The 111,862-nt window shown below is 43.2% G+C and overlaps 1 protein-coding gene and 2 long non-coding RNA genes across 9 annotated transcripts; 2 read left to right on the forward strand and 1 right to left on the reverse strand.

Moving 5' to 3' along the window:
• The first annotated feature begins 12,023 nt into the window (after positions 1 to 12,023).
• On the forward strand, positions 12,024 to 29,315 carry LRRC32 (leucine rich repeat containing 32). 3 transcript variants are annotated; one of them, XM_005024078.6, is made up of 3 exons: positions 12,024 to 12,548; positions 20,839 to 20,929; positions 25,646 to 29,315. In XM_005024078.6, the coding sequence occupies exons 2-3, from the start codon at positions 20,843 to 20,845 to the stop codon at positions 27,584 to 27,586; spliced, it is 2,028 nt and encodes a 675-aa protein (XP_005024135.4). In that variant the 5' UTR covers positions 12,024 to 12,548; positions 20,839 to 20,842; the 3' UTR covers positions 27,587 to 29,315. The 3 variants fall into 3 exon arrangements, with proteins under 3 accessions (XP_005024135.4, XP_005024134.4, XP_005024133.4); XM_005024077.6 differs by having other exon boundaries at positions 12,032 to 12,669; XM_005024076.6 differs by lacking the exon at positions 12,024 to 12,548 and adding an exon at positions 15,760 to 17,359.
• A 29,461-nt stretch (positions 29,316 to 58,776) lies between these two features.
• Positions 58,777 to 84,678, forward strand: LOC119716734 (uncharacterized). 3 transcript variants are annotated; one of them, XR_005265242.2, is made up of 4 exons: positions 58,777 to 59,039; positions 71,907 to 72,051; positions 83,655 to 83,747; positions 84,547 to 84,678. It is a non-coding gene; the product is annotated as an uncharacterized lncRNA (long non-coding RNA). The 3 variants fall into 3 exon arrangements; XR_005265244.2 differs by having other exon boundaries at positions 71,907 to 72,035; XR_005265243.2 differs by lacking the exon at positions 58,777 to 59,039 and adding an exon at positions 69,668 to 70,097.
• LOC110353522 (uncharacterized) lies at positions 78,810 to 88,897 on the reverse strand. 3 transcript variants are annotated; one of them, XR_011806587.1, is made up of 4 exons: positions 88,565 to 88,897; positions 88,272 to 88,452; positions 80,974 to 81,176; positions 78,810 to 80,670 (listed from the first exon to the last, which is right to left on the reverse strand). It is a non-coding gene; the product is annotated as an uncharacterized lncRNA (long non-coding RNA). The 3 variants fall into 3 exon arrangements; XR_005265253.2 differs by lacking the exons at positions 78,810 to 80,670; positions 80,974 to 81,176 and adding an exon at positions 82,841 to 83,276; XR_002404125.4 differs by lacking the exons at positions 78,810 to 80,670; positions 80,974 to 81,176 and adding an exon at positions 84,712 to 84,833.
• Between the last annotated feature and the right edge of the window lie 22,965 nt (positions 88,898 to 111,862).

The following is a 111,862-nucleotide window of genomic DNA, read 5'->3' on the forward strand; positions in this document are numbered from 1 at the left end:
CTTTCCCACTGATGCTCATTACTTTGCAGCTGTTGGTACTGTTTTGTTCACCATCCTTTTCCTCACTCATAACAGTTCCTCACAGCCATGATATCTGGCTTCATGATATCTGCAGATCTCAGTCTGCCTTGGTTCTCCTTCCTTCCCTGACCAATATGTTTGAGCACCTCTAAATTCTACTGAACAGCACAGGACCCAGCAGGGATCAGCAAGAACCACCCACAAGTGTTCTTGCACAATTAATCCTGATGATTCAATTCTGGTCTTTGCTTCCTGCCTCCGCTCCATGACATTTGCCCCTCACATTGTCATTGCTTGGAGCAACACAGCCTCCTTAAAAATAGGACAAGTTTAAGGTCTCATGAAAGCCAATAAAAGTTTTATCATCTGATTCTCCTTTCACTAACAGACTAAAGTGTTTTTTGTTTGTTTGTTTTATTTAAATGAATTAAATCTCCCCTTTGCCACTCCTTGACTTGGTCCATGAACCAAACTAGGTAGAACAGGCTGCAGGCACAGTTCAACAACTGTACGACAGACCTTGGAAATAAATATCCTCAGTTTCAAAAGGCAAAATGTCTAAACATTTTTCATTAACATATGTGGAGAAGCTCAGGGAAAGTCAATTTGGGGCCAACGACCAAAACTGTCATAGGTTTTTTCTGTGTAGGTCGGATGTCCAAATGAAATCCACAATGCAGAGCATGAAATTCAAGTTGGTTTTGAACAGAAGGCATTTATTAGCATTGAAGCTTTCTCTGTTATTGTTGCTAGAACTTGCCAAGCTGTGAATATTCCTCAGTTTCCAAATGGAAAATGCTCTGGTTGTCTCCCATTATCTGCCAGACCCCTCAGCTGCCCGTCTGCGGGGCGATCCCAGCCACCAAGCCCAGCCTCATGCTACAAAGCAGCCCCAGAGGCAGATGTCTCAGATCCAACCTCCGCATCCAATTTCCTTCTTTATTTATTTTGTTGTTGTTCAGAAGCTGGAACTGAAACAGCATTTCAAAATACTGAAATCCTGCAGGAAACCAACTGACCTTTCTCCACGCTAGTCAGAGAGCTGTAGGCAGGAAGAGGAGACGGCAAACAGGCTCTGCGTGCCTGCAGCTCGAGTCTTGAGCCCTTTGCTCACCAGCACCGTCCAAATGCCACATAGCACAGGGTAACAACTAATGGCAGATGTACCGCAATTAACTGCTTTAATAATCAGCCCAGGTTGCGTGGTTTATTCAATATTTCTTCTGCAGTATTAGCAGAGGACTCCACTCATGTATTGAGATTCTAGTGCTGGAGAAATCACTTACAGTCTGCTCTGACATATTATTGCTTTAAAGCACAGACCTGAAAATTGTTAATCTGAACTTTTCTGAATTTAAAGGAAGTTCAGGCTTGGCTCTGAGCACTCGCTTTGTGACTCAGGGCTGTTTGTAATAAGAAAGCATCACAGGAGCTGAGCATTCCTTGCCAATCCTTGTTTTGAGCCGTCTGTGAAATCTTGGCACCGCGTCCCGAGAACGCTGTGTGGAAATAAAGCTTTTGTTTAACCTACTTGTGTGGGCTCCCTGCAGAGGTGATTGTCTGCCTGGCCAGAGCTGCAACTCTAGCTCCCCAGCCACCATCATCACCAGAAAACTCCAGAGAGAATAACCACGGGTTGTTATCCAAGCAAGGTGACAAAGATTATTCCCAGGAAGATGTCATCGGGGTTGCTCTGGTTGACTGCACCGTCACTGGAATGAGAGGTAAAACTATGACCTGGTACATGTGCTGGGTCCAAGCCTCAGGAGCAATCTTCAGAGTGTCCCAGCACATGTTGGGGAGCAGGGGTCAGCCTGAAAACAGCTTCCCTACACCTGGTTTGTAGCTTTGTCCTGGTGGCTGGGCACTGGGAAGGGTGCAGACTGTCCACCACTGGTGTGTGTGGTGACGAAAGCCAAAGAGTAGTAACTTCTTCATCAGATGAGGCTAGAAGATGAAAATATGCTTATTTAGGTGGAATGAATCATTGCATGTTCAGGCACTGCTCTCCATGTGGGCCCAGCCAGCAGAAGACGGGCAGATGGAAGTGTTCTGAGTGAAGAACCTTCCTGCTGTGGTGTGACAGCAGGCTTCACGTCCTCAGAGGTCTTCAGCAACTCATCATCATATCTGAAACTTCAAGACAGCCTGAGCAATGAGAGCAAACCCCCTCGCATGGTGCTTTGTGGTCTTAGAAAAGGAAAAGAAGAAATGGATGCTCCTTAGAAAGCAATGGGGATGCCTGCATGATTAAATATTACATGCCTCGTCCCCTGCTCTGTTGCTATCACCATCTCTTTCCTCTCTCAAACATCGAAAAAAACTGTTGGGAATATTCCTGGTGCTAGGAATATTCTAATAAACATGCTATGAGATTGGTCAGGATGGTGTTTGCTGGCTGGGTTAAATTGCTAGCAATTTAACAGCTGAATACAGCACCCAGGAACTGGTCACTGGTTCAGCTGGAGCTACATTTGTTTTCCCAAAGTGAAAAGACTGAAGTTTCACTCAGAAATGTTGAGTGGAGAACCAAGGTGCTTAGATAAGAAGTTTCCCTGGTTCACTTCCCAGTAGGCAAACCCCAACGTGAGCACAGCCTGAGAAGTCACCATTGCCACCCCTCCCACTTTAATAGGTCAAACCAAAAGAAAAAAAGCCCGGGAACAGTATTTTTAGGCAATGTCTTTTAAATTCATGCAAGTCCTGAGAGCTGCACTGTTGAACATCCTTATCCTCACTACCCATGCCCAGGTGCTGGACACTTTTGCACCAAGAGCTGTTTCTGCCACCTTTGCCACCTTTGCCAGAGGAGTGCCCCATTGCAGCTCCTCCCTTCTCTCCATCATCCAGCCAAAGGAAAGCCAAATTGGTGAGAAAATAAGGAACCAGAGCCACCTCAGCAAGGAAGGATGACTTTATTGCAATTTAAATCCTCATTTCCTGCAAGACGTTACCCTTTCTATGAATCTATTGATTTTGCTCAATGAACTGGCCAGAAGATGATTCCCTTCTCCTCGAACACAAGACCGGGGGAACTGAAAGTTTCCCCTTCACAGCTGCAAGGGGAAAAGAGACATAAAATAATGTCAAGCCCTTGCTGAATTGAAACTAGAGAGGCTGAAGGAATCTCTCTCCTCCAAACACGCTGCTGTCAGCCCAGGGCCACCTCTGTCTCCGCACCCTCCTGGTAACCCAGACTGGCATTGTGTAAGGAAAAGCACATCCATGCTGCGGCGGTTATTTTTATGCTGTCCTGTACTTGCTGTAAGAACTGGTCCTGCAAAAACATTTTGCTCTTGACTTTGTGCAGCTCACCCAGTTTCAGCGAGGTTTATTTATAGAGAGGAAAAGGACAGATGAAGAGCTCACAGGTCTCTCCAAGATGGAAAAAAAAATAAAAATAAAAAAATTAACTATGCTTCTATTATTTTCATGCTGAATTATTTTAACCGAACTAAATGTTAAAACAATCACAGTAAGGTAGAAAATATTCAGCATAAAAAATAAGAGCTAACGCCCATGGCAATAAAAATCTACTGATCACATCTGCAATATTCAGATTTAGATTGCAATTTAGATGACAGCATTTTCTGCCATATGTCAATACATATACATAAGAATATACATGTATATTTATACTTGTATATGTGTACAGAAATATATGTATGTATGAAAAAATTAATCATCAGCCATTCACCACCAGAGGGCAGGCAAAGTATATGTAAATCAGTCATCCTAACGTGTTCCCTGCACATGTCAATGAATGAATTGTTCAGTGGCCAGAAAGGTATTGCCAGTGTTTTCTTTGACCATCTCCAATGACTTTATTATCTTGAGTCTTGAGCCTTATGACATCCTCATGTTGCACAATGTACTTTCCTTTTTTATTATCATTATTAAGTAAAAAACTCCCTGCATTTTTCAAGGATGAAAGCTGGGAGCGGTGCACCATGAGGTAACCACAGGGAGCATCGCATGAATGGTGAGAAACTTCCTTAGTGCTAAGGCTGAGGGAGGAGAGGACATTGCCATGTGTGTATCTGGAGAAAGCAATAGGCCAGGGGGAGTTGTAAATACCCACTTTTCAGTAAATATAACCTAATATTACTCCTTCACAATCAACAGATATCCACTGACATACAGCAAAGGGACTGGTCCCTTTTGGGGTGTATTAAAAATCAATTAAGAGCGTATTACTTGACAGCAGAAAATGAATGAAATTGAGATCCAGCAAGGCTGATGTGAACCATTAAGCAACACGGGCATTCCCTTCATCCTGAATGCTAGAAACATCTCATTTCATCAATTTACATGTGAGGTTGGTAAGCCAACCTTCTGGATATATACAATTACCAAAAAAAGAGCTTCTCTCCCTTTCATAATACAGAAAGAAGAAAAATACAGGAGTCTAGTTACCAGAAAGTAAATCCTAAAAAGCTCACTCCTCCAAACAGGGGATGCTTATGGTATGGCATGGACAGGCAATGACCTTCTAGATGTGATGGACCATGAGCTCTGTTAAGACCATGGACTAAATCCCAGTCAGAATCATTCCAGAAATACCAGTTCCCAAGTGGCATCTCCCAAGGAAATTTGGAAATCATTTTAAGTGACTGATATGTCCTACCTGGGCTGGAAAGCTGGTTATACCCACACCACCAAAAAATCCAGTTGGTCCTCTATCTCCTGCCTGTGAGAGGGACTCGTTTCCTTTCCTGCTGAAGCTGTGTCTGTGTTAGTCACTCCCCACCCCTATCGTGCTCACAGTAGAAAGTGGGAGCTCCCCATGGGTGATTCATCTGCCCCATCTTTGATGTCTGCTGGAGAACAAAATGAATCACGATCAAGGACTCCCATTTCACCCCTGTGAGCTGTGCAGTATATCAAGATGAGTGGCTCGCTTGACAGATGCAGACCTTGCAGATGTCTACATTTGATCAGAGCTATCTCTTTTGTCTCTGACATCATTCTGGGGTTACAAATTTGTGTAAGGAAAAGGAGACCAGGAGTTTACTCAGCTCTTCAATGCTGCTGCCATGGGTTCTTCTGTATGTGCTTGGCTGGGAACTGGTGATACAAATTTAAGCAAAATTGTATGTGCTTCTAAATTCTCCATATTTCATCATTCCAGTGCACTAAAGCTCTCAGTGGAAATGCAGCCCGTGCAATGGCTTTAAAGATTTTGCTGAGTGCTTCTGACCTCTGAAATCTGGAAGGCAGTGTTCAGCATCGAATTAAATGCTCATTGTTTGGAACAATCTGAGACTGATAATCAGGGTTAAAAAGGCAATTTTTCCTTCAAGTCGTTGTCCTGTGTCTGCTTTCTCTCTCCATTGAAATACCTCCATCATCCCTGCACATTTCCCAATGTACCCCCCACTTCATTATTTGGTGTGGAGGGGTTGCTAGATGGTGCAGGTGCCTTCCTCCTCCTTTTTTTTTTGTTTCAGCAAAAGCACTGTGGAAAGGGACTGCTGTGAAGTACTGTGTCAGCACTGCAAGGAGCACGCCGAGGGACGAAGCCAGGGTTTCAATGTTTTTCCTTCATGCAAAATATCCAAAATACATCATTGAGTGCTGCATTAGATTACTCAAGAAAAGCCAGCATTTGTACAGAAAGCACAGACGTTTTGGAAATAATCCAGAATCCAGCTGTGGGCTATTAAAAAAAATAAAAATCAATACATGATGACGTAGGGATGGATCAAGGGGCTATGGGAAGGATCAAAGGGTTTAAGGAACATGACAAAAATAGAGCATTTCTAAGTCATTTCTTCTATCCCTAGGATTATGATTGCAAACTTTTTTTTTTTTTTTTTTTTTCTTTTTTTTTTTTTTTATTTTTTTCAGGATTTGCCTGAAAAAATCAGCACAGAAAGAGCAAAGGACAGGGCAGATCACACTCTTGACCAACTGTAGTGAAACACTTTCCACAAGAGCTGAAAATTACTCGTTTCGTGATCAGCTTCAAGACCTTGCAGATATAATGCCAGTAATCCCTTTACTACAGCTTCCCTGCAGAAAGATACCACCTACCCAAAGCACACAGGGAAAGAAAAGGGACAACAGAAAAGGGAAAACTGATTGTAAACAGTGGTTGGTAGCTTAAAGTCATTTTGGCAAGGTCTGAGTCAACACCGGGGACTAAAAACACCAAGGGAGAGACTGGCTTTCCTCTTTATTTCCCCGCTCAAAAGAAAATGAAAAGAATGAAGAAGAGTGGATGATATTTCAGTTTGAATTGACTGGGGGATCTAAAAGGGAGAGAGATGATCTTTGACAGTGCCAGCAGAGCAAACTGTTCTCCTGCCTGTTGGCACCACCTGATTCATAGCTCCTCGTGTTACTGCAGAGATATGAGAAGTATTTGCAAGGGAAACCACATCAGACTCATCTGGTTTTGCCATTTCAAGATAAACCAGATCTGTCACACGGAGCACAGCTCCCTGAACCTGTTAATGAAGCTTGGGACATTTGAAGTGCCAGCTAGAAGAGGGCCCTGGAGATGGTAGAGGAGCAGGCAAAGCCCAGAGATGCTTGAAAAAGTGTGGGTCGGATGCTGCTGGACGAAGACTGCCACCAGCCATCAGAGCTGGCAGGCCAAGTGCAAGGCAGAGAGTCCCTGCCCTTATTTTTGTCTTCTCAAGACCCAGCAACTTTCCTGCAAGCCACACCTCAGAAGTCACTGGGGACGGGTGTGAATCTGAGGCTCAGTCATCGGAAAGTAAAACCAGAGGATGCTGGAGACACTTTTAGCCCTCTACAATCCAAACATGAATCCTGCTTGCCTCATTCCCATAAAAATTGTGGGAGTCTCTGATACTCCTGAGCTATCCTTTTTCTTGCTCACATTTTCCCTCCCTTTTTCTCTTGTTGTCTCATGGCTTCATGTTCCAGCAGCCTCCATATCTGGCTGCCATTTCCTCCCCAGCTGTATTTTTTTTAATCTCCTGCAGTCTCTCACTCTGCAGAAGACCCTTTATTGCCAAACCACCTCATCTAAATCCTGCCATGATACCTGCTCACACTGACAGTTTCAACAACATCTGCCATTCATGTGGTGTCCAGTGTCCCTCAAACACCACAAACGTCCCAAGCACCATTACGTGCATTTCATTTTTTTGTTCAATTCTGGAGCACTGCCTGAATCCCACTGTGCCTTGGGATGGGCAGCCAAACAGCAGTGACAAGATGAGCCAGGAGAATGCCAACCCTGAAAATCAATGATTTGTAGAATGGACACTGCTGACCATTTCCTAAAAAATCACATCTGGCTGGAAGGGCGAGTCTGGAATGTCCCAGGAGAACTGGCCACACATTTTTCACTCTGGTTTTCAGATTAATTTTGCAGATGCTTTTAGGTTACTGGTAGTAGGGTTAGAGTAGCTAAGGGATACCTCCTTTGCGGTTGTAAGTCTTCAGCTTTCAACAGGAATGTCTTCATGGTCCAAGGTCAGGTTAACCATAACCATAACCTGGGGAAGGTTATGGTTGGTACCAGAGGGCAATAAGTCACATTCAGAAAGGTGCTTGTCCCCCAGGGCTCTACTCTGCTGAGGCCGCCCCTCGAGTGCTGGGTTCAACTTTGGGCCCCTCACTCCCAGAAGGACATCGAGGCCCTGGAGCGTGGCCAGAGAAGGGCTCCGAAGCTGGGGAAGGGCCTGGGACACAAGTCCTGTGAGGAGCGGCTGAGGGACCTGGGGGGGTTTGGGCTGGAGAAGAGGAGGCTCAGGGCAGAGCTTATTGCTCTCTGCAAGTGCCTGAAAGGAAGGGGTGGGGAGCTGGGGGGCGGCCTCTGCTCACAGGGAACCAGGGCCAGGAGCAGAGGGAACGGCCTCGAGTTGTGCCAGGGGAGGCTCAGGTTGGCAATGAGGAGACATTTCTGCTCAGCAAGAGCGGTCAGGCCTTGGGACGGGTTGACCAGGGAGGTGGGGGAGTCCCCGTCCCTGGGGGTTCTCAAGGAGAGGTTGGACGTGGTGCTTGGGGACAGGGTTTGGTGGTGACATTGGTGGTAGGGGGACGGTTGGACCAGGTGATCTTGGAGGGCTTCTCCAACCTTCATGATTCTGTGATTCTGTGAGATGCCAAGAGCAGTGTCTTCCTCAGAAACAACTCAAGACAGAGTCCTGAAACCTGTAGGCACCATAGGATGAAGCTGAGAGCTGAGGACAGGAACCACAGCTACCCTGGTGACCTGCACAGCCCCTGTCCTGCTCCCTACCACTGTCAGCACCAAGGCAAGCAAAAATCCCAGTGTGTAAAGCATCGGCAAGCTCCCAGCGGCAAAATTCCCCAAGGAGCAACAGGAACAGAAAAAGAGTGAACAGATCAGAAATCTTGGCCCTCTCTTTCCTCATGCTTTTTTTTTTTTTAAGAACAGGCTATAATCAGAGCTGAAGGAAATGAAGCAGAAATATCAAACTTTGTTTAGTCTGGGGAAATATCATTTATAATTAGAGATGGGCATCCTGTTGACATGATACAACCTATTTTAAGCGTGAGGTGAGCACGTGGTCAACTGCTAATCTTTTGCAAGTGATTAAAAACTGCCAGTTCATCTCTGAGTGGCTGCTTTCTTTCTTTTTTTTTAAAGTGTCGTTTCTGAAAAGCAACTGGGCTAACGTCATCTCGAGATAATGATGCTTATACTGGCAGTGATGTCTTGGAGCATCTCAGAAGCTGGGAGTTTTGGTTTCTGTTTATGCACTCCATGCCAGCCCCACCAGGCAAGCCTGCTCATCTCTTCCATGGAAGAGTGGGAATCCCAAGGGAACTGCAGGGGCTGAGCCTGTGGCAGGACAGGGCCCACAGTTGACCTCGTATGACCAGCACTGACTTGTGGACCTTTTTTTTGGAGCAGGGTTTGGCAGCTGCCACATCCTGCTGCCCCAGGGTGAGGCTGGCAGGATTTGTGCACAGCAGGTATCAGCAGGACCCACTGCAGGACTGGTGCTTTCAAGCAGCTTTGGGGGCACGATTCTACAAGTTTTTTGAGGGTGCTGTCCATCCTAGTGCCCTTCATTCATGGGACCAGCATGGACACATCAATTCTGTCAGATAACCTGGTCACCCACGTTGTTGGTGGGTTCACTCCCTGGGACAGACATCTTTAGTGGGAGAGAAGTAACCAGAGGAGCATCATCCATCAGGTGTCACTGGAACCATCCACAGGTTGACCCAAGACTTCTGTACCCACACACCAGAGCTAGAGGTCTAGCAACAGCAGGGTCTGTGTGGATAAGTCCTTCTACTTCCATATGAGGTTGAAATTTATTTTTGTAAGACTTACCCTTTCTGTGATAGGTCACTTTCCCATTAGCTAGCCATGCTCCACTTGGAAAATACAGCTGGACTCACTTCTCCAAGTAGCAGGTCCACAGGTTGGCTGCCAAGACATCAAATTGGCCACCAGGTTTGCCTGGCATGGTGACAGGAGGTGAAACAATACATCCTTGTGCCTCGGTGAAGTCTCTCTGTGGGTAATTCCTGGCCAAGTAGGATAGAACAGAGTAAGAGAGGAGTTTCAGCTTGGGTGGGAGGTGTACATCGATAAACCAATGTCAAGCTCATGCCAAACCAAATAGTGCAGCCATATTCACTTGGATTGGTGCCACAAGATGAAGAAATAGTGGAGAGTTAATTCAGGCAATGCGTGGAGTGGCCAAGGCCATACAGCTTTCAGACCACAGTCCCAAGCTCACTTCTTGGTACTTGCCATGTACTCTCTCTTAAGGGGTCAACATACGTTAGACATAAATAGCAACTCTGATGTCAGTCATGACATTGTAGGATGCTCTTGGAACAGCAAAGCTTCTGTCAAAGGCACAGGGACATGTCCATCCTTAAATCTGTCATCCAGGGTAACGTTTCTCAAGGCTAAAGCTGAGAGAGTTGGGGTTAATTGGAGAAGAGAAGGCTCCTGGAAGAGATTATTGTGACCTTTCTTATAAAGAGGGATTTATAAGAAAGATGGAGAAAATTTTTTTACCAGGGTCTGTAGTGATAGGACAAGGGGCAATGATGTTAAACTAAAATAGAGTAGACTTAGATTAGATATAAGGAAGAAGTTCTTTACTGTGAGGGTGGTGAGGCACTGGAATAGGTTGCCCAGAGGAGCTGTGGATGAGCCATTGCTGAAGTGTTGAAGGTCAGGTTGGATGGGGCTTTGTTCTAGTAAAAAACGTCCGTGTCCATGGCAGGGGTGTTGGACATGGCAATCTTTAAGGTCCTTTTCAGCTCAAACCATTCTGTGATTTGATTATTTACCAAGAGGTTGGATTTATTGTTTGCAAAACAGGAGCTTAAGAAGACGACACTCTACGAACAAGTGACATCCATCTCCATACTGCGGAAGAACTCAAGAGACCACCTCAAGCCTCATCAAAATGGTATTCCGAGGATACCAATAAAGGTTTGGGATTGATGCACACAAGCAACCTTTTCCATAGGATGTGCTTCTGTTGCTAAGAAAAGTCAATGATTTCTCATTCACTAACTGTTACTTCTAATTGTTAAGTGAATTTGGCCATTAATAAATTACGTATATAGCTAGGTGTGCACACAGGTAATAGCTATTACAGTAACAAAATCATTTTTTTCTGTATTATATACTTTTATAACTTCATTTAGCATCCTTGTTACATACTTCTTGCAACAACATGTGCAAGATATATTTACTGCCTTATTTAGTGAACCACATCTTGCACATCTGTGGATGCTTTCATCTAGAGCCTCCCAGTACACTGCAGATCTGAAATAACTCTGACTCACAAGAGCTGGTGGGCTACAGAAGATGATCAGGAACCTGCTGCGGAGAAGCAGAGGCTGGAAGCCGGCATATGTTTAGCAGAATCCCCAAAGCCTCTTGGCACACGGTATAAAAGGACATGGCTTTTATCTGACTTTATAAATGGATCCAGGGAAGTGGGACAGAATTGATGCTATCCAGGAGAAGAGAGTCAGCACCACATTTTTTATTTTTATTTTAGGGGGGTGGAAATCATTGCAAATTGTGGTCTAAAATGGGGTAAATGCCCAATGCTGAAGCCAAACATCCCTTCTGAGGGGCTTTGCTCAGCACAAGCCCATCCTTGGCACTCACCCCTGGCACTTCAGGGTGCCTTCCCTGCGCAGGGGAAGAAGTGTGACTAACATCCTCCGGGACTTGTGACATCCTTCCCTGGTGGAGCCGCGTGCCCTGCTCATTGTCTTGGCGCAGAAGGTCAACAGTTGTGTCATCACAGCCACATGTGCAGCCCCGCAGGTTAATGTCAGTGATGAGGATGCTCCCCAGGCACTATGGGGAGCAGGAGTGAGGTTTGCAGTGGTCCCTGGTGCCCTTTGGGGAGTCCCCAATGGGGTGGGGTGGCCCAGGGAAGGCCAGGTCTTGGCTGGGGAAGCTATGCTCATTTTGCTCCTCATGCACTGAGTCTGGAGCTGGCAAAACATTTTTAGAGGTTGGTACTCCTGCAAACTAGTATTTGGAGCCAGTGAATGCCCACCCAGTTATCAGGTCACTTCTTCTAAGCAGGAGACGACAACGTGGGTAATGCTCAGGTCTCCCACCCATTTATATGAAAGCAATATTTTGAAGAATAATGACCAAGTAAAAGACATCAGGATCTGTCCCACTGCCCTTTTTTAGAAGGCACTTGTGTTGTTCCTCGTTCAAGCGTGAAATTGAATTTATCCTTTCCCCCAAGAGTATGTTTCGGTCATCCCACAGAGAGACCCCGGAGCTCTTGGGACACCAAACATGCTGTGCTCACCCTACTCCAAAATATCCTCTTCTTACACACCCCATCCTGACTTTCTGGCTTGGATAGCCAGGATGATGGGTTTGTGCTTTCATGGGGGTGTGCAGTTTGCTGGCTGGGACTATGACCCCAAAAGGGACCCATCTTGCTTCTGTGTCCCTGTGGGTGTGCATCCCAGCTCAGTCCTCACAATTCACCCCAGCCCCGGGGTACCTAGGGGTCTGTGCTACTCAAAGCTCACGCTCCCATCTGCGGGACAGGCACGGCGAACTTCAGAGGCAGCACGTGTCGCCCAAGTCTGTGCGGAGGGGATTTTTGTGGTATTCACAGACCGTTTCATGTGTCAATGTGAGAGGAGCGTAATTACCAGCTGAGAAACTGCAGGAAATAAGCCAAGGTTGAGCGAACGAAATGGAAAATAAAGAGAAGTGCAGAGGACACACACATTTTAAAACTATTACGGAGGTATGCATTCACGTGCTCGTGGGAGCCTGGGAATATATAAGAGCTCATGACTGCGAAGGAATGAATTCAAGGACCGGTCTATGGGGAGTATTTTTTTTTCCTGTGACTTCAAACTTCTCTCCGAGCTCGCAGAGTTTTAGTCAGCTGGCATGCAACAGAGGTACGACTTCCCCAAGGAAACTCTTCCTCGGCTCGCACTGGAAAGGCTGCTGGGAGAGTCCGGGAGGCAGAAGGCTGCAGGCAGAGGCGAAACCACCTCCTCCTCCTCCTCCTCCTCTTCCTCCTCCTCCTCCAGCCACAGAGCAGGTACGTGGAGCAGCGCGTGAAGCCAGCTGGAAAGTTGAGCCGGGTGCCTTTCGGCTGCGGGAGAGACGCGGGCTTCGGTGGCTTAGGGCAGCAGCCTTTAAAAATATCGCAGATGAGGAAGGTACTGTATAAATAAAATGGGCTGTGTTTATGAATAGGCTGAGGAACTGGCTAAACACACTGTGTAAATGGCTCTATCCACACAGCTGTATATTTAATCCATTGGGGACTTGCGCTGCAGAGAGTTAGACCCTTTAAGTTAAGGAGGCACTGCTTAGTTTATAACAATACAGTTGTCATACTCCTGCTTTGTTTTTATTCTCTGTGTTAGCAGCGACGGAAGATGGGGAGATTTTTTTTTTTTTTTCTTTCTTCATAGGACTTTAGTCTATTTATGGTGTTACTGCATTGTAGCGCTCTGAACCAGGAATGCTGCAGAGATCAGCATCGTGCGCTGATTAAATGCCACTCACCCAGCTCTCCGACACTGCGTCCTAATACAGCCTTGGGCAAATCACACCGTCCCGGGGTGACATGAAATGCTGCTTAGCTCGTCTGCTCCTCTTCCTATCGGTGCTGTCATTGGGCTCTCCCTGTTGGAGCACGAGGTGTGGGATGGCAGGGCTGCTTTTCTGCTCTGAAGATCCCGACAGCTTGAATGTCACCTTGGGTGAACGGGGACTTACTGAGAGTAGCTGCTTTGCTGCATCCGGGCTGTTATTACGAGGAATTGATGGTTAGACAATGTTTGGAAATGAAAAAAAGTTCTAGAAAATCCTGGTTTATATAAAAGTCATAGAAAATATTCTGAAGCCAAACTCAGTTGTATTTTTGATTAAAGTACACATATGTTTCCTGTAAATAGAAGCCAAAGTTTTGGCTTTCCGCAACAGTGGAAATTTGATTTATTTATTTATTTATTTTTACTAAGATGCAGTCTGTTCAGATTTAAAATTGTCTTGTTATTCTAAAATACTGAAATTCTCTGGTTTTAATAACAAAAAATATCATTCATCTCTCTTTAAAGCAGATAGTTACAGCTCAGTGACTGTATCAGTGCTTGGCCTTTTATTAAAACAGTGATGAATGAATTCACAGGGGGGGTATCAGTACCATGCAAGTCAAATATATCAGAAATAATTTTCCTCACTTTATCTCCTGTTGGACCCTATAAATTCAGTATGTCTTTTTCTCAAATACTGACTCCACTGTCAGTAAAAGAAAAATTGCTGAATTAAAAACTGATTTCTCTCTCTCTTTGCTGTGCTTAGATTAAGGCTTGTGAGAAAAAGTTCTGTTTGGGTTCCTGGATTTCAGTTTCTCCAGGAATTTTGTTCCCCAGGGAGAGAATTTCACATTTGAATACTTTCACCTTCAAGTGCCGGTTCGTTTCACTTTTTGTAGATGGAAGTGTTTGCATTTTCCCACCTTCTGCTGTCCCGTTGCCCAACCACTCTCTTCCAAAAATCTCTGGACTGAAGGGTTTCATGCAATTCTCATTCACTTTCATTTAGTCTCCTGGAGAGAGAAATAACTGAAGGTGAATAAAATGGGGGAACTGGCTAAACCCCGTGTATATTTGATGTCTGATTGAAGGGTGATGTCCCCCTGAAAATTATTGGTGGGCAAATGCTGTTGGCTGCCTGACCTGATCAAGGCACACACAGAGAGAGGAAAGTGTGGGAGAGAACAAGGGCAAGCAGCAGCTTCAAAAGCCAGGGGAAAAGGCATGATTTAAGCCTTGCAGGTGATGAAGGAGACTTGATTTGTGGACTTGACACTGGGGAGGCAGGAGGTTGAATGCAGATGGCACCAGCTAGCTGAAGCAGGAGACACTTCTCCTGGAGATGTTGTAGGGTCGCAGGAACTGGAGCTGTGCCTTCTTCTCAAAGGCTGTGGCTGAGGTTGGCATGGGCTATTTATTTTTTAATAGGGGTAATATTTATGTGGCCCCCAGCTCCCAAGTGGGATGAATCACCGGGGAGCTATTCCAGCCGAAGGGAGCAAGATTTGTCCGACTCCTGCCCTTGCAGTTCAGACCCACTTTCTAAGGCGGGAGTTTGTTTTGTTTACTTCTCTGGAGAGTTTGATTCATGCGGCTTGACACAGGACTCAACCCAAGAGCAGTGCCTTAGAAAGCAGCAGCGTTATGGATGGACAGACTCCAAAGGGTCTGAGAGTTCAAGACACATAATCGTCAAGACATATTCTTGTTTATCTGAAACCCTTGGGAACCTGCAACAAATTACGGATGGGCTCGTGAGAGCCAAAGACTGGGATTTGCTTTTCCTTCCCACTCCGGGCCATGCTGGGAAGAGGCTTTGGAGGAGAGGAGTGGTCCAAAGAGTCCCCCATCAGATCTCTGTGTTGGAGCCCTAATCCCCATGCCACATTGCCAGTTTTGGCTGATGTTGGGTGAAATCCAGTTGGTGTCTAGAAGCCGAGCAGGCAGTGATTTGCAAGGAGAACACAGGGAAATCAGGAAGGGCCCAGTCCCACAGTCACAGGTGCAAAGCCTTGGGCACCAGTGGGATGGGACAGCCCTTATCATCTTGTGCAGGAGGGCAAAAGAGCTTGATTTTCCAATCTGTTCAGTGGAGATGAGCCAATCCATCCGATGGAGATGACCCTTGTTCTACAGATGTGACTACCAAGCATATATTGAAAATGGGAAGTCAACCAAAGATATCAGGCTCTGAAACTATTTGTTTTCAGATCTCCTTTAGGAAAGGGGGCAGAGAGATTAAGAACACAGCGGATAATTTACAGAGTGGTTGGTGTGCCTCTAAGGCTGTGGTTTTAATGAAGCAAAGCCCTGGGCAACAGAATCAGTGCATGCCCTTCCCTCCTGCTTTGGCATTTGTTTCTGTCCAGGCTCATCGTCACAGTTCAGCTGGCACAGCTGCTTGGCCACTTGGTAAATCAGCCCAAGGAACAGAGCCATCTCTTAAAAAAAGCACCACAAAACCCAAAAAATCTGCTACTTTTTCCAGCTTCCCAAAGTGACCTGAATAACCAGGTGCAGGAGAACGGGAGACTGCAGCCATCCAGGACACTCGTTGTTGCTGGCTTATTTGTATTCCATCTCCAAATCCCAATCAAATCGAAATATGCTCTTTCCGAAAGTAAAGAAAGGGATTATTTTTTCTTCAAGACCTCAAATATTTGAGTTTTTTCATTGTAAAAGTGCTTGCATGCTGCTGAGGAGGCAAGGGATACTCAGGGGTGCCCAGGGCCAGGCCCAGAGGCCCCGGGCCCAGGCTGGAGCCCAGGAGGTGCCCTCTGCCCCTCAGGAAGCACTGCTGGGCTGGGCGGGTGCCGGAGCCCTGGCACGGGCTGCCCAGAGAGGGGCTGGGGGCTCCTCTTTGGGGATCTCCAGCAGCCGCCTGGACGTGGGGCTGGGCCCCCTGCTCGGGGTGGCCCTGCTGGAGCAGGGCTGGCACCACAGGGACCCACAGATGCCTGACACCACCAGCCACTCCGTGATCCTTTGACAAGGGAATCTGATCAAAAATAGTCCATTGAGAGCCCAGCCAAGAGGAACCTGCCCAGGATGGTGACAATCTCACTGGCAAAGAGTTCTGCTCAGAGCTAAACCTGATTTTTTCCATCCATCGCACCCAATCATGCCCTTTCCCACCCACGCGCTCACCACCACCTCTTCATAGCCTTTACGCCTCTCGTTGCAAAGCAAACAAGATGATAAGAGCCCGGCTCTGGTGTATTATTTCAGCCACAGGAAAAGTGCATTGCAACACTTCAGGTTCCTGCACTTGGGAGGCAGGAATGGGGAAATCTCTGTTAGAGCAGGTATTTTAGAAGCAGGTCTTAATTAGGCAAAGGAAGTGTGGAAACCAGCAATTAGACAGCTGCTCCAGCCCTAGAGGGCAGCACAAAATAATAAATAAAAAAGCGGAGCTCACAGGCAATCTGAAATCATATTCTGCTCGACAAAAGCGTCCCTTTTACAATGGGAATTTTTACAGGCACAACTGAACACTGTGTACTTACTGCCAGAAATCTGGACGTGTCCAGATGCTTGGACCTGTCTACCTTTATCAACCTCCCTAATTCCTGCCATGTGCCAGGGAAACCCCTGGAAAGCCTTTAAGTCAGGTGTGTCGTAGCTGGCTCTGAACCCCTGCCCTGCCATCAAACCGTAGCACACCGAGCAGTGGGGCTGTCACTAAGAGAAGGAGATACATCTTCCAGGACAGGTTTCAAGATGACGGGCTTCACTTTTAACAGCCGTGATTTTTAAGCCTTTAATCCACAAGCCCTAAAGATGCAGAACACGGTTTAGGTGCAGGGGTAGGAGGCTGCAACCCCTCAGGAATGCAACTCGCAGACACAAAACCCTAAAGTAAACACACCGCCCGCACCGCGCACGCAGCTAAGCAATGGCATCGGCAGCGATAAGTCACTTATTCCCCGGGGCCTGATCCCGACAGCTTCTCTGGCAAAAATCCCCCCGTTTCTCAACGCCTGCGAGGACCTCAGGATGCCGCACAGTAGCTGAGTCTGCTCAGAGCACACAGCGGTGGCTAGGACCCAGCAAGAGCCTGGAGAGGAGTCCGGAGGAAGACGAGCAACTTAATTTAAAGCAGACACTGTCCCAAACAAGGTTATTTCCCTGAAAAATGCCTTCGGTCTGAAGTTATGAGTAAACCTCTTGGTGTCCTGAATGGGTGAACATGAAGCTGAAGAATAATTACCTTGGTTCCAGGACTGAATTGCTGTTGGAGAGCTGGATATGTTTTTTAAAGACATGACAAGCAGCATATGGGAATGTGAGAAACCCTTGAAACAAGGTAAATGGGGGATATTCACTCTTTTTAACCCTGAGGGCTCTAACGTGGCAGCAAAGTGTCTTATGTAAAAAAAAACATCGGACTGTGGGAGTTCAGTTTGTGTTTCATGTCTTCTCTTATGTTTAACGTCTCTTTGGCATGGGAGAACATCGCTGTTAATTGCCTGAGCAGCAGCAGAAATTATCTTTGGGGGATATTTAGAAGGTGCTGCTGTTGTTAGCTACAAACAGGCTTAGTGTTGTAAAAGAGATGGAGGCATATGTTGCTCTGCAGTGGGAACTGGACAAATTGTGATTAAATCCTAGCCCTTCCCTGCTTTTCAAATCTATTTTGGGGGAAAATCACTGCCTTTGTCCTCCCATCTGTTAAATGGGTGTGCTGAACCTTTAGCTCTGCACCAGGTGAGGGTGGTGAGCAGCTGAGACCTGCAAAGAGAGCAGAGCCAAGGGGACACAGCTTTGTGTCATGCTTCGTGGGCTGAGGAGGGTCTAAAGGAGAAAAATCTGGACACAAAAACTCCTCAGCTGGACTGCCAAACACTGAAAACTTGGGAAGGGAATCTCTGTGAGCATGGACGTGGTGCTGTAGCACGAGGAGCAGCTTAACCTGCTCTGGACTCGGTCCATGTGGTTTCCTATTTGGAGGAACACAGCACCAAGTCCTAGAGCTTGGGGGCTCCAGGGTGACAGCCACCTTAGGAACACCTTGAGGGACAGCATCCTCGCTTGCTGCAGCTCTGTCACCAATAACAAGACTTTAAATCAAGTTCTTGTGTTCAAATGCATCCATTTCACAGTTGCTTTTTAAATTTATAGCTTAGGAAGTTTCAGAACATGTTAAGACCCTGGGTTGTGTCGGGGTCATCATTTAGGATGAAAAGGGATGACTTTTAGCAGTATGACAAGAGAAGAGTGCAGACTGCATGGGGCGCACACTGTCCAGCAGGGTGGTGCCCTGTTGTGGGTAATATCCATGGAGATTTCATCAGCTTAATTCATCGGACCTAAACAGAAATAATTTCCATTTGAAGGCTCTGAGTAAAGTCTGGTAATTTGCACATCATCGCTATGTCTGTCTTTTCTCAGTTTCAGCAAATCAGTACCCAAACAACAAACATCATTTTCTCCTCTAACCCCCAGGCTACTCCCCTTGCACAGAGTCCCCAGGCACCCAACCTCAGAAACCTGGGCAATGAGAAAGAGAGGGGGAATGTCAGAGATATTATAGATGGTGGTATCATCAATTCCTTCTTCCACTGGGTGATTTTGGGGTATTTTGCAAACAGTAATTTAAAAGGTTGAGAATGAGCATCCTTGGTCTTGTTTTAGAGGTGGGGAACAGAGTTCTGATCCTGCTGCAGAACCCCAAAGACAAACTCCAAGTTCTTTCACCTTGGGCTCCCAGATCATTATCTATTACTAGTCATCTCCCTAAACTGGAAGGAATATACAATCCAAGAATAAAGTATTAATTAAAGGTCTAGACTTCTCCAGTCTCTCTCTTCCTAGTACACACCTCTTTTCTCTGGCGGTGAGGAGAAGGGATGCCTTGCTCCACTCAGAAGTTTATAGAAACGTGCCCAACTATGACACAGTGCTGTAACCTCAAGGGAAAGCAGTGGAGGGTATGAGCAACCCACTCATTAGGTCTTGGTGATCATCTCCTTGGCAGAAATAGATGTCCTGAGGTGGCAGGGCTGACCTGGCAGAACCCCCAGGAGACTTTATCCCATAGAGAACCCGTTGGCGTTCCTGTTCAGCAGCTGCCAGTGCCGGCGATCAGCTGCATCCTTCAAACAGTGACTAAGCGGAGGGATCTCCACCAGCTGGGCGTGATCCCATCTCCTTCCAGCCTCATGATGCTCTGTGGGTGGAAGCCGCTGAGTAACGGTGCGTGGACGCCGTCTTTCGGCGCATGGGAGAATGAAATTGGCAGAACACTTGGGTCTCTCTGGATGCAGGTTTGCTCCTAGAAAGATTTAAGAGCAGGGCTAGAGAAGCACTGCTGCCTGGCTTCCAGCTGGGAGCTGGTGCGTGTCTCACTGGCTCAGAACATCAGCAGGACCAGCTTTGATCTGCCTGAAGGAGGTTTTACAAATACAGAAAAAATTGGCATTTTTGCAACAAATGGTGGCAGAAAGAGGTGATACCCAGAGCTCACATCAGTGGTGACTACAGCATTGATAAAATCTATTCACTTTAAATGAAACACAGTCCCTGTGCCTATAATTTCTCAATCTGCAAAGCAGAACTGCAACCACTTTGCCAGGGTCTGGGAGTCTGAATTCCTGCCAGATTTCTTTGGTTTTTCTTTGCCATCTTCAGCTACACAGAGCTGTGCTTAACTTGTGCATTATGTTGCTAATTCTTTTCTTTCTGTAAGCATCATATATTAAAAGGTAAATGATTCTTAAAGATTTTTGGGGCTGAACTTTAATGGCTTATACAACATGTTTGCAGCCTGAGACGTACAGGTCTCCATCTCTTCCTGAAAAAGTCTTTAATTTCTGAATTAGCTGGTGTGATGTTGAAGTCTCATGTTTGAACTCAGAGGCTTTATTAGGGCCCATTGACATCTCAGGGCAGACCCCTCAGAACTCATTGGTGTCCTTCCAGAAATGTGCTGTCAGGAATGCTTTCCTTTAGCCTCATTTCCATTTTTCTCCCATTGCCCTCTTTATTCATTTTACAGTAATTTCTATGCTCTTTTCTGGAGTGCCTTCCAATCAGAGTTAAACTCTGATGAATCCTTTATTTCATGCAGATTTTGTGTCTGTCTCTCTTTAAGGCATCAGCTTTCAAATGTATTTAAAAGCTTGCCCATACCTGGGATGTGTAAAATGGAAGACTAACATTTGGACAAAAAGGTCTCAGTCCATTATTTATTTAAACTGTTTATATTAACACAACAAATCTGGATGCACGGTGACTGATGAGTGTATAAAAGCTCTTTGACAATGCTGGGGTAAGAGGAGTGGAAACTGTTGTGGATGGAAATGGAAACTGATCCCAAATCTTGTTTCTGATTGGCATCCCTTCACTTTCATCAAGCCTTGGCCCCCAAAACTCCAGCCCAATTAAAAACACCTGAGCTGCCTCTCTGGGGAGAGACAGGTGCCTGTAGGAGGTCACTTGGTCTTTCTCCATGGCATCAGTCACTCTGCCCAGATTGGGCATCTGTATTTCAGTGGGTGACTGGGGTATCATCAAGCTGAAATCACATCAGGGCAGTCCTATGAGATTCCTTGGATCTTCCTTTCATGTCCTTGTGTAGATCTCTCTTTTTCCCACTTGGTTCAAAGAGACACAAATGTACATATGTGGGTCATGCAAGCTGTAGGCTCAAAGATGGTTTAATTTATTGTACTGCATACATGCCTCTCTGTGCTTGGTGATGTTCTGGTGCCAGCTTTCACATGCACACATAAGATGACTGTGGGGTTGTCTCTGACACCTAACATAATTGTTTTTTCCCCACAGAACCATGAAACTGTACGTCATCTTCCTCCTGGCAGTGGTGAACAGAGGGATCTCTAACTATCGGCCTGCAGAGGGGATGCCCTGTGAAATGGTAAGGATGCCTCCCTGCCCGGCACCGTGGGGTCCTGGTGAGGTTGGGACCCCATAGTTAGAGGCACTGCACAAATAATGATGGTTTCTGTGAAGGGCCCTCTCCCAAAGACCAGTTGGCAGAGGTGGGCTTTGCTGGGTTAATGGATGCTCTGCAGGCTGTTCTTGTTCTTGTTCCCTTCCTCACTGTGGCGACAGCACATAAAGGGGAAAAAAGGGAAGGGTCATCGTCTCTATTTTGTTCTATGGAGAAGCTGGTTGAAAGAAATGTGACCTGATTTCCCCAAGAATGAACATGAATCCTATGACTGAGACAGAGAAGGAACTTAGACCTCATATCTACTCCTTTATACCAGGCCTAAGCTCTTTGTGCTTTAAATAAAGCTTCTGAGAAACACATCTATAGCAGCTTTTGTAATAATGGCGAGTCTGACCTCTGCCCTGACACAGCATTGCTGCCAGGGGTGTTGCACCTGACTTCTACTGGAGCTAAAAAAAGGTGACAAAGCCTCTGGCTCCTGTGCAAAATTTGCTCCTTGAATTTTTGCAAGCACCTGGTACAATATTATAAATGTTATTCATAGCTGGACTTGCTCCTTTCCCTATTCAAATACTGCTGACAGTAACAGGGCATTTAAAAATACTTATCTTCCTCTTTTTTTTTTTTTTTCTTTTTTTTTTTTTAATGTTGACGCTGTTTAGCACAAATCCTTGAGAATTTCCAAAATAGGGAAAAAAAAATAATTTGCGAGCTGTACACATCTCCCTTATGGGACTCATTCCATTCCTGCCCACCCTGCTGTATTGCTGCACTTCCTGAATTCCAGAGAAATTAAGACCTAGTATATATAAAAAGATCTTGGGAAGGTGACTGGATAGCTCAATTCGTTGGCTGTCAAGGGGAGACTGATGAAACCGCTGTAAACATGACGACTTGGGTCCCATGTATCATAGTCACATGAATGCCGGGCAAGACGTGCAATAATCCGAGCAGATTTCGCCCCGTCCCATTTCTTGATGGGTCACAGATCAGGCTGATTGCTGAGAAGTAAACACATGCTTGTTTCCACCACTCCACTGTAAACTGCTTCCAGGAGGCCCACTGCGCAGGCCAAAAACCCCAGGCTGTGCGCAACGAGGCTGGGATAAATTCGGCCCCAACTGAAAACGCGCTGCAGCTGGGGGCTGGGATGCTCATCTGGTATAAATTAACAGCTCAGCATCGCTAAAGTCAGTGGGGTTTTGCTAGTCCTCATTTGCTGAGTGTTTGGTCCAATGGAGGGAGGAGGGTGTAAATCCAAACACATTTCCACGCAGCTTAAAGAGGCTGCTGGGTTAGCTGATGGGTCCGCTGGGACTCCTACTTAGTTCACGGGACGATTTTTTATCACAGCCTCACTGTTTTACACGTTACCTTCCCTCTGGTGACACCTTTAAAATAACAAAAGCTCAGAAATGGGAACTTTCATCCCAGGTCTCCTGTAAGAGGCATGGGTGAGAAACCTGTACCCTTCGTCATTGGCATCCTTGTTGGTGAACCAGTCGAGGTTTTATGGGGTAAAATGTCCCTACTGGGCTCTGACACCAAAGTGAGCTGCACCAATTAAACAAGTCATTACCTATTTACTGAGCCAAAGCAACTGCTGGCCAACTGTTTGCAAGACACGAAGCCACATGCAAGCAAAAGGTTTTCAGAAAATTGTACAATACCTTGTGTCAAGGTTGTGAAAGAACATACACATAGTGCTTATCCTGGGTCAGTCCATTCGAAATACCTGGGGAAATTGCTCAGACTTTGTTGCTCAGCCAAGCTTCCACCTGGGCAGCTCTTCTAGAGAACAGACACCTTGCAAGCACAAGCTCTCCCCAAGTATCTCCAGCCCAAATTCTTTGGTTCATAAAACTGCTGATATGGGAGCAAAAGGGCTTGGATCCAGCTGCTTTGTTAGCAGAGCTGTTGGTAAGGTGGGTGACAACTTCCACCCAGTGCTGAGCTGGGAAGAACTGGAGGCAGAATTCAGATGATGCTCAACTTTTGAGTTGTTGGGTCATATTTCCACCAGCACCTGAATGGAGCCAGACACTGTATGAACCAAATGCTCTTGCCAATGGCCTTTAATCAAACCGGTGACAGCACCAACCGAGCTGATGAGGTGAGAACATGAGACCAGCAAAAGCTTCGTTTCCAGCCTCAGGCTGCCAGCCCATTGAGCTGTGGGGGGAGAAGGAGAGATGCACAGGCAAACAAATGCTGTTTGCTCAGTCCCACTGAGAAGTGCTTCATCTTCCCTTCCTGGTGCTGATGAGATTGAAATTCATGCAGTTTGAGCCTGGAGGGAGAAAAGATGGTGCAGAACAGACTTGGTAAGAAAGTCAGCGATTATCAAAACAGTCAGTGAAAAGGAATTAAAATCATCATAAAAAAAAAAAAAAAAAAAAAAAAAAAAAGGGAGGGGAAATGTTGTAGGAACAAATGGCAGACTGTGGGAGGTATGGATTTTATCAGACCCTTTTATCGCTGGGAGGGTTTGGTGCAAGCAGACTGAAGGCCCAATCCTGCAAGATACGTGGTGGATTGAGACTGACCTCTCTTTCATGGACTTTGATGGAAATGGGCCAACTGGTGCTGATGGGCTTTGGACCAGGCTTCAGTGCAGGGTGCTCAGAGGGAGCAGAGGATGCTCAGTGCTTGTTGAGATCTGACTCAAGGTGTGGGAAGAGATCTGGCATCTGCCTTGGGCTGCAGGGGCTGCTTCTTTTTCACTCTGGATGTGTGCATCTTTTTGGCTTCTCCCTCTTCCACAAATGGAACAAGAAGACGATTCCTGCTCTGTTCTATGGGGCTCTGGGCTTAGCCCAGCTCTGTATGTGTTTTAGCTCAAAATGAGCAATTTGACACTGGTTTTGCAGGCAAGAAATAACGGCTGGAAGAAGAATATTCCCTCCTCTCCTTTTCTAATTTGTTTATTTTTGGGAGATCTGAAAGAGCTGGTTAGGAAAAGAAAAGAAAAGAAAAAAGAAAAGAAAAGAAAAGAAAAGAAAAGAAAAGAAAAGAAAAGAAAAGAAAAGAAAAGAAAAGAAAAGAAAAGAAAAGAAAAGAAAAGAAAAGAAAAGAAAAGAAAAGAAAAGAAAAGAAAAGAAAAGAAAAGAAAAGAAAAGAAAAGAAAAGAAAAGAAAAGAAAAGAAAAGAAAAGAAAAGAGTGGGTTCAACTTTTAATAAGCCATTATTTCAGATCTTTGGAGCAGCTTGGGTATATCTAGAGTTTAGATGAGCACTAATATTTTTCTGTCACATTTTTACGTGCTTTCAAAAACTCACATGATGCAAAAGAGAGAGTTACAAAATGCTGACTATTGCCCCACTTCTCACAAACAGACCTGCCACTTCATTCACCTAGAAGTTCACATGAAGCAGATGGTTTATAATATATATATTTTATTTTAATGTTTCTGTAATGTCTGAAAAGCTAATACAAAACTTTGCGTCATGGAATCTGGATTCCGCTTCTTTGCAAAAGTTAAGATTCAGCCAAATTTTTCTCTCTTTTCTTTCTGATCTTTCTACAAACAGTACATGACCCGGTCACCCATATACATTCATAACAAGAGTTTCCTTTCAGTAAATTAAATGCTGCCTAAGCCTTTCACATTCCTCTTCTTCCTGCTGCTGTAAGTTCTTCCTAACAACAAAATACAGCTTGACATTTATGCAAGGATGATTATCTTCATGTTTCCAGTGTTCCTTATGAACACACACTCCAAATTTTGCTTTGGACACAGACTCAGTCCAAGCTGCAATTAAACAGACATGCATTGAGGAGACAAATTTGATAAATAGATGAGTTTTTCTTCACTCTAGTGCTTAGAAGTGAACAGAAAAAGTGTGACCCTCACTTCACATCACAGCCTTTTTCCCTTCAAAAGCTGGCTTTACATGATATGTTTTCCCTGTTGCATTGAGAATGTCTTGTATGGATGGCTTATGGGGATGGAGCATAAAGCATGTGTGAGAAGATAGGAAATGTTGCCTTGGGAAAAGGATAAATATAGATGGTAAAAACAGGAAGAGTTTAGAGGTTTGCATCAGAAGTGTTTGAGTAGTTGAATGACGCATTTGTTTGAGGATGCATTGCTTACCTATGCCATGGCTAAAGAAAGGCACAATCAAATACCTGAGCGGTGTGACTAACAAGAAGAGATCCCACAGTTTGTACCATAGGTTCTTTATCTTTCCGTGTCCTTGCTTTTGAAACTATGCTGCCAACAGAGAGGCGCTTTTCAAAGCACTTGTTACTATTGCAAGTGGAGTTTGCAGAAACTAATTGAGTGATTTAGGATGAAGCTGAGAAAAGCAAATATCAGGAAAAAAAAGAGTGTTTGGTTGCAATGGAAAGAGGGGAAACTCCTTCACATGGGACTATTAAAATAAGCCTGGGAGAAAGGTATATAAAGGAGAATGTATAGTAGGTATCTCTTGCGGATAGCAGATACAACTCTACTGGTCTTTAAAATGAAATGCATGCTAACTGTTATAGCTGTGGAGAAGCATTAGGAGGACTGTGTTTGCTGTCTGAATGCTCAAAAAAATAATAATGTGATCAGTGTTTCAGGAGAAGGATCTAATTGACTGTTGAATGCTATTTTCTTTACATTTCATGCAAATATATTTTTCCTTTGTCAAGTGATGATCCCTTTTCTCTCTTTCTTTTTCTGGCAGACAAACTTGCAGGCATTTTGCCACAACAAAGACCTTCGGCAAATCCCTCATGAGTTCCACTCAAATGTAAACAAAATCGATCTGTCTGGAAATCTGATACAAAGGATCCCTGAAATGCCATTACCATTCTATACTTCTCTCCAGTGCCTGGATTTAAGCTCTAACCAGATAAGCTTCATCGCGCCTGGAGTCTTTGCACACATGACAAGTTTGCTGGAAATAAATTTAGCCAACAACCACTTATACGAGCTCGCTCAGAATGGGACAGAGGGGATCGGACTTTTACCCAAGGTGGAAATACTGGACTTGTCTCACAACAGCCTCTACAATGGGATGGCTGAGTATTTCATAAAGCAAGCTCCAGCACTGCGGTATCTTTCCCTGGCAGACAACAGTATTATAATGATATCGCACAAAATGTTTCAGGGTTCTCCAGGTCTTGTGGAGATAGACCTTCAGAGCAATATCATCATGGAAATAGAGGAAGGTGCTTTTGAGACTCTAGTGAATCTTTCCAAACTCAATCTCTCCATGAATTCAATTACTTGCATCTCTGATTTCAACCTCAGGCAGTTGGAGATACTTGATCTTAGCAGAAATAGCATCGAGTCCTTCCACACCACAGAGTCGGATGATGAGTATAGCTTAAGAATTTTGGATCTGAGTGAAAACAAACTACTTCGCTTCCCTGTCTTCCCCCTTGTGAACAAGCTGGTAACCCTGAATTTATCAAAGAATTTAATTCAGTTCAGTACTGAATCCTCTCATAATAAAATGGATTATATGAAGAATGACTGGCTAGATGCTTCTTTTCTTCTTCTTGATCAGAAGCAAAGTAGAAACAAAAGTTCTCTTAATTTATCCCAACTTGTGTATTTAGACTTAAGCTACAATGAAATCAAATCAATCCCGAATGAATTCTTTGAATCAATGTTGTCCCTCCACACCCTTAATCTCAGTAAAAACTGTCTTCAGTCTTTTGCAGTAACTTATGACAGTGCATTGATCTCCCTAACCGTCCTTGACTTGAGCTACAACTCTTTGCAGAACCTTCTCCTGGACTCTGTCACGCTGTCGAATTTGAGGGAGCTCTACATTCAAAACAACCACCTTCAGACCCTGCAATTTGATATCTTCTCAAGCCTTCCTAGCCTCAGACTGCTTAATCTACAGAGCAACAACATCAGTCTTTGCAGCATGTACTCAGGATTAGCTAAGCAGAGACTTGTTGGGGAGGAGAGTGGTTGTGTGTCATTCGTTGATTCTCCTGCTCTTCAGTACTTGTACCTCGCTGACAACATGCTGAGCATCCTGCCAGCGTACACTTTCTACAAGACTTCTCTGATTGCTTTGGATATCTCCATGAACCCAGGCCTGAAAATTGAAGTCAAAGCACTATCAGGACTGGAACGGTCTCTTGAATACTTGCATTTACATGGCAATAGCCTGATAGAATTAAATATTGACTTGCCTTGTTTCAGTCACCTGAAACACTTAAACCTCTCCGAAAATCAGCTGAATTGGCTGCCTAGGTGGGGTAGCGACTCTCCACTGGAAGTTCTGGACCTACGGAACAATAGGTTTAGTTCATTACAGAACAGCAATATTTTAGCATTAGAAAATTCTCTTAAAAACTTGTATCTCACTGGTAATCCACTCAATTGCTGTGGAAATATCTGGCTCTCATCGATGATCCAGAACAAAAATGTCCACATCCCCAACGCAGAGCACTTAACGTGCCAGCACACTCAGAACTTCGGGTACCAGGAAGAAATGCACATTGGGAACATTAGACCAGAAGACTGTGAAAAAGAGGATCTAAAGAAAATCAACTTCCTTATTATACTAACGTTTGTGCTGGTTTTGTCCGTGATCATCATTGGAGTGGGTTCATTTTTTTGCTTCCGCAGGCAGAACTTCAGCCATCAGTTTAAAGCATAGCACGCAGATTGCCTTGAAAACCAAATAAATCAGGTGCTACACTGTCGGTGTGTAGAAATGAAGGGTAAAATTCTCCTCTTTGATTTTTAACTGTGGATTTTAAGACAGTTTCAAAGTGCCCCTGAACTATACCACTATAGAGTTCTGGGTTGCAGGGACTAAAAGGAGAATTTGCCATGTTTTGTACTTGCTTTATTCACAAGCTGATCTGCCTAGAAAGTTTATAGAGTGATAGAAGAGGCCCCCTGTAAAGCCCTGTTGTTGTGAGGGAGATGAAATTTAAGATACTTTGTTGATGTCATCTTCATAAAAAGGCTTTGTATAAATTGAGTGATGTAACTGAAACACTTTTTTATGACGACATCAGCTTAGTAGAAAAGTGCTGCACCTCCATGAGATATTTCACCTTGCACTGAGATTTATTTCTTTCCTATCAGGTTGGAAATAACGTCTCCCAAATGTTGAACTGAAATCATAAAAACTGGCACCAGGGCAGGCTAAAACATGATGTTGCACTGTTTGAAACTGATTGAAAATCTCCCTGGAGTTCCAAAGCAATGAGAATTCAGCTAAGTGAGCAAATCGCATTTCATGCCTGATGTGCTCATGGTGATCATTTAGAAAAACCATGGCTGACCATGGAAACCACAGACCTTAGTGGTAGCAAACTCTGTGGACATCTTCCTTTGCTTGTAGTATGTTGCTGCAGCCATTGGGGCAAGGCTTGGGAGGAAGATGAGATTAATTATACTAGTCTTGGCACTTAACACCCACCAGGGGTGTAACAGAAATCTCAGGTGTGAAGCAGCTGCACTAAACGTTACCCAGACCTGCTCAGAAGGTCACAGGTCCACAGTTCAACTCAAAGAGGAGAAATTTGCCCCTCACGTGCAATACATATTTAACTGGGTTTAATGTGAAGAAATTCATCTCTGGGGTGAGCGCTTTCTAAAAGAAGTCTTAGAGAATGAATTTCAACCAGCTAACATTGGACTGAAATGTTTATATTTCTAAGGAAAACTGTTGGGAATTCACTGCATACAGATACATTTCAATGCAAAAAGATAACATATCTATTTTTAAAGTTCACAGGAGGTTAGGCAGGCAAAACACGTTTTAAAGATACAAGCATGAAGCAAGATACAGGGAACCGAGTCCTGGGCCGTTATTCAGATCAGAGGTCCACTATCTCTCCCTAAAAAGAGATTGTGGTGTAGAGGACTGGTTGCAAGAAAAAGTCTGTAGATCCTCTTTCTGTGATGGGTTTAACACGGCTGACCCGTTGAATCGCTAAAAGCAGGCACTGACATATGTTATGTCCCGTATCTGATAGCAGATTCACCCTTTTGAAGTGAAGAGATGCTCACCAACAGTGGGAGCCTGACCTACTGATGGCATCCAGTGGCTTTGAAAGGAGCTGTGTCAGGTTTTCCGATAATGCCAGGAACTGTACATTTAGGCACATAAGAGAAATAGAAGTCAAACCCAAACCTGTCCAGGTAAATAACTCAAATTGCTGCTCCACTTCTGTTTCTTCCAGCTAGTGAATGTCAAAATTAACACACTACAAAAAAAGATGTATAATTCTATTTTTCAAGCAGATATGTAAGAAACTGGCTGGTAGATTTTGTTGTGGGATTTTGTACAATAAAAACACCTTTGGATTTTGTAAAATACACAGGGATGTGAATATATTAAAGCACCAGCTTGGAATACTCCACAGATGAAAGCAATGTCTTCCGATTTTTTTCTACGTTGTTCAGACTCCACCTTAGGTCTATAATGTCTTGTCCCAAAGCAGGGACACCTGGCATATACTTCAGAGGGCAATCAGTGAACATCAAGATCTACTGAAGAGGTAGGCAAGTGGTGTTGAAATAACTCATTTGCATGACCAGTCAGCAGCACCAGGACCTGGTCTAGCATTTGAATATGAATCAGAGAATAAAAACCATATGAATCAGAGAATCACAGGCTGGCTGAGGTTGGAAGGGGCTTGTAGAGCTCATCTGGTCCAACCCCCTTGCTCAAGCCAGGGCCAGTTAAAGTGGGTCGCCCAGGACACTGTTCAGACGATGAAAAGCCAATGGAAGCCAACGCTGTGCTTTGGATCAAGCTCTGTCTCTTCTAGGAGAAAGTTTGCACAAGCAGCTATCTTGGGGCTTAGTTGGAAGCCAGATGCTGAAGTCTGCAAGCTTTTCCTTTGGTATGAAAGCAAGCTTCGCTGTGTGCCCAGACATGGGCTAATTGAGCCATACTCTGAATTCATGCCTTTTGTGTCAAGCACAGAAAAATTATATCTCCTTCTGAGAGCCAGTATTAGCTTGGCTGCCATGACTAGAATTAGTTAATAACCTGACGACAGAGCCAAACCCATTTAATTAACAGTTTTAACACTGCTTTTGTTTGGCTCTACCAAAAGGAAGTGCTTGTTATTACTAAACATCTGGGACTAATTAGACTTCTATTGACTTCCATGGGAGCAGAAACAGCTTTCTCGAGGAATAAGTCCCAGGAGTAACATGCAGCATGGCTCATTTGGATTTCTCTGTTAGCAGCATAAGCAGCCGAGAAGTGACATGAGCCTGCTCTGGCCAGCTTGGTTATTTTAAACAGGATGAAGAGAATGAGGGAAAGGAAATATGAATAAAGGAATGAGGAGAGGGAAAACAATGAGAAATGAAAAATTTCCACACTCTTATTCCTCAAAATAGGGGATACACCTATATTAGTCCCAAATGTTGAAGCCCAAATGCCAAAGTGCCTGATCCTACATCAAATGTAGCTGTTACTCACACCTTACACGTCTTCCCAACACTTAACCACATCATCCTAATAGTTTGAGAGGATATAGGCAGCTTGGGCTTTGATTTTATAACCTCAGTTTGCACCCTCATGCATTGCTCTTTCATAAATTCCCTGCAACAACATCTGCTAACTCAAGGGGAGTTTATGCTACTCAGCCAAGAAATTTCCTTCTGGGATTCTGAGATGTGTAGCACAGCATGTGCAGTATGTGGGATTTATACAACCAACACTGTATAAACTTTATATATATTATTTTTTCATGCAGCAAGTAGCTTCCTCTCTGCAGCTGTTTGCACGGGGCGGAACAACAGATCCAACAGCTCTCCTTCAAATAATTCCTATCACAGCTTGCTACACACGAGACACTAAGCGGTTCCTGTGGTTTGTTCCCAGAAGTGATTCTTTGCAGCGGGGTCAGGCAGACATAAGCACTGGAAGCACTGGAAGCACTGGAATACTCCCAGAGAGGGCCCCTGGAAGTTCAGCAAGTCGTGACTCATTTGGGCAGCCACGGAAAGTCAAGTCCCAGTTTCCAAAGGCGTGAGCTCTTCCTGCAAAGCCAAGCCAAAATAATACCCTAGCAGAGTACAGTGCCTCTGTTTCCAGAGGTCTCTGCAAGGACCCCTATCAGCCCCAAATAAGCCACGTACCATCAAAAACAGTACAACTCTTACAATATTTGAGAAGGCCAGAGCATTTTCTTTCCTGTTCCTACCCATTCCCCGATCTATTCAGTACCCTTTTGCTTGCCTGAGGAGAAACAACCCAAAACCACAACCTGACCACCCTCTATTTCCACAGGAGAGATAAAAATATATTTTACCTTGCATGGCAAAATACCCTATGGTCATATCTATTATTTTCCATAAACAACTTCTGATTCTGTGCACACTTGTGCAAAGGCATAGATGCATACAGGTCAGTATAAGAAATAGATCCACTTAAAGATTAACATTGCTTAATCTAAACTAAAACAGCCTGTATTAAACGATTTTCTGTAATAGAAGCCAGCTTGTGGTACCAGTGCCTCTATACTCCTGTTTCATGCCTGTCTGTGTGAAGCAATCTGATCAAGATTTTCGAAAGCGATCAGTGATTTCTTTCAGGTGCCTACATTTTCAGTCTGCATCTGGCCAGTCCTGAAAGAAGCCTGATTTTCCAAAAGTCTGGGTCCATCTCCTCTCAAAACCAGACCTCTGAAGTATGTCTTATGCATTCCCCTGCAAAATTGAGACCAGTCAGGTTCATACGTCCTGCTATCACTTGAGGCTTTACTTGCTAATGATAGTTGTCCACCATGTCAGAGTAGCGATGAGCATTTGAAGAGCTGAATTGCAGCAAAGCTGCTCATGAACAGCTCCTCTGTAGTCTGCTCCCAGCAGGACCACATTAAATACCTCATTACCCACAGAGTAACCATTCACCTATAGTTCTGGCTTCTTTGGGGTGAAAAAGGAGAATTATCCCCAAGGAATGGAAAAAAAAAATGAAGTTGAGGGTATTCAACTTTCTGGCAATGCCACAACTATCCAGTTGGAGCATGGAGCAGGTTTTGATCTCATGGGTTATGGCTTGATGAGGGAACAGAGTTGGACAAGAAATGGGAGGAAATGTGGATGAGCAGAGTGCCTTTGGAGAGCTCAGGGGGAAAAATGGAAAAGGGGGAAAATAAAGTGTTGGTGCAATTCTCTCCAAGCCAAAAAGCATCATGGAGAGGTGAAAATCCTCCAAAGGAATGGGTGGTAAGTGGCACATACACACTGCTCCCCAGCCCAAGAGGTTAGAGCAGATCTGTGAAGTTTCAACCCATCTCGTGTAGTAGAAAAGTGAAGACAGAGCCCAGGAGGCAGATAATAGAGCAGAAATGAGGGATGATAAAGTAAGAAGTGAAAGCTGGGAGAAGGAAATGGAGTAGAGAGATGGTTTTAGTACAGATCAGATCTCCACAATGGGTAACCAAGAAGTATAGGAGGAAACTGAAGAGCAACCAAGGGAGAGGGGTGGGAAGAGGTTAGCGTGGAGGACGTCAGGGCTGAGCTATGCGGAACAGAGGGAGACCCAGGTACCTCGGCCAGGCGACGTGCTAGCTGCCCACAAATATGTGGTGCATGTAAACAGAGGACATCAGCTCACGAGGGGAGACAAATGGGAGCATAGAGTAACAAGGGAAACAGGATGAAACTGAAACAGAGGGGAAAAGAGACTGATTAAGCAAAGAGAAGGAAGGCCCGTCAGGCTGTGCAACATTCTTTCGAAAGCAAAGGCATTTGGTGGCTGATGCAACGTGATATTAAACAGATTTTTGGCAAATATCAGGGAACAGTCCTGCAGAACTGGGAGGGAGGGTTCACTTTTTTTCCCAAGCTATTGATCATGGCTGCTCTGTTGTATTGCAGAGCCAGGTTAGTTCCATGGATTTTCTCCTCCTGTCCATTTCTAGCAGGCATTACATCAAAGACATACACTTTCCAGGCTCAAAAAGGGGTATCAAGGGTTGCTTTGATGTCATGATCGTCTCCAGGAGGGTGAATGAATTTTGAAAACAGCAAAGGTGGCATCAGGAAATGCCCGTTTATGAAGAAACATTCTGGAAGGTCACACCAGAAGAGATTCCTCCTTAATATTTATGACTTCCCCATAAGGAAGCTTTGTGGATGACACGAAGTGGAGCAGTGATTACATGCTGGGGCAGAGCAGCTATTCAAAAGGATGCCCCATAGCAGAGGAAGTTTCCTACAGAAACTTCATGAAATTCAGCAAAATAAGAACAAAGACCTGCACCTTGGAGAGAACAAGCTTGTGCAAGCCTCCAGCTTGGGGAAAAACCGACCAGAAAGCAGCTTTGCAGAAGAAGACCTGAGGGCCCTGGTTGATAATTTCTCCATGGATCAGCATCACGCCCTGGTGACAATGAGATCTAGCTGTGTGCAGAGCTGTATTTGCAAAGGCTTAGTGAGGAATTTAATTTATTCCCCCCTATTTGGCACTTTTAACACCACATCTGGATACTGTGTCCAGCTGTGGGCCTCCCAGTGTAGAGGAGATATCAACAAATTGGAACGAGTCCAGCAGAGGCCACCAGGGTGGTTGGGGAGCTGGGGCATGTGATAGCTAAGAAAAGATAGAAGGAATAAGGTTTGTCCAGCATGAAGAAGATGAGACCTTGGGGGGAAATCTTAGCAAAACTGGAAGGGCAGTTACAAAGAAGACAGCACTGGATGTTACTCAACAGCTGACATTGAAGTCAGTCCTGTTCTGATCAGGGAGCTGTGCTGGAGCATGCCAGAGGCTCATTCCAACTTGAATTATTCTATGAGTCTCTGAAAAACAAGGATAACGGGTCATAATTTTAGGTGGGGAATAGATGAATAGAGAAAAAAATGAGCAACAGAGTCCATTGGTGGGTCCTGCCTCCTGCACTGGAGCTGAAGAAGGGATTTGGCAGCATAAGTGTCCAGAGAGATGGTACAAGTGCTTGGTGATGTCAGAAGCAAGTGGAGCTGGTCAGAACATGCAGATCTGAATTCACATCATATTTGCTTTAATATGTATATATATATATAGCTCGAGATTAAAATTAAAGGTTTCAAAATTTTTAATGAAAATTCTGAAAAATGTAGAGCTGGGAATTGTTTGTTTCATAAGGCCAGAGCTTCAGTTTGAATTCAGTTCTTTCTGTTGCAGTAAACACATTCTGGTACAGCAACAAATCATTGCAAAGTTCAGTTCAGTTTTATTATCTTTGTTCTGGAGAAGATGAGGAAATGTTTAAATCAGCCATTGCTAAATAATATCCGCCTCAGTTTTACTAAAGTAAAACATATCAAAAGTAAATCTTTTAGACTGTTGAAACTAATAAATATTTTCATGCTTTGGCACATCAAGTAGTGTTGGAGCACAGGAAGAAAATAAGACAAAATAATGTAATTAACTTCTTGAAATTCCAGAAGACAACTATGAGGTAAGATTTTATTTTTTTTTTTTTATTTTCTATTTTTTGGTCATAAAATGCTCTTCCATCTTAAGTAATAATTGGTACATTTTTATAATATTTACAGTTTTTTTGACTCTGCTGTTTTTCATTTTAAAATGTTGTAGCAGAAACTTCTGATGGGAGTTGTAGATTGAAGGATTTCAAAACCCCAGCTTCACTAGTTGGTGCTTACTCTTTGAAAAAAATATATTTTTAAAAGACCTGAGCAGATGTTTCTAGGCTTATGTATGTATTTAAGATTATGTTTCCTCTAACCTGTCCTGCATGCCTTGCCACAGACAGCAGACAAGCTATAGCATTGCTGAACTGGACCCATCACCCCTAAATCAAGCTTCTTTCCTGCGTGGGAGCAATGCTGCCCAGCGAGATGAAGAGCCAGAAAGGTATTTTGCTGCTTTAATTGCCTCTCTGGGTATTTAAATTCACAATCTTAATCTTTACAGTCCTTGTTCACAGAAAGGTTGGGGTTGGAAGGGACCTCGGGGGGGGTACCTGGTTCAATGCAGGGCCACCCAGACCAGTTTACCAAGCACCATATCCAGACAACTTTTGAAAATCTCCAAAACTGGAGAGTCCACAGCCTCTCTGGGCAACCTGTTCCAGTAATGTTCATCTTCTAGATGATGCCTGAAGTCTGTAGATGACTACTTGATGTCAAAATTCCCCCTTCATTTAACGTTCTTCTCCTTGGCATAACCAGAAGAGCCACAAACAGCACAAAGATGCTCATATCTGTGTAAGCCCCAACAGGGTTCACATGCTGAGCATCTATCTGTCTGACAAGGATCCTGAGCTGGTACATCTTGTTCAAGCATCACTGTTAGATAAAGCTGTGTGCAAAGTGCAGTTGGAAACAGAGCTGCCATGATAGCTCCATGCCTAGGTTGCCAGTTCAGTTCTCTTCCATACAAATGGAATAAAAACTTTATTTCTGTCCCTCAGTGTCCTCCTTGCCTTAGCGGACCCTATCAATTGATCCTCTTATTTATTTACACAATTTATAGTTAGTTTTACCCCTTATGGAGCTCTTGAGTAATCCCCAAAGAAGGGCTCAGTGCCCTCAACATGATGAATTGGCCATGGGGAATTCAGGACGCAGCAGGAAAGGACTGGACGAGACAGTTGGGAAGCACCGTGCTCCCATATTGCCCAACGTGCTGATCGAAACAATCCCCCTCCTGCAGAGGAGGAACTGGAGCTGGGTGTGCCATGATCCACATGGTGCTCTGAACTCTGTGCTATAGGAGCACAAGGAAAGAAAAGCCACCACATTTTCCTACTACCATGTCTCATAAGGAGGGGGTGTTTCTGAAGAAGATCTGGAGATGTGAGTCACCAGTAGCCAATGCTGCTTCCCTCTACAGTCCAGATAAAGGCATTTAAAACATGAAGATAGATAAAAATGCAAGTGTCTTCATGAAGAATTATGACATCCGAGTCCTCCTATGCACACCTTAACTCCCCTAGGACATCTACACTTACATGAGCTGGAGGCTGGGACTTGGGTCATCTGGGACACTCAGAGTCCTGGTACCCAGTGAGCTGACTTTCTCTTTGTCCATCAGCTGTATTTGCTATATCTCCACCAGCTCTCATGATGATGTCGACATCTAGACTCCTGCATTTGAATATCTTAACCCACAGCTAAATGCTTGAGTCACTTGCCCAAACCAAGGCAGCCAGTTTAGTCTCTGGCAAGCAACTGGTGTAATTTGGGATGTTCCTGGGGTTTGGGCCACATAAATGCAGAATTTCCATGTGTGAATACAACATCCAGAGGAAACCTAGCTATTCTTGATTACCAGCTGGAGGCCAGGCAGCATGTCCCATGGTATCTCAAACACCACCAAACACCAGTTTGTGGGCATCCAGTTGGATATCCTCATTGGATAAGATAGCCAAAGTCTCTTGGACAAGAAGTCAGAATTAATTTGAAGAACAGGCACTCCAAGTCCTTTCTGTGTGTGGTTGTTATGTTAGATCTGCTCTCTGGTGTCAGTTTACCCTCAAAACCAGAAATCATGACCAATTTTCAACCAGGCATGTTTTGCACAACTCTCTGCCTGTGTACATTCCAAGTTACATTATCTGTTTCTCTTCTTTTCCCATGGTGTAATTGTTTTTCCAGCCTCCTGCTTCCTCGCACAGCTCATGAGGAAGCTTTCTAGTGGCTACAACAGAGGTTTAATGACATCACATGTTTGTGTGCTGCAGAACGTGTCACTTCATTTGGTTTGCATCACGCACTTCCTACTCGCCTTCAGCAGACCTCTGGCCTCACCCACACGAGGTATCCTCAGATGTCTCCTCACAGAGTACCTGAGTGCCACAGAGTTAAAAAAAAACCTTTTTGTCAGCATCTCATGGACTAAATGTTGCTTTTTTTTTTTTTTTTTTTTTTTTTTCTTACTACCTCTTATTTCACAATTTGCCTGTTGGGATTTTGGTCTTGTGCAAGAGTTGTTATGGGAATGAAGTCTTATCTCAAAGAAAGATCTTGCTTTATTTGGATCAAATAGAAAGAGTTGATCTCCCTAAACTTCCCTCCCCCTATCCCTGCCCCCTCTCCCCCAATAAATAAATAAATAAATGAATAAATAAATATCAATTAAGAAAGATCTAAAAGACATAACTAAGTCACAGATAAGTCTGGGATAAAAGCATCCCGAACACCCTCGCTTTTCCCCTTCACTGCTTCAGACCCCCCCCCCACAGATTAGAAGCACAGACACAACACGATACTATCTGAATTTATCGTTTTGCTGGTTAAGTCACTGCAGATTTTAAAGACGTCTCAGCTGTAGCTGAGTGAGCTCAAGTTACAATCTGTTCACCAGCCAGACCCTCTTAACTCCCCATACCTCCCCCTGCCTGTGAAGTCATTTAAACCATCATCATGTTTTACTTGACAACTGGGACAGGCTAAGGCTACATCCACTACCATTTCCACCCTGCCTGGGGATAATTTATTACACCCAACTCCATGGCAGCTGCTGCTACCCTCCCACCCCTCCTGTCTTTTACTTTGCAGCTCTCCCAAACGTGCTCCTCAAGTTCCCTGGTCCCAGGAATGAGGTTACAAAACCTGGCAAAGTTTTCCAGGCAGACACTGTGAGAGAGTTCAGAGGGGATGCAGCAGCAACTGGGAAAGGTGTGAAAAATGGGACCCTTGCAGAAAGGTTATGAGAAAAGGTTTGCTGTGGAAGAGGGAGAATTAAAGCACATAAACAGAAAAGGATGTTTTAAACATTCTGAATCGGCAGGGAAGAGGGGAAAAAATAACACAAATATAAAATATAAGTCAAATGTTGGGTGGATTTTTACAGTCTTCGTGGTGGTGAAGGTAATTGTAAGGGTATTTTGGGATCATTCCTGAACCCCAGAGACTTGGTGGAGACTGCCTCCTGGAAGGGGCTTTGTGCATGGGGAAGGAGCAGACGATTTCCCATCAGTTTGGACTTGCAGATGTTGGAACGTGAATTATTCAGGACTTCTGAGATGACTCTAACTATCCTAAAGGGTTTTCTGATCAGTTTTGAGTGCCCAAATCCTGCTTGTTCTGCGATTTAAAAATGTGCTTATTTCTCCAGGGACAATTCAACTGGAATATCCACGCTCCTGCTTTGGAGCAACCCCTGCGTGGGATAGCTTCGTTAACACCAGCAGAGGCTCTGCTGCTGTGGACGCTCATGTTTTGCTCTAGGAATGGTACCAGAAACACATATGTTTCAAGCTGTTTCGTCTGTTTCAAGCTGTCTATCCCCAACAGGACACAAACCTAAAGAAGTCTGAGCCCGAGCTGAACTTTTGAACCGTATTATATCTGAATGGACTAGAGATTAGGTCAAGGGAATTTACAACCCATCTTTCATCGAGAGATGAGGCCTCTCTTCCTTGTTTATTATTCCTACAGCATTTACATTTTTAGAAATAATATTGATTAAAAAAAAAATAAAAATCTGCTGTTATTGGAACTGTCATTTCAGCGCACCAAAATATTATTATACCAGCCAAGTCTGTGCTCTAAGGGACGCAGGCAAGCATGAATTATGGGCTGGCACTGTGTCAAAAATGCAGCTATTGTTCTCAAAAACAGGATGCAGACCAAGGGGAAATGGTGTCTAGTCTTGACTGTTCATAGTATAGGCATAAAAAAAGAAAAAAAGAAAAAAAAAAGTTCTATTGAAAAAGTAAAAGGTCAGATTTTCATGGGAGAACTTTTTCTTTTCATTTTCCTGAATTGTTGGTTTCCACCACGTAAGGGTCTGGATCACCAAGCATAGATAGAATTGTTTGTTTCATCAACAAGCATGTGGGTTGTGTTATCCACAGCACATGGGGAAGCCTTCAAAGCAGCAACTGGTATTTCATACACCTGGAAAGCAAGATCTTTCACCCGAATTTATATAAAATGCACTTAAAAATCTACATGCTCTTTACACCTAGGTGGAAGAAGTAGAAAAATTGCCTACGTTACTGACACAGTAAGAGCCCTGCAGGTGTCAGGGCTGCCTCGTGCTAGGTGTGAACTGAAATATGTCAGGAGAGTTTCCAGTGAAACAAACAAAAAAATGGCTCAGGAGAAGGAGAAGTGCAGCCTGGCTCTCTCCATGGATGGCGAGGACCTGCATAAATTTCTCCAAGCACATGGAGAAGCTTTGCAAGGTGACTGCATTTGGAGTATTCTCATCCAAAAAATACCTGCTTGCACCTAGCCCTCACTCTGCAGTGTGTGACAGTCACTCAAACCCCTTTTTTTTTGCAACAAAACACATTTTGCGTTGACTGAGGGTTAAAATATACACAAAGCAGAGGCTCTGTACTAAATGCCTGGGGCTGGAGCTTGGTTTGAGGTTTCCAGTTTAGCAACCAGACTGGTTGGCTCCTTGGCCAAAGCTCAGCTGAATGGGGCTTCCCTGCATTGTTCTGCTGGTGGGATCCTGCCCTCCTCCCTCTGCCAGGTCAGAAAAACCCAAGTGTGGCTCCCAGGATGGGGCTGCACCCCTGAGATGTGTGAAAGCACCTTTCTGGGGTTTAGCAGTGCTGGGATAGAGCAGCACCTCATTGCAAGAGAAGGAGGGAGAGAAGAATGATGCTGAGCAGTGAAAGCGGCCCCAGGGGGCCCAGCAGCAGACTTGCTGCCTCCTCAGGAGGCACTCGGATACAGCGGTAGGGAATAAATCATGCTTTCTCCGGGCTACTCAGTGCTACTGTTTTCCTTTCCTGCAGTAACACGTGCCACAAATCACGTCTTTATAACTCGACCCTATATCAAGCTGTGAGTACATTCCTCCATTAAAAGGCAGCCCCCTGAGGAAGGCTGCTCCAGACACGTCCTCTGCCAGGGAAACATTTTTGGGGAAAAACACTGGAAAACCCTCCCCTGCAGCATCATCCTTCTCTTTGACCTCTCCACGGGTGCATCTCCATGCAGACAGATGTATATTTGCTCTGTTGGTCGGCCACAAGCCAGCTCTGGCTGAGATCCTCGTGGCTTCATGGGTCTGAGCTCGCAGCCTCCACCGAGGAGCTTCCACAGACACTTTTGGCTCGTGCCCTCCCAGTGCCCCGTAACGCTGATGAGCCCAAAGTGAAGTCAAGGGCTTTGAGAGCCAGGAGGTGACGTAGCTGTCCCAAAGCGCTCCCCGCTATTAAATTAAGGGAACGCCTAATGACACGGGAACCAGCCGACCCAACTGGGCTGGCAGCAATGACTCAGTGGGCAGACAGCTCACCCTGATGCTTCGTGTTGCTTTTATGAAAAAAAAACACATTACAGAAAGGGCATGGCTCACTGCATCTAGTCTGGGGAGCGATCCAAGCATCGTAGCTAACATCACAAACCCAAAATAGTCGGTCCGATGGACAGCTGGGGTGTGATGGTTAAGTCTTTGCTACATAAACTCTGTGGTTAGTCAACACCAGCAGCCCCGTTTCCCTATTTTCCCATCTCCCAGGTTCCTGGAGGATACGTTTGGAGGACAAAGGAGCAAGCAACGATGGAGCTAGCTTTGCAGTCAATCCCTATAAACCAGCGGGTGTCCCAAATGATCAGGACTGCACTGGGTGCGGCCCGTTCCCTCCCAGTGAAGATGAGAGATCTGGGCCTCGCCAGGCTTTTCATTGCCTCTCTGCAATATTTTGCCTCCAGCAAAGCCAGAAGGCACACAGGACAGGGCTGAGGACCAAGTACTCTCTGGAAGCAGCCCACAGCCCTTTGCTCACTGTGTCTTGGAGAGGGGAGATGGGCTGGGAGGGCATTGAGAGGACATTGAGCAGCCCAGGGGAGGGTTTTTGGCTGATTCAGCAACGTTACTCATGCAAGCTCTTTGGCTGCCCGCTCCTGACTGGGGCTGCTAACAGATAAGCAGTTCCCTGATTATCGGCTGCTTAAACGATAGTCAACGCAATGAGCCAAATATTGAATTTTTCTCACTGTGGGAGGATTGTCCCCATTGGGGAGGCTTGGAAAATAGCCAAAGGGGTATCAGAAAATCAGCCAGGATGTGGGCAGAGGTCATGCAAAGCAGCAGGAACCCTTTTCCTGGGGCACCTTGAGGTCTCAGCCTCCACTTTTGAGGTAGAACAGGGACAATCTGATGAGTCTGGGCTGCACATGGACACAGGGTGCAGGACAGTGGTTTCCATTCTTTTTGATGTTGTCATTGCCATTTCTCTACCCACTTATTAATGGTGATTGCAAAGGAAAATAAACAGATTTCCTTTGGCATGGCTTCCCTTTGGTTGTGTCCTCATCTCTTCTTCAGGTGGCTCTTGCTTGATGCAGAGCTCATGGGATCTGTGTCATTCAATTATTGCATAAATTCTATTTTGAATCACAGCTTACATGAACTGCATTGCCAGGAGGGCAGAGGTCTGGAGGAGAACAAGTAGCTGTCATCACTAGTTAGAAAAGGCAATCACAGTCAATTAATCATTGTTATTTGATGATCTACAGTGTTCAAATTAATTACCACTGTTTGGGTATCCAAGCCTCTTTCACCAACGGTTGCCCAAAACTCTGCACTCCTCTGTAATTACTGGACTCTTGTAAAATATTGAAACTGAGCCTTGGAGGAGTTAATTGAGTGTACAAGTGTAGGTGGAAATTGAATATAGAAGTTGTGACTCACAGTCACTTGCTCGTATCCCTGTATTGTTTGCAGTACTAGGACTGTTTGTAGAGCTCCAATTTCTGAAACTGGCAGCTTTAACCAGCCCAGTAGAAATAAACAACAATTTAGAATTAACATCAGAGAAATATATACCCCAAAGACCAACTAATACATATAAATAACAGCTACCCACCATCCCGTAGATGAAAAGTTGTACTTGTTGGAGAGGTTGCTCCCTGCAATAAGGTTAATTGATGGCACAACCAGAAAAGGGCCACTGGGGGGTTTTGGTCATGTATCCAAACAGAGGGTGGTGAAATTCCAGACAGGGCACCACTGCCAAGTCAGACGGGAAATTTGAGAACCCGTTAAGGAAGCTAAAGGAGCACAAGGGGAACTATAAATTAAAAGCAGACAATAGGACACTGTGTGCAGAAAAATTTAAAAGGTGCTTGCATATACACAGTGTTTATTTAAGATCTGTTATGCACAAAAGTATCTGGCAAACTGTTACAGAGTCCAGGCAAGACAGATAGGCTTTTTCAGTCCATTCTACCTGAGACAAAAATAATAATAATAATCCAGTTTCAAAGGATTATTAGCATGAACTCCAATTACAAAATGTAACTTTCAGTGAGACACTCACAGTTTCTATATGGAAGGTTTTTGAACAAGATGTCATATAGAGTTATATATGGCCTTTGCTGAGGATCTTGCAGGTGGTAAAATATCATTTGGTGAGAGGTTATCAAGAAAATGAGGAGAAACAGCCTCAGTCTCCAGGTTTTGCTGGCTTAGCTCAACCAACCATGTCAATATGATGCCAGGATCACATTTGTGGCTCCCCCTTATCCCATTTTCAGCAAAGCCAATGGAAGGGTCACTGTGCATTTTCCCCTATGGCAAGCTTTGTTCACACCCCCTTGCCAGCTCAGAAGGCCTTTGCTGCACAGACACATGTCTATAACAGAGTTGAGGAGATCTTTCCTTTTTCAAAAATTAAAATTAAAATTAAAAAAAAAAATAAATCATTAGGCTAACCTGAAGTCATTTCTGGACCTGGTCTTCATTTCTGGGGCAGACTGTTCCAGACCTCCCATGTACAGGGCGGGCACAGGCAGGCAGATAGTGCATCCCATTGCCCATCTCCCACCTCCCAAAAGTGAGCCTTGACTGCTGCATTAGCAGGCACTCTGGAAAACATTCAGTGAAGATGAGACAGGTTTCCTGTCCCAATTAATATTTTTTCAATGAAAGGAAAACTAACCAGCTTCATGATATTGGGAATAACTTGAAGAAATTCACCATGAACAGCACATGGGTCTCTTATCCAACTGTGAAGAAATGATGCTACCTGGGTCTTCTGTCTGCCTCATCACACTGATTACACTTATCACCAAGGTTTGGAGGGGGGCTCCTCTACTAGAAGACACATGAAGGCATTTGAATGTTTGATATTTATTCCAGCAATGATCTGTTTCTGTAGGGGGAGTATTGGGCTGTTCTTACTCTTGAATTTCACGAGTGGCACAGAAACCTGGCCTTGATTCCCATTCATTTTTGATCTAAATACATCACATTGCATCACTCAGCCCAACCTCCCCAGTAGAAAAAGGCTTGAAATTTTCATTTCAAGTCAACCTGACCTTTCTGTTTAGTTTCTTTTTTGGTGACTGAACCAGAAATACATACGATGGGTTTAGTCTTCAAAAACCATGGCTCTACCAGCTCTGCACAAAGGTCATTACCATTCACAGCAATGCACACAGCCTTAGCTGGGCCTGGAAACTGTTCATTTGCTAGTGAGCTGCCACTTACATGTTTTGTCTTCTGAAAAAAAGTCAATGTGAATTTATAGCTGAAAGCAATTTGCAGTAGTCCCAGTGAAATACAAAGCAGATGCCTTCAAGAAGCAGAAACAGAGCAGAGCTGACTGATGCCTCCATTGTACAAACAACTTTGATCTGCATTTCAAAGACCGAACACTTCCAAACTTGGTTCGTGCTTCTCTCTTAAAGGAGTTATCCACTTATATATATGTGTGTGTGTGTGTGTATGTATGTATCATATTTAATATTTGTTTTCTTATAAACAATGTTATAAACCCTAGTCTTTGTTCCTTATAATCTCTATCCCATATTTGGTCTGTTGTCTGTGTTTAGAAATGTCTGTCCCTGCTTTTCACCCTTAGCAGGTATGCTTGTGATACTTTGCTAAATGATTTCAGATTTATTACATTCTATACCTGGGATTCCAGTCTCAAGATGTGCCATTTGACGCTTGAAATATTTCATTTACTTCTATAGCATGACTTGAGATCTGAAAGAGATCTGGGGCCCACGTAAGTCCAGATAAAGCTTAAGTACATCTGGTCGAACACATCAAAAGCACTGAGTCTTAAAAGGATCCAGTATAAACCATTGCATCATCACTATCGGAAAATGTGCAGTTTAGGTCTCAGAGTTTCCAGAACATGTAGATGGCGTTCTGACATCAAGAGAGATTACAAACATGTGTTGGTGCTTCGACAGAAAATGGGAAAGTATCAGAAAACATTATTGGGAAAATTAGTTAGATTCCCAAAATTATACTTCCCATTACTGTCAACTGTTGCCTGTTTCATGATGCGTCGACCTGGGAAAGACATCAGAAAGGAAAAAACGGCATAGATCGTTAATGAGTGCAATAACAGCAAGAGTAAGATGCACTGACACTGATAATCAGAAACACCGCCAAGCATAATAAAATGGACTAGCATCAAAGGAGTCATATATTAGAAAAATATGCAGATTTCAAAGGGAGACTGTTAATGATATATAGAAATTGCATAATAATGTAATGATTAACAAACAGTCATCTGAAATCCTGTCTTTGACACTTGAGTAATTACATTATTTATGTAACGGTTGTCCTCTTGTTCCCTTCCATAATATTTACTTCCCTACTTCCATATGCGCTTCACCAAGTTAATGACATAACTTAGAGGTTTTAGACTGGATGTCATGTTTCTGTGTACTTCTGTCATTGAAAAATCATATGAAAAAGGAAGTGTTGTTTGACCTGGGAGCTCTGAAGGAATCAGAATAGGTCATTTACAGCACCGGGACTAAGAAAAATAAAAAAAAACAACAGCAATTTCTAGGAAGTATCATTCACTATTTGACTGTTATAGAAAGTTGTTTATTTTTTTCTGCTTGTTTGTTTGTGGGTTTTGTTTGTTTGTTTTGTTCTGTTTTTGTTTTGTTTTGTCTTTTGTTTTGTCTCCTGCAACTTCACTTCTTACCAGAACACAGAAGATTCAGCCCACCCAAGTAGCCCCCTTAAATGTCCATTAAAAGTGGTGCTATGAGAGTAGAAGCACTTCTAATCTTCCAGCATCTAGAAAATATTCTGGTGTCAACTGCAAATGACAAAAACGCTCCTCTTATTGTCGTCAAAGTGGAGTGCTGAATCTTTAAGATGTACTTTATCCATCAGGACCTGATGGAAGGATAATAACAGCAGGTGAGAAGACTGATGGTCTTCTGGACATTTCCCTCTTCCCAATTGGAAAGAAACCAATTCTTCAATTGGTTTCCACTTTGTAGTAATTTTCATGTCACCTCTGAATCATATTCTTTATTTAATGAGGTTAGATTGTCAGTGGCAGATATTTTTTTTATCTATATCTAGTCTTTTCCAAGTAAGCTTTTCAGGCACACATTTTTAAGAACACACTTATAAAGGCCTATTAAAGCTTCATTTTGGTAGAAGCTATTTTTTCTCCTGACTTTCTGAGGCAGTGAAAGTAACCAGTTAATAGGATGCAATTCATTTACATAACGGTATCAAGTTTTGTCCTGTTCATTGCCTTTCTTTAGGAAAGACAGAAATAAAAAAGTCTCAAATAAATTGTTTTACACTTGACAGCTAAGTCTATAATGCAGCTTGAATGGAAGATAGAAACAGACAGATAAACGTTTGCTGTGGAAGACCCAGAAATGCTAGATCCACCCTAGGAGACTGGATGGGGACACAGAAGACCTCTTCAGGACCTTCCCAACCTGTATCTCTATAAGATTGTATGTAATTAACAGCAGTTGCTGAATTAGGCTCTTCCAAAAAAATAATTTCTTCCCTTTGTCTACAACCAGTCTTTAAAGTGTCTATTTCTTTCTGTTGGCTATAAGGGGAGCTCAGACATCTACATCACATAGATCCACATTTAATCTGGCAAATTCCACTAATATACTTCAAATAGAAACCACATCTTGTGCAATTCAGTCTCAAATATTAGCAAAAGGTACAGTCTCAATGGTGCAGCTGAATATCCCCCACTTACTGGCAAAGTAGAAAGATCTCCAAAGCCATTGCAATGCATGTGATGTTTATTAGAAGTAAAGCATCTCTGATATCTGCTCTTGAGTGATAATGTGCAAGGTTGAAGAGCATCCTCACAGTTTATAATTCAGTACACTTTCTGGTTGCCTAAAGACCAGATGTTTCAGCAAGAAGATGATGAACACTGAGCGGGTGGAAGGTTGGAGGACAGGACGATAATGCAGAACTAGAAATTGCACATTCTCCACAGTCTTACGTGACTATAAATCATAGTGTGCTCCTTCAAACGGCATCAGGAGCCAAATTCCACTTATGCCCTCCATCAAAATAAAAATTTATAACAGTGAGAATAGCAGAAGTCTGGCTTTGAACAAGCAGGAGTTAATCAAGCAGTGGGATGAAAGCAAAGGTATTTGCATTTCAAGGTAGCATAAATTAAAAAAAAATAATCCTGAAGATCACCTTCTGCCATTCTGTTACAGTGAAGTTGGATGGATAATTGAAGACAGCACATAATATTCAAAGGAATTCACAGAATTAAAGCAAAGATTTCTTCCTATGTGTACGGCGAGGAGTTAAACATCTGACTACCCATTCATCAAAATGTCAAATCAGGGATTAATAGAGACAGACTCTTCTCTTTCTCTCCTCCACAATGTTATGCTAAATGGGCCTCTCCAGCCAGAACAGAGATGGGACACATCAGTCTCCAGAAAGCAGACGACTGCTCTCCCAATTTCAGGTGGATGGTACTTGGGTTACAAATCTCAGCCATTTCTGGGAACAGCACTCTTCACTTTAACATAGATCAACAGAAATCTATCCCCTATTCAACCATATTTCTAAGTTTAATGCCATGTTCACTTTACTCTAGAAGAGAAGTTGGCAGGTAGACAAATATTTTTTCTTAAAAGCTCAAAGCCAAATGCCAAGTGGTGAAATTCTGGCATCAATAAAGGCATTTTTTTAAATTATTTTATTTTTATTTTTATTTTTATTTGAATGTGGCAAAAGTTTCCCCCAATGTCCGAACTCTGGACTCTTCTCCCTCACTCTGGATGTTTTTGATCCAGATTTATAGGTTGTGGCTGGAATTTTACTTAGGATTGGCTGGCTCAAGCCCTCACACGGTGTCCTCCAGCAGAGTTTTTGTCCCATAAGGAGCAACAGTATAGTTGGCCAATAGTAAAATGATGTGACAAGATGAGATTTACATAGAGGCTGGATTTACAGACTATGAATTTTTTTTTTTCCTTTAAAGATATGAAAGATATAAACAGGATCAAAGCTTCCTTCCTGCAAACATTTACATACATCCTAAGCTTCATTTATCACAGTGACTTAATTGATATCAGACTTGTGTACATACAGTTAAAAATGTATATAAACACTATCAGTGTGGGGGGTCAAAAAGTAAAAGAAAGCTCTTAGGCAAACAATCAAGTGGGTGGTTAAGAAGTTATGACTTGTCAGGTCAGCTCTGGCACTTGGCTTGCTCATGTCCTTAATGCTCTCAAATGCAAGAGCTCAACTCAGGTTGGACACGGGTGGTGGAGAAGAAGTTTAAACACAGGCATTTCACTGCCTGGGTAAGACTGAGAGCAGGCACATGCACAGTGACAGCAGAGAGCAGCATTTTGGTAAAGGTCAGCAGAGATGTGCTGCCAAACCTCTGAGCCACTCTTCAAAGCAGCCCCTGAAAGGTCAGCTCCTGCGAGAGAGGTTGGGCAGGGTTAGGGTTAGGCAGGGTTAGGGTTAGGGTAACGTGCTGCCTCTCAAGCCTGGGGAGCTGCACAAGCCTTGCGAGGGGGGGCATCGTGAAGGTGAAAGGTTCTGCAGCACCCCTGAAAAAAATAAATCTTTGCTTTATCTCTTTCAAGAAGGAGCAATACTCAAAGATTTGCACAGCCAAAGTAATTGCTGACATTGCTCAGAAGCATTTACCCCAAACACACTGGTTCTTTACCAGCAGGAGAACCTAAAAGAGATGTTTTAAGAACTTTTTATTTATAAATCAAGTTTTTTGTTGTTGCTTCTCTGCATTCCCAAAATTGAGAAATCACAGGGAAAAGATCAAATCCATGTGCAGGGCATGTTACAAAAATGTGTCAGCTTGTCTGGGTCTCCTTCATCTTTTTGGATGAAGACAGCTAGCTTCAAAAGTTAGAGTAAGCCATGTGGATTTTTATAAGATAGGCTGTCACGCAGAGGAAGGAGGGCTGTGTTACTCAGCGGTTTGTTAATATGAGAGGTGTACGTGGTGAAATAGCGGCTTTCTGTGATTTCCTATAAAAGGCCTGGAAGGACATAAAACCAATAAACAAATCTGACAGCACTCCAGGTCTGACAGCACGCTGAATAAACGTGAGTCACGTGAATTGCAATAGCTCATTCGTCAGAAGTACAGGAGAGTGCTGGAAGAAAGGAAACCAAAACACTCACAGTTCTTGGCACCATCAAGAACCGCACACCAGTCCGCGTCAGGATAAATTTAATAACATTTCTGTAACAGTGCATTGCAAAGGACAGGAGATCTAGGAAGAAATATGGCTCCAGAATGCTTTTAATGGGTCTGAATTCCTTGTTCTGAACTGCACCAGAGGTTTATTTCAAATGAGCCACAGCTCTCTCCCTTCCCAGAAAATCATCACACTCTCCATGCCCCACAGATGAACTCCCTCTCTGTATCCCATAGGAAATAACCATCTTAGAATCATAGAATCATTCAGGTTGGAAAACACCTCTAAGATCATCTAGTCCAAGCTTTAACCTAGTCCTTAAGTTCACGACTAAACCATGCTGCCAAGTTCTACATCTACATGTTTCTTGAAGACCTCCAGGGATGGTGACTCAACCACTTCCCTGGGCAGCCTGTTCCAATGCCGCACAACCCTTCCAGTAAAGAAATTTCTCCTAAAGTCCAATATAAACCTCCCCTGGTACAACTTGAGTCCATTTCCCCTCATCTTATCACTTGGTGCTTGGAAGGATGTGATGCTCAAGGCTTAGATATGGTCTGTTGGTCTATGTTTCTGCTCAAACTTGCTAGAATCAATTCTCTAATCCAACCCGCTTCCTAAAAGATGCAAAATCATGAATGGTTGAGCACTCTTAAGATGTTATTGAATAGAGCTGAGCACCCCTAGCTGCCGTTGGCTTCAGTGAGACTGGGACATATCGGAAATCCTGCAGCACCAAACCAATGTCTTAACAAATTGCCAAATCCAAGTGGGAGCTTGCATTTTTCATTGGTCATTCTTAGCAAAACCTATTCTTCAGGAAATGAATGGTTCTGGTAAGGGGGTTAAAAGTACTTGTCAGGAATGAGATCATCAAAGTGTATAAGCTCTGGGAAGAGGCTGGTATTTTGCCATTCAATCAAAGGAAATGAGATTTCCTCTTTTTTGTGCAGTTTTGCAGTGATAAAGATCAAAAGACCTTGGTTCTAACCCTGATTCCTTCTCCTCATATTGAATAATTCATTTCACCCCATTGATGTTCTCAGCCTCTACCAGTAATGAGAGCGAGATATTTAGAGAAAGCCTTTTACTGTATGTATGAATAGCACCTGGAGGAAAATGATGGTTTTGCTATGCCACAGACATAATGAACCACTGCTCAGCTTGGTGAGTAACTTCTGCCTGTTTGTGGCCACAGGAACCATCAAAGCCTTGAGGGTTAGGTTGTTCAGCAGGAAGCTGAAGTTTAAACCCTATGCCTTGAATTGCAAATGATGCCAATGAAGCTCACTGCCTGTCTACTTTTACTGTTGGCCATCAGAAGAAGAAACTTAAGTCTAAAGGCTTCTTAGCTTTTGTGATCTGGTTCAAATAAATTACAAAACCTCCATAACAGAAAGCTTGAGGTCCTATTAAGAAAAATATTCCAGCAGTTGATGTTTACAGGCTGGGATGAATGAACAGGTGTTATATTCCTGCCTCTGGCTTTGGACCAGTTAGTTGTGGTCAAACCTGAAAGAGCCTAGACTCTTAAGATCTTTATGTTTTCAGATGGCTGAGGCACCAGACTCCTTTTGTGCATGTGGTGCCTTTTCTCTTTGCATGTAAAATAATGAACAACTCTCTCCTTAGTTCAGTGGTCTGTTGTGCTGCAAATGGAGCGAAGACAATGCTTTGCTCAGCACTATAGCATAGATATGCTGTATATTTACAAAGCTTTATGCTCCCCCTCCTTTTTACTGCTTTCTGAATTGAGTATAGATTGACCATGTTGCAGAATAAACACTGTCAAGAGGTGTCATTTTAAAGTCAGAATAAAAGATGTTGCCCCAGATAAATATTTTTCCCCTAAAAAATAATTTTGATTAGTCACATGTTGGATATCAGAGAGTGCAATCGTTGTCTTTGGCTGATTTCAAGTGATACTCTGAGCTATCTTCATATTTCAGGAGTGACTCAGAAGCACTGGACGCTCATCCTTGAACCTTTGACACAGTTCATAGGGCCAGAGTTAACCCCTCAGATAGCATTCCTAGGTTAAATATCGCTCATTTTCTACAAAAGAAAGACTGTGGAAGAGCAGAAGAGCCACGCAGGTCTTTCAAACCAGCAGTGGTTTACCTTTCCATGGGGCCCAAAGCACCAGAGCAGGTCACATCAGACACAGAAGCACGCACTGCCTCTCCTGTGCACAGTAGTTTTCTGCAGCTCGGTGTTATAACCTTGCTCCTTAAGAGTTTAGTAGCGTTGGCAACAGATCATCCACAGCTCCAGGACTGGGAACAACTCCTTCTTCTGGCACCGTGACACTTTCTACCAGAAGAGCGACAAAATACAGAGTGTTCTCAGGGACCAGAACGGGACAAGCTCCCACAGGAACGAAGAACCCCCACAAATATTGCAACACCCTGGTCCAAATGCAACACACATTTCTGACCTCCCTTCTCTAATATAAGTTCGGAGGAACATGTATACTAAAAAAAAAAATAATTAATTTAAAATTTCAAAAAAAAAAAAACAACAACAATAATCCTTCCAAAACAAAACACTTCACTGCATCCCCTTTGCCCCCCAGAGAGAATGAGAGAACAAACACATGATATATTAGTCATAGACTGTAAGACCAGAGGAGGCTGTGGTGATTGTCTTGTCTGACTTCTTGCGTAAGAGGCCGTTAGGCTTCTGGAAATTAATTCATGCTTGAAATGGAAAAGAAATGTACTTTGGTGATTTAGAGAATTGCTATCAATGGAAATTCAGCCACATTCCCTGCTCTAAGCTATTCCAAAGTCTTGTCTCACGCCTTTGTGTTAAATATGAATTTATTAAACTATAACCTCTAGCCTTTAGGGATCATTCTGCATTTGTCTCTAAGAATGAAAATCCTCCTAAATTAATTTCTGTGATAAGTACTCTAAAAATATGGTGAAATCACTTTTTTTTCCCCTCTAGCCTTTACAGCTACACAGTCTGAGTACCCAGTGACATTTGCTACAAAGCAAGTTCTTTAACACCTCATTTGTTCTTGGTTGTTTTGTCTGAAACTTATCAAGTTTGTTTGTTTGTTTGTTTTTAAGTGTATGCACCTTCTAGATACAGTCATTGTTGAATGTCAGCTGGTGCATGAGCCCTGGCACAGGCTGCCCAGAGAGGGGCTGGGGGTTCCTCCTTGGGGATCTCCAGCAGCCACCTGGACGTGGGGCTGGGCCCCCTGCTCGGGGTGGCCCTGCTGGAGCAGGGTTAGTGGTTATGATTTTTGGTGACACCAAGGCTTAGATGGGATTGTCAGACTGCATGTGGTCAAAAACATCTCTCCCCAAAATCTGGTATTTGGCAAGAAAATGAGCTTGGAAAGAAAACAGAAGTAGTAGATTATGGAAAGGCTTGTTTCTGTTAAGTTTGTTTGTTTCTGAATATTATCTCTGGAAACTGATATTATTCTTTAAATGCCGACAGAGGTTCATAGTTTAATTTCACATTACGTGGAATATCAGTGCTGTTTAGTGTCAGTATGTTTTCACATCATTCTTGCATCAACTGTACCTTATTTCAGTCTTGGATGACCACTTGAAACATGAATTATTTCCTTCTCTATGCAAAAAGACCAATGGTTTGTTCATAGTTCACCCTAGGCACAAGGGAGATTCTTGTGCTAGTCCTATGGGTTTGGTTACCTTTGGAAAAGGCAATGAGGGAGGCTCTTCTGCTGGCTGTGCAGAGGTGTCGGAGATGATTCAGTGCTGCCCCTTCATTCCCTGATGATTCTGGTTCCCTCCATGGATGAGAAGGAGTTTATGGCTGATTTAAACCTAAGCATGAGCCAAAGGTTGCCAAAACCAGACTTGTATTTTGGAATGTGGAAGAGGATAGCCACCAAGAGCATGTTCTCAGGGGCACCAGCTCAGACACTGAGAGAGCACCACCACAAGCTTGCTTCTGCAGGTACCTAAGCAAAGCCATCATACCATGGGTCCCCCAACCCCATTGATAACTTGGTCCGCCCTGTCCCATGTGGGGACACAACTTTGGCACCCCACCAGTGGTAGGAGGAGGCAGTCTTTTGGATAAGTAACTCCCTCCTATGGGGTCTTGGCCACAACACAGCAGAAGCCAATCGTCCTCCAGGTCCCTGAAACATTTAGGTGATTACCAAGGTCTTGTCTCTGCCTCAACAGCCACACCAGCTGCTATCTCCACCCAAAGCAAAGCAGGGTCTCTCCTTCTGCTACGGGATTTGACTCAGCTATTCCAGACACATGGTTTTATCATCCTGCAGCCTTATTTAATGTGTTTATCAAGTTCAGCTGGAACAAAGCAAGCCATTAACACTTACAGCATTGATAAGAAAGAAGCCAAAGCAAGGAGTAAATCAAATACAGGAGCCTCAAATTCCTCGCAAGTTCGTTTCCAGCAAATGTTGTCCTCTGGTCTTTCTCCAAATTATTACAAGCAAAACCATGTTCTTTGATCCCAAAACACCAGAGATTTTGATATGAAGAGGCTCACCACAAAGCTCTCATACACATATATAGCTCTGACTTCAAAACCAACCCACTGGCTTGGTTAATGAAGAGACAGATAATGTCAACCCCATCAAATAGCCAACCACATGGGAATGTCCCAAAACAAACTCTTTTGTACTCTGACTCTGGGGTCTGACCTGGCAGGGAAGCTGAACAGAACCCAAATTACCAGCCTCCCTGAAACAAACACACACACAAAGCTCAAACTGAGAACAATGTCATCACTTCCAAAAGAAGGACAAAGCTCATTAAAGAAATCAGCTTCAAGCGCAGATAGTGACCTGCTGCTCTTTGCATTCCTCGGTGGTTATAAATTAATTAACCAAGGATGCGGTATATATGTATACATCAATGACCCAGGCAGATAGCAGAATTCTGATGAAAACTTAACAACAGTTCCCAGCCGAGAAAGAATTACAGGGAGCTTGAGTGGTGGCCCTGAGGGTCTAGGATGTGAATCGCTTCTATGAGCCAAGGTAGAGGCAGTGCTTTCACATTTGGAAACCAGATGGTTGTAGAACTTGATCCAGAATATTTAACTATTCTTGGCTTTGATTCCAAATTTGCCTCATTACAAGGGCAGACATGTCAGAACCACACAGGCCAAGTTTTATTCTCATTTATCCTAGTTCAACCCAAATGGACTCAGCAGCACCCTCCAGTAGCTCCTCCATGGGTTTGCTAGGAATGGGGGCGTTGAGAAAAATTGACCCCTACAGCCCAGGCCTGTCTGACTCGTTTGCCCTTTTGGCTCCCTGAAATCCCAAACACTGTGCCTGATGCCAAGAGGAAGCCTGCTTTGTAGTGCTCTTCCTCACACCAACTTGTCTTTGCTATCACAGCTTGTTCCCCTCTGCTCCTTGTAGGATGGTGTGTTCCTGTGGAAGTTTTACTTGGAAAACACCTTCTGTGAAGACCATGAACTTCACCAGCAATGCCAGGAATTGATGTTTCTACAGAATTTCACCTTTTAATCATTGGCCTACATTTTGTAAGCATTTTATTAGCTATGGTAAACAACGGTTTCAAGCAACTGAGCCAACACAACTTTGCCTGGAAGAGTGAGTCTCTGCCTGCTCGTCCAAGACAACCAACTTAACAGGGTGCAGAAAAAAAAGACAAACATCTATTTATGCTCTGGAGATGCCTTCTCCCCAGATATGGCTCACTGGGACCAACTTCTTTGTCAGTCACATTAGTAATATTGAGCTTGATTCACAGATTATTAGACCTGTGTGGACCAGTTTGATTTGTTGGTCTGATTGCCTGTATTGTGCAGGGTCTGGGCTCCTTTGGATGAACTTGCATTTGCATGCAAGAGTATTTGCAAAGAAATACATTCAATTTTATTGTAAACATGGCCTTGATGGAACTTGCTACAATACATTTATTTTTTCCTCTTTTTCCTTTTTTTTGTTCCTTTTTTTTTTTTTTTTCTGCATGCTATTAATAGTAGGTAGTTTAATTAGTGCTATCGCTGATTAAAAAAAAAAAATTAATAAAGAATGTTCAGATCAAAGATTATAACTTACATTTTGTTCCTTCTGGGGAAAAACATGCTGCTAGCTCATGCTCTGGGCCAAAATGTTTATCCTGTTTGAAACCCTAGAGAACTCAAGAATTTCAGAAGCAAGAACATATTGCTCCATCTCACCCGAGTTTCTGGTGACCTTCCTACAGGACCAGTAGCGAAGATCAGAAGGGATTCAGTTCCCCTTCCCTGCTTTATAAATGTGATTCCCAGCATGAGATGTTTGCACTGCACATTTATCTGTCTTAGTTATTTGTGTGAGGTCAGTGTGAGCCAAGCAGCATAGTTTAAAGTCTTCAAGATTGAAGAATAGGGAGGGTTTTGCATTGTTTTTATTACCTTCAAGCACTTGCTTTGTACTTTATGTCATGTATTTCATCTGGAGGTGAATATACTACACATCAAATTCTAAGTGCCGTGAAAGGATTAAAAAAATAAATAAATCTGCCACAATAAAATTCACAGAGCAAGGGGAGGACATCCCCTTAAAAAGCTGAAGCACTCAGGTACAGTGCCAAAAGAAAACAATGTCAGAGGAGTCTGTAAGGAACTGAGACCCTTGGACAGAACAGAGACAGCACCTTCATTCTCACAACCTGACCAAACCACTGGACACTTACATATGTCCTGGTCAGGGCTATTGTGGGACTACCTTCTTGTTGTTGCCTTCATCCCCTGCCCCAAGGCTCCCTGCTGAAACTATCTGGCAAGTTCTGCCAAAATTCAGGATAAGTTTGGAGACAAACAAAGCCATTTTGTCTGGAGATTAAAATTACTGAGAATAATTTAATTTTAATTGGTAATAACTCACCCTACAGCTTGCCATCATGACCCAAGCCCAGGTTTCCTCTGTTTGGTGTAAGGGACAGCTGTCTTACAAACCATCAAGAATAGCATTTAGCACTGAATGGACTTTCAGTAGGTGACATGACATACCCAACTATATTTGCTGATCATTGCATCTCTTCTCAAACTACAATATACTTAATATACTTATTTATTTGTCTCATTGGTCTGTTGCAACTTTTGTAATCTTTGTGAGAGAAAGACAGACACTACTTACACTTTTCTGCAGCAAGATCCAATTTGGCCATGTCTCTATACAATGCTATTATATTGTAATATTATTGCCAATTTTATATTGTATTTATATTATATTTATATATTTTATTGCCAATATTATATTTTAATATTATTGTCAATGTTATTGAAGCTCTGCCAGTAGGTTATACCCACAGGCAAGTACAAATCAAAGGAAACATTGAATTTTGTCCTATCTGCCATTTAAGAACTGCTAAAGATCAGGAGTGTGGGAGGTAAATGCAGTGCAGGGCGACTGCACGCAAAAAGGTTTCATTGAAGCCTACAAATGTCATATAAAAGCAAATCATAGTTCAGGGAGCTTTTATATCTGCTTTGAACTGCAGAGCCAACGGTATTTCCCCTTCATGTTCCATATTCTCTGGGGATTATTGAGATATTCTGCCAAATTTAAGACTTTCTCAGCTTAATTTCCCAAAGAGCAAATATTTTATGTGAATTGCGGTTACCCAATAATGCTGTTCTGAAAGCTCCTCTGGAAGGAAAAAGAAAGGATTCATCTCTTCGCCAGATGAGCTTCTGTCTTTATCTCTTGGAGCTCATCAGCTTGGAAATATTTCACCTGCTTGGTCCCTACCAGCAAACCTCTCACTGGGCATTTTGAAGGCGAAGTTCCTAGCAGAGCAGCATTGCTGTGAGAAGAAGAAAGCACTGTTTACTGCTATTATCACATCCTGCTCTTGTTTCAGTTTTAATTTCTTTTAACATGCTGTAAGGTCATTACCCTGTTGGGTCTCAAGGAAAAAGGAAAAAGAAACTTTCAATGTTTAAAGGCTAAATTCCACCAAATGATTAAGTGTCTACTTGTGTAATGCCAAAACCCCCCAATTAGTTAGATTAGATCTCTCTTCACTAAGAAGAGAGATCCCTAAAATTTAATTTGTCAGTGTTCCCAGTAGTAGCACTCCATAGCATCTTACAGTAGTCTTTTGGTGGTACGAAAAGGACAGTCTACGTCTTGGTATCAGCCTTTCTACACCCACCTCACTCCTAAAATCCAACAGAGCTCCCAAAACAGATGTTTCTCGATCTCCTCTTCATGGTCTGGCCTGGTAAATATAATCACATGCCGCCTTTCCCCACAAAATAACAGTGGGAGATGTGGTGCTGGGATGTCCTTTAGCATGTCTTCAGGGCACTCTTTGGGGAAGTCTTCAAGTCACCCGAGGGTGAAGAGAGACTTGGATCCAGCCTTTCATGTCTTCCACAAATACCTTAAGGACATCTTGTGCTACCAACAAAGGACACCTTGTGGTTGGGGCCTATTACAGGCCGCCTGACCAAGGGGAGCCTGTTGATGAGGTCTTCTTGCTCCAACTACAAGAAACTTTGTGCTCACAGGCTCTCATTCTCCTGGGGGATTTCAACCACCCAGGGAAAGCCATGTGGAAAGCCATGTGCAATCCAGGAGACTCATAGAGTTTATTGAGGACAATGTCCTTGTCCAGGCACTAGACAAACCAACCAGAGAAGTGTTGCTGGATCTGGTGCTCACCAGTGCGGAAGAGCTCATTAAAAAGGTTAAGACTGGAGAAAGCCTGGGTTGCAGTGACTATGGCCTGCTTGAATTTGTGATCTCAAGGGATATGGGCCTGGCTACGAGCAAAGTCAGGATCCTGAACTTTAGAAGAGTGAACTTCCAGCTGTTCAAAGAATTAGTGGATGAGATCCCATGGGAGATGGTCCTGAAGGACAGAGGATCTGATCAGAGCTGGCAACACTTTAAGGGGACTCTTTCTTAGAGTGCAAGAGCTCTCTATTCCCATATGTAATAAATTAAGCAGGGAAAGTAGGAAACTGGCATGGTTGAACAAGGATCTGCTGGTTGAACTTAGGAAAAAGAAGAAACTGCACAGACAGTGGAAACAGGGCCATTGAAGACAGAGAACTGGTAACAACAGACATGGAGAAGGCTGAGGTACTTAACTTCTTTGCTTCGGTCTTCACTAGCGGTCAGGCTTCACAAGGCTCTCAAGTCCCCAAACCTCTAGGTAGAGGCTGGGGGAGCAGAGTCCCTCCCACTGTAAGAGAAGAGCAAGTCTGAGACCTCCTGACACAATAACTACAGGTCTATGGGACCTGGCTGATGGAGTTGCCAAGCCACTCCCCATCATATTTGAAAAGTCCTGGCAGTCAGGTGAAGTCCCCATGGTCTGGAAAAAGACAAGGGTCCAGAGGAGGGCTACAAAGATGATCAGAGGGTTGGAGTTCCACTCCTATGAAGAAAGGCTGAGATAGCTTGGAGAAGAGAAAGCTCAGGGGTGACCTCATTACAGCCTTTCGGTACTTAAAGGGAGCTTATGAAAAGGATGGAGAGGGACTCTTTACTTGTGTGGATAATGATAGGACAAGGGGAAATGGTCTTAAACTAAAAGAGGATAGATTTAGATTAGATATTAGGAAGAAACTATTCATTGTTAGGGTAGTGAGGCACTGGAACAGGTTGCCTAGAGAAGTTGTGGGTGCTCCATCCCCAGATGTGTTCGAGGCCAGGTTGGATGAGGCCTTGGCCAACTTGATCTAGTGGGTGGCATCCCAACGGCAGTGGGGTTGGAGTTAGATAATCTTTAAGGTCTCTTCCAACCCAAGCCATTCTGTGATTCTATGAAAAGGAAGAACCTTTTATCCTTCAGCACCCTGTGAGAAAGGATTCAAGAAGCACAAGAAGAAAGCTGAGGAGTCCTGACAAGTGCCTTCTACTAGGTCAGTACTGGGTGGACTGGTCCTATTCAGGGCCATATCCTCCCTTCATGTTTTCTGTTTGCCAACTTAGGTAGCAGCGGAAATCCTATCCTTGGAGCAAGATCTCACATCTTCAAAGTCCTGCAGAAGCTACCTGAAAGAGCTTTGGTACCTAAAACACTATTACACTGAGCAAACTTGACCCTGGAGGAGGCTGATGCCATAAAAATAGCACCCTGAAAGCAAGGCCCTCAAGGTGAGCACTGTGAAATAAAACAAGTCCCAGAAGACTTTTTCCAAAGTCATTACTGCTTAATGAGATGACAACTGAAGGAGACAAAGAAAAAAGTAGTTTTCCCAAGGTTGTCAAACAGATGAAAATGCCAAGGAAGAGGACCTTGGCACCCAGCTGCTGGGATGGGGCTCCCTTCCATGTTTTACTGTGATTATCTTGCACGATTCAGCGTCTTATCTGAAAATGCACTTCTCATTTAATCCCCACTCGGGGCATCTGAAAAATGCATCCAGTTTCCCGAAAGCCAGGCTGACGTTTTCTTTTGGGCCTCATCCCATTTTACTATTTCCTCTTGGCAAAGCTCACTAAATAATCTCTCGTTTCCTTTTATGTTCACATCTCAACTGAATCCTACCCTGTGATCCACCTCAGTCCTCTCCGTGCCAATCTTTATGTATCAACCTCTTTAATCCTTCTTCACACACCTCTAACTATCTAGGAATAAGGTTCCCATAAATGACACAGGCACGTGGAGACATACCACAGCTGTGGAGCACACCCATATCTGCAGCTTGGGAAATCGGTGCAAGCAAAACTCTGTGCAAGCCATCTTCATCCAACGTTCTCCATGCCACACGAAGTATGAAGAACACCTGGAAAGGTTCCTTCCAGCCTTCTTTAAGAGGTAGGAACAGACTGAGGTCTTTCAGACAAACTTTCCTTGAAGTTTCAAACAGATTTTAGAGCTGTTTCATAACAGCAGTGGCACAAAGTACCTCTGCCTTTAGTTAGGGTGGTTGTAATTCAAGAGAGTGGTTGCAATTGCTTAAAACAGAATAGGTCCTTCAGCGACAGTGGACAAGTAGTGGGAGGACTGATGGGGACCACTGTCTGCTCCTCAAAGAGCAGAGAGGATGTCACTTAATCCTGAACTAATTAATTTGACCTTTGAATTAAATGTAAATTGAATTTTCCATAAAGGTAGAAAGGGTGAGATTCAGTTGACCCAATGCACATGTCAGAGTTATCAGCTGAGCTGATGATATCCATCTAAAGAGAAATACACAGTGATAAGGTTAAATCCACATCTTCCTCAAAAGATACATAAAATAAGGCAGTTGAGCCTCCAAAGTGTTCCTTTCTCTCCACTGACTATAAAATGAACCTGAGAAACCAGAACTCCTTGGGATGTCTCCACTACATGTACATCAAAATCACAGGAGATGAATCTCAGCTAAAATGTCTCAGCAGCAGCAAAATATTAAACAGACAGTGGTCTGTTGCTGAAGAGCAGCATGATGCCAACTGGTAACCAGAAAGAGAAAAACTAATCTTAAACCAGAGTTATAAACACATTCTTAAATTAAAACTTGTATTTTGGTTCACTTTGACTAGCAATATTTTATTATTGGTTATTGGAGGGTTATGAGAGCATATCTGGGATCCTGAAGTGAATTGTAACATTCATTCACTTAAAAATTTATCACTGGAACTGTAATTTGGAGTTGTCGTCATGCTATTTAAGTTGTGTACAACCAGGGAGCTTAACTGATACCATATGAGCTATACATCAAAAAAATAAAATAAAAATAAAAATAACAGAAGCAGAGGGTAGTATAGACCCAGATGAACAGTACGAGAACAACCAAGCATCCATCAGCAGCTCCCAAGTGAAAGGTCACTGAAGTTATGAGCAGGGTTATGAGACCGGTGGAAATTCAATTATTTTTGAACTGGGAACATTAGACAGATTAAAATAGAGCTAAATTTCAGAACTGGAGCCACAAGAGAAGAAATTGGGAACTTTTGCCACAGAATTAAAAAATTTCAGTGGAAATCTTCCTACAAATAGTAACAGACACTCAGAAATTTTGACTGATTGAGGAGCAATATTTCAAACCAGAAGGATTAATTTGTAGCAACTAGATTTGATATAAGTGCATAGTTCCCATTAGAAATAGCTAAATCCTCTTTTGGCAACACTTTGGTAGAAGCATCCATATTTTTTGCAACTCTGGATGAGTTAAATTAGAGCCTTCCTAAGAGTCAGACAGTGAACATCTGGTTTGCATCACTGAGATCTTAAGAGTGTGTATGCATGTGTGCAAAATAATTTCATTACTAACCTCCCCCTCTGTTGCTGCTCTCTCTGCTTTGAAATCAGAAAAAAATAAGAGGGAAAAAAATCACATGCCCTGTGATCTCAACACTTTGCCAAGGACTAGACCTCAGTTTCTCACAGGTTTTCTCTGAAAACCATCCTAATAGAATCAGCAAAGAGGAAAAATGAGATACTCATGAAATTAGTCATGGCTGTACATTTTCCATGTCCAAAAGATGTCAACTTTGGAGAGTATTTTCCAGCTAAAGACTTGTTTCATGGGGTTAAATGTTTCTATGTAAACTAAGGTTGTCCTTTTCTCCCAGACTCCCCAGCTGTGTCCAGCTAAGCTGGTCTCAGAGGTCTCCAGACTGGCTGGGCTGTTTTCTGGTAGACGCCCCTTTGCTTCAGATGATTATCAGCTTTACCAAGAGGAGAGTTTATGAACTTAGTGCTTGGAAAAAAATAATAATATTTAAAAAAAAAGGCATTCAAGTCTCAGAAACTTTGACAAAAATGTCCAGGAATGGCTGACATGGGATAGAAAATAAACACTGGCATGGAGCCATTGCTGGTGGCCCATAGGCTACGTATACTTTATATCCCTGATTCTGGATTCGCTCCATGTATATGAAGTCTGTTGTATGAATCACAGCTGTCCTGGGGATCTCCATGACTCCTTGCCATCACCACCACCTTCTTTGGGGTGTATCCCGGCCTTGTAGGTGTGATGCTTGTGTTACATGAGTGCTTTTAACATTTTCTGAAAGCCTGCCCAGGGACAGGACCCTTTCCCCACCCAGCTGAATTGAAAATGTCTTAATAACAGAGTGCTCAACTCAGCCAAGAGACAACAGTTCACATAAAAAGAGGAATGGGACACAAAATCCAAATGTCCTGACACCACTTATTATCCCATTTATAATGCTTTGAGAAACTAACTGAAGAAAAGAGGAACATTTATGAAAAATCACCTGCATGTTGCTTTTCTCTCCGCTTTGGCTGCTCCATGCTGTGTCAGGTCATGGCCCAAGATGGGAAGCACTGAGATCTGCTCTCAGAGTGTGAACTGATGATGGTGGATGGATGTAAATCGTGGCACAATTTCTCATGCAGAATGTATGATCCTTCCTTTAAACCCAGACTGTCCTTTCCACCCCTAAGTGCCAAGGATTTCAAATGGGCAATCAAGCTGCCTTTGGTTTGGAGTCTGAAGTATGATAAACCCTTGCTTTAAAGGTGACAGTCACACTTTTCCTGTGGACAGTATCTCTGTCTGTGTGCTGAAAGCTTGTGGCATCTGCAATACATCCCCTCCAGGGGATGTAGCTGTGATTACATTATCATTTCCTACCAGGACTTTCACACACTCTCAAGCCCATCATGCAGCTGCATGAACAAAGCAATCTCACCATCTGCATGCTCAGATGTCCGTGTCATTGGGATAATTTAGTTGGAGAAAAAAAAAAGGGCATTAGTAAGAACAGCTCTAAAGTAGCACTTCAGTTTTTCAAGAGTGAAAAATCTTTGCTGGTAGGAGTACATAAAACCCAACAGATAAACAGCTCTGCTTTGGCTTTATGTTTGGTGGAGATACACATGGTTCCAATTCATCTGTCCCAAATATTAGAATATTTCTCTGAATATGTGTCCTGGTATGCTTAGTTATCAGTCTTATTTCTCCTACCACACCCATGGGGTGATCAGCTAACCCCATGAGAAAAGACAGTAGAAGAGCAAAGCAGGGGAAAATTAGTTTCTGAGCATGGTAATGTCTTTCTCCTAAAGGAGTCCCACCAAAGCCTGGCAAAGTAAGACTATGATCCCTTCACTGGCCTGGAGACCAAGACAATAAAAAAATAATGTGCCAAAAGTAACACCCTAATTTGCCTTCTCTACTGACCTAGGCAATGGCAAAACCAAAGATATTTAGAAACAAGAAACTACCGGATAATTAGCTATATGCATTTGGTATGACTGACTCAGTCTAGTCCCACTCAGTCCAGCTCCCAGTGCAATGAGAAATAAAGCAGAACTGGGACTTGAACAACTAATAATTGTAATGGTATTCACTGGGTGACAAACCATGATAAGTTGAGGATATACCAGATCCACCCAAGTGAGTAACACAAGCCTATGACAAGAACAGAAATCAGGTAGAGAAACAAATGTGGAACCACAACTTACTCCCAGGCCAAGAGTTAAAAGTATTACCCCCCCCGCCACTAAAATCATTCAAACCGAAGGTTGGAGGAATCCTCCTCCCTTGTAGCTGACACATCAAAACCTGGCAGGACTTTCCTTAGCACTGGTGAGATCCCGATCCTGGCAGTTTTGTTGTTGTAACTGCTGTTTGGTTTTGCATCATGAAATAAAGTTGATCTTTCCTCCAGAGCATTGATGTCTGATGGCATTTATCTGTAGGCCCTTATGTTAAACTGACAACTCACTCGACATGCCTCTTCAAGACAAAAATGTGGAGGGAGTAAACTATATTCTCTGATTTAAAACTATTTTCAATTGACCAGTCTAACCTTTCTGGCTCCCTAATCTGAGTATTATTCATTTCTCCTTTAACTCAGCTTGAACCCTAGGAAATTCTAGCACTGAAGCTTGAGACATTTCAGCTAAGAATTACTACATATTTTCAGTGCCCCCTCATGAGGTCAAGCTTTCTCAAGGAAATACAGGCAGAGGCTGCAGTTATTTTGAAGGTGTCTCATTCAGCAACGTGAGCTTTTGGATTATAAATCACCTGCAAAAAGATTTATCAAACTCCTACAGTCCACAGTTTTCTAAGCAACAAGGAGCTACATCTGGGTTTGCAGTAACTCGCTCTGATCAACTAACAGTGATGTAATTTTGACAGCCGTAGTCACAACAAATATCTGGGAGAGTTTTTTTGAATTTTTAGCATGTGGCAGTTTTTTAGATATTTTTTTTTTCCTTTTTCTAGTGCACAGCTCTTTAAAGTCTGTCAAGGAGGTGAAACTCCTGTTCGTTAAATCTCCAGGTTCATAAAAATATTATGAGACTGACCACAGTCACAAAAAAAATTATGTGGCAAAATTATAACACCCTACCTTGCCTTCTCTAACTGACCTGGACAATGACAGCAACAAAGATTGGTTCAACAAGTGTTTCTTTTGATAACCACTATGACCAGAAAAGGCCAATATTTTACCCCACGTTCAGCCTATCTAATTTGGGTTGCTGATGCTGCTGTTTTGATCATTGCTGTGTGTCCCACCTTTTACACTCCCTGCATATCCTTGCGTGGCAACTTTTGATGCTGAAACAGGTTTGTTGACCTAGCCTTGAATTATCTTCAAATTTCTTATAATTATTGGTGTGTTTTTTTGTTTGTTCATGGGCTGTTTTTGTTGGTGGTGGTTTTGGTTTTGGTTGTTGATTTTTTTTTTGTTGTTTTGGTGGTTTTTTTTTGTTTATTTGTTTTTATGACAGGGCAATTTTCTTTTCCAAAAAAATAAGCTGATGTAATTCCTACCGTCAAGATTTGTGTTTGTACAAAATTACTGTATGCCACATCAGATCACCTCCTTTCACTTGCAGTAAATATATGGTACTAAAATTACCCTGAGTGCTCCTCTAGCTCTAAGAGGAGGCTTTGCTCTTTCCTTACATCCACAGCAGCACAATTTACATGTATGGTTAAATCTCAGGTAGAAGGACGTCATGTTATACGATGAGTTACTCCATCTCTCCATCTTTCAAGACACATGCCTGAGTCATCCCTTCTGGTACACAGGTGTAAAATTTGAAAACCTAGGTAGGAAAAAAAAAAAAAAAAAAAAAGATGAAAAGGTCATATTTCTTATCCCTTGGGAGGTTTGCAGGACTTTAATGACAGCATATGTAGATGGTAACACAGAGCACTCTGGCCCAGAGGCAAAATTCTTGCTAATCCAAATGTTTCCCAAAAGGACTGAGTAGGTCTCTAGGAAACAAACAGCAAGAAACAAGACAGACCACATCACCTTTTACTCATTTCTCCCAAGAACTCACTCTGGTGTACAGATGCTGTAAGAGTCCTTTCACTTTTCAGCTGCGGCCAACGGAGCTTCCAACATTTTCTCCATTTTTATCACAGAGATGACATTGTTCATTCCCTTTGATGAACATCTGGGGCCAATCATGAATGCATCCTCCAAGGCGTGCAGATCATGAATCAGCAAGCAGCTTGAAAATAAATCCAGCCCATCAAAACCGTCAAGTCTACAGCATGATCTACTGATACATTATCTTCTTTGATTCTTTGTCTTCAATAAATCTTAATTTCTGTCATCCAGATTTTGTCTCTATGGACATGACATTAAAACATAGTTTGTTATTTTCTGCCAGCGATAAAGAATTATTTCCTGTCTTATACCTGGAGACCCCAAAAGGGCAGGCCAACCATGCCAGGATGAGTTTATTGAAGCACGATGCAAGAAATCATGTAAGACTTTGGAGCATCTAGGAACACAACTTATTAAAGGAGTCTCTGGTTGTATGAGCAGTGCTTTAGCTCTGATTAGGCTCCCATGTGAGGGCTCCTCTTCTCCTGGGGGCACAGAAACCAGTTTCCTTTTGCTACACTGTCCTGATGGTATGGGAGACCTTCTCTATTCCATACTTGTGCTGGGAGGGTGACCATGTGAGTAATCAGAAGGGGATGAGATAAGGTGATGACAGACACTATGCTGCTATGTAGGGAAACCACTACTAAATCACGTATACATGTGGTGCTATAGTAGCTATGAATATGAACAGAAGTCCTTGGACATGAAGTCTTAGAGCATCTATCCAGGGATATTTATGCACTCCTAAATAAATATTTTCTACACACTGTAATGAATAAAAGCATGACAGAGATGAGCTTGAGACCTCAACTCCTCCATGTCCACCCTTATACAGTGTTCCCTAGCTCCCTGACTCCATTCAGGCCTGAGCTTGATCCAAGACAAGAACCAGCCATGCAGTCCTCCAACACTGGTTCAGCAAACTTTGCACCTCCCAGCTCCTCCATACATCCTGCTCCACCACCCAGAGCATTCATCACTTTTGTGGTTTCATCCCGTCACCACACCACACTGGTAGGATCAGCAGTGCCTACATTGTCTTAGGGCCACAGAGTTCAGGTTATGTAAATCAATGCAAACTGTTGACTCTAGAGAGTGGTAACTGTAAGCAATAAAGATGAACCTTAGCCCAGGTCTCAGTCCCTGTCTCTCTTTGGTTTAGTGGAGTAGAAAATAAACACTTTCTATTAATTATAAAGTGAGCCTAGAGTGACGTCCTTGTAACATGGAAAGCACAGCTCATTGCCTATATTTAGGTAGGATGAATCTAGGCCCTTCTAAAATGTTTACAGTGCCTTTTATTTGCGGTTTGAAGCGGAAGATAGTAATTACACATATTCCAGATGGAGAAAGATGTTTAAAGGGAGGCTTGGCTGTAACAGGAACCCTGTTGATCACCTTTTCTATTTAGCTGTTTGGTCATTCTTCTACAGAAGGAGCAGGAAATCTTTAGGGACTGGTTTTCCCTCCTCTGCTATTTCCAAGAAACTGCACCACTTTGATTTTTTTTAGTCTTGCAAAACCTGGGCCTGCCCTTGTTCCAACTGAAGCGAGTGGAAGACTCAGAGAGTCAGATCTTGATCTTGATGTAAATAGGCACAACCTCTGCACTTCAAAAGAATCCTGTTTTACACCTCTTGCGGGCCATAATCCTCAAGGTCTTCACAGGATACAGACCTCACGTGGCTGACCTTGGTTAGTAAATTACTTAATTAAAAACAGTCATTAAATAATCTTTAGTCTAGTGTTTATTTCTCCAGACTGAACTGTTTATACTGCTTGTTGCTGCTCTGCATCATGCCAGCGCGATGGGAGGCTACAGTGAGGCCATTCCTGCAACGTGGTTGATTTCAGTGCCTGGGCTGCAGCTGGAAGTCTTGGGTGTTTGTTCTCATGAAAAAAAAAAAGTGCTGTCTGTTGCTTAGTAGGGAGAGAGAAGCAAATCCTGGCATGGGGAAACCCTGGATATATGTACAGAGTGGGGGACACCTGTACACACCTTGAGCACAGTGTGTAGTTTTGCAGTTGTGGACACCGCAATGTAAAAAGGACATAAAACTACTAGAAAGTGTCCAAAGGTGGGCTATAGAGATGGTGAAGGGTCTGGAGGGGAAGGATATAGAAGGACTAGCTGAGGTCCCTTGGTTTGTTCAGCTCAGAGCAGAGCAGGCTGAGGGGAGGCCTCATGGCGGCCTGCAGCTCCTTCATGAGGGGAGCGGAGGGGCAGGCGCTGAGCTCTGCTCTCTGGGGACAGCTACAGGACCCACAGGAATGGTATGGACCTACAGGACCCATAGGATTAGTATGGACTGGGACAGGGGAGGGTCAGGCTGGGTGTTAGGGAAAGGTTCTTTACCCAGAGATGGTGGTCAGGCACTGGGACAGGCTGCCCAGGGCAGTGGTCACAGCACTGAGCCTGCTGGAGTTCAAGAAGTGTTTGGACACCACTCTTAGAAGTATGGTTTGATTTTTGAGTGGTTCTGTGAAGACCCAGAATCTGGATTTGATGATCCTTGTGGGTCTCTTTCCACTCAGGATATTCTCTGATTTTGTGATTCTATGATGCAAAACTTCAAAGTTGACACCTTTGCTAAGCAGACTCTTCTCCTCTTCTGTTTCCTCATTGCAAGAGAGTAAATTCTACCTCGAATCTCAGATCCAAGAAAAAAAAAGCAAAGCAAAGCAAAACAAAACAAAACAAAACCAAAACAAACAAACAAACAAACAAACAAACAAAAAAACAACCAAGACAATGGTCTCCTCCAGACTGAGGAATGCAGGTGAGCAGTACAGCTTTCTGTAGGTGAGCTTCCTCTGAGCAGTACATTTTCATGACTGTCTTCAAGCCCTCTGGATGACATTGACTATTGGGTTCATAAACAAGGGCCTGGCAAACTGACCCTTCCTACAGCTAACTCGTGGAGCCACACCATCCTAGGAAGCAGCCCAAAACCCAAGGCTAATCAGGCTGCACAGCTCACTTGCACTGAAAGGAGGGTTTTATCACCTCACAGGTTGGAGGGCCAATGCCTTAAGGTCCTTAGCAAGGTTTTCCAGTGACTCTAGACTGAATTTGGGAGACCTGGTTTCTCGTAAAACTCAATTTTTGAGCTCCCCAGGAGCATTGACTTGCAGAGGACTCTCTTCCTTGGCCATTGGCTTTATGTGCTCAGGATAGGGATCAGGTCCTGCAGAGCAGCTCATCCAAAACTCAGCTCACTCTTCTCAGTTCTCTGTGCCCTTCTTCACCTCTGAAAAAGCAAATGGCAGGAAGACAGTCTCCTTAGCACACGTCATTTAATCTTTCAGCTTTTTTTTCTCCCAATTTATGTTTATGGTGTTAAATCCCAATTCCTCTCCAAAAAGGCATCCTTCCAACCTCCTTATTACACAACAGAGGAGAAAGACTTGGATCATTCTCACATGTACAGACAATTCCCAGTCAATTTGTAATAAAGAATAGGATCATTAACACATGTGTTTAGATATATTTTAGAAAAGCCACTTAAAAATGAAATTTGTGATGCAGATCTGCTAGGGATGGGTTCTCAAATGCTGAGGTTACTCCTTCAGGCAGATCACGCTGTCATAACAAACATTTCACCAAAATAGAAACAATACCCTGGGAATCTGAATGTCAGAATGGAAAGTCAGCTTCCTGGCAGATATTTAAAAAGTGCTTTGAAGATGCAAAGAATGACATTGCTACTAAAAAACTATTTATTCTCCTTTTTTGCACTATTATGTTGATGAGCCAATTTTTTTTTCAGTGTGTAATATGACAGAGAAGATGTCTTCTCCACACTTGGGGATAAAAACAAAATAAAAACCACTCTGTGATATCTCTGCTATCAGCAGAAATATAAACACTGCTGATTTATGTATAGATTTTTCCATGGCTCTCACCACTGTGGTATCTGAATGACTTTACAAGCATTTAACATAACAGCTACAATATTTTTGTGAAACAGTGAAGTATTGTTATTTATATTTTGCCCAGAGGGAACTGAAGCATAGAATTAATTAAGCAACACAAACTGAAATAGCAAATTACATACTGAATGCTGATCCCAGTTTGCTGTTTCTTCTATTAGATGATTCTATTAGATTATGTCTTTTAGCTAAAAAAAAAAAAAAAAAAAAAAAAAAAAAAAAAAAAAGCTGTTTAGTGCAGTTCATTGGCCTGAGTTGTGCAACTCAGATAAGATTATTAGAAAGGTCCTGGCTAGCCCCAGAGCCTTGGAAATTATTAACTTTCTCTGATTCCTTTGTGTGCTTGGGTATAAGCCATTTTATCTATGTCTAATCCACCAAAAGAAAGCTTTAGTGTGTTGTGAGTGAGTGTCTTTGTCTATCCCATGTCTCAGCTGTGTTGTGTTACCATCAACTGCATGAGGACAGGCAGCTAGCAGGGCAGGAGACCTTACAAATGCTGATCTGAGAACCCACACAGGGGAGAGAAAAAGAGAAAGAGGCTCTATAAATGACTCCACAGCAAGAAAAATATAACTTAGAGTTCACAGGCTTTTTAGACACCAAAAGCAATCAACCAAGAGCCACAGTTCAGTAGGAAACCTGGCTTCCCTATTTCCAGTGCTTGCAGGACTCCTGGGATTCTAAGAAGTCTGAGATGCACCTTTTACACCATAAACCATGTCTCCCCTAGACAGGAGATTATCAGATCACTATTCATTTTTAACATCAGTGGAGAGTGATAACCGAATCTGGCTGTAGATGAGACACCATCTGATGTTCAGTCAAGACTCAGCCCAATTAGTCATTCAGAAGACAGATTTGGGGCTGGTTTATATTCTTCATCTCTGTTATCACTTCCAGCTAGGCTGAGACATCTGTCCTGCAGCCAGAGCTTTGCCTCACTTGGTTTGTACACCCCACATAATGTAGGTGTCTGCTGGGCTTTATATCAGGGTGGGGGCAGCCATACCCTGGTATCTGCAGGGTTTCGTAGGAAGGCTCATGTCTCTGAGGGGATGGGTGGGTCATCTCCCACCCTATCCTCATTGATAATCTCAGGAAATGTGGGACAAAGGAATGGACATTGAGGTGGTTTGAGAACTGGCAGAGCTCAGAGCAGTCTACAGGTACAGTTTTAGAGAACTGTGAGACCTTCTCTGGACATATTCAAAACCCACCTGAATGTGATCTTGTCTGATATGTGACGGGTGTCCCTGCTTGCGCAGAGGGGTTGGACCAGATGATCTCCAGGGATCCCTTCCAACCTCAACCATTCTGTGATTCTGTGATGCTCTGAAGTCCTAGCACAGCCCACCCCACTGCTCCGTGGTGATTTGCACCCCACAGGGCTCAAAGAGCAGCCCTGGTGAGGGAAAACATTAACAGACCCTTGATGTGACCTGAATTGTGTGTATTAAGGTGATTCAAATCAAGCTGAGGAAACAGTTCCTATGACTATTGTGAATTCATATTGTTATTCCAAAAATAAACCAGGAAAGACAAAGAAGTGAGATACCTATGTCGTACATACTGGAGAGAGAAGAGGAATGATAAATTATTCTGAGTCCCTGGATACGTGGTTCAGGTCAGACCCCAATTTTTTATGTTTTACTTTTTGCTTTGGGTCCTTTTGCTAGGAAAAGAATAGTAATAAATCATCCTGTCAAGATACCTAGAACAAGGTTTACCAGGTCCATTTAGGTAATGAGGGTTTCTATGAAGAACAGATGGGGAAGGAGCTTCCCCTTGTTAACCATCTGTTTACATGGTGGTTGTCGTTGGAAGTGCTCTCGGGTTTGGTTACTGTTCTCTCTCTGTTAAGGAGGACGGGTTAACCAAAAGCAAATATGTCAGTGGTGTCTCCTAACAAGCTGCTCACAGCTGTTCCACGTAGGAGCATGGACAAGAAGAGACAGTTTTGGATGGCTGGTATTTTATTTTTTGTTGTTTGTTTGTTTCTTTGCTTGCTGGAGGCTTTTAAGAAACCTTCAGGGTTAGTAGAGCTAAAAGGAGACATTTTTTTTGTTTTAAACCCACCTAGCAGGAAGACAATTTTCTTGGACTGTAAGTCAGGAGGTTCTAAACCACTGAAGCAACCCACACAACATGTTTATTTCCACACTTAGGAAATAGTTATATTTGAACTCTTCCCAGAGATTCAATTTGGAAATGACCAGGCTCCCCTCTGCGGGTTAAGGTTTCTTTGTGGCAGCCATGGTTTGAAGCAGTCATAAAGGTAATGAGGTTTCTTCTGATGCATGTGAAGAAAATGGATTAAACTGTGGGCAAGACAGAAAAGCATGACTGCAACATTTCATGCCTCCTCTTTGGCATGTTACAATTGTGGAATTGCCCTAGTCCTAGTTGCTATGAGTTTGATGGGGAAGAAATCCCTTACACTCTCCTCCTCTAAGTGCTTGCTGCTGACCACTGGAAGAGCTAGGAAAAAGGAATAGAGGGACTGTCAGGTACCACATAAACTGGGATTTCTACTGTTTGTTCTTCTAACTCACTAGAGTAAGTTAGAATCCATAAAATTCACCTTCTTTTTTTGTCTGGAAAATATACACCCAGGAACACTGATGAATGCAGAGCTACTGTGCCCTCTGTATGGTGTCTTCAAATCCCATCTCATAGGAGCCAAGGAAGATCCCTGTAATTCTCACGGTTTTCATTCCAGTCTGGTTGGTTGAATCTAATCTTGCTTTATTTTCATATTTGAAAGCTACAGATCTATTAGTGAAAATTATGAGCCTTCAAACATCTTGCCTGCAGCCCTTGTCTTTGATACAATATCCATCAATATGCCCGTTAATTTTCCTGTATTCATCTGACGTTACTTCAAAATTTAGTCTCCCTACAAGAGAGAAATGTTGTGAGTCATCTCATGGTATGAATTACTCCAAAGCATGTTTCATTTTGCATTGCATAGAGATGACTAGAAATAAAAATAATTTTAAAATGTTTAAAAAAAACCCTCTGGAGGGATACCTTGCATATTGATGTGTAAAGATGGTAAGTTCAATGAGAAAAATACAGTGCATCGTGTGTTCCTCATCAATGCTTCATGCATCTCTGTACAAAGGCAGGGCTTGAAATGGTGTTCTCATTGTCCATGAGGCATAAAGCTACTTCTACAGTCAGGAATGTATTTTCCTCTTACTCACACAGAGGAGAAAGCCTGGGAGACTTCAAAGGCAGATGAGTGGACCTTCATGAAAAATACCCTGAAAATAAATAAATTAAGTGAATAGTAAAGACCTAGAAGACTGTTTACTATAACAGAAGCAGATAGAAAATTTGTCATGAACCTCCACTTTTACATTCTTTATGAGGGATAATGTACAAGTCAAGATTTTTTTTATATTACTTTTTTTTTTTTTTTTTCATCCAGGTGCCAATATACTCTGGCAGTGGAGGAAGATGAAAGGGTCTCAGTGCTGATACCAGGGGAGTGAAGTCACCTTGTTCTTGCTGGTGAAAATTCAGGACTTTTGCTGAAGTTTCAGTGGAAATACTGAAGGTTTGTGGTGCTCCAGGTGTGTGTGGAGTTTAACTCCAGTGCTTAGCCTGAACTGCGAAAGAAAAACTCTCATGAGAAAGAGGGTGCAAGGCAGGAGCTAGGACTATAACAGATGTTTGCTACTCTCAGCAGAAGAGATGGGGAAACACAGTTCAATTCTCTTGTGAACCAGAAAATATTTTGCAGTGCCACTTAGTACTGTAATGCTGTCAAACTGTTAAGACAATGGATTAGTGGAGTGGTGAGGTCCCAGGGACCTGGTGGTAAGGCTGGAAACTTTTCTCCATTCTCTAATCCATCTTTTTCTGGATAAGTTGATCTTACTGGGGCTTTAGGCTTCATCCTGGAGAGACTCCAGGTCATTTGCCCATGCACAGAGACACCCTATTCCTTCTCCAAGACATGTCCCAAGGAAGATGCCCATTCCAAGAGAACTATCTCCAGGTGCCCGTTAGCTAGACAAGCAGAAGAGAGCTAGACAAGTAGTAGCTCTCCAGCTTTGGAAGTGCAATTTTTTATATAAAAAATAAAATAAAGAAATTGGTATTCTCTACATACATGTAGAATTTCGTGACTAACCCATTATTAGAGGACTGCTTCCCATCAATAGCAACTTGTCCACAGTAACAGCCAACTACAGCTGCATCAACAGAAAAACACAAAAAGACCCCTCAGGGGACGTAGGAAGACTCTAAGGTTGTGTTCAATTGAGCATTTGCCCAAGTTTATGTAAATTACACATAACTCCCATGATGGCTACCTCAGGTCTAACGGGATTTCCTGGTGGATGAAAAATACCATAAGATTGATATTTTTCTGGGGTCTTCTCTTGAGAAGGTGGGAAGATGGAAAAAAAAAATCATATGAGCCTTTAGTTAAACAGTAGTTTCAGAAGAATTTCACAAAAGAGAAGGTGAAGTTTCAGGGACTGATACCACTTGAGAGGTAGAGATACATAACTGTTTTTTGCAGTGGAAGTATAACACCAGGCAGCATCTGTAGGATCTGGGATACAGACTGGAACATGCAGTACATCCATAAGCATCTGAAAAAGGGGGAAGGAAAAATTAGGGGACGTTTTTGTGAAGGACATTCAGTTACTAGGAATCCTAAAGAGGAAAGCAGCTGTAAAAAGTCATAGAAAGAGATCGTCTTGCAGAGCGGTTGAGGGATAAAAGCCAAAGGCAGTAAATGTTATGTGTGGATTGACTTAAACAACCTTTTTTCTATAAAGTGAAACTCCCTGAACTACCCCTCGGCACTCAGAAAAGAGAGGTTGGTGCCATAAGAGTAAGTTCTATGCAAACATGAGTTGAACATTCAGTTGTGGTTAAAAACCATTTAGGAAAAGTTATCATGGGGAAGCCATTACTGGGGAAGGGATAGAAAACTACAGGATGATGTCAATAAAGAAACCACAGAGTACCCAAATTTCAAAAACTCTTCTGTCCTCTGAGCTTTGCTCCTCAACCAGGATATATAAGAAAAGTATTAAAAGGAAAATGTTTTTGCTACAAAAAGTGCACAAAAAGGATAGGACTGGTCAGCATGGTAAAAGCTTATACAAGAGAGATACAACAAATGTCTTAACAAAGAGGCACACTGAATAGAGAATAATTGTCAATTCTTTCCAATAATGGCAGAACTAGGGTCATCAAATGATGTTTTTAGGCAGAAGGATGAGGAGGACCTCAAACTTCTGCGTTTTCACAAAGTCTGGAGATTAGTAATGGACCTTGTTGTTAGCAGGCATTATGAATACCAAACACTTGTACAGATCCTAAAGGGAACTGAGTAGATAAGGGGTGAAATGTCCATCAGAGGCTCTTCAACACAAATGTACCACCTGGAGCTTGGCAAGTCCCTAAATATCGCTATCCTCTGCTTTTATTCTCCTTTACTAAGTTTCCACCCCAGGAGCAATGTAAAAAGGTCACCAGCACAGCTGCTCTTATGTCCTTACATGCTTCTGAAATAGCTTGAAGAGTTTTCTTGTTGACTCCAAGCCAGCTGCACAGTCTGCACAATGACCCAAACCCCTGCTTTTGTTCAGCATGTCCAGCCCTTGCAAACTCAACGGCTTCCCAGGCATATTGGAGAGCTGGGAGAACCCAAGACACTCCTTCATTCACTGTTGGCATGAAGAGCTTGTATCTTAGCAGACAAGACAGACAGAGGGAGGGTCTTCTTCAAAGAAGAAGCAAAGACCCAGGCCCAGTTAAGCTGTCTAGTAAAAATAAATAAATAAAGAGGCGGGACAGTACAGGAAGGAGTTTGGCCTCAATTTCCCAAGTTTTGATCCCATTTCTTGTTTCCGGCAGCAATGTGATACATCTGTGGTGCTCTGCGAGTAATAAATGCCAGTTTTACCCTAAACTAAAAGCAGGAGTAACTGAACAATGTAGACTTGGCCAGGAAATTCCTGTTCGTTGACCTTCAGACATGCTTGCATGTAAAACCTACAGCAGACAGTGAAGCTACATCTGCTTCAACCTCTCTTGCTCTGTGTCATCGTTGGGCATTGTCCTTTTAATATTTGTCTCAGCGTCCCGGGAGTCTTCTTCTTGTTTACATATTGAAATATTCTCCCTTTTATCCCCTGTGGTGGCTTAATGTCTCATTCCCTCTTGGCTTAATTGTATTTCTGATTCAAACTTTCTCCGTATGGGGCCATTCAAATATGAAACAGCTCTGACCGAGGCAGCTGCCACATTGCCAGTTTTCATTTATACAGACGATGACTAATGCTTTCAGCTTATGATTTTGGTGGGTTTTCATCCTTAACCCCAGCACTTGGATTGCTGGCATGGGATTCGCCGTCTACAAAGTTCTCAACATATTGGTCGACTGCTAGGATTTCATCTGCATTTGGTGCCATCTCTGGCAATGTCTCTCTTCCCAGACACCCGGTTTAATTCATGTCATTGCCTTCTGTTAATGTGCCCTTGGTTTACCCTAGCGAATTGCTGGAATCGGCATCACGCCCTCCAGTCCTTGTGTGGGAACGGGCTACTGTCTGTCCTCTGGGATCTCCCCCAGCCCCACCCTTTCTCCTTTTATATCTTACAGTCATCTCTGGAGCTACATAATGATCATATTTTGCTGTGGCCCAGGAATGTTAGTGATGGCTCCCCAGGAGTACTCATCATGCTGTGTGTGAAAGTTGATGGGAGGATGGAGACCCTTCCCTTGCCACTGACTCTGCGGACCCTTGTACATAACGGCAGCTTCAAGGCAAGAGAAAACCCAAAATTTGCATCCAAGTAACTCTCAGGACAAAATTACTCACTAAAAATCTGGAAAAAAAATAAGAAAAAAAAAAAAAGACAATGATATGGGGCCACCCAGCCAAGTCTTTTGACTCTGATTGCTCTTACAGATATCCATAAGGGCTTGTGGCACTCACACGGACTTCTGCCAACATCATCAGCTGCATTCCCAAGAGATACAAGGTTGTAGCTATAGCATTCTGCTCCAAACACCCAGTAAAGGTTTGGTAAGAGATTCCCCGTTCCCAAAGAGCATCCCATGTACACCAACTAAAGGAAGGCTGTGCCATCACCTCCGTTTTGCAGCAGATAAGATGAGCAGATCATAAAAGCAGTCAAATCCTATAGAGATCAGTAGGAGCTGGACAGTTGTGTACTTCTGAGTACTTCTGACTCTTTCAAAACAAATTGGTGCCTGTTCTAGACCACAGCTTTTTCTGCCCATTGCCACATGATGAAATCCTGAGGTCTGCAAGAGGTAAGGTCTCCCTGCAGAGAGTATTTGCAGAGATAACCTGCTACCAGAAGAGATCTTCAAATGCAAGCGAACAGAGATCTTCCTCCACCAGTCAGGCTGGAAGAAGGGAACTTGCCTTAGCCACATACATCTTCTACTCCTTCTGCTTTAACACCAGACTTTGTATCCTTGCTACTAGATTTGATTTCTTATTATTTTTGATTAGAGAACGTTTCATGTCCCATGCAGTAAGAAGCTTTTCGGCTTGTGTCCTAGGGAAGAGCAATAGGGGTTTTGGACACGTGGGGGACTGAAAGCAAGTGTCTTCAAATCCAGTGGAGCAAGAATGAGCTCCTGTGTCACCTCCATGATGAAGGACCCATGCAAACACCCTTATTGCCACTTTCTCTTGTGCAGGATGTATCCAGCTGAGGCTTAGGGCTTTCCTGTAGCACCAGGTACCAAAAGGGACAAACCCAAGTCTCCTCCTTACAGCGTTAGCATAAAGTCTGATCAAGTTGTTGGCTACAGAAGACATGAATGTGTTGGTGCCAACTAGCAGAAATGTCTAGGTCTCAGGTCTAGACAGTGGCTGAGCAGCAGTTCTGCCTGCCATGCCCACCACAACAGCAGCAGACAATTACTAATATATTTAGTCCAGATCTGGCAAAGCATCTTAGGCAAGCTCACAGACTAGTCTGTGGCAGAGCTGGGAACACAATCTGATCCCTTGAGGTTCTGTCTAGTGCTTTAACCACATAAATAAATTTCTCATCTTATCTGCTCCCCTTTTCCTTGAACTCTACTTCACTGTATTTTTCATACTTAATTTGTTTCTGATCATAAGGCAAAAACAACTCCCTTTCAAATGCATCTTGCACCAAACGAAAAGCAGATTCATGGTCTGAGATCCTTAAAGCCTTTCCTGCTCTAAGCCTGCATGAAATATGTTCTTCGGGTGTTCATTAATTACAAAGATTGTGAGATGGGAATTTTAAGTATAGTAATAAATCTACTCAACTAAATCATAGCGCTGTGGATTTCATCCAAGCAGGGGGTTATTCTATTAGGTTACAGAAAAAGTTTTCTGAGACAAGAGGAGCAAGTCAAGATGTCAGCGTCTTCAGTGACGAGGCAGTGAATGTGCTGATCCCTTGTACAGGATGAAGGGAAATCTCTTGCACTGTCCATAGAAGAAGGGGTAAGTGGTCCAGAAACACTTCAACCTGGGCACCAAAGGGCTATGGGTTGGCTGGGAAGATCTTGTTGCTGGCAAGGAAACAACAGATCTCCTAAATTAAGCAGGGTTGGTCATGAGAAATTGGTAGGTAGAAAGGTAAGACAGTAACACAGCGACCTGAAGACCTGGAAAGTTATAGCAGTCAAATGAACAGCTCGGTCTTACGGGGGATACAATTCTGCAGGCTGGACTTTTCACGCAGTTCACTACTCCAAGCCTTCAGGTGTTGCAATGTATTTGAGTTTGTACAGCTTGCAAAGAAATACACAGTTCATTACTTGCTGTTGAAGCTAAATACCTTCTGCCAGCCACATAGATATTCACACAACTTTTTGCCACTACCCTGGTGGCTGTCACGATGTTCCATGAGGAACAAGCATCGTGCTGGCCTTTTCAATGACTTCCCTCCAGGCCATCTTCAAATCCCTCCTTCCTTAAACTAACTTGCCTGCAGAGATCAGCATCTAACAGGGACAGCTGATACTCTTCATCTCTCCCAGGCCTTCATGTCTCTGAAGAAATGGAGACTTTGAAGCACAACGTGTTTCATGTCCTGGCAGGATCCCATCTCAGGGACTCCCAGCCTGCACAAACGTGCTTGCTGTGCAAACTCCGAGCACCTTTTGCCTTCTCCTGGGAGCAAACCTCTCACAAGCGCTGCTTTAGATGCTCTCCCTGCTCCCTGTCCTCACTCTCTGACTCCTGGCATTTTCCATCTGTGCTATTTCAGCTGCTCTGCTGTGTGTCTTTCCAGCCGGGTGGGGCCAAGCTATAAAAGGGATCTGACTATCTTCCGTCCCTTGGCGCGAAGCCTTGGGTATACACAGCTCAGCTCAATCATTCCATGCATTCCTTTCTCTCCCGGGGAAAAGTGTAATTCATTGCAATGGTGTTTTTTTCACCATGCCCTCCCAAGACAGAAAATTCTCCCCTTCACAGCTGCCTTCACACATAGGTCTTGGGATGAGCTTATCTCAAGCATCTTGTGTGTAGAAAGGTTCCATGGCAGCCTCGAATAATAAACAGATCTTGAAAGAGTGTGCAGCGTGCATGCAGCCAAAAAAATGCTCTGTGTTCCTAGAGAGACGTTTCCACCCTGATCTTCTTCCCACTGCCATTATCCAGACAGAAAAACATGGCTTGAACTAACTACCTATTGATGCTCAAATGTCAGCATTTTTTTAAACCTGCTGCAGTTATCATTCAGTGGACTGTGATCCAGCTGCGTTTTAGAATCCTAGAATCATTAGGGTTGGAAAAGGCCTTCAAGATCGCCTCGTCCAAGCATCCCCCTGCCACCAAGCCCTGTCCCCAAGCACCAGGTCCAACCTCTCCTTGAACACCCCCAGGGTCGGGGACTCCCCCACCTCCCTGGGCAACCCGTCCCAAGGCCTGAGCGCTCTTGCTGAGCAGAAATGTCTCCTCATTGCCAACCTGAGCCTCCCCTGGCACAACTCGAGGCTGTTCCCTCTGCTCCTGGCCCTGGTTCCCTGTGAGCAGAGGCCGCCCCCCAGCTCCCCACCCCTTCCTTTCAGGCAGTTGCAGAGAGCAATAAGCTCTGCCCTGAGCCTCCTCTTCTCCAGCCCAAACGCCCCCAGGTCCCTCAGCCGCTCCTCACAGGACTTGTGTCCCAGGCCCTTCCCCAGCTGTGGGTTCAGAGACAGAGGTATGGGATTACGAAGGCCAGAGGAGCCTTCTGAGGGTTATGTCTCCTTCCTAGGAGACCGTCCTGTATATTTATCCAGCGCTTTTCTCATGTCCCGAGTGGTAACTGAATGTGTTACAGAGCGAATGCACACCATCTCTGTGGTCTACGGAGCCGGTTTTGCTGGAAATTTGGAAAAACCAGCAAACCATCGTGCCTTTAAGATCTTCTGCATTTCAAGCTTCAGACCGCTGGATAAATATTTGGCTTACGCTGTGGGCAGCCTCTGGAATGCGGCTGTGAGCTGAGCAGAGATGTGAATGCTTGGGCAGGGTGAGAGGGCACCGCCTCGCTCCGAGGGGTCTCGTAACCGGAGAATTAACTTCTTGGAACAGCCTTGCCATTGTGGGTTGGCTGTGCTGGGCATTCCCCAGAGGATGCTCTGGAGGAAATGGGTTTTCTCTAACACAGAAATATGACCATGCATTCTGGGCTGTGGGTGACGCTCCCGCTGGATAAAGGGCGATGGGATTTTGGATGAGGAGCTCATGCAAGGAAGGAATATTTTGTCTGTTTTCTGGTCATCCGCTCCAGGGTTTGTGGGGCACATCCTGTTTGAAGAGTCCAGTTTTTGTAAGCAAAGGGCTTAATTTCCATTTGAATTGTGGAGGATTTAGCGTGTCCCTCCCTGCTTTGCTAGATTTGACAGCAGATTGAGCACGTACTCAGTGTTTTGGTGACTTCAATGAGAAAAAACTTCTGGGGGTCTGCTCAAGTGGTGACTAATTAATTACAGACATACCAATCTAGATGTTTATTCCTGTAGTTTTGAGCCAAAAGCGACTGTCATATTTCTTGCTGCTGACTCTATTTCCATTTCTTCTGCAAATTGATCAAGTTAGGTCTGTGAAATAGAACAGTTAAGGATTCAAAGTTTATTGTCTGAAGATAAAACCACACAGATTTATCTCATTGCTACACCAAAATTCTAATATTTAGTATTGTGCAACAAACTTTCCAGTGTGAGGGGAAAAATTGAGTGGCTGAAATGCTCACAAAATGCCTGATTTTCTGTCTCTTTCTCCAGGGACAGTGTCTGTGTTTGAGGGAACCAGAGCTCCAGGTAGTGCAGGATCTGTATTTAGTGGCTGTATTTCTCTTATCACGTCATTTATCACCATCACGTGGTCGAGGGGCTAACTTTTATAGGAGTAGACATTCAAAGTGAGTTAAATTCATCAATGATAAAACACACGGGAATCTGACCACCTAAGTAGGCACTGGGTATGCCTTTCCAGAAAGTGGTTACCAGATGTGTGTGCGATTCAAGACTGAAAACGAAAGAGGCTGCAAAAGAGAAAGAGCTAGGGACTTCTCCCTAATGGGAAGACTTCTCATTGAAACATTCCTGTTAAAGGGATTGCTCTTATCATTGGAGAACGCCTATTAATGAAGGAAATTTGTCTTATATTGTAGCCTTGTCTCTGAATTGGTATTTATTGTAGCAACTGGTTGCAGACCTCCTCATCTAAGCAATATTCAGTTTATACACTAGAATATGGCAAATGAGATGTTTCCTCATAGATTTTTGGGGAGCAGGCCACAGCTCAGGCTTCCCTCTGAACTTTTTTCTTCTCAGTTATGACCTGTGCTACTGCTGATCTAATTCATCAGATAGGTACCTTATTCAGAACATACAGGCTGTGAGAATAAAACAAGATATGTTTGTCCCCTTAGTGAACCAGATTAGAAAAACATACAGGGAATGGCTGAGTAAGCATTAGCATGGAACACACATGTTGTTAATTTCCACATATTGGGATGCCATTTAGTTTAGATAAGAGAGCTAAGACCTGTGTAAAAGGCTGTTTATTATGTGGTCTGATACCACTTGCTAGAGCCTGCAGGAGGATGCCTATAAGATGCTCCCTAGGCTGTAGCCTCCTTTGACAGTAGCATCACAGGAACAGGAGGACAACACATCAACACGGAACCTGCATTTTGCATCAGGATATCTCAAAAACCTGCAAAAAATAAAATAAAAAATCAAGACTCCTTATCAGCCACCTTTTACAGATGAGCAGGCCAATGAATGAGCACACAAAGAGATGTCCTGAGCATACCTCGCAGAGTGCAGTGTGGTACCCAGTGCACAGTGATGAGCACAAGCCACCCAGCTACCCTGCTCTGTGGCTCTGCAGACAAACAAGTGCCACGATCCCTCTCCCCACCAGCTCAGGACTGTGGCCAAAAGCCATAAAAGGCTTTTATTCCATTAAAGGAAATGGACATTTTTAAGGCCGTAAAAAAGCTGAGGTCAGGGTGACCTGAAAGCCTGGAAGACATCAGAGTTTTCCCATAGTGCTGTCTTCGGCTTCAGACTTTCTGAGTTTTTCCATCCAGGCTATACGTCATTTTGCAGATTCTGTGTTATACACATTCACGATATGGCCCCTCCTAACTACCCACGCAGGTACGATGCTCTCATTATCTTTGTGCTTCTGTTACTCCAACGTCCTTTACTCTCACCCTGACAAATACAAAGCAAAGATTTCTTGCCAGTCATTAAATCATTTAAAATCATTTTATCCACCTTCCCCAACTTTATATCCCTCCATGCATATTTATTTTTAGGGCATGATGAAATACAATCTGGTTTTCTTACTTCAGGCCTCTTCTCAAGTTATGCTTATATCTTATATTTTATATCTTCTTCCGTTCGGGGCTAAAAGTTCATGTCCCATCTAGAATGGACATATTTGCTATGTCCTAGACCTCTAAAAAATAATATTTTTAACTACTTTTGTTAGTTATGCATTTTTAGTCCATGTCTGTAGAATGTCTCATACAGAAAAGCCTTCATATGACCTTAGATGAAGTCTTCAGACATTACTGGAACCTAAAGATAAAGGTTTCTCTTGGAAAATCAGCTCTAGATTACAAATAATGTGATATATTCTGCTGCAGAAAAGTGTCCAAAGGTACTTTGATGAAATGCAGGTAACAGTAGATAAACTATAGCAAACAGAGCATGGAAACCTATTCTTGCTGTTGTGTAGGGCTGGAGCAGAGGACCTCAGGCTCCTGAGGTCCTTAGCTGTAAAAGTAAGCTCTGGAAGAAAACAAAATTCCTCGAGCAACAGCAAAGGTGTTGCCATTAGCAGTCCAGTCACACTGTCGGTGTGGGAGTGGTTTTTGTGCCCGTTCCAACAACTCAGCAGGAGCAGTTTGCAATTCTGAGCCTGGGGATATTTTGGGTGTATGTATATTTGTGCTATTTTTATTCTTTTTTTACCTACATGATTTTTTTCCAGTCGTAATCTGATAATCTTAATGTTCTGGGGAAAAAAAATAAATAATAATGGTGCAAACAATTATTGCTCCACTCAGTCAAGATTGTTTTCATTTACTCCATTACAGCACAGACTGGTTGGAAAAGAAGTCTTAGTCATGAATTTAATGCTGCATGAAGGGAAATTCCTGGGGAGTGACTGAAAGCAGCAATCTCTCGATGCCTTTTTTCTTTTCTTTTCTTTTCTTTTCTTTTCCTTTCTTTTCTTTTCCTTTCTTTTCCTTTCTTTTCTTTTTCCTTTCTTTTCTTTTCTTTTCTTTTTCCTTTCTTTTCTTTTCTTTTTCCTTTCCTTTCCTTTCCTTTCTTTTCTTTTTCCTTTCTTTTCTTTTTCCTTTCTTTTCTTTTTCCTTTCTTTTCTTTTTCCTTTCTTTTCCTTTCTTTTCTTTTCTTTTTCCTTTCTTTTCTTTTCCTTTCTTTTTCTTTTTCCTTTCTTTTCTTTTCTTTTCTTTTTCCTTTCTTTTCTTTTCTTTTCTTTTCTTTTCCTTTCTTTTCTTTTCTTTTCTTTTCCTTTCTTTTCTTTTTCCTTTCTTTTCTTTTTCCTTTCTTTTCTTTTTCCTTTCTTTTCTTTTTCCTTTCTTTTCCTTTCTTTTCCTTTCTTTTCTTTTCTTTTCTTTTTCCTATCTTTTCCTTTCTTTTCTTTTCTTTTCTTTTCTTTTCCTTTCTTTTCTTTTCTTTTCTTTTCTTTTCTTTTTCCTTTCTTTTCTTTTCTTTTTCCTTTCTTTTCTTTTCTTTTCTTTTTCCTTTCTTTTCTTTTTCCTTTCTTCTCTTTTCTTTTCTTCTCTTTTCTTTTCTTCTCTTTTCTTTTCTTCTCTTTTCTTTTCCTTTCCTTTCCTTTTCTTTTCAACACTCTATAAGAAATGTCTGCTAAAACTCTTTTAATGATTTGTCATCATTTTAGTCTGAAGTCAGCACTTCACATCCACGTTCTGCTCCGCACTGAGTTAGCCTGTACTCACTTTACCTTTCCAGTGTCATGACTAGGTGTATTTTCACTGGGAGCAGAAAAAAGTCAAGATTTCCTCCCCTACCTAACCTAAGTCAGTATCTGGAGGGAACATTTCCAAACCTTGTGATGTAGTGATTGCTTTGCAGCTGGACAGCTTCCTGATTGAGATGGGGGGGGGAAGGGGTTACCTGTAATAACCTGAATTTACATCTGTTAGCGTGACAGAGAAATTTTGCCAATATAAATAGCGTTATCGAACCTCAATGTGTCTTATTCCATAGGAAGAAAGGCTTTAAGTTGTTTAAGTAGATCCCAGGAACTTCTGGAAAACACTGCAGGAATTAAATTATCATTAGTGAACTGCAAATAGACCAATGCCCAATCTTTGGTCTTCATTTCCATCCCTGATGCTTAACAAGTGCAAAGACAGCAAAACACCCCTGGCCACATTCTCCGGGGAAACCTGAGGATATGTTTATTGCATGTTTAAGAATAAAAAGTGGGGCTTCCTCAATCTCTCTTGAAGTCTATTTGGAATGATTATGATGGAAACCAGAGTTCAAATACCACTGGAATCTCTTAGATGTGGGCTCCTACAGTTTCATTTTTCATTCTTCTGACTTTTGAGCACTACCACAAACTGATGAATGCCTAACTGTATGAAACACATTACATCCCACATTGCATTTCATCACTTCTGAACCCCCCAGGTCCTTCACAGAGAAAAACAACAGCTGCCACTTACAAGTAACTGCTTGCATTCGAGGAACTTGGACATCCACCGAGTGACCACGTGGACCCAGGTAAACCCATTTTACAGATACAAAATAGAGGCACAGATAACAGGACTGGAATCAGTCTGACCAAAATTCTCCCCCTGATTAGGGTTTGAGTCACCCTGGGCTCTCCCTCTAACTAAGGGGAGATGCCAGCACTCCTGGGGTGCGATTCACCTCCCATGGAAGCAGACATCTAAAGCAAATCAGATGAATCGCAACCTAAAAGTGACCATTTCTCCCTGCTGACTGCAAAGGGAGTCATGGGTGACTGGGTCATATATAGACAGCGACACAGCACACATCTAAAGCTGTGTGTGAGGTATCACATCTAGGGTTTGCCCAAGACCTGACAGCCAGCTAGCTATTGCAGCAAAATCTGAAGCTCATTTAAAAGTGACATTCATTTAATTAACAGTAAATGAAATAAATAATATAATATAATATAACATAATATAATATAATACAATAAAATACAATATAATTAAAAGCTGGTACTCTGGCCTGAGATCTGATTACTTTAACTGACTCAGAAGTTGTTATTCACCATTTTTAAATCTCTGTAGCAACAGGATGTCAATACATTGTGGACTACAGGATGTGTAGCAACTTTCTGTTGCAACAAGATTGTCGGCCACAATGAAAACTAGGGGGGATCTCTGGGGGATGAGCCTCATGCTGTGTGTACAAGGCTTACAGGAGACGCAAGTGATTTCACATCCTACAATGTGTTCCACAAAGCATGGAAGGCTGAAACACCACGATTGGAAAACCTGACCTAAAATATCCTGGAATTTACCTTTTGTCTTACTGTTTATTCTCACAGTTGCTGCTGCAATTCTGAGTTCAAAACAACAGCGGAGCACCTGGACTGCTCTTGGTGCTTCCTCCTGGCAGGAGGGATGGAAATCTGGCAAATCCCCCATGGATCTGAGACTTGGGACAAATGGTATCAGCTCCAGGGGCTGAACTCAAAGCACACCCAGCTGTACCAGTGCTACGAGCTGTGGGTTTTAGGAGAAAGCTGCTGGCAACAAAAGCGTATTGTCATCTTTAGATGATCCATTGGTCTGTGCTTGGTGGTCTCAGGATATTTCAACAGTGGCCAGGTTCCTGTGGGAAAAAATCATCACCCCAGTAGTGTTCATCTGGGGCAGTTGTTTGTACTTGCAAAAGAAAAGAGAAGAACTGCTCAGAGCTGTACAGGTGTCCTTATCTTAGAGACTGGGGTTTATTCCTTGTTGTAGGGATGGCTCCAGCAGGCACAGCATGGAGAGCTGCAAGCAATGCAGGAATTTGCAATGCTTCTGGAGTGAGACCACCAGAAAGCTTGAAACTGTGGAGTGGTGCCTTCATCTGAAATAAGGTTTTCACCCCAAAGACCCCAAAATGTTTTTTTTTCCTCACCCTGGTGCAAGCTCTGTTCTTTGCTGGAAGGGTCCCAGCTGAATTCAGATCATGATGGGGAGCGATGCTCTGGTGTTCCCTGTCTTCTGCTATGATTTGTAAAGACTCTGTGACAACCCCTATGGTACTGGCACACTAAAGAATCAATGAATATAATTTTCTATTATTACTGTCAGTTACCTTTCCTGAAGATGTTTTTGGCATGTTTTTTTTTTGTTTGTTTTTGGTCAAAATTCCTTGGTAAACCTTCATTCCTCTACGACGGATCACAACTACCATGCATTTGTTTCACAAGACCCCATAGCACTGCGGTTCGCTTCAGTAATTATTTACAGTCTCTGTGTTGGAAACTAAGTTTTACCATGAAATTTTCAGGCAAATGAGTCAAAACTGGGTGCCTACAGCCATACTTAGGCTTTCTGAGAAATGTGATCTCATTCAGAGAAGTGTCAAGAATTTTTCTGTGTCAATGGAAAGCAGAGGTGCTCAGCACCTTTGAAATACTTTCAAACTCAAGTATCTAAAGATAGATTTAAAAGCCTAATTTGAGAACCTGGTTTTAAAATGTTGGTCTAGAAAATTCTGTGGTTTAAATTTTCTTCCACTTGCATATCTACAGAATGTAAAAGGTCTGGGGCAATGAACTATGAAATACTTGTGAATGTTACATCTCAAAAGCAGTTGCATTTCAGTAGGGAATTTGTGGTAAAGACAGTAGAGATTTTTGTTCAAATTAGGTAAGTGTCAGTTAGATGATGGCCCATTTCCCTTGAGGAGGTTCTAAATAATAACAGTAAATCATTTTAAATATCCTCTATCTGTAAAAATCCCATGAATTCCTTCAAGACGCAAACTATGTTTTTACTTTTATTGCATAATAAGTCTAGAGTAAACAAATATGTACAAAAATATACACATCCCTTATGCCATTTCCTTTAAAACCAGAGAACATTAATTTGGTAAGAAGTCATTTAACCAAGATTTCTGATGAACTTTCACTGAATTATAGGAATTTACATTATGAATTTGGTTTACCATCTTGTCTGTTTTTGTTAGGAAATACTCAGAATAGCAGTGGGATCATCTGGGACAGCAAACCCCAAATCTCTCAGCGTCATCACTCTCCTAAAAAGCAACGGATTGCACAAAAGGATGTTTTGCTCACGATGTTGGTTTTCGATACAGAACGTGTTTTCTTCTGTATTTGAGTAATAAATTGAAAGAAATGTAGCAAATTTACTAGTTGCTTATTGAAATCTCATTTAAAATGTTTTACTTGTCATTTATTTCTACTCAACTATTCTTTTTTATGGTCATGTTACCAGTAGGAAGTTAAAAAGAAAAAAAGTAATTATCTCATGCATAAATTTAATGATATCATTTTTAGGGTCACCTATACCTTTTAACAAGCAGTTTTAAAAATAACCATGACTTTCATTGCTGGTGTGAGTTTTCACCAGATACCTGCTGAGCTTCTGAGCATCCGCATTATCTTTAGTAAAATGATGTGTTTTCCCAGGCTCAGATATTTTAAGACATATTAAGACGTAATTTACAATTTACATCACTCTTTCCAAACAAACCGTCCCATGGAAAGTCCCCAGCTGCAAACGTTTCACACACATGTACACACACACAAAAGTGATGAACTGATATTTGGCAACAAACCTGACAGACCATTGTAAAAATTAAACTCAAGAGGAAAAGGGTGGGGGTGTCTAGTTTAAAAAAAAAAATTAACCAGCTTATATTACCCCTCCCTGTAAGCCTACGATTTTTCTGCACAACCAGTTCTATTCTCAAAAGAAAATTCACTTGGTAACACGGCCCCATATACAAAGACTCACACTGCACATTGCAACTGCAATGATGCATCCTGGGCCTGATCCAGTGTGGGCTAGAGGTGATGGAAAGGCTGTGCATGCCTGGAGACATCAACCCCAACCTCAAAGTCATCCTGAGAAGCACTTTGCAGAGCACCTCTGAACTCCCCAGGGCCTCTGAGGAGACCACAGCCCCCATCGCTGCTCCTCTCCCCAACAGCACATTGAGTGAAAGTTCAGTTGGGCAGTGAAAGATGTGTTGGTCATCATCTCCAAAGCATCTGGTGGCCTCCCCCAGCGTATCTGAGAGCCCTCTGCTCCACAAAGGAAACCCAAGCAGAGCTCTGTGGTTGTGTTTTGGCTGCAACAATGCCATGACTGCATATTAGAAGCCAGAGAAAAAAACTCAAGGCCACCTTCCATCCCTTCCTCTCTGGAAGGCCATGCACGCAGTGTTGGCCCAAAACACGGCTGAGATTCCTTATCTACCACCAAGAGATGGCATGGATCTGGTAGGAATACAGAGGAGGGATAAAACCAAGCCCTGCACCAAGTTCTGCAGATCCAACCACCTTTACACCAACAGCAACACAACCAGCTTGCACCTCCAGGGAGTTACAGTGACATCAGAACCACAAGCAGTGGGATGAGTCCTAAGCAACTGAATCTGAAGAATGGAAAGAATTCATGAAAGACTGGAAAAGCAGGGAAGAAAATCTAGCTGGAAGTGTTTGGACTTTGTGCAAGAAGTGTGTTTGGCCTGGCTTTCCGTGGTTTTTGCCAATGTGAGGTGAAAGCGTGAGTCAGTGTGGGCCTAGGTGGCCTGCTCTCTTCAGGCCTAGCTGTGGGAGCACAGCCTGGGGAAACTCGCTAAGAAGGAACAACTTGGAGAAATCAAAAACTTGCACAAGATGATTTCCCTCATATCTTGGCAGTCACTGTTTGAGTTCAGCCACAGTTTCATAGCAAGAAACTACTGCTCACTGCAGACACATCCCAGACCCCTCATGGTTTGGAGGGGGGACAGCACAACACCTCTATCTAGGCAGAAGCACACAGCTTAGGACATCACAGTGTCATTTTTTTGATTATTTTAATGCTCTATATGCTTCCATCTGTTAAGCTCTCCCATCAGATCACTCCTAGACAGCAGCTGTGTGTCTTTGTGTTCAGTTTCAGCTGAATTTGGAACAGCAGCCTAAGAAACCTGATGAGCCCTCAGCAAAACCCGATGTGGGTCCATCCCATGCTGGAGGCTGAAAACATCCCTTAGAGGTCTTAGGAGTGAAGAAATCAAATGCTTGTTACCTCCAGGCCTCACCTGTGAGCTTCAGAAGTGGTTAATGGGGTGAGATGCTGCAATATTACACTTCAGGCCCTTTTCTGTGAATGAGGACCTCGGCTCCACCAGGCACAGACGTGAGGCGACCTCAGCCATGGTTTGAAACTAGGCACAGGTAAACGTAATTAAAACGAAAGCTGCTCTGCAGACCTGAAGGTTGCTAGATAAGACCGAAAGCAGAATGCACCATCAGACCAGAGCAGAGGAAATGAAGAAATGGAAGCAGCCTATGCAATGGGGACCTTACCACTGGAGGAAACATCTTATCATACCTCTCTGACTGCTTGCCCGTAATTTCAGTGCTAGCGTCATTCATCTCGGAGCACAGCACCAGCAGCACCAACAGGTTTGGGGAATTTTTTTCCCCCTCCACATCTGCTGGCAGAGGCCGTGCCAACCGAGACTGGCTTTGTGAGGCTCGCAATGAACTCTCACCGTGTGCGAAGGTGGCAGCGTGTTGGCAAATACATCCTGCTCTTCTCAGAAATGAACCTCACAAATTGGGTGAAGACATGCTGAAATCCTGCCGAACCTTCATCACCTGCAAGTCCTTGTAATTAACTACAGCTGAGACAACCCTGCAGACCTCTGGGCTATAGGAAGCCCCATCCTCAGCCCTGATGGATGTCCCTCCAGCACAGATGGAGCTCCTGATAAGCCTAGACCCCCCCTCCGCCACTCCAGTCTTCTTCCACCAAGCCCTCACACCAACAAACAGCAAAAGAGTCAACAGCACTGCAGTGATGAGTGAAGTGAACCCTAAGCACCTGAGCTCAGGGGCAGTGCTTAGCTTGGGTATATTCATGGTTCTTCATCATTCATGGCTCTGTTGACCTGCACAAGCTGGGGATGGGATGGGGCTTGCACCAGCCGTGGTTTCAGCCCCTGACATTGCTGCAAGGACAATTGAAGATCCCCCTCCAGATACACACCTCTTGACTTCACCGTGTGCAAGGTGGGGATGTCCCTAGAAGCTGTCTTGGTGGCTGTTTCTGATGAACAGCCTGGAAACCACCACGGGAGGTGAAACCACCGAGGAGGCTCTCAGCAGCCTGCCAAGGCAGCAACTCAAGCACCGTGCAGCACAAGGGCACCTCAAAATGCTGACAGTGGCTGTGCATGGTGTTGATCCCTTATGTTCTGCAGCCCCCAGGCAGAACAGGAGCAAGGTCTTTCTGGTACCTTTGGGGGTAGAAGATATCAAAATCCAGTCTTTGTGCCCCTCCCAAGGGCCTCCTTCTTGTTCCTGTACTTAATGATACATGAAGTGGTAAATGTGGTGAAAAACAATGATTTACATACAGCTTTGGAGCCTGAGGCTGCTTTGCTAAAAGACGAAAAGATCACGTTGACCAGCAACTTTTATGCCTTATTCCCACACACCAGATAAGATTTGTCTTTCAGATTAAAAGACTGTGACATTTACAAACCACCACGCAGTGCAGGCTTCCGGATAAATAATTATTCAATCCCAATTCACCTGCTGTTCCTGGTCAAAAGTAAACACTCAGAGACAGAGAAAAAGACTCGTGGGACTTTACTACAGTGAGATAAGACTAAAGGGCTGGAGAGAAGAAGCCAATCAATGCACATGTATAATTGGGCACAAAGACTTGCATTTACCTTGAGATGTGTGCAGCACTTTGGGTAGAAAGCCAATGAAACCGTGCTAAAAAAAGAGACAGGTAGCAAAGGTCAGGATTAGCCCTGCGTGCAAAGGTAACCCTCAGCTTTGTTCTGCATTGTGCAATAAGAGATAATTAGGCATGGCATTGAACAAAACCCCAAAGCTTGGCTGTTAATAGTCACAGTGATGCTACAAGCAGTTCTCAGATACACTGAAATTGCTCTGGGAAAGAAAACTCCAGGGGCAGCGAGATTTCGGTAAATGTCGATGAACCTTGTGTGGCACTGAGTTCCCGGTGAAGTGGAGGAAGAAATCAATTTGCTTAGTCATTAGCGAGGCAGTCATTGCTATCCACAGAGCCACCCCCATTCTTATGTGGGATGACACCGTATCGATTGCATTTTTTTTCATGGGGTAACTGGGAGGAGTGGTGAGGGCACCAATTGTCCCCAAATTTTTACCACACACACTTACTCTGATGGAAGTTTTCGTCCCTGTGGAATTGTACTGGTGTGAATTTGGGGGAACGAGGGAAAGAATGACGACCGCTCCGGGAACAAAGCACAAAGCACTGAGATTTGACGTGACTTGATAATAGTTTTAATGAATTTCACTGGTGTGCAGGATCGGAGCTATGATACATCACTGACTGTATCCCTCTGCTAATTAACAAGAGCCCTGAAGCAATTTTTCCCCGTGTATGTCATTGAAGCACAGCCCGGTCTTTCCTGCCTGCCCCAATACACTGATTAATATAATTAACAGTCAGATTTTATGATTACTCCAACCCATTTATTACCAGTCAGCCTGAGCCAAAAATTCACTTCCCTCTTACTGACAAGCCAACTATTTGCATTATTATTTTGTTTCAGACTCTAAACACCCTTCAATTTATACTGGTGAGTCAATCTCCTCTAGCTGTAAACCGCTGGCTGGCAATTTCCCTGGGAAGAAAAAAAAAAAAAGAAAGAAAAGAAAAAAAAAAGAACTAGCTTTCATCCTTAGCATCTTTGTGAGGGGGAATGAAAGCCACCATGCCAAGAGAATCATCCTCTTGATATTTTTCAGCCTCTCTGCCTTGACTCCAAACCTTTATGGGGACAAGAGGTGCCATTGGGGTGTTTCATTGGGGTGTTTTGTACACCAAAGTCCCTGGGCAAGTTCCCTCTGCTGTTGGCAAATAGGGGTGAGCGTAAAGCTGGGATAAACATGAGGAGGTAACATCACAGGAGAGACCCTCCTGGGGATGTCACAGGGTTTGGGAAAGGAAATCCATTTCTTCCACCAGGGTGGATACAAGCTGGCTGCAGTCTCTTCCTCCATGGTCCTCTTCCTCCACGTCTGCAGTTCCTGGTAAACCGCCGAGTGACTTCCAGATGGGCTAAAGGCCCGGGAGTATTTTTAAAGCTTTGTTGCTTTTATTTCTTCTGTTTATCTTTCTGTTCCGTGATGACAGCTGAAGTAATCCCAGCCTTTGTGAATAAACTCAGCGTTTCACCTGTGTTTAGTTAAAGACCACGAGGTACAACACTTCGCACAAACACAGCCTTGTCAAAGGAGCCATGCATCGCACATTGTGCTGGAAATTGTATTACCCAATTAATTAATTACCTTATTTTCCATTCTGCCAAGACCTCAGCTGAAAGTTTGCTAAGAGCTGTCCCAGCCCAACTCCTTTCATTACAGACTAGCTGACTCTCAACTTTTTTTTTATTATTATTATTTTCATTTTAAAATATGCAGATGTGACTTGCAAATTGCATTATGGGGTTCGTTTTTTTTCCAGTGAAATTCTCAATTTCCAGTGAAAATGTTACATCTGAGCAACCTACTGGCATCACTTTCTTCTCTGAGATGAATATTCATCCATCTTGCATTAAGCCCTTTAGCCAAGGCCTTTATTGGCCAAGTACGATTTCTTTAGTCCAAGCCCTTAACCTCCAGTCCTTCTTTTGCTGGCAGCCTGGAGCCTGAATATTTTGGGACAGATGCTCAGGGCCATGGATCATTAAGAAATAAAGATCGTTAAGAAATAGGAGTTTGCTTTTCTCAGAGTTAGTCTGGAACATTTCATCCAACACTCATTTTCCTGCACTCTGCATTTTTCATTTTCATTTTAATTTTTAACTAAGAGGTCTAGTTCCTATTTTCTGGCTGTAAGTGAAATAAACCACAAAGAATCTCTCTTCTCATTAAAAAAAAAAAAAAAAAGAGTGAGAGAGAGAGACTGTAACACTGGTCTTGTGTGGATCTCAGGAAAAGAGCACGTAAAAACCACAAAAGGTTCAAGAGGAAAGCTCCACACCCTTCGCCCAGGAGACACAGACTGCAGCACTTTGTGTACCACATTTTGGAGCACCCACCTATTGCTCTGTGAGGTTGTAGAGATGCACCAAGGTGTTGTATCTGATAATCTTTTGGGAGATAAGAATTTACAACCTGAATGAAATGGGTGATCCAACAGAAGACTACACCGACTTCATCGCCGGATGCCAAAGCTTGATCTCTAATTCCAGAGCAGGGTCAGGTTGGAAATGAGGAGACATTTCTTCTCAGAAAACTTGGCAGGAAAAACTTGGCAAAAAAGCAGGCAGAAAACTTGGGTGCATGTGCAGGGAGGGACCCCAAGTACACCACAGCAGGTCTGGTGGCTGGGGAGAATCAACTCAGGTGAAGTAATGGATCATCTGCACTTCATGTGACTTTACTTTCCTGTTGTTTCTGAAGTAAACTCAAGTCTTCAGCTTTTCAAAAATCTCAGATGAATTTGCAAGAAAATTTTGGTTTCTGTCCCAAGCTTGGGTACCCCCTGAGTTCCCACCTAGGCTGCACCCAACACTCCTGAGTCTCATTTTCTCTCCTATTTCTATTAAGACCAACAGGAATTAGAGTCCCATTCTACCAGAGGGGCACTTGGGTGGTACAAAAGGTGTTGTGATACATCCCTTTGCATGGCCTAAAACCCAAGAAGCCAGCCTGGGAGGGTTTTGTATTGCCCAGCTGGGCACCCAGCTTGGCCACGCATTGCTCCTGAAATGGTGCTTTGTCTGGATTCCCTTCATCAGTCCACTGACACCAGGCAGTTCCATTTCCCCATTGCTCACCCTCCTTACACAAAAACCATAGCCAAGCTCTTTGTGCATCATATGATGAACCTCCTGTCTGAGGCTCTGGAGCTAGCTTAAACTCACCCTTTCCCAAATGAAAGAGAAACTAGAAGATGAGCGCAAGGAGATCAGGCAGAGGAAAAATATAACATGCTGTGAATCCTATGAAGAAATCTTAGGTCTTCATCAGTTAGGATGGATGTCTATTTACTCATGAAAACATGTTTGAAATAAATATCTATGTGTTTTTACTTTTTCTACACAGCAAAAAAAATAGACCAAGAGCACATGCAAATCTCTTCCAACAAATTGCTATCACTCTCTGGAGATAGTTTTTTGTTTTCCTAGTTTTTAATGATAATTTTTACATTTGAAAGCTGTAAAAATAAAGCGTTTGTGTTATTTTTTCTATTGTTATTTTACATTTTTTTGTAGAAAGTACAGCACGGTGAGACTGGGTTTCTGGGTTTCTGACTTGGGTCCATGGGAGAAGAAAGGCAGTAGTCCTCTTGCCGGACCGATGCAGAGCAGTATGTGGGCAAATTTGGGAAGAAAAGAAGAAAAAAAGCGTGTGAGCTCATTTAATTTTATTAGCTAGTTATGGAGTCCACCAAAGAAAATATTGCATAGGTCATTTCTTCCTTCCCTGTTTTCTAGAACTGAAAAATTACATTTTGGGAGGAGCACAACTCTTCCAGGATGTTTATATTGGTAAGGGAGCTATTACAAAGGTAATTGTACACGGAGGGAAAAAAGATACTTAGAAATTAATTAAAATATGGTGGGAAGGGATGATGTGATGGTTAATTCTGGAAAGAGGAACAGCCCTGTGATCCACCTGACCTTGTAAAAGAGGTTGGGAGCCTAGGAAATGGTTGATTATGGGTCCAGTTTCCATTGGCAGAAATGCTGCCACTGGAAGTTTGTGGGTCCCGGAGTACCACAAAACTTCACTTGTCAGCCTTTTATTACCGTCATTGGTGTAGAAAGGACACGAGGACACCTGCAGAAAAAATCACTGAGGGACATGTTCTCTGCCTTACCCTTACAAAAAGCAGGGTTTGCAAGAAAAAAAATAAATACGAAAACCAAGTTCCTACATGAGAATATGCTCTCCATCAGAATTTCTCAAGACATGGTGTGAAAAGACACATTTGCACACCATGCATAAAAGATCAGGAATTATCCCATCTTCATAATATTTCCAGTTTCAAGTTTAATAGAAACATCTTGCTCCATATGAAATGTCAAGGACTTTGAAGGTTTGTGGTCCAAAATAATTGACGGTCTATTATCTAGACCAAAATTAATGTGCAAGGACTTTGTGAAAAAAAAAAAATAGAGTATGAAGACTCTAAAAGATGAGCAGATAACTTGTGAAAAGTAATATCCAACCCTGCCTCCTCTTTCAGGCATAATCCAGTTTAGTAAAATAATCACAAAGAGGCTCACAGTCTGGATATCAGCATCAGTGCTGCAGAGATATTTCTGCTACACGCCTGCCCTGGATGATCACTCCCGCTCCTGAAGTGCCACCAAGCACAGTTTGGGAAAAAGAACAGGATGTTCTGACACAGTGTTTGGTAGGGACTGTTGTTATGCAACCTGGACCCAAAAGAAAGAGAGAATCCAAATCTATTTCTTGTGTCTTTGGGTAAAGGATTCACAGCAAATGCAACATTTTTAACTAGTTGGGTTGAATGTCGAGGTGTCATCAAAAGATGCTGAGTGGATTGCTGCTTCTTACATCAAACAATGAACATCATAAGGTCCATCAGCATTCCACTTTTCCCTTGCTTTGCTGTGCAAACACCCCTTTTTGTCAAATTAGAGATTCATCTTGGCTGCATAAAGCCAACAGTCAAGGAGGCAAAGGAGCAGTGCTGACACATTTCAAGTAATTTTGCTTGGGATGAAAAGAAAAAAAAAAAAAAGGAAAAAAACTTTCATGGGCACAGATGTTACCCCACATATGATGAGTGGAACCTGTTTCCAGCAAAGCCAAAGAGTCGGTGGTAAAGCCAGAAAATAAACTTGGGATTTGAGTCTTAAACTACAGACAACCCTGTTGTCTCTAACTGAATACTAAATGGAAATGAAAAATAGAGGGAAAAGAAAAAAAAAATAGAAAAAATAGAAAAAAAAAAAAAAAAAGGAAAAAAAAATACTAAACAAGTAAAAAAGAAGAATAACTTCCGATAACTTTGCATGGAAACGTGGCTGCAGAAGCTATGGATATTTGATAACAACATGGACACAAAGCAGATGTGCTGACCTGGTATTTGTTGGCAGGAATTGTCCAGCAACTCGACCCAGCCTGCTGAAGGCAGGGTGAGATGGGAAGGGAGCCTGCATGTGCTACGCATCGCTTGTGGTGTTTTTTCCCCCACCTACTCATACAGTAGGTTTGTGACTTGAATCTGTTTATTTTTAGTGGGAAGCCCAAGTAGGTAAATATGCGCTCTGAGCCGATATTTTAGACAGGGAGGTTTAATTATGTATGTGTGCTAATTGTTGTTATGTTTCTGAGCATTATTGATTTTGGACTCACTCCTGCACACCCCTACGCACCAGAAGAGGAGAGGTTGTTTGGCTGCTATTGCAAACACTGCTATACAAACCGATCAGGGTGCGGGATTTTTTTTCCACTGGGTTTTTGCTGGAAAAGTCGGAGCTGTTGGAAGCTGCCAAAAAGGTCTTGGGAAAGAAGCTGTCTGTTTATCTGCGGAGGAGAGGCTCTGGAGAGGCACATCCCTGCCTTACACCTGCAAAACACAGCCACCAAGAGGTACAGGTGACGTGGGACTGAGCCTCTCTTCTTGCTCTGTGTTTGCTTTTCGCTGCAAGAAGCCATGAGATCAGCTGTGCCAGCACCAAAAATACCAGCGAGCTTTGCCCACCCTGCCAAATTTGTTGATGGCTTACACCTTCTTACCATGTCTGATAAGTCAATGAAGCCGATGAGGGTTCAGGTCAGTAAGAAATTGAGTCTTTCTCCTGCTCACATGGTAAATCTGCAATCCTTCAACTGGTTGCGTAAGCGCTTGGCCGTGCTCCAGTCACCCCAAGTCCCACAGGCAGCATGAGATTTCTGTGTTGTGCACAAATGTGTCCTAGGGCATCTGTGCATGGGAACTTTTCCTAATGAAAGCTTCATAAAATGGAAAATTAACACTGAACATGGGCACTACAGGCTAATTTCATTTGGATACCCAATTTTCTCCAAACTTCTTGGTCAAGACCTCTGAGAATAAAGACCTTTTTTTTTTTTTTTTTTTTTTTTTTTTTCTTCTAGAAACACTCCAGTTCAGTCCCAAACCTGATCTACATTTTTTGGGTAATATCAGAAAAATAAAACTTACTATAAATAATAACAAACAAACAAAAAACTTAAATCAGATGGGCAAATAAATTGCAAGGTGTAGTAAAATTACATGATTGTGATTAAAACTGAGCATGGAAAGGCAAACCAGAGTTTAGACTTTAAATGACCCAGACCAAGTTGGACTAGCTGAAGACCTATCTTAATATCACCCATAGATTTATCTCATTTCCACTCATTTTCTAGTCTTTAAACCAAAAAACAAAACTCTAATCACCCTCACCCCAAGCAGATCTCCTTCTAATCACATTGTCATGACAATACGTCTTTTTAATATTGCAGATGCTCAGGAACATCTTATAAACAGGATGTAAGTGAAATATCTATTAAAAAAATTAACTAGATTGCTGCAGTTGCTAAATATTATTAGATGTTTCATAATACTCAGTGTTTTATGGCCAACATATAAACCAGCAGCTGCTGTTAAGACAACTTTGTTTTTCCACTCATAATCAAATTTTGGCTTGTGGAAGGGTGTTATTTTGCTACTCTTATTCTTTTTTTTTTTTTTTTTTTTTCTGGGAATTGTTGCACCAAGCACAGACAAACAGAAAAAACACTGTTATCTTAACTTTTTTTTCCTGGGTTTCTTTATTTTTGTGTTTAACCCACCCACCTACTCCCCCAGCTATTGCTGATAGCTGTCCTCTGTTGCTTTTGTGCTGCTGGGGATGGCTCAATGTGTCTGCAGCTGCTGCTCGGGGGCTGTTTTCCAGGTCCCACACCTGGGTGGCTGCCCCAAACCCTTTCCTGAATCCATACCATCGTGAAGCTGGTCTGTGTGTTGGCTTTTCCTTGTGTGCTGCTTTCCCTACAAAAGAAAACCTGGTGTTCAACGGGCTCCCAGTTTTGGTCCTCTGTATTTGTTTCCATCCACCTTCTCTCCTGATGTATTTCTACCAGGCTCTGGCCTCTCCGCTCCACCCTGGCGCTGCTCCTGGCACTCTCCACCCCACCACATGCCCAGGACCTGCAACTCAAACATTATTTATTTTTTTTTTCTCCAGGAAATAACTCATTTTCCTTCCAGAACCACCTCTCCTCCTCCCATCGACTCCCACACCTTTGACTCTTTTTTCTCCTTTGCTCCCTTTGCTGCAACATGTCACTTGGTCTTTTCTTTGATTCCCAAGTCCACACTTTCCTCCTCCTTTTTTTGGGACTCACAAAAAGAGTCCTCCTTTTTTTTTCGGGACCAAGACCCCGCACAGTATGCAGCCATGCACTTGAAGTTCAAAACAAAGCTGTGCAAAGACCTCTTCTTTCCTACCTTCACCAATCCTGCCTTTAAAAACCTTCATTTTTCCTGTAAGGGCCAAGATTTAGATAGACCCTCATTTCAAAACACACTGGCTTATCTCTATCTTCTCATCTAATTTCTCTTTTTTTGTCTCTTCACATTCTTGGCCTTGTGCCTTTGCCCCTTCCCTGTGTTCATCTGTCAAACGTTCTCTTTTCTTCAAAGCACTGCTTACGACTCAGCCCTCCAAGCAGCACTCCTCTTTTCTAATCACTGGTAACCCCAGATAATCCTTACCATGAAATATTTTCCCATGCTCTGCCATGTGTTTAGCTACTTCAGATTTCAAAGTCTCCTAGACAGGGAGTATGTCTTATCTGTGATCTATAAAACACTGTTCACGTCTATGCTACCTTACAAACCTTATCTAACACATGGATTTCACTGCAGCGTGCTCTGATCAGCCACGAAAGGATGAGAAGGACCAACTAAGACATGAAGTTAACCATTTAGAGCCTAAAACAAAGAACCCAACAACATGAAGAGATTGATTTAATGAGAGATTTTGATTTCTATTGTAAAGAAATTATTATTCACAACTACATTTGAGCAAGGGTTAGCTTTATTTTTCCCCCCCCCCTTTTTTTTTTTTTGGTATGTTTGGGTGTTTTTTGTTTTGTTTGGGTGTGTTTTTGTTGTTGTTGTTGTTGTTTGTTTTGTTTTTTGTTTTTTTTTTTTTTTCTCCGTTGCTTCCACCCAGGAGGAATTTCCTCTGACCCATAAGTTTGTGAATAGATATCTCACGTTGCTTTGTTCTGATGGTAACTGCTGTGCTAACACATCAGGTCTGGACAGTCACTGGACCATATTCCTCAGGACCCTGACACCCTGACCCTGTCTGGCTTATTGGGAGAGTTGTAGACAGTGAAATTAAGCTGTTGGGAGCGTGCGTACTGCCAAAATCCAGGATGGTAGGGAATGAGGCAAAAAAGTCAGAAGTGGTTTTTGAAACCTAAGAAAGCAGGGTGACCTTCAGGACTGTTAAAGTCCCCAAAGAGGTACCTCCAGATCTCCTACATGGTGAGAAGATCATTTGGGAATAGGGGCAAAGACAACTTTTAACATCAGCCCCCTATTAAATCACCCCGGATCTCTAAAAACTACCTCACTGCAAACGCAGTCAGCAGTTTCCCAGTCTCTAGCAGCAGAAGGTTTGGCAGGACACACAGCACCAGCTGCTGTGTCTTGTGTACAAAGTCAACACCTAGATTGCCGTTCCCTTGTAAACTGAAGTTACAACGTGCGGCTGTTGTTAATGTTTTCATATTCCACCCCAAGTGAAGTGGCTCGGCAGAGTGACTCTGGCTGACCTGCTGCGTGTGTAAGCATGGCCTTGGTGCTGAGGCCAGGAGGAAGGAAAATGAATGCTACTGGCAGCTAACAAAGCACAACTGCTGCAAAAGCTCCCAGAGCACCTCAGCGTCATCTGTTGCTGACCTGCACAAACCACGGTGGTTCCAGTGGAGAAGGAAGGACGTGCTGACATTTGCTTTCGGAAAGCAGCACACTTACCCAGCCTCCAGCAGATGTGTACTCCATGAGCATGTTACTCGAAATTTAGGTTGGATTTTAGGATAAATTTCTTTAGTGTAAGGGTTCTGTTAGGACTAAGTTAAAGGTTGGACCAGATGATCTTAAAGGTCTTTTCCAACCTGAATGATTCTGTGATTCTGAGTGCTGCCAACCTAGCTTCTGGCTTCTTGAAAAGTCCAGATTATCCTACACAGTATACACATGCACAATAAAATGTAAGGCAACAAGTAATTTTCTTTACATTTGAAAAATAAATATCAACATCTAATTCATGGGAATTGAGGCTTCTGAGCAAGTAGGATCTAGTAGTGTAGCTCTCTTGCCATTATGGCTATAGTATGGGCTGATCGATGTACATACTATATGAACCCAGCCAAATGCTCTTAACCCAGCCCTGAAAACTGTTATATCTCCTATCAGATCCACAAAAACCTAACCAGCCTCGGACATCACACATTAATACTTGTAAAGTTGCAGCTATGAACTCTAAGGATGCACAGGGTTCTCTCTGGAAGAAACAATATATTTCACCGGGTCAGCTATGCAGCCCATAAACAGTAACATTTATGGCACGCAGAGCTATTTTCCCATCTGAAACCAGCAGTGGAGAAGGTGAGTTGGATGCTACAGTCCAGAATTTACCCACCTAGTTTTGGCAGTTCATTTTGGCAGCCCCTAAGATATTGTTGATCGAGAGTGTGCAGCTCTCTGCAGTCAGACTCATCTTCTTGGCCTGGAATTAGGTAGTAAAGATGATCTATCTATAACCACATTAGGTAATAAAGATGATGTATCTATAACGATTTTAGGTAATGAAGATCATATATCCATAATAGCAAAATAAAGCTGAAAATGAGCACTGCTGGTCACCGATGGCACAGGCTTCCTCTGGGGAGCAGATAACACGGAGAGAGCCCTGGATGAGGACAGCAGTCGCGTTTTATTGTTCAGGCACCACCCGGGGATGTTGCAGGGCAGAGAGGAAGCAGGCGGGAAGAAAGTGATGAGTTGTCAATTAAAAGTTGCCAATTAAGGAAAGAAGTTGCAGGGCCCTGCAGGGAAGCTGCTGAACGAGGACACCAGATGAGCAGCGAGATCGGCAGCTCAGGATGGCAAACTAGCCCGAGGAAAGACACAGCAGTTGGTTAATTACATGAAGAAGGCTGAGGACCAGAGGGAAGACTCCAGAAGATGCATTTCTCTCTTTCTTTTTTTCTTTGAGAGAAAGAAAAGAGCAGAACAAATGATTTATTTGCCTGGGGTCATAGAGACTCTCTCACCCAGATGATAAGAACCCCAGTTCAGCATTTTCACCACAAAGGCTTGCTCTCCATGAAGGAGGGAAGCTGGTCAGCAACCTGCTGGGGTTTATTTGAGAAGAGAGGCCTGAGGACAAGAAAAACACTAAGAGAGAAGGGACAGAGATTTCTCTCATACACGTGCAAATCACCGTAGTATTATATAATTTTTCCACTGGTAAAAATTACGTGTGTGTCATTTCCATCTATGCCCACACACAGGAGCAAAGCTCAACTTGCACAGCACCATTGGGTCAGCTCATGAAAGAGATGGGTCCTGGTAAAGGATTATGGACAACCATGGACCTATTTTTCCAAAGGCTGCATAAAAGGGACTTTTGCATCCTTTCCGACATGGAGGCTGCAGGTTTCCAAGCTGTCCCTTCCACCACCTGAACAGTGTGGTGATGGCGATGCATCTTGCCCAGTGCAGAAGCACTCCTTGTGGTTGTTAGACTGGTTGTTTAGTACTCATACCTGTAAAATCACTCAGTGCTGGATGGTCTCCTAGTCATTTGGATCCAACATGGTCTTCCTTGCTTCAGCAAACAGCTTTCTTGCTCAGAGGCTCTAATATGAAAGTCCACCTGGATGAGCAGGGTCCAGGAGACAGGTCATCTCTGCACAAATCAGAATTTCTCTTCCTCCACTCCAGTTGTGTGCTCATTTCTGCTTCTCCAGAACTGGGAGCTGTTAATTTTCTCTTCCCTGAGGTTTCTATATTGCTCTCTGAAATGGAAGCTGGGTTGAAGCCCTGGAAATGTCATGAACACCAAGGCACCAACCGTGTCAGCTCTGTGACTCACAGTAAGTTTGTGTTTGGGACCCTGATGGATGCTCCAGTTTTGCCATCTCCAAGACTCCATTACAGTTTCCACCACCTGTCCCTAGAGACCATTAGAACATAACAGAAACTGCATTGGGCATATCCAGAAATATCATCTTTAGTTCCATTTCTCAAAGAAAATCCTGTAAGGTTCTCCAGGACAGCTGCCATCCTAAGCAAAGTTTACTTGCATGATGGCTGTATAGAGACAAAATTTAATTATGATTTCAGAGAATAAATTACTGCTCTCATTCTCTCCAACCCTCATTTGTTTCTCTTACACGTGTTTTCCACATAGCCTTCAGTGGTTAACATAAGCACATTATTCCATTACAGGAAACAGCTATCCTTCCTCCTTCTCAAAAGGACAAATAACGGAGGATTTCCCACAAATATTTTAATCCATCACAGTTTCTTCAGTTCTGGACTTCTGAGAACATTCCGTTCAAGATGCTTCTTTTCAAGTAACAGCTTTTCTATTCTTATGTAAATCGCTTATATAATGTCACCCATTAAGAGTTGCAGAAAACATATAAAGAACTAAACTGGGCCTGCGCCTTTCGGTCACTCCTAGACATTGCTTCAAATGTCAAGGAACGAACAGAAGGGTGAGAAACTAAAGGCAGATTGGTAAAAAACATCACTTCTCTTCCAGTTGAGTCTGGGAAAGAAGTGAAGGATTCATGTCCATAATGCCATGGAACATGGCATGACCAGAGAAGAGGATTTGGGGTTTTTCTGGTAGTAATTTGTATTGTTTCGTTTTAGAGCCATTTCCTTTGTCAAGTGATCATGAAGGAGACCAGCCTGCTACCAAGCTCAAAGTGCAAAATAAAAGAGTGATTAAATATTATTGTTCTTTGCAGGAAACTCTGCACCCCACTGTAAACAGCTTGTGCTGTTCTGGTTTGAGTTCAATGTGAAACATCTGCGTAGGGTTGTTTATGCTCCTGCAAAACAGCAGAGAGCTCACAGCATGGCTGGACAAACCTGGCTTGATTCCTACAGGGCTTCATGCAGGTGGCATCTGATAGAGACACCTGAGCCTTTGATTTGTCTTTTACGTCAATAAGTATACGCTCTTAGGTCCGTCCTTCCCCCCAAATCACATGTTTGAGACAAAACTCACGTAAGTCATCTGCCAGCTCAGCTCTTCAGCATCCAAATACAAGGCCATGAAAGAAAGAAAAAAATAATTACGTGCTCATGTTTCAGAACTGAAGCATCCAATTAAACGAGTCAGTCTTTCCCAAGTAGCAACCTTTCTCCTCTCCCATTATAATCAAGTTCTATTCTTTTGACAAAACAATTTTATTTTCAATGAAACAATAAATGCTCAGCAGCTGAATCTAAAAGAAAACAGAACTTGGAGCAATATCACATAAGCCCATGACAATCTAAAGTAACATTAGCCTTTAGTTCCTCAGATTAACCCATTCATATTACATGTTCCTCACTGTCAGGGACGTCAGAAATCTCGTGGACTCCTTGATTTCATCTTACCACAAGTCTTACCACAAGCCAGCAGTATCCTACATAATTTGGAAGAGAGTGGCATCACCTAAATAGTAATGGAAATTAAAATTGTGTGCTAGTACAAGGCTGTAAGGGAGAAGAAACAGGAGCAAGTCCCAGAGTCTTTCTCACCTTACCCCATCCTATTTCAGCCCTCCCACTGCTCCACCACAACCCAGGGTGAGGAGAAACTAGAGCATCCTTTGGTAAACATCCAAAAAAACTTGATGCTTCAGATTTGGAGAGTCTCCCAGGAATGATGCCACTGATATCCCAGACATCGAGCTTCCTAAAACCAAACCCTCCTACCAGAAATACCCTGTGCTCATTGTCTGAACTCTGCTCATTCAGCACATGGGTTCTCCCCCAAGTTCTTTTGCAGGCAGCTTCTGATAATTCCTTGGGTCATTTTGCACCTTCTTTGATGTCTACCAGATGATACACTCTCTGGACAATTTGCAATCCTGCCCCATCACTGAAGAACTCACCATGGTGACTCCTCACAGAACCACAGAATGGTTTGGGTTGGAACAGGCCTTAAAGGTCATCTCATTCCAACCCCTGCCACTAGGTCAGGTTGCCAAGAGCCTCTTCCAGCTGGCCTTGGGCACTGCCAGGGCTGGGGCCCCCCCAGCTCCTCAGGGCAGCCTGGGCCAGGCCCTCAGCACCCTCAGAGGGCAGAATTTCTTCCCAAGGCCTCCCCGAAGCCTCCCCCCTGCCAGGTTCCACTCCCCTGCTCCACTCCCAGGCCACTGCCCCTCGTCCTGTCCCCCCAGCCCTGACCAAGAGTCCCTCCCCAGCTTTCCTCTAGGCCCCATTTAGGTACTGGAATGCCTCTGTAAGGTCTCCCCGGGGCCTTCTCTTCCTGAGGCCCACCACCCCCAGCTCTCTCAGCCTGGCCCCACAGCAGGGTCCAGCTTCTCACCCCCCACCACCCCCAGCTCCCTCTCCACAGGGCTGCTCTCCAGCCATCCTCTGCCCATCCCAGATTTGGGCTTGGCATTGCCCTGGCCCTGCTTCAGGTCCTTGCACTCGGCCTTGGTGAACCTCATGAGGTTTGATCCATCCATGAAGACGGATCAGCACATGACATTACAAAAAAACTTTTCAAAGTGTGTGGAAGGACAGGATGAATTTGTACACACCATGACACCACAGTCGGGACACCACAGTCACAAACTGGGAGGAGCAAGGCTGTAGCCGGGACACCATGCTCAGCATGGAGCTTGTTGCAACAACACAGCTCCGCTGGGTCCCTGCCAAGCCAACCAGAAGGTATCTACACTAAAGTCCTCTTGGGTTGGATTATTTATGTTTTGGTATTAAAATCTGACAAATAAACCTAACAATATTTTTGGCAGGACTCCAACGGCAGCAATAGTGTTATGTTAACATAAGTTACTACTTACTGCACTGCAATACGCAACGTGTCTGGCCAAGGGAAGCAGAAGACAAGTCTGCTCGACAAGACACTCCAGACAGCGTGAATTGCAGGAACAAGGCTGCCCCATTTCGCTTGACTTTTTTTCAGTATTTTCTTGACAATGAGGGATGAACTCTCTAGAAGAATGAGTACGATAAAATGAGCGGAACATAATAAACGGAGGACTCAAATTACAAGCATTTGAATTTTGATAAATCAACCAAAAGAAAAAAAAAAAAAAAAAAAAAAAAAGGACAAAAATTCTAAGTCTCCAGGAGAAACAATCATCATTTTCCACAGAAACAGAACTTGGGCTACCTAAGTGCATCCCTACTTCCTCACTGCTTGTTGTCTTCCAGGGCTCACCAACGATCTCAAAAACCAGCGAAGGAGCTGTCATTACTTTAATGGACATTGCCATGGAACATTGTAGCCACTAGGCTGTCCAGGGAAGGTGAATGCTTTTGTAGGATTGGCTCATTCATTTGCAGGGGACTGTATGGTATTGACAAGGAGCCACAAAAACGTGAAGCAAAGGAAGAAGGGATCTAGGTTGCTTGCAGGAGACTCTAAGTTTGTGGCAGTAATTGCAAAGTTGGTGTCATCATACCTCTTAGTGGCATTGACCTGCTGAGCTCATCAGTCCTGGGCTACAAAAAGTGGTCCGTAGATGACTCCTCTGTCTCTCACCAGCCCCATTTGGGGGCCTTTATCTACCTGTGGGATAGTTTATGTCTCCAAAGACAATGCACGTGTGCAACACAATGTCTTGCTTTGTGCCGTGCAAGCAGTGTGCCATCTTAGCAGTCTACAAAACTTTTTGGTGATTTCCAATGGGAATCTCACCCAGACTCAACCTGAAAACCTCCATTCATTATGTTACAGCCATCCTGCTAATCTCTGTGCTGTAGAAATTATTGCAGCATGAACGTGATGTCCAGGAAGAAAACGAAGAGAAGAAGGGAAAAGGTAACTGTGAAGTCCCTTGGCAGGCACACAAAGGACATCCTTTCTGCCAGAACCAAGAACCAGGGTGTGATTCAGGATGAAAATAAAGCTCACTCTCTTAAGAAAGTTGTCAGACAGGAAAAGTGATTCTCAGTGGCTTTAAAAACTTCAGAAAATTTATTTTCTAGGGGTGGAAGGTGAGGAGGAATGAGGTAATGGAGTGCTTAGCTCACCTCAGTCAGGAATTTGATATCTTTGTTTTACTTTGAGAGCTACTGTAAGCTTTGCAAACAAGCGTGCCACCACCAAGTTGCCCATCTGAGTACAAACCAGGACTAACCGTGTCTCACTATTACGGGGATTTTAGCCATTCCCCTCCAGTTGTCCTGCTAGCATCTGCACTCCGTTGCTTCCCACATCCCACTCGCCACTTGGCAAGCACCACAAGGCAAGCAAGTGTCCAGATCACTCTTTCTGCTCAACTCTTGCAAAGCTTTGGGGTCAGAGTTGTCCATGTGTCTTCTTGTACCTTGCTTGAGAAAATTCAAATGGCCAAGGTTACGTTTACCCTCAGATTCAATGTCTGCAACTGCCTGGCTCCCAGCCCCAGTTTATTTCAGCTTCAGTTCCTATTTTATTCTTATTTTATTCCTATTTTATTTCAAGACTCGCCCACAATATTGTTCTATAGAGCATCTGTACCGACATTTATAGTAACAGAAGCAACTCTGAGCCCCACGGTACATACAGAGTAGAGCATCTGATCAGATTAGGAAATTGATCTCCAACTCAATAATAATTTGTCATTAAGCCCTATTACATGCTCTCTGTACTCAACCAACTCTGTTTTGTAGTTCTTTGTCTTTAGACACTTTTGCAGATCTTTATCATGATTTTGGTCTCCGCAACCCCACCTATTGCAGGAGAACTCGTCCAGCCCTCAGGATGAATTCACAGGAGGCACTGAAGCAGTATCAGCAACCAAATGGGTTCATATGGCCTCAAGACAAAGCCAGCCAGGCTCCACTTTGACCAAAATCACTGCTTTACAGGGGAGGCACTCTCAAATTCACACACACAGGCTTGCGTGTTGTGCATTTACATAGTAGGGTAGCGCAAAAGCCATAAATCATGCCATAAAACCATGTTGTGGTCACCCGTGGATCTATATTTTGTATTTTCACACCAAAAGAGGAAGATGTGTGGTGCTCGCTAACAACAACTGCACCCAGTTGTAGATTGATGCAACTGAGAAAACATTTCAGAGGGCTCAAACCCTTGTCCAGACACTTTTTTAATATTAAGGATGCTAGAAAGTAGGAGATCACTACAAAGCTGCGTTAGTTCCTTGCGTCACCGTAGTCTAAATGTGGCTGCAGGGTGTATGCACAAGTAAGAGTCGGGAGAGGAAAACAAATATCCCTATTTCTGGGAACGCTGGAGCTACAAAACTTTGTTCTCACTAAACTTGTGCTACTTCCTACTTCTTGTGGTTTGTTCTCAGGCTGTTTTTAACCTCTTCTCAACCCAATATAGTATTTCTATTTCATGTCCAAAACAAACTAAGGAAAAAACAGAAAACACAGCACATATGAAAAACAATTGAACAGAAACCTTTTCATTCCCAAAAGGATTTCAACCACAATTTAGGTCTTTTTTTTTTCCCCCCTAATGAGTTCACATGTTCCTATTTTAGCTTATTACAAAAGCAACACTGTGGTGCCTCTAAATAAAGCGTAGGCTTTATTTTCCTGTTAAATAACAAAATGGACAGCTTTGGAAAAAAAAAATCAGCTGAATTTCTTGCTGTTTTAAAGGTGATTTTTCCTACCTCGTTACTACAACCTCATTAAGAAAAATGGCCAGATGGGATGAGAAGCAACCTACGTGCTTTGAGAACTTGTGAAGCGAGGTGTGAAGAGTAAAGATTTTAAGAGCTATTGAAGAGCTTCTTCTTGACCCTTTGTGTTGGATTCCCATGTCATCCACGGTGATATCCTTCTCCTGCAGGACCACGAGAAGGGTTTAAAATTTAGAAAAGGAGAAGAGGTCCCAAAGGTGCCACTAGCATGGGAAGAGCACCTTCTTCAGTAATAGGACAAGCAGAAGGGCAATCCCAACAGCAGCTCCTCACTTTTGGCTCAGGATCCTTACTTCTTTACACAGTCCCGCTGTCCAAAAAGGCTCTTCCCTCCCTCACAGTACCCCAAAGTAGCTGTTTATCCTACAGGCTCTGTTTTTACTGCTGATTTCAAAACAAACCTTTGCCATTTCCTGACCAGAAAAGCTGTGCTTTTAATTCAGCGCTAGAGACTTTGAAAGTCGAGGTACTGCTGCTTTCCACTATAAATAGCCCCAGCTCGCTATGACATCTCGCTGTGACATTTAGTTCAAACAAAGAAAGAAATCTTGACAGGAAACAAACAAACAAAAAAGATACAAAGAAAAGAAAAAAAAAAGAAAAAAAAAAGATAATGAGTTCTGGTATCTCTGGGAGAAAATCATTTCTGGATAAATTCGTAGCCTTGAACAAAGTCCTGGTTTCCAGCCCTTTGGACACGTACGTACCCCGTAGAAACTGCCTGAGCCTGATGCTGGAGGAGGCAGACCTTCTCCATATGACACACGGCAAGAAAAATTTATTCCATCATTTCTCAGTATAATTTCAAACTATTTCCTGGTATCGTTTTCACACTTCCCAAAACCCATGGCTATCATCCCTCCAAGTTATAACTGCCTTTATTTCCCAGAGCCCTGAGAGCAGCAGATTTTGTATCACGCAGTTGAAATCCTCCCATTGTGTCACGTAAGGGTGGCTGAGCACTGGAGCAAGTCATCAAGTTTGGATCCTTGGAAACTTCCAAAACCCAGCTTGGCCCAGGTCCTGAGCAGCCTGCCCCAGCTGGCCCTGCTTTGAGCAAAGGGCTGGAGCAGATAAAGTTGCAAGAAGTTGATTTTCCTGCAAAAAGAGGAGCTGGAACAGATCACTGCTGTGAACTGAACTTGGAGGGAGTGCATCTACCTATGAACGAACTCAGAGAATTAGGAAAGGAGAGACCTGAAGCAAGCAGAAGACATTTGTGTGTTGGCTTGCTTTGCTTTGAGAAAAGGCTGCAGTGCCAAATAGCATTTTAAGGATTAATTATTGACGTTTAAGGATTAATTAATCTGCTGGGAAAGCCTGGCCGGATGAAACATCCATCTCAAAGGGTTTACACTGCTGGAGACAGTGGCCGTGGTGACGACAGGGTGGCAATGACACTCACTGTCATACGTAGAGAAAACCAGCCTGTTCTGCACTGTGTATGCATTAAAAATAAATAATAAATCCTTAATATCAAATAAATGTCTCTGCAAAGAGACTTTCAGAGCCTTCAATTGGTCTCTGGTAGAGACTGATGTGAAGTCCCAAAGTCCTGGGGCCCTATGAGCATCCAGGACTGTTCTGGCCAACAGCTGCAAAAAGCTGGGCTTGTGACAAGGCACAGCAGTTCCTGAACAGGATTTGCTGTAACGAGCAGTAAATGAGGCAGGTTTGCCCACTAAGAACCGTCAAAGTTTTAGCCAAGGCTCCATCAGAGAGGAGGCTATGTAATTTGGGCACCCGACTGACAAAACCTCTTCCAAGTCCCGCACAATATCCGTGAGGGACGTGCTGATGTGCCCTGCTGCCCTCTGAAGGGTTTCTTGGTAACCCCAAAGTCCTAATTACTCACCTCAATTAGGCAATACGAGGTTTTCTTTTGTTTCAACAAAACCCACTTAAACGTGGCTACAGAAAATGGGATCCCAGGAAATTTCCACAATGCTAAGGGAAGTTTACAGACAAACAGAAAGCTGAGAAAGATATTGAGATATTTGTCATTAAATAAAGAAATGATCAGATTTATCAGAAGTGGCCAACTACTGGGCAAAGCCAAAGTTGTATGCAATTTTGAGTAGGAACTGATCTAATATTTATTGACAACTAAGAGTCTCATGCTCCAAAAATGATTCAAGGCTATACTACTGTTCTTCAAATAGCCTCCAGTGCGTATATTGTTCCAACCCCAAATAATTCTGACTCTTTTCTCTAGAAATGCTCTGCTGGACAACCACCAAGTTCCCAGGTACTCATTTCCAACACCCCAGCAACTTTTCACCGCAGCCCAGTGCCGTAGGAACCACTACCTCCACCACAACCCACCCAAACTCACCAATTACCTCTGTTTCCAGCCACACGTGCCTCGAGTTCCAAAACGTGTCACCCAGCGATGGGATTTCCATCGTTTAAAGCTTCAAGATGCCCATGCAGATGTCCAGAAGAGGTCTCTGGATTTCAGCCTGCAGCCCGTGCTTGCTGGGAGAGCACAAACCCCAAAAAAGATTTTGGGAGAAAGCACATGATGCCCCCTGGTAGCCCTGGTTTGTTATCCTCAGTCTTATCATTAATTTTTGTAGGTTTCCATCTCCATTCATGTCTACCAGACTAAGGAGCCACTGCAGACAATTTCTTCTTGCACAGGAACCCACAAATACTCAAAATCTCAAAGCACTTCTTGCCTAGCTTTCTCTTTGTTAAGCCCATCATATCGACCTCTGAACTTACCATAAGCTAAGTCTTGCATTCCTACGTGAAGAAACGAGACTCACCAATTGCAGTATGGTTTTAGGACGGACTTTGGTGGAGGGGAAAACAAAGTCCCATGGCCTGGAGGAAACTGCAGAGGCTGTTTTTTACCACTAATGGCTTACCTTGAACCTAGCGAAGGGAAAAAGTCCCAAGCCTGATATGGCCAGACGGGCACTAAACATACTACGGCCAACACAGACAAACCGTTGAGTAGTGTGATTCTTCTAGCTCAGCACCCTAAAAATTGTGAATGGCCTTTTCAGGACTGAACGCTGCCAAGCTGAAACTGCCTGCCTTTTCTGTGCCCCTATGGGGGATACAAAACTGGTGTTTCATCTCTGAAACATGTCTTAGATTTCAGGAGCTGTTCACACACCCAGGGAAAAAAGTACGGTCTCAAATTTTCCCGACTTTGATTTTTCTAAAGGTCTTTGGTTTTGTTTTTAAATCCTATTTACTCAAGCATTCTGTTCAAAGGGCCCTCCACACGTAAGATGACATTCCTCACTTCTTCAAGCAGCTTCTGGTTTTCCATTTTGCTCTCAAATTTCAAAATCCCATTTTGTCAGTAGAAAGACTGAACGTGTATTTATCCCGACGGTCAAATCTTTCCAGGAAACGTAGCCCTCCGTGACATCCTTAAACCTCTCCCTTATTTCACTACTTCCTCCAACTTTTGTTTTACTGCATCAGATTTTGTTGATTTACATATGTACTATTGCAGTGCCAGGACACATTTGTTAAAATGTTGAATTCAAAGCAACTCTTCGGTCCTTTTTCACTTGCTCTCCAACTCACCCCCAGCTTCCCGCTGAGCTACAAGCCTATTACCTGCCAATTCCCAGGAGCACCGACTATGATCATCATCGTAGCTCACCTTTATTCTGTTCCAAGGACGGTCATCAAATTTATTTCAGGAAGGACGATGCGGCTTATTAGGGATAAGGGATATGCAAATGTTACTGTGCGCGCTGATCTTTTATTTTTAGCAGCTCGGTGATATTTATGAGGCTGTGGAGAACGGATGCAGGGCTGCAGGGGGATGAAGGAAGGACTTCAGGGACAGGTATGAAAACTCTGCACATCTGCAGGGCAGGATGAGTGCCCGAAATCCATGCAGAGAAGGCCAAAAGCCCTGAGCATCATCATGTCTTGTGGCAACTGTTCTCAGAAATCAAGTAACTAGGAAAAAATTAACAACTTGACCCTAACACTTAGCTCATCTCGTACATTCCTTATTACTAAAGTTATTTATGTGGTTTAAAGTGCTAGAACAACAAAGTAAGGGAATCTGAAACATCTCCTTTGTGAAAGAATGGAGAGAGGAATTTCAAGGTAACCTGAATACAGTGATTTCAACAGTCCTTTTCCTGAATGTCTTACACAATCTTTAGATACACCCCCCCCCAGAGTGCTTCAATTTGCCAATCTACAAAACAATTACCTCTCCTGGCAGCGCTAAAAGCCTACTTGTTTTTCAGGATTTTGCTGTCTTCAAGGAACTGTCAAATATTCCACTGCAGATCCGCTCATGCCTTTGCTGTAAAGTCATCGTTAAAGGTGCAAACAAAATCCTTGCATAAAATATCATGCTCAAAATGCAACAAAATCCCGGGTGACGATGAAAACTTGACCAAACCAGAGGAACTGTGTATGGAAAACTACAGAGGATGCCTTATGCTGGCACCTGCAAAGCCTAACAGGCTACTTGCCCAATCTCACTGGCAGCCGAATCAGTATTTAATAGCTTTTTGTCATTCTGTAGTAATGGGGAACTTTTGGATCAAAACTTAGTCCCTCTTGTTGGTCAGTTATTTCCCTAAAACAAGGGTAACAGCTCCCAAATAGCTACCACAACCTGACCCACCTACAGCAGCATACAGGTAGGGTTATTTTAACTAGGTGAACACCTAAGCTATGTTTCACTTCATATATATCCTCTTCCATCCTAAGTAGCACAGAAATCAAATCAGTACCTATTCCAACATAAAGGTAATGC

The sequence above is a fragment of the Anas platyrhynchos genome, chromosome 1 (genome assembly GCF_047663525.1).
Source record: "Anas platyrhynchos isolate ZD024472 breed Pekin duck chromosome 1, IASCAAS_PekinDuck_T2T, whole genome shotgun sequence".
In the NCBI taxonomy this organism is placed as follows: domain Eukaryota; kingdom Metazoa; phylum Chordata; class Aves; order Anseriformes; family Anatidae; genus Anas; species Anas platyrhynchos.

What these genes read in the sequence shown, in the direction of transcription:
- LRRC32 (XM_005024078.6), top strand. Translation starts at nt 20,843, where the DNA reads ATGAAACTGTACGTCATCTTCCTCCTGGCAGTGGTGAACAGAGGGATC. An exon ending in AGGGGATGCCCTGTGAAATG is followed by an intron (nt 20,930 to 25,645) that starts GTAAGGATGCCT and finishes TTTTTCTGGCAG; the next exon opens with ACAAACTTGCAGGCATTTTG.